This window comes from Cannabis sativa, chromosome 7 (assembly GCF_029168945.1).
Source record: "Cannabis sativa cultivar Pink pepper isolate KNU-18-1 chromosome 7, ASM2916894v1, whole genome shotgun sequence".
NCBI lineage: Eukaryota > Viridiplantae > Streptophyta > Magnoliopsida > Rosales > Cannabaceae > Cannabis > Cannabis sativa.
The window spans coordinates 56,374,224-56,518,402 of NC_083607.1; the positions used below are offsets into that span (position 1 = coordinate 56,374,224).

General features: G+C 33.9%; 8 protein-coding genes and 1 long non-coding RNA gene across 17 annotated transcripts in view; 4 read left to right on the forward strand and 5 right to left on the reverse strand.

The window, feature by feature from the left end:
- Positions 1-27,662: 27,662 nt before the first annotated feature.
- LOC115697401 (ABC transporter C family member 12) lies at positions 27,663-39,024 on the forward strand. 2 transcript variants are annotated; one of them, XM_061119008.1, is made up of 27 exons: positions 27,663-27,802; positions 27,913-28,256; positions 28,444-28,622; positions 28,971-29,010; positions 29,201-29,360; positions 29,450-29,564; positions 29,652-29,732; positions 29,847-29,871; positions 30,045-30,101; positions 30,584-30,649; positions 31,119-31,193; positions 31,293-31,400; positions 32,285-32,419; positions 32,707-32,813; positions 32,960-33,053; positions 33,171-33,338; positions 33,476-33,616; positions 34,037-34,237; positions 34,328-34,426; positions 34,533-34,685; positions 34,810-35,183; positions 35,552-35,732; positions 35,835-36,158; positions 36,748-37,504; positions 37,589-37,710; positions 38,319-38,564; positions 38,669-39,024. In XM_061119008.1, exons 2-27 carry the CDS (start codon positions 27,921-27,923, stop codon positions 38,810-38,812), a joined length of 4,488 nt encoding a protein of 1,495 aa, XP_060974991.1. In that variant the 5' UTR covers positions 27,663-27,802; positions 27,913-27,920; the 3' UTR covers positions 38,813-39,024. The 2 variants fall into 2 exon arrangements, with proteins under 2 accessions (XP_060974991.1, XP_030480245.1); XM_030624385.2 differs by lacking the exon at positions 27,663-27,802 and having other exon boundaries at positions 27,822-28,256.
- A 7,219-nt stretch (positions 39,025-46,243) lies between these two features.
- On the reverse strand, positions 46,244-63,156 carry LOC115697399 (ABC transporter C family member 12). Of its 2 annotated transcripts, none has more exons than XM_030624383.2 (28): positions 62,999-63,156; positions 62,304-62,704; positions 61,913-62,091; positions 61,571-61,610; positions 60,906-61,062; positions 60,586-60,700; positions 60,423-60,503; positions 60,287-60,311; positions 60,030-60,086; positions 59,368-59,433; positions 58,834-58,908; positions 58,658-58,765; positions 58,389-58,523; positions 58,085-58,191; positions 57,907-58,000; positions 57,489-57,656; positions 57,149-57,289; positions 56,488-56,688; positions 56,281-56,379; positions 56,034-56,186; positions 55,403-55,785; positions 54,948-55,128; positions 49,836-50,159; positions 48,269-49,025; positions 48,026-48,147; positions 47,384-47,629; positions 46,800-47,226; positions 46,244-46,553 (listed from the first exon to the last, which is right to left on the reverse strand). In XM_030624383.2, exons 2-28 carry the CDS (start codon positions 62,634-62,636, stop codon positions 46,456-46,458), a joined length of 4,872 nt encoding a protein of 1,623 aa, XP_030480243.1. In that variant the 5' UTR covers positions 62,637-62,704; positions 62,999-63,156; the 3' UTR covers positions 46,244-46,455. The 2 variants fall into 2 exon arrangements, with proteins under 2 accessions (XP_030480243.1, XP_060974992.1); XM_061119009.1 differs by having other exon boundaries at positions 62,330-62,704; positions 62,999-63,155.
- Positions 47,625-48,150, forward strand: LOC115697414 (uncharacterized). The gene is made up of 2 exons (XR_004007953.1): positions 47,625-47,852; positions 47,966-48,150. It is a non-coding gene; the product is annotated as an uncharacterized LOC115697414 (long non-coding RNA).
- Positions 63,157-73,073: 9,917 nt separating the features above from the next.
- On the reverse strand, positions 73,074-84,248 carry LOC115697400 (ABC transporter C family member 12). Its single transcript, XM_030624384.2, has 28 exons — positions 84,005-84,248; positions 83,418-83,820; positions 83,114-83,292; positions 82,943-82,982; positions 81,566-81,722; positions 81,325-81,439; positions 81,148-81,228; positions 81,015-81,039; positions 80,790-80,846; positions 80,312-80,377; positions 79,945-80,019; positions 79,768-79,875; positions 79,485-79,619; positions 79,141-79,247; positions 78,963-79,056; positions 78,627-78,794; positions 78,397-78,537; positions 77,864-78,064; positions 77,675-77,773; positions 77,428-77,580; positions 76,905-77,287; positions 76,534-76,714; positions 76,039-76,362; positions 75,102-75,858; positions 74,857-74,978; positions 74,296-74,541; positions 73,768-74,194; positions 73,074-73,482 (listed from the first exon to the last, which is right to left on the reverse strand). Exons 2-28 carry the CDS (start codon positions 83,748-83,750, stop codon positions 73,385-73,387), a joined length of 4,872 nt encoding a protein of 1,623 aa, XP_030480244.1. The 5' UTR covers positions 83,751-83,820; positions 84,005-84,248; the 3' UTR covers positions 73,074-73,384.
- Positions 84,249-89,388: 5,140 nt separating this feature from the next.
- On the forward strand, positions 89,389-104,382 carry LOC133039763 (uncharacterized). The gene is made up of 4 exons (XM_061118709.1): positions 89,389-89,485; positions 90,539-90,683; positions 101,748-102,612; positions 102,727-104,382. The coding sequence occupies exons 1-4, from the start codon at positions 89,389-89,391 to the stop codon at positions 104,380-104,382; spliced, it is 2,763 nt and encodes a 920-aa protein (XP_060974692.1).
- Positions 104,383-106,092: 1,710 nt separating this feature from the next.
- On the forward strand, positions 106,093-106,944 carry LOC133039764 (secreted RxLR effector protein 161-like). The gene is made up of 2 exons (XM_061118710.1): positions 106,093-106,554; positions 106,801-106,944. Exons 1-2 carry the CDS (start codon positions 106,093-106,095, stop codon positions 106,942-106,944), a joined length of 606 nt encoding a protein of 201 aa, XP_060974693.1.
- A 13,531-nt stretch (positions 106,945-120,475) lies between these two features.
- Positions 120,476-126,168, reverse strand: LOC115697407 (pentatricopeptide repeat-containing protein At4g21065). 4 transcript variants are annotated; one of them, XM_061119010.1, is made up of 4 exons: positions 123,790-126,168; positions 123,182-123,298; positions 122,056-122,864; positions 120,476-121,686 (listed from the first exon to the last, which is right to left on the reverse strand). In XM_061119010.1, exon 1 carries the CDS (start codon positions 126,115-126,117, stop codon positions 124,177-124,179), a length of 1,941 nt encoding a protein of 646 aa, XP_060974993.1. In that variant the 5' UTR covers positions 126,118-126,168; the 3' UTR covers positions 120,476-121,686; positions 122,056-122,864; positions 123,182-123,298; positions 123,790-124,176. The 4 variants fall into 4 exon arrangements, with proteins under 4 accessions (XP_060974993.1, XP_030480254.1, XP_030480255.1 ...); XM_030624394.2 differs by lacking the exon at positions 120,476-121,686 and having other exon boundaries at positions 121,909-122,864; XM_030624395.2 differs by lacking the exon at positions 120,476-121,686 and having other exon boundaries at positions 121,909-122,864; positions 123,774-126,168.
- Positions 126,169-136,374: 10,206 nt separating this feature from the next.
- On the reverse strand, positions 136,375-139,212 carry LOC115697406 (pentatricopeptide repeat-containing protein At1g51965, mitochondrial). The gene is made up of 2 exons (XM_030624391.2): positions 138,225-139,212; positions 136,375-137,878 (listed from the first exon to the last, which is right to left on the reverse strand). Exons 1-2 carry the CDS (start codon positions 138,978-138,980, stop codon positions 136,673-136,675), a joined length of 1,962 nt encoding a protein of 653 aa, XP_030480251.1. The 5' UTR covers positions 138,981-139,212; the 3' UTR covers positions 136,375-136,672.
- A 1,243-nt stretch (positions 139,213-140,455) lies between these two features.
- LOC115697398 (ABC transporter C family member 2) overlaps positions 140,456-144,179 on the reverse strand; it is a 14,937-nt gene continuing 11,213 nt past the window's right edge. For all 4 annotated transcript variants that reach the window (XM_030624379.2, XM_061119011.1, XM_030624381.2 and 1 more), the window contains 6 exons: positions 144,022-144,179; positions 143,017-143,773; positions 142,623-142,744; positions 141,793-142,038; positions 141,192-141,618; positions 140,456-140,801 (listed from right to left, as the gene is read on the reverse strand). The exon at positions 144,022-144,179 is cut by the window's right edge and continues 166 nt beyond it. In XM_030624379.2, the coding sequence (XP_030480239.1) occupies positions 140,704-140,801; positions 141,192-141,618; positions 141,793-142,038; positions 142,623-142,744; positions 143,017-143,773; positions 144,022-144,179 (1,808 nt within the window). In that variant the 3' untranslated portion in view covers positions 140,456-140,703. The remainder of the gene's footprint in view (positions 140,802-141,191; positions 141,619-141,792; positions 142,039-142,622; positions 142,745-143,016; positions 143,774-144,021) is intronic.

Below are 144,179 nucleotides of genomic sequence, written 5' to 3' on the forward strand. Positions count from 1 at the left end.
TTAAAAGTTATAATCTCTTGTGAAAATTTAATCATTCTTTTTAAGAAAAAAAAATCAATAAATATCTCATCTTTACTTTGAATTGTATGGTTTTGATTTTATTTTGTCAAGGTTCCAACTAACAAATAATTCATCTATTTTTTCAGTGTTTAACAATTCAATGGAACTGAGTTGCAAAAAGAGAAAGATGAGAAAATATTATAAGCTGAAAAAGAAACGAAAACAGATGAATGATAAGATTTGTTTGTTAAATATAATGTTTAACGATGATATTATGGTGGAAATATTTATTAAACTCCAAGATTGTGCCACTCAATTTCGATGTAGCATTGTTTGCAATCGTTGGTTCTCAATCATTAATTCTAATTATTATCGTCAACAACAAATAGTAAGACATCACTCTTTGTCCCAATGCATCGGACCAATCAATTTTTTTGGGGTCCGATGGTCTGATTGATAGTGTGCATCGGGCCAATGCATCGGACCCCTAAGTCGGACTATCGGACCATACAATCGGACCATCGGACGGACACCATCGGACCCCTAAGTCGGACCATTGGACCTTCACCATCTTCTTCCCCAGATCTGAAACGCCTCTTCTCCATTCAAGGACGGATCCGAATCCCATTTTCGCTTCGGGTCGCCTCGATCGCCGGTTGAGCGTTGACGGTTGGGGTTGAACGTCGACAGTCCTGGGTTGAGCGACGACGTCTGCTGCGGGTTGGGGATTTCGTGGGTTGGTTGCCGTGAGTGTAGGTAAGTTGAGAGAGAGGAAGAGAGATGCTGAGATGGGATTTGAAATGTGAGGGGTAGTTTTGGGAAATTAGTAAAGTGGTCATATATGACCAATTTTAATAACTATGCATTTAGGGGAAAAAATTATAAGGTATTTTGAGTATGGAAATTCAAATTTCCCCCACACAATTGAAGCTCACACAGTCGGCAGTCTTGAAGCACCGCACTGAAGCCATTGATGAGAGATTCAGGATAGGGCCGACCCCCTCTCTTGTCTTCGTGAGAGGTGATATTGTTGAAGTCACCAAGGATGCACCACGGCAAGGTCAAGTCTTCGGCCAGTTCGCACAGGAGCGCCCAAGTTGTATGACGAAGAGTGCGGTTCGGCTCACCATAGAATCCGGTAAGTCGCCATCGATCGTATCCAGGAACATGAACTTCCAAGTCAATGTGATGGGCCGAGTATTTGAGAAGATGGGCATCAGATGAATTTCTCCATAAAAAAGCTATACCTCCTTTTCTACCTTGGGCTGGTACAGTAAAGCAATTTTCAAAGCCCAATCTAACTTTGAGCCTATCAACAATGTCATTATTGCATAAAGTTTCACAAAGAAATAAAAAGTTGGGCTTCTTTTGACTACATATATCAACTAGGAATTAAATGGCCCGTGGGTTCCCAAGCCCGCGGCAATTCCAGCTATTAGTAATCATAATGATTGGTGGGCCTGAACACCAGGACCCACCTGTTCCCCGTTTTTTGGAAGCCCAATAACATCAACAATGTGAAAATTATTTGGCTCTGTGATACAATCCGAATTCTCTTCCACTAATATAGCCGCCTCTTTATTGGAGAGAATATCAACCCTTTTTCTCTTCAAATCAAAAAGATTCAAATCATCTTCAGACATAAATGTGGATTCATTCTCATGAATAGTCAATGTTGCCTCATTAATGTTTTTCAATTTAGATTGACCCGTGTGCCTAGGATCAAAGAGAGATTGTTGGAAAATCACTCTTGATGCGGGTGGGTGATTGCTCTGCCTGGGTGGACTCACGACTTCAGCTTGGAATTGAGGCACGAAATTGAATGCAGGGGATTGTGGCAGATCGCTGCTGCCGGTAGAAGGTGGAGCTGGTTTTCTCAAATGATCAAAACTTGATTATCAAAAATAGTACATGGAACTGAAATAAAATTTTAACAAATAAAGTCATCTTATATTATATAGTAAGTACTATAACTTCAAGTCAAAATGTATTCTCAAATATATCAAGTAATCATTGTATGAAAACATCAAATTTATCACATGAAAATCACCCATATTACTAGTGATCTACAAACCTTGCGAATACATTTAAAGTGGTTTGTGAAGTTCATTAAGACTCCGAACATAGTCTCCTGAAACATTAACCAAATTGTTAAGACATGATTGCTAAGCTTAGAAATAGCTAAAAATCATAAATTCGCAACTCTCATACCTAAGCTTGTAAAGCTTTACCAAAGCTTCAAACGAGCAACTTCAAACATCATATCTGAAGTATGACAAATTAATCTACCTCCTCCTATACAATGAAACACCTATATTACAAGCAGTTTTTGAATTGTTATCATCAATATAATCTTTTAGTTCTATTTTTGCAATATTTTACATCTCACAATATCAAAAATAATGTCAATTAAGGCAATAATTAGATGATTGGGAATGTGAATGTTGAGTCTTCTTTCCAATAAATGAAGCTTCCTTAGTAATCATTTAAGAAAAACTTATATTACATTTATCTGAGTGAAAGAGTATTAAAATAAGGCAAGGGTGACTCGTGAGCCGTGAAGAGAGAGCATGCCTAATCGGGTAAGTGAATCGCTATTAAATAAATTATATGATGCTAAATAAATAAATAAAAATCTCTTTTAAAAAATAATTTTAGATTTCTTGATAATATTTAACAATCATATTTAGGATCATTTTTTTATTTAATATGTTTAATTTATATCTTGTATAATTTATGATATAATATTTATAAAATTTGATTTCTTTACAATATTTTAGATGAAAATTTAATGTTTCAAATGTATTTTTAATCGAAAATATTTTAACACGTGCATTATATATTAAGAATACTAATGTTCAAGTATGTATACATATTAAAATTATATACCAAGTTATTGTATATCTTAAAAATTAAATTGATTGATGACACTATGATGGAGTACACCATTACAAATAATATAAATAAAATTAAAAAGTAAATGTGTTGAAATAAAAGCTTAGGAGGTTTAGATTTACTAAAATTGCCAAAACTTGGTTATTTTCAATGCGCTGGTATAGAACTCCAACGATATTGTGAGGAACATAGTTGCAGACAACGGGAAGGGTTTCCTAGCTGCACTCTTTGTTGTTGATTATTATTGCCTTCGCCTCCTAGTCACTAATTATTATCGCCATTGCTTCTACCTGTTTGTTGCTAATTTTAAATTTGATGAACAGTTGAAGTATTTTGAAAAAGTGAATACTTTTGTAGCAAAAGGGAAAAAATCGATAGCGCTTGAAAAATGTAGTATTTCATTAGTGATTTATTTATCCTTATGGTTTGTGACATGAGTTTGAATTTTATATTTCTTACATGAAAAGAACTATAAATTTTTCAATATACTCGTCCCATGCAATATAAGCTACTAATGCATATTTTTTTCTAAAGATAGTTCGCCACCAAATTTTAGGCTTTGGAGGCATTAGCCTAGGACCGAGCTAGAGTCTCACACTCATTCCTAGTATATCTAGTGGACTGTGTGAGTTTAAGAATTGTAAATAAAGTTGGATACCACATGTAAACACAACACGTAACATGTAATGAATCAAAAAGGAAAAAAAATAGGTACATTTTTTTGACATGATAAATAGAGTTACACATGACTAACAATGTAGCAAACCACAATCGGCGGTAGAACCTCCTCGAACTAGGATAGCTTATCGTCTAATCGAAGGGCATGTTTTGCCAAATCATGAGCTGCAAAAATCTTATCGCGATTCACATGAGACAAAACTATCTCTAAAAATGTAGACAATAAAGCTATAGCATCTTCAAATAGCACCCCCATCACATTGAAAAAAACTTTCCTATAATTTTCATAATAAAAATGAATATACAAACTTAAAATTTAACACACAACCCATAACACCAACTCAAAAAACTAACTAACAAATTTTCAAAGTATACTAGCACCCTATTAAAAACTGCTGAAAATAAATAACAAATAGATTAAATTTAAACTTAAACTTATCGGTAAAATTTTCTGTAATTGTAGGCCCTCCACAAAATAACTTATAAAATAGTAAAAAATAAAACTCCATTACCACACAATATAATAAAAAAAATTAATGTGAAAAAATGATGATAAACAATCCATATTAAAGATAAGGACTTAATAAGACTTGAAATACTTATCTATTAAAAGTGAAAAAATCGTTGAAGTAGAAATCATGAGCACAAAATAGATTAATTCTCTTGCCCATTGACCATACTACAAAACAATCCTAAATAAGTAGAGACAAGCCATAATATATGGCACAAAAGCCATACGAGTGCAACGAGTAAGGTGTAATGTGAGCTTCATCACGGATTCCCTTTTTAAGCGCACTGTTATCTGGAACACAAACCCGTGCTTGTAAAGTATCATTCCATTATTTGAGATAAAAAAGTTCTTAGGCCGACTGGCCAATACTTCATCTCGAATTTTAACTAGTTCAGGATCATCCAACAATATCTTTTTGATCCTCTCTCACAACTCTGATTGAAGTGTCAAGTTGTGTAATTTCCCAACCACAAATTCAATTTCAACTATAATCATTTCTGTGGCTAACTGAGGAGCTATTATCACAGTATTGAAAACTTACCTAGAGCCTTTTCTACTCAAAAAGTCTGTCACTACACTGGCTTCCCTGGGATGATACAGAATCTCGCAATCATAATCCCTAACCAATTCCAATCACTGTCTCTGCCTCATATTTGAATCTTTCTAAGTGAATAAATACTTGAGGCTCTTATGATCAGAGTAAATCTCGCATTTTTCACCATAAAAGGTAGGGTCGCCATATTTTTAGAGCAAAAACTACAACAACAAGCTCTAAATCATGCGTTGGGTAACGCTATTCATATTCCTTCAATTGTCAGGAGGCATAAGTTATAACCCTGTCAGCTTACATCAGAACGAATCCCAGACCCTCTCTGGATGCATCACAATACAAAACGAACTTTTCTTGATCTGATGGCAAAGCTAACACTGATGTTGTGATTAATCACTGTTTCAACTCCTACAAACTCGCTTCACACTTGTCAGGCCATATAAATTGTTGATTCTTTTTAGTTAACCCGGTTAGTGACATTAAGATTTTAGAGAATCCTTCGACAAAATGCTGATAATGCCCTGCTAACCCGAGAAAACTTTGCATTTCAGTTACTTTTCTTGGCCTCAGCCCACTTTTCACTTACTCGCTCTTTCCCGAATCAACCATGATTCTATCTTTTCCAACAATGTGCCCTAGAAAGAACACTTTCGACAACCAGAATTCTCACTTTTTAAATTTTGCATATAACTTATGATCTCTGAGTCGTTTTAATACCATTTGAAGATGTTGCTCATGCTCCTCTTCTGTCTGAGAGAACACAAGGATACCATCGATAAACACTATGACATAGTTATCGAGGAAATTCTTGAATACTCTGTTCATGAGATCCATAAAGACTGCTGAAGCATTTTTCAATCTGAATGACATTACTAAAAACTCGTAATGACCATATCTGGTTTGAAATGCAGTCTTCAAAATATGTTCTTCCTGAATTCTCAACTGATGATAACCAAATCGCAAGTCAATCTTTAAAAATACAGTCTTCTCTTGAGGCCGTTCAAACAAACCCTCAATCCTGGGCAATGGATACTTATTTTTATTTGTCAGTTTTCTTATTTCCTGGTAATCGACGCATATTTGGAGGAAACCATCCTTCTTTTTTGGAAATAACCAGAGCTCCCCAGGGCGATACACTGGGTCGGGTAACCCTAAATCAGGCATCCCGTGAAGTTATATTTTTATCTCCTTGATTTTTATTGGGGCCATCCTGTATGACGTCTTCGAAATAGGTTCAGTCCCAAGTGTCAAATTAATAATAAAATCTATCTCTCGTTGTGGTGGCAACCAGTAACTCCTCAGGAAATACGTCGAGAGATTCTTTCACAACTCAGACCACCTGAGGTCCAAGTGTTCAGGTCTACTGGAGTCAATTACGACTGCTAAAAATCCTACACATCCACTGTAAAGTAAATTTGTAGCCCTTAAAGCTGTATTAACCAGAATTCAAAACCCCTAAACAGATCAACATAAATAATAGGATCTTCGCTCTCTGGTTGAAAAGTTACTATTTTCCGCTTACAGTCAATGCTAGCTGAATACTTAAATAGAAAATTCATCCTAAGTATGTTATCAAACTCTGTTAATTCCAGCTCTACTAGCTCAACACTCAACCTCCTATACTCAGGGTAAGAATAACCCTAATCCACCTATGCTTAGGTTCGCTCGGAACCTCTTATTTTGTCCCGAACCACCAGATCCCCGGGTAGTCTTTCTTTTCCAAACAGTGGTGGAATCACTATTATTTATCCAAGAGTAGAAAGAGCGAGGGTTCCACAAACACTTGGAGACTCTCAAGGCTCCTGAAGAGATGTTACTGCACCTTTAGCTCGGGGAGCCTTATCAATCATTTTGGTATAAGCTATTATTTCACTCATAGTGATTACCAGATTGTAACGCCCTAACAATTAGGCACGCTACCCAAGGTGATTAAGAAACCCTAATCCCCCAATACGGGATTACTAGATAGATAAGCGCGAGAAAATTAAACTTTTATCTAAAACAGAATGAAAATAAAACTTGTAATAACTTTAAACTTTACAAACAAAAGTGACATAATTCGGGATCCCAAAAAATATTTTTACAAAATATTACAAGTCCTTTTCACTAGCCGACCTAAGCGGAAAATCAAAGTTACAAAAGTACATCACCGGTAGACCCCAATCCGCTTGGTCTAGTGTGGCCCGAACATGTACATACATTGCCTAGCTCTCGCACTCATGGCTGATCAGAGACAGATTTATCCTTTCCTACACAGTAGAGCACCGGTGAGCCAAGCCCAACAAGACAGTATAAATAACCATATACACAATAAATATATAACACATAATTAATGGTGCCACCGCACTAATTGCCTATGTAATACAAACCTACGTGTTACGCTCACGCGCCTATATATGTCTATGTGGCATAGGCTCACGTGTTACACTCACACGTCTATTTATGTCTATGTAGTATAGACCTACGTGTTACACTCACATGTCTATTTACAATAAGGCCTTAGTAGGGTTTATCTCGGTTAAAGTTACCGAGCCTAATTCGGTTATGCCTTGCTCGCATAACCCTATTCATATATATACGTAATCCATACATTACGTTCTTTTGGTGGTTTATTCTGGTGATATATACCAGATCTAACCCAGTTATGCCTTATACACATAACTCTTGGCATATAAGCATGCATTCAATATATACTATCATATATAAACACTTAGGGTAATAGCCCTAACTTGCATACTAAAATAACTACTCATATAACATATTGCAGCATGCTCAAAATAACACCTATTGAGGGTAATAATCCTAATTCATGCTTTCACTTGATTAGCAATATTACCATACATCATTGCTTTCTTACCTCCATAACATTCAAGGGTAATAACCCTAGACTGCATTTAATTAAACTCAAGGTACTAGTTTACCGAGTCTAGCTTATTTATGCCTTAAACGCACAATCCATAATCTCAATATACATACATATATCATGGCATATCAATACTCATTATCAATTCAGTAGGTTAATAACCCTCGGCCAATAAACCGCTCACTTTAAGGTAATAACACTAACCCTTGTTTCTAGTTACTCACATATATCATATTCAGTATAAGCACCATTGCGTATAACTCTATGTGCTAATTACTATCTTACCTGATGTCCCGCAAAACATGGACATTCCGAATCCCGGGTGCTCCTGGCCAAGTGCCGGTAATCCTAGTCACAATTTTCGGGATTCACAAATATAGGGTTAATCCCTAATTCCACTCTCAATAATCACATAATTATAATTCCATTTACAGATTAATATATAGAGCTCAAAACGAGCTTTCCAACGATATAAAGAATATCCAAAACGGAGTCTCGAGTCAAAAGTTATGGCCAAAACAAAATCGAGAAAATGGGATGGCTCTCTGCTACGTTTTGGCCGCGGCGAGCAATAATTCGGCCGCGGCCACTGGGTTCGAAAAACCCAGGAAACAAAATTTTAAGGTCTAAAAATGCCAACTTTTCCATACATTCAAATCTCAACCAAAACATACCCAAAATTAACTTCTTACAGACAAAAAAATCGCCACAACAGAGAGCTAATAACATCAATTCCAACATTAATCAACAACCAAAGCTCCAAAGCTTGAGCAAAATCAACAAAATTCAAGCTCACACCTTGAATCTTCAAATCCCAAAACACAAACTCAAGCACAACACTAAAATCAGAGTTGCATAACAAATTAGAAATACCAATAAAATCCCCAAAATTCTCTTTAAACTTAATCTAAAACAATAACCAAAAATGATTAACAACACTAAGCACAAGGCATTAAGATTAAGCTAATCTTCCACATACATGCATACAAGAACTCCAACATCAAAAAACATGCTTTACCAACTTAAATTTCAGCAATAAAACTTAAAATTAAAAGATGTAAAAACTACCTCAAGCTTCAAGTAAAGATCCTACTCAATCACCTCTAAAATTCAAGCTTGAATCAAACCACTTTCACACCAATTATCAAGTGAAAGGAAGAGGAGTATAGTGAGAGGGAGGGGTTCGGTTTAGGGCTGAAGGAAAACCAGAAATTCTCATTTCATTTACTAGAAATTGCTTTAATTACAAATAGCACATACATCCAAAATGACCCAAATGCCCCTAGGGCCAAATAACATATATACATACATACATTCCAAGGACAAGCATGTCATTAGCCACACATTATTTCAAATAATTTCAGATTATTAACACATCAATAAAATGCCAATACATTATCCCAAAATTGTATTTCGGCCCCGAACTTGGTTCGGCCCGAAATACCCGGTTGTGACTATACCGCACCGACTTGTTAGAACACACCTGAAAAAAGATTAAACAGGTATACAATATAATAATATAGTCCATAAGCATGTAATTAAATCAAATTCACAGTTTTACCCTTCTCGGGTCAAAATTACTAAAATGCCCTGACTCACCAACGGGGTCTTAACATATCATATATCAAATTAATTCACATATAATAAATTATATAATAATATAATTCCACAATAATACACATTTAACTAGTTAGAGTTCGCTAATCCATTTTTTTTTTAATTTTAGGGTATTACAATTATTCCCTCCTTATAAAAATTTTGTCCCGAAATTTACCTGAACAACTCCGAATAATTCTGTTGCATATCTGTCTCGACTTCCCAGGTTGCCTCTTCCAATTTACTGTTCCTCCATAATATCTTTATCAGTGCAATTATCTTGTTTCTCAATACTTTTTCTCTTCTATCCAGTACTTGCACTAGTCGTATGATAAATATGACTAAAGTTCCAATACTTCATTACTCAGAATATGGGACGGGTCTGAGACATACTTTCGAAGCATCGAAACGTGGAACACATCATGTACAGGTGCCAGCGCTGAGGGCATAGCCAACCTGTATGCTACTTGCTCTATCCTTTCAAGAATTTCGAAAGGTCCAATGAACCTCGGGCTAAGCTTTCCTTTCTTACCAAAGCGATTTATGCCTTTCATAGGCGATACCCGGAAAAATACCATGTTCCCGATCTAGAAATCAATATCTCGTTACTTTGGATCTGCATAACTCTTCTGTCTGCTCTGAGCTGCGAGCATTCGTGCTCTAATTTTATTAACTGCCTCACTTGTTCTCTGAACAACCTCGGGACCTAGGAACTTTCTTTCACCTACTTCATCCCGGTGAATAAGTGATATGTATTTTCTTCCATATAAAAGTTCATAAGGAGCCATCCCGTTCGTTACCGGATAGCTGTTGTTGTACGAGAACTCGATCAGGGGAAGGTACTTTACCCATGATTCTTCAAAATCCAATATACATGCCTGTAGCGTGTCTTCTAAAATCTAAATAGTCCTCTCAGATTGTTCATCCGTCTGAGGATGAAATGCTGTGTTGAACTTCAACTGAGTACCCATAGCTCGATGTAGACTTTCCCAGAATCTCGATGTGAACTTCAGATCTCTATCCGAAATAATGGACTTTGGGACACCATGAAGACAAACAATTTCTCTAACATATAACTCAGCATACTGATCAATGGAGAAGTTCATCCGAACAGGTAAGAAGTGCGCTGACTTTGTAAATCTATCCACTATGACCCACACAGAGTCGTACTGTCCCATGGTTTTAGGCAATCCTACCATAAAGTCCATAGCAATGTCTTCCTATTTCCACTCTGGAATATTCAGTGGCTGCAGCAACCCTGCAGGCCTCTGATGTTCAACCTTCGCTTGCTGACAAGTAAGACACTTAGCAACATATTCAGCAATATCATTCTTCATGCCTGACCACCAGAATATCGCCTTGAGGTCTTGATACATCTTCGTTGACCTTGGATGAACTGAGTAAGGAGTTGTATGAGATTCATTCATAATCTCTCTTTTAATATCATCATCCATAGGCACACAAACACGATTCATAAATCGTAGCATTCTCGTATCATCCACTGTAAAGTCATTAGTTTTCCCAGCTGAAACCCTATCTCGGGATTTCACTAACTATGGATCTTGCAATTGTGCTTCTCTGATTCGCTCCAAAAGAGTAGATTGCAGGGAAATATTAGCCAATTTCCCCACAACCAACTTGATTTTAGCTTGGGTCATTTCATTTGCTAATTGTTGGGAGATTTGCTTCACTGTATTAGTCTGACTCTGCCATCAGCAACAACGTTGGCCTTACCAAGGTGATAAAGGATCTTAAAATCATAATCCTTCACCAACTCTAGCCAGCGTCTCTGTCTCATATTCAAGTCTTTCTGGGTGAAGAAGTATTTCAAACTTTTATGATCAGTGTGTATCTCACATTTCTCACCATATAAGTAATGTCGCTAAATCTTTAGCGCAAATACTACTGCTGCGAGTTCTAAGTCGTGAGTAAGGTACGTCTGTTTGTACTACGTTAACTGCTGAGAAGCATAGGCTATTACCTTTCCAGCTTGCATAAGAACACATCCCAGACCCTGTCTCGAGGCATCACAATAAACAACAAACTTTTCCTTATAAGAAGGAATAGTTAGCACTGGAGCGGTAATCAAGTGCTGTTTTAACTCCAGAAAATTTTTCTCACACCGATTAGTCCAAACAAACTTCAGGTTCTTTCGGGTCAGCTCTGTTAAGGGTACAACAATCTTTGAGAAACCCCGACAAACCGATGATAATACCCAGCTAAACCCAAAAAGCTTCTAACTTCAGTAGCCGACTTCGGTGGTGGCCAATCTCGAACAGCTTCAATCTTAGGCGGATCAACCATGATCCCATCTTTATCTAATATGTGCCCTAGAAAGGAGACATGAGATAACCAGAATTCACACTTTCTGAACTTTGCGTACAGCTTGTGATCTCGTAACTGTTGCAATACTGATTTAAGATGCGACTCATGTTCCTCTTCTAATGCAAAATAAACCAAGATGTCATCAATAAACACAATCACACATCTGTCTAGGTAATCCTGGGACATCTGATTCATACAATCCATATCAAATATGGAACATAGCCTTGGCCCAACATTTCCCCCTGATGGTGTTTCTTACATTTCGGACACTCATGATGAGATCAGAATGAAGACCCGCGGCCCTGACGGCCACCTTTGTTTCCTCGAAACTTTTTGTCACTCCCTAATGTTCCAGAAGCATCAGCATTTCGTTTGTGATCAGGGTTATCACCGTCGGTCCCCTTACTGAAATTACCACTAACAGGAGGTTTCGATGCCATGGCGGCATCCTTTACAGTCTGCTCCTTTATTACATGCTGCTCCTGTTGGAAATTATTTTACCAGGATCTAGATTTACTAACAAGTATGTTTGATTAACAACCTAATATGAATTCTAAAACAATGAAAATAAACACATATAAAGTTTAGAAAACCTTACAGTGGGTGCAGTGGAATAATATGACTCCTTCCATTCAGATCTCTAGCCCTTGATTCCTTTCTGTAGCAGAGCATAATCAAGATCTGAATCTGGATCTTCTTTTCTCCTTCTTTGATGCAGAATTTCCATAGTCTTACATACTATGATTGAGATACCACTTGATGTGTGTGGGCACTACTCATCACTCAAGGAATTTTGAAATTTAGAGAGAAGAAAAGAGAGAGAGGCGTGTGGCTATCTCAGAGAAAATAATTGTTCAAAGGTTGTGTAAGTTGTTTTTTTTTTTTCTGAAGCCAACACTTTCTATTTATAGAATACCCTCTAGGTTTAGGTTATAATTGTATGGCATTAAAATAATGGAAACTACAAATGGCAATTCTCATGCATGTGGCCGGTCATACAAAGGGTATTGGGCCTCACTTTGCAACTTTCCCATTTTGTTATTTTCCATTCCCATTTTCTCAAAAAAGCCAATTTTCCAATTTAACCTTTTAAATGCCAATTCTAATTATTTAATAACTTGAAAATAATTATTAAATAATATTGCCATTTAATATATTTATTAATTTAGACATATAAAGTCTCTTAATCAATAAATAAACCTAGAATCTCTTTTCTTTGCAATTTCGCCCTTGCTTAGTGAAAATTCATAAAGTAGACATAGTCTAACTTTTAGAATTATGATTGATTAATTAAAATCAATTAACTGAGTCTTACAAGCAGTACGGTCTCAACTAGTATGGGGACCATGGGTCTATATAACCGAGCTTCCAATAAGTCGAACCGAATTTACCAAGTAAATTCCCTAACTTATTAATTCCTCATTGAATCCACACTTAGAACTTGGAATTGCACTCTCAGTCATATAGAACGCTCTATATGTTCCATGATATAGACACGTCATTAGTTATCCATTGTTATAACCCTAATGTGATCAATGACCCTCTAATAGATGATCTACATTGAAAAGGCACTACTGTTACCGCTACACCTTCAATGTATTTTATCCTTAAAACACTTAGCTCCGTATAAATGATATTTCAGCAAGGTGAAATGAGATCTCCACCATTGATTTTTGTTTAGCCAAGCTCGAAGGATATCATCGTTTCACTTCTAAGTTCCTATAGAAGTTATAGATTCCATATTTATGTTAGCGCTCCCACTCAATTGCACTACCGTGTTCCCAAAATGTACGTATCATCCTGACCCAAAAGTAGGCTTAACTAACAAATCAAAGAACACGAATAACACTCTTGAGATTGAACCTAACCATATCAGGATTAAGATCATTTGATCTAGGATCAATAGGTGATATTGAATTGAATAGATATTACGGTAAGTTTTAATATATCTAATCAAAGTTCAATATCGGTCCCTTCTGATGTATACTCCATACATCTGATACTGGTAAACTTTGCCAATGTCCTGGAAAGGACATAACACTTTTCCAAGGTGTAAGAATACCTATCGCTGATTATACCATGTCAGTCTAAATCCAGTGTTCTGACAAATCAGGGAATAAACTTTTGAACATATAATTAAGATTATATTCCACTGTGCTGACAACACTATAATCTTTAACAAACTCATATGTTCTGGACTTAAAAAGAATTCATACATTATATACATATAATCATGAAATAAATCATGTGAACCATGCAACATAAAATGTCATTTCTGATCTTTATTAATAAGTAAATCTGATTATATTGAAATAAGTTTTATTTAGGGCACAAAACCCAACAGCTCCGCCCCCTCAGCAATTAAGGCTAGCTCTACCACTTTCTTGTACAAAATGTCATGAGTAGTGGTAATCTTCAAGTCCCAACAGATTGTGGCATTCGGTCATCTCACATATTTTTGTTTTCTTGTGAAATCTGTAGGCACCTGATCACCAACAAATTTGGACAGTCGATCAAACTCCAGAGTGTATTCGGCCACAGACATTTCCTCTGACTCAATTTCACAAAATCTTCCATATGTGAAGTCCTCACAGTGATGTTATAAAATTTTTCCTCAAACAGACTCTTAAAATCTTTCAAAGTCATGACACTGACATCACGAGTCTGCCTCACTATGTCCCACCAAACGCGGGCATGATCTTGTAACTTGAAAGTTGCACAATTTGCTCTCTTTGTTCCCGTCACCCCCATATTATCAAGGATACGGGTGATTATACTCATCAACTGCTCATCTTTAATTATATCAGTACCTCCCAGAAAAGTTAGAGGTTGCAGCTTCACGAACCACTCAAACACTGAGTCTCTATGCGGCAACATAAACCCCTAGTTACCCACCACTGGCACAGGTGCTGGCGGTAATACCTGCTCAACAGGGGCAGCCAATGCTGGTTGCCTTAACCGACGCAATTCTCCCTCTTGACGAAGTATGATACTTCGCATTTCTTAAAACATCTGCTGCCATTCAGCAGGCGAATTAGCATTGCCAACCCCCGCATTATCCCCCGGATTCTACGGAGGTGCAGGCGATGACGGTGGATTGGTTTGGTCTACACCAGGCTCTACTAGCTCGCCCTGTGGTCTAGATTATTATGGAGGGTCCATTTTACAAACAACCCAGTAATCAACAACCCCAGCGAGTCAAGCACCAATACCACACTTACGCACTTGTTACTTGTAAACCCTAACTTAACTATGCCATTCATCTAAATAAACATTTATCATTTAACATTCTAAGCATGACATCATATATCATATAAATACTCTAAATGCTCACATACTGCCTAAAATGGAAAGCGGTAAATAGATAATCGTATAAGCAGTAAAGTGTTTACTCTCAACACTTACTGCACCACAAGTCGAGTTTGTCTCTGACGATGATTACATGTTCGACAGGTCTACAGGAAGTTTAAGAACCTTGGCGCTCTGATACCAAACTGTAACGCCCTAACAATTAGGGACGCTACCCAAGGTGATTAAGAAACCCTAATCCCTCAATACGAGATTACTAGATAAGCGCAGGAAAATTAAACATTTATCTAAAACAGAATGAAAATAAAACTTGTAATAGCTTTAAACTTTACAAACAAAGCTGACATAATTCGGGATCCCAAAAAATATTTTTACAAAATATTACAAGTACGATGAATATCATAGATATCACTCTTAAAGTGCCAATTAATACTTTTTGGGGTGAATATCACTCTTAACTAGTACGGTGCCTGTACTGCCGAATCGACACAATGGTTGTGTCGCTATGATATCACCTAAAACATATACAATCACAAATACAGCATGCATATATAATATGTTCTATGCTAGTCTTACCTCATTTCCAAATTCAATTGAGTTGGCCGACTAGGACGAAAAACCTCGTGCCGGATGGATGCCCTAGTCACATATACATAAACGGGTAAATAACATGCTAAAACCCTAATATGGGGAACCCAATTACTCACTACTAATGGTTCTGCTATTGGTATTAGTTATAACGATACCCTAAATATCATGAAAACAACTAACTAAGGCTTTGAAAGTAACACAAATCGACGAATCAAACAATTCAGGAAACCAACCCTGATCCAGTTAACCCGGTTAATTGGTTTGCACCAGGTAATCCGGTTAATTGGTTTGCACCAGGTAACCCAAATGAATTCAAAATCTTGCCCAATTCGTATCCAAACTTTCCCAATCCTTCCAGAACGCCAGTAATACCATTCTAGGATAATTTTCAAGTGATAGCAGTAAGAAAAACACACTAAACTCATGATGCCATAGTTGAGTCAAGTTGAGTTCTCAAACTCAAAATCAGTCAACAATAACGGCCCAAACAAGCATACAACATCAATTAGAACCTACTGAAAACATCCCTAATCGAAATTCAATTAATAGAATCAAAATTTCAATAAATGTAACTTTAAACCTACTAAAACCAATATCATGCCAAGAATAGGTTTGCTAGGACTTACCTCTACTTGAAACACCTCAAACCCTAGCTGAAATCTCCAGATTACTGATGCTAGACATTGATTCCCTTCAATTCCTGGGCTGGTTCGAAAGAGGAAGAAGAAGGAGGTAGACATTTATAGGTCTTTATCTTCTCTTTCTAATTTCTTTTCCAATTAATCCAAAAGTAAAATAATTAATTAATTTTCTAATTTGTAAATGGCCAACTGCCCTAAAAACAAGCTGCCACCTAACCCTCATATGTAATTTACCAAAATGCCCTCTATTATAACTTAAGCAATTAATAGGCCTTAGGGTAAAATAGTCCAAAACCATAACCTCGCCTAACCCTGATATTCAATATCTCAAGTGTTTGTCCCACTAAGAAATAGGTTCTAAACTTACTCATGTGACTCTATCGGCAATTCATTGCATTTTTTGTCGTCACCGAGTAAAAAGTATAAAAATCACATAGTTAACATTTAACATATATAATACTTCTAGACTTTAATAAAATAACTGAAATTAAGAAATTATAATTCTAGTGCCCATTTCTAAAAATAGGACTCACAACATTATAAATTCATAATTAATTATAAAAATATCAATATTTAATGCTAATTGCCTTTACTAATCCATATTCTGACATGCGGTCATTACATTGACATTGGATAAGATATCATAAAGTCACCGTTATATCTATTTAAGTTAACACCACTTAGTTGATCTTAGGTCAATAGATCTTAATCCTGAGATGGTTAGGTTCTGACTTAAATGTATTATTTGTATTCTTTAACTTGTTCATTAAAGTTGACTAATTGGATCGTCCCAATGCTTACATCTTCGGAACATGGTAGTGCAATTGAGTGGGAGCGCTAATCATAGATGGATCTACAGCTTCTATAACTTTTAGAAGTGAAACGATAATTTTCTTCGAGCTTGGCTTAACGCGATACATGATTGAGCGCTCATTTCAGTAATTATATTAGTTTACCGAAATATCATTTACAAGTAACTAGAGTGTTTTAAGGATAAAATACATTGAAGGGTATAACGGTAAATTTGTTTCTACTCGATGTAGATCATCTATAGAGGATCATTGATTATTTGGATTGAAATAATGGGTTATTCAAATCGCATCTATTTTTTGTAATAGAGCGTTCTATGTAATTAAGAGTGCAATGCTAAATCTATAGTGGAGTCAGGAGGAATTAATAAGTTAGGAAGTTTACTTGGTAAATTTTGGATCTACTTATTGGAAGCTTGATTACATAGGGCCATGGTCCCCACACTAACTGAGATAATATTATTTTGTAGTCTCAATTTAATTGATTTTAATTAATTATTAAGAATTCTAAATAAGACTATATCTTCTTTGTGAATTTTTACCAAGGAATGGCTTAATTGAGAAGAAAAGAGAATTCAAGGTTTATTTATTAATTAATAGACCTTGAAAGGTCTGATTAATAAATATATTTAAATAGTAATTTTATTTAATAATTATTAAATAGATAGAATTAGTATTTAAATAACTAGAGCAGAAAAATAACATTACTGAAGAAAGACAAGTTTGTTTCATGAAAGAAACAAAATAATAGTAAAATTCTAACTCATGAGCTTCATTAATAGGTTCAGCCATGAGGTGAATTTTAAGCCATTGGATCTTTCTTATCATCCCATTTAGCTCTAATCCTAAACCTAATGAATCCTTATAAATAGAACATTAAGGGTTTTGATTCAATAGATGACTTTACACTCTCTCTTGTCTGAAAAACTGAATAAAAAACAAACCTCTTAATTTCTATTATTATATTTCGAATTGCTCTTGAGTTTTTTTCATAGAATTTTGTGGTCCATGGTGATTGAGAATATGCCCACTCATGTAAAAGTAATACCTAGCATAGTGAGGAAGATTGTGTCTAACCATATTGAAGGAGAGAAGATCCAGGTTCAGATCTTGATAATGCTCTGCTACAGATAGGAATCAAGGGCTAGAGATCTGAATGGAAGAAGTTATAATTTTTCTACTGCCATCAATGTAAGGATTTCATAATCTTTTATGTATTTATTTCATTATTTTAGGAAAATCATATTTAGGATGTTAGATTATAGAATATAATCAAACATACATGTTAGTAAATTTAGATCTTGGTAAAATAAGTTCCAACAAACCCAACGTCAATGGTTTGCACGAGTACTATAGGATAGATGAATGTAGGGCTTTTAGACGAAAAAGGTTGAGTCTTGGCACTATTTTTCTCATTTTGGTCTTTGTGTTTTGAAGAACATGAAGCAACATGGTTTTAATGGCTTCTTTTGGTAGAATAGGTTATTTTATATCTGCTAGGAACCTTGGTTGGCCTATTCGAGGCATTTTTACCCTAGCTAGTTGGTCTTGTGGTGTCTGGATGATCTTGTGCTATTTGGTTACTCTTTATGATGTCTGAATGTTCACCTCCCTTTCCCTTTTGCACAGGTGAAGCTGCACGACTACTGAGGAGGTGAACACTGGATAGACCCAAATCTGCTCAAGCTTCTCCCTGAAGATCTTTCTATACCCCGGGCAAGTAATTCTTCATCTCACTCTTCGGCCAGCTCTTCGAGCATTTCTTATGACTTGGAAGTTAGCAGCGGTTCTCTTGAAATAGAAATCCAACACCACTTCCCCTCTGAACAGATTGGATGAGAGATATATGGTCAGTTCATTTGGGAACTGAACCAGGGTTGGAAGAAATGTCTTATAGCTTCTTGGACATATATAGTCTGGCCAAGTGTCCCAAACACCCTACCAGAGGGATGTAGTGTTGGGTTTTGTGTCCTAAATAAAACCCATTTCAATATAATCAGATTTACTTATTAATAAAGATCAGAAATAACATTTTATGTTGCATGGTTCACATGATTTATTTCATGATTATATATAATGTATGAATTCTATTTAAGTCCGAAACATATGAATTTGTTAAAGATTATAGTGTTGTCAGCACAGTGGAATATAATCTTAATTATATGTTCGAAAGTTTATTCCCTGATTTGTCAGAACACTGGATTTAGACTGACATGGTATAATCAGCGATAGGTATTCTTACACCTTGGAAAAGTGTTATGTCCTTTCCAGGACATTGGCAAAGTTTACCAGTATCGGATGTATGGAGTATACATCAGAAGGGACCGATATTGAACTTTGATTAGATATATTAAATTTACCGTAATATCTATTCAATTCAATATCACCTGTTGATCCTAGATCAAATGATCTTAATCCTGATATGATTAGGTTCAATCTCAAGAGTGTTATTCGTGTTCTTTGATTTGTTAGTTAAGCCTACTTTTGGGTCAGGGTGATACGTACATTTTGGGAACACGGTAGTGCAATTGAGTGGGAGCACTAACATAAATATGGAATCTATAGCTTCTATCTGGCGAATAGAAAGTAAAGGATGATTTCCTTCGAGCTTAACCAAACAAATATAAATGGTGGAGTACTCATTTCACTTAGCTGAAATATCATTTATACAGGGTTAAGTGTTTTAAGGATAAAATACATTGTAGGGTGTTACGGTAATTTAATCCCTTTACAGTGTAAATCATCTATATAGAGGATCATTGATCACATTAGGATTATAACAATGGATAACTAATGACGTATCTATATCGTGGAACATATAGAGCGTTCTATATGAATGAGAGTGCAATGCCAAGTTCTAAGAGTGGATTCAATAAGGAATTAATAAGTTAGGGAATTTACTTGGTAAATTCGGTTCGACTTTTTGGAAGCTCGGTTATATAGACCCATGGTCCCCATACTAGTTGAGACCATACTTCTTGTAAGACTCAGTTAATTGATTTTAATTAATCAATTATAATTCTAAAGTTAGACTATGTCTACTTTATGAATTTTCACTAAGCAAGGGCGAAATTGTAAAGAAAAGAGATTCTAGGTTTATTTATTAATTAAGATATTTTATATGTCTAAATTAATAAATATATTAAATGATAATATTATTTAATAATTATTCTTAAGTTATTAAATAATTAGAATTGACATTTGAATGGTTAAATTGGAAAATTGGCATTTTTGAGAAAATGGGAATGGAAAATAACAAAATGGGAAAGTTGCAAAGTGAGGCCCAATTTCCTTATATGGGCCGCCCACTATGCATAGGCTTTTACCATTTTATTTTTCCATTATTTTAATGCCACACAATTCTAACCTAAACCTAGAGGGCATTCTATAAATAGAAAGTAATGGCTTCAGGAAACAACACACAATTGCATCTCATTCTTTTCAAAGAGAATTCCTGAGCGCCACTTTCCTCTCTCTTTTCTTCTCTAAATTTCGAAATCCCTTGAGTGAATGAGTAGTGCCCACACACATCAAGTGGTACCTCAATCATAGTATGTAAGACTATGGAAAATCAGTATCAAAGAAGGAGAGAAAGAGATCCAGATTCAGATCTTGATAATGCTCTGCTACAGAAAGGAATCAAGGGCTAGAGATCTGAATGGAAGGAGTCATAATATTCCGCTGCACCCAATGTAAGGTTTTCTTAAACTCTTATGTGTTTATTTCATTGTTTTAGAATTCATATTAGGATGTTAATGAAACATACTTGGTAGTAAATCTAGATCCTGGTAAAATATTTCCAACATGTAGGTCATCTTTCGCGAAAAAACCATCTGAGCTAAAAGTTGTTGTTACAATTGCACTGTATACCATTCAGGATCCAAATCTAGCACGAACAAAGCAGACCTACCGTGTAGCCCCTTCAATTGACCCCCATCTTGTTGAGCTGATGGCAAGGGGTGAGCTGCACGAGCCAATCAACTCAACAAGATGGGGGTCAGGGACTGTGACGTTCGCATAGATAACCCCTTGGGGGTTATAATGAGGTAAGGGAGCCACTGAATGAGGTTGGGTTGCTATCCCAGTAGGGGATCAATCGTGCTAAGGAGGAACTGGCAGCTCTAGAGCCTTTGCCTCAAAGAGGGGAGTTGAAGGCTACTTGGGTGTCTCCCCCATCAACACTCACTACTGCAAAGTTTAACAACCTTGTGGCCAAAAATTTGGTCAAGGGTCAAGCATGCTGACTAAGAAAATTAGACACGATTAGGCTGTCATTACCGTTTCTTATAATTATGGGCAATAAATTATGAATTAATTGCTTAATCTCTATTTTAGGTAGTTTCTCTTTTTAGCTTAATACGATCTTCTATTCGAGATTTAAGGAGAGTTAATTCCTTGTTGTGTGCACTCAGATAAAAAGGAAACTGGGCTAGTCTCCAAGAACACGTTGTTTGGCCCTCTGGGATCATGGTACTGAAACTCCCTCCGGATATGGGCTGTCCTTGGCAAAAGCTCACTTAAGCATGGAGCTAAGATTCCTTCCTGGAAGGTCTTGTATGACTTGGACTTGGCCCAAGTTATCTTCTTTGGGCCCACTAGCGGGCTTTAGATGTTGACTTGGAGTCCACGTGTCCCTTACTGGAAACGCGGATAACACTTTCTAATTACTTATTTGTTCTTTAGTACTATTAATTCACCAGTGGAAGTATAATTTAGATCCCATCTAAATTTTGCGCGTAACTTTCCAGTTCCAGACTTAACACATAAAGGGAACCAACATTCGATCTATTAGGAAAATTAAAATTCCATTATTGTAGATCCTGTCCCTAATCATCTACATTATTAGATTCTCAAGACAGAAGTTGTAAGAATCGTCTTCTTTGAGAAACTTTAACGAGTGAATCAATGAAACTAATAACATGAACAGGAGTTCATGATTACTTAGGATTTAGGCTAATCTACTATTGATCATTGTTATGATATAAATTAGGTAATAAATGGTAAGCTTGATAAATACAACTTCATTCATATCGGTCCTTGTCATATATAATCTCTATTATCTACAATACCTTCACTTAGATGTCATACTACATCAGTAATCTAAATCGAGATTACTTAAACTGAATAACGGGCATCAGTAAATCACACTAGCAACCATTGATTAAAGATTCCTAAACTTTAATATGATGCTGACTGTTTTATTCATGGCTAAGTGATTTTAATTCTCCGTACAACTACAAGTCATAGCCTCATGTTCAATATTTATATATAAATTATTCAATATTAAATATTAATAATTTAACATTCATGCATATATCAAAATGTTCTACTCTTATTTATAATTAGAAATGTCTTTACAGGCTTTTCAGGGCATAAATCCTAACAAATTGCTCTCCTCTTTGAACAACTTTTCAGTTTGGGTTGGGACGGTTGCTTAGGTTAGGATGGTGGTTTAGGTTGGGACCGCGCAAGACAGTGAGCGAGCGAGAGGGAAAGAGAGAGGAAAGAGGAGAGACGAGACTGAGTGTTTTAATTGTGAGGGTTATTTTGGAGTATAATGAAAAATTAGCCTATCCTTCTAATTTTAAAGCACTTTAGTTTAGTGTTTTATTTTCATCCTAATGCATGCATATAAAATCAAATTTTCCTTTTAGGTAGCAAAAAGTTAAAAATGTCATTTTCTTTGTTATTCTAAAAAAAGACATTAACTTTGTTAAATGAGAAGTAAGGCCATTTGTTGCCATTTCTCTACATCCAATTCCACTTTTGTCCCGTACTCCAAAGTTAAGGGCTCATATAGTCTTCTCTTTGATGCACACGTGATGAATTCAACTATAAACTATTTTTTAAAAAGAAAATTTGATTTTTATTCATATTGTAGGTTAAAAATAAAAACTTAGACACAAGTTGCTCAATATTGGTAGTATAGGCATATTTTATTGTATACCCCAAATTATCCTTCCTATTTCGAAAAACTACCCAAAATTTCTCATCTCTTCTCTCTTTCCCACTAGCTCGTTCTCTATTCCTCTCTCTGGTTCTCACCAAACTCCACCACCGAAATCACTATCGAACTTTGGTGACCACCACCCACGACCCTCCATCTTTCCCTAGCTCTCTCTATTGCGTGACCAAGACCTACAACCCTCCCTCTCTTGCTGGTTCTCTCTAGTGCGTGGCCGAAGACCCACAACCACCCCCTTCGAACGGACTGACAAAGAATATGTGGTTTATTTGTATTTTTGTTTATTATCTGGTAAAAAATTGAGTTTTGGTGAAATTTGTATTTTTTGTAATTTTTTTGTATATGGTACGATAGGGTATGATAATGGTCCAATAATGGGCATGATAGTAGTGTAATCTGGAGGTTAGGGGTGAATGTACGATAGTGGTCCAATAGTTGCTTAAAATTTATTGTTGGAAATTATTTTACCAGGATCTTAGATCTACTCACAAGTATGTTGATTAACACCCTAAATATGAACATCTAAAACGATTATAAATAAACACATATAAAGTATGAGAAACCTTACATTGGGTGCAGCGGAATAATATGTCTCCTTCCACTCAGATCTCTAACCCTTGTATCCTTTCTGTCGCAGAGTATTATCAAGATCTAAGCCCCAATGTCCTTCTTGTTGAATGTCTTTCTTCACGATCTTCCTCATTATGATTGAGGTACTACTTGCTGTGTGTGGGCACTACTCTATCACTAAGAGGGTTCGAAATATTTAATGAAGAAGAAGGAGGAAGAGTGGCGGCTAGGTTAGAGTGAAAGGCTCAGGTTTTTCTCTAAAGGAAACAAGATGCAAAAGTCACTTTTTCCTGAAGCCATCACTATCTATTTATAGCATGCCACATAGGGTTAGGTTTGAATTATTTGGCATTAAAATAATGAAAATATCAAGTGATAAAACCTACAAAGGTGGCCGGCCATGGCTTAGTGGACTTGGGCCTCACTTTTGCAATTTTGCTGTTTTATCATTTATATATCTCATTTTCTCAAAAACGTCAATTTTCAAATTCAACCATTTAAATGTCAATTTCAACTATTTAATAACTATAAATAATTATTAAATAATATTGTCATTTATCATATTTATTAATTAGACCAGACAAAATATCTTAATTAACAAATATGCCCCTAAAAACTCTTTCTTTACTATTTCGCCCTTGCTTAGTGAAAAATTCACAAATAGACATAGTCTAATTTGAGAATTATAATTGATTAATCAAAACCAATTAAATGAGTCTTACAAGTAATATTGTCTCAACTAGTGGGGGGACCATGGGTCTATATATCCGAGCTTCCAATAAGCAGATCAAGAATTTACATCCTAAATTCACTGACTTATTAATTCTTCGTTGAATCCACGCATAGAACTTAGAATTGCACTCTCAGTATATAGAACGCTCTATATGTTCCACCATATAGACACGTCATTAGTTATCCATTGTTATAATCCTAATTTGATCAATGATCCTCTATATAGATGATCTACACTGTAAAGGGATTAGATTACCGTAACACCCTACAATGTATTTTATCCTTAAAATACTTAACCCCGTATAAATGATATTTCAACTAAGTGAAATGAGTACTCCACCATTTATTTTCGTTTGGTCAAGCTCGAAGGAAATCATCCTTTACTTTCTATTTGCCAGATAGAAGCTATAGATTCCATATTTATGTTAGCGCTCCCACTCAATTGCACTACCGTGTTCCCAAAATGTACGTATCACCCTGACCCAAAAGTAGGCTTAACTAACAAATCAAAGAACACGAATAACACTCTTGAGATTGAACCTAATCATATCAGGATTAAGAACATTTGATCTAGGATCAACTAGACGATATTGACTTGAATATATATTAAGGTAAGTTTAATTAAGCTATGTCAAAGTTCAATATCAGTCCCTTCCGATGCATACTCCATGCACCCAACCCAAGCTTTACTTTAACCAATGCTCTGGAAAGAACATAACATTTCTCCAAATGCAAGTAAACTCTGTTGTAGATTGTCATATCAATAAAACCCCAGTGTTCTGATAAATCTAGGAATCTTTATTCACATAGTCATGTTTACTTTCCACTGTGTTGACAACACAATAAATAGGATCAAGTATGTGAAAAGGGTTTGGATGAATTTATAAATCAAATAGACAAGCAATTGATAAGATGAACCAAAACATACAAATGAATGAAAAATACTTCTGTTTCTTTATTGATATTGAATAAAATGGATTACATTGAAATGGAGTTTTATTTAGGGCATAAAACCCAACATTTTATGCCATGATAAATGTATGATATGATCCGATGGTGGTACGATGGGTGATAAATGTATGATATGGTTTGATGGTGGTCCGATAGTTACTTAAAATTTATGCCATGATAAAAGTATGATATGGTTGGATTGTGGTACGATAGGTGCTTAAAATTTATGCCATCCCTATCGTACCACTATCATACCGTATCGAACCTTCATCTCTAATCTCCAGACTACTATCGTATCGCATCGTACCATATACAAAAAAAATCACAAAAAATATAAATTCCACCAAAACTCGACTTTTTAACAAAAAAAAAAAAAAAAAAAAGCAAAACAACACAAAGAAACCATAGATCTAAACAATGTTGGGTTTTGTGCCCTAAATAAAACTTATTTCAATATAATCAAATTTACTAATTAATAAAGATCAAAAATCGCTTTTATGTTGCATGGTTCACATGATTTATTTCATGATTATGTTTAATGTATAAATTTTGATAAATGCAGAACATATATAAATATGTATATATTTGTTCATGATTATAGTGTTGTCAGCACAGTAGAATATAATCATGATTATATGTTCAAAAGTTTAATTCCCATAATTTATCAGTTCACTGGATTTAGACTGGCATGATAATCAGCGATAAGGTATACTTACACCTTGGATAAGTGTTATGTCCTTTCCAGGGCATTAGTAAAGTTTACTAGTATCGGATGTATGGAGTATACATTGGAAGGGACCGATATTGATCTTAAATAAGATATCATAAACTTGCCGTTATATCTTTCTAAGTCAATATCAATGGTTGATCTTAGGTCTATGGATCTTAATCCTGATATGGTTAGGTTCAACTTAGTTGTATTATTTATGTTCTTCAATTTATTCGTTAAAGTCGACCAATTGGATCTTCTCGTGACATACAGATTAAGGACATGGTAGTTCAATTGAGTGAGAGCGCTAAACATAAATATGGAATCTATAGCTTCTATAAGTATTTAGAAGTGAAATGATGATTTCCTTCGAGCTTAGCTGAATAGAGATAAATGATTGAGATCTCATTTCAGTAATTATATTAGTTTACTGAAGTATCATTTATAGGTTGCTAAGTGTTTTAAGAATAAAATACATTGAAGGGTAGAACGGTAAATTTGTCCCTATTCAGTGTAGATCATCTATAGAGGATCTTTGACAATTAGGATTGTAACAATGGATAATCATAACGTATCTATATCGTGGTACATATAGAGCGTTCTATATGATTGAGAGTGCTATTCAATTCCAAATCTATAGTGGCGCAAGGCGGAATTAACAAGTTGAGAATTTACTTGATGAATTCTAGATCTACTTATTGAAAGCTCGGTTATATAGGCCCATGATCCCCTCACTAGTTGAGATAATACTGCTTGCAGACTCAGTTAATTGATTTTAATTAATCAATTATAATTCTAATATTAGGCTATGTCTTATTTATGAATTTTCACTAAACAAGGGCTTAATTGTGAAGAAAAGAGGCTTTGGGGTCAATTTGTTAATTAAGAGACTTTGTATGGTCTAATTAATAAATTACATAAATGACAATTTATTTGATAATTAATTATAATTATTAAATAAATGTTTTTGGCATTTATAGGATTGAATTGGAAAATATGGTATTATTGAAAAAAAGAATAAGTGGTTGAAATAAAGTGGCAAAAATCTAACTAGAAATTGGTCCTATAGTGTACGGCCATGATGTGGATTTTTGCCCAATATTTTATTCTTTTTTAATCCATATAATTCAGCAGTAATCCCTAGTTGAAACACTATAAAAGGAACATAATACTCTCACTCATCCACTTGATGCCTTCAACCAAATCAAACCTAGTTTTCTATGTCAGACAACTAGTTGATGAGAGAATTCCTTCCTTAGTGATTTCAGTCTCCTTTATTGTTCTTCCACAATTCGAAACCTTGAGTGAATGAGTGTCGTGCCCACACATAGCAAGTCAAGTACTTAATCATAGTGAGTAAGACGGTGGTAACCAAACCCGAAAGAGAGAAAGAGATTCAGGTTCAGATCTTGATAATGCTCTGCTACAGAAGAGAATCAAGGGCTAGAGATCTTGAACGGAAGGAGTCATATTATTCCGCTGTAATTAATGTAAGTTTTTCTTAAACCCTTATGTGTTTATTTTCATTGTTTTAGAGAATTCATATTTATGATATTAATTCAACATACTTGTTAGTAAATCTAGATCCTAGTAAAATATTCCCAACAAACAACAATAGCGAAAAGGGTCTCAGTAGTTTTTTTGATTTATCGAGTTTTTGGTTCACAAATAGGGGTTTGCAATTTGTGTGGGTCCAAGCTTCAATTCTTTTTTTTTTCTTTGGTTCCCATTGGTCGTGGGTATGAAGACGATGGTAGCTCAAGAAGTGAGTGCAATTTGGGTTTTAATTCCGTCGGAAACGTGAGAAGACGAGAGAGAGGAAATGCGAAAAGAGAGAGAGAGTGAGTGAGATTTTTGATATAAGAGGGATAATTTGAGAAGATACAATAATAATTTATAATTTAGATTGTTATTTTTGCCTAATATAAGCATGCTTTATCAAATTTATCTTCTAAAATTTGCTGCTTATGTAAAGCTTTGTCTACTCTTGTTTCTTTTAGAAGTCAAAGTCAACACACCTTATCTGATTCCAACACTTTTCTTTATATTCCTCTTCAACTCACTACTTGGTTTTTCTCTTCATTTAAATCTTAAAAGACTGAACTGGGTATGTGAGTTTTATCTTCAAATTTCATAATACACCTCATGTTGAAGACTTTATTTGCTAATAGAAATCTTACTAGTAGTGTTTCTTTTTTGAATTGTTTCTTATTGCAGAACCAAAAATGAGGCTTGAGCTACTAAGTTGGTATTGTAAGCCTGCAGCTTATGGGGTTTGGGGAAAAATAGTAGAGAGTGCTTTTGGTTCTTACACACCTTGTGCAATTGAGTCTCTAGTCATTTCTACTTCTCATTTGGTTCTTTTGGGCCTAGGTGTGTATCGAATATGGCTAATTAAGAGCAAGAATTCCAAGGCACAGAGGTTTCTATTGACCTCAAATTACTACAATTACTTGTTGGGTTTTATGGCTGCTTATTGTACTGTTGACCCATTACTGAGGTTGTTAAAGGGTATTTCACTCTTTAACCTGACTGTTCACTCTGGTTTGGCTCCTTTTGAGGTGGGTTTTCTTTTCTTTCATCTTGATTTTTCATGGGGTTTGTCTTTGATTAAAGTTGACTAAGAATTGTTAGTGTAATCAAAACATGTTGTAGCTATGTGAGAGTGATTATATAGTGCATAGAGACTAATGTGGATTGCCGAAACTTGAAAACAAACTTACTTTTTTTCTTCTTTCTTTCTCACAGATACTATCTTTGATCATTGAATTTCTTTCTTGGGGTTCCATTTTTGTTATGATTGGACTGGAAACTAAAGCTTACATCCGGGAATTTCGATGGTATGTAAGGTTTGGAATCATTTATGTGTTGGTAGCAGATGCTGTGCTCCTCAATCTTGTCTTTTCAGCTAAGGACTACTACAGTGGGTTAGTTCATGTCTCATTCAGGGAATAAACTAGTCTTTGCAAGAAGTAATTCTTATTTCAATTTTTTAAGGAAATGATACATAGTTATTGTCTGAATAAACAGTCCTTTATTTCTAGTTATAAGGAACAAAAAGGACAATGTTTTTAGAGATTTCATTCTGTTTATTTGTTTTATATTTCAACAAGTGTGTGGGAAGGATAAACTCATATTGGGTTAGAAATTAATTAAAAAGAATAGTCATTGTTGGTAGAAACTCTTTTGAAAGAGCAAGATTATATAAAGTTATGTTCTTTCTTATATAAAAAAAAATATACATGCTTATAGTTGTTTAATCTTCACTCTTGCAGATATGCAATGTATATCTACACAGGAAAGGTCATTTTCCAGGTTTGTTTCTCCTCAGCATTTTCATAATTGATCTTTCAACTGAAGTGTCTCTTGTTCTATAATATTTGACATATTCTCGAACTTACTCGATGACCTTACTACCGGTTAAAACCTGTCCAGAACTCAATGTTAAAAATTAAGACCATAACACAAATCTAACTAGTAACTTTCTACTACCATTATCATGTAGGTTTTATTTGGAGTTCTTCTGATCATATATCTTCCCAATTTAGATCCTCATCCTGGCTTTACAGTAATTCAACCCGAGTCTCTTGACAACAATGAATATGAAGAACTACATGATGAAGGAGAGCAAGTTTGTCCAGAAAGGCGTGTTAATGTCATCTCTAGTGAGTAGAATTGGAATGAACAAGAATTGGAGTATATGTTTAGATTCATTTGATTTTTTTTTGTTACTAACATTATGGAACACTTTCAGATGTATATTTTGGATGGTTGAATCCACTTATAAAGAAAGGCTACAAAAAACCCCTCACTGAAAAGGATGTTTGGCACTTAGACACTTGGGATCACACCGAAACTCTAATTAACAAGTTGGTTTTCATTTATCTTCTTATTTCTTATATATGCCTTTATTATGGATACTGCTATATGCATTGTGTTTGTTGTGGCTTTTTCAGGTTCCATAAATGTTGGGCTGAAGAATCTCAGAGATCCAAACCATGGCTTTTAAGAGCTCTTAATAATAGCATTGGTGGAAGGTATTGGCTTATATTTCTTAAGATATCTTACTTTTTCGATTAGTTTGTTAGTGAAAGATCAATTCCTAGAAATATAGTTAATTTAATTGCTTCTTTTTAAATTGTTCTATGCAGGTTTTGGTTTGGTGGCCTTTTTAAAGTAAAAAGCTTTATCCTTGGATTTTTTTCCTTTTCAAATATTATATTGCATTAGCACAGTGCAGTAATGAAACACTGTAGACTTTATATTGCATTAGCACAGTATTAAAGGTAACATTTTTCTCATGTTTTAATGGCTGCAATATTTCTAACTTGACTCTAAACTTCTTGTAGATTTTTTATGATCTACTTCAGTTTGTGGGGCCTGTTTTATTGAGTCAGCTACTACAGGTCAGTTCCTTTCCTTTTATATGTTGCTCAAACCAAGTGTATTTTTTGTATTATTATTATTATTATTATTATTATTATTATTATTATTATTCTTTGGTAAATGTTTTTATAAAAATGAAGTTACTTTCTTACTAAATATAAGGATTATATTACTTTACTATTCTTTTGTTTGCACAATTAAGGTTTAATTAATGTCAAAACACCTATATTGGAGTTTTAAGGCTGTAGTTCCTGAGTTATGACAATAAATATTTTCACATTCAAAGAACTCAGTAATATTAAATTATCTTGATGTGAAATTAAACCTTTCATTACTTGTTTTCTTCTGTTACCACGGTTTTCCTCCGCCACAAATCAGGCTTCATAATAAATTTGGGAGTTAGATCAGTCTATCTCTTTCTCAATAATATTACAAAGTTTTCTTGCATTGTACAATGTAGTTCTTGTGTTTCAAATCCTAATTCTCTTGTTTTGAGATGCAGTCAATGCAAAGAGGGGATCCATCATGGATCGGATACATTTATGCCTTCTTGATTTTTGCTGGTGTGGTATGGCTTGGCTTCTCCTCAATGTGATTTCTGTATAAGATTTGAAGCAATTTGTTATGGTAGTGGAAAGCTGAACTAAATATATTTGAATTAGTTTAGGGGGAAATGCATAAAAATTTAGAGAAGATTATTGATTATGCTGAATTCTGAACTTGGGTTCTGGTAACTCTACACTAAAGTTTTAGTTGTTAAGTAAATTATTGTTATATAATTGTTTACCAAACAACTTTAATCTACAACTTTTAAATAAACAGTTTTCAGTTTTTCCAATATCTAATATATTAGAACTTGTACTGAATTAGTGAATTTTACAGTAGCCCAAAGTACAAGATTTTGCTTTTTTGACTACTTATGTAAAAGATTTAATGGAAATGAATGCTCAAATGTGTTTCATGTTACTGGTTTTGATTCATAAGAATATTTGACTATAAAGATATATTGATCAAATCTTGGTATAACTTTTGTTCAGTCAGTAGGGGTGGTGAACGAATCTCGATATTACCAGAATGTTCAGCGTGTTGGTCTTTGGATGAGATCAACTTTGGTAAAATTCTCTGGTTTTTTTCGAATTAAGTTTCTTTCATGGAGATTATGAATGAATTTGTTGGTTTTAGGATATTGTCTGATGCTTTCTAATTTCTAGGTGGCTGCTATTTTTAGGAAATCATTACGACTCACACATGAGGGCCGCGAAAATTTCCCAACTGGAAAAATAACAAATATGATTACAACAGATGCTACTTCACTTCAAGTATGTTCTTATTTGATTTTCTATATTTTTTAGTCATAAGTATTTTCCCTACCTTCTTCTCCATGTATAAATTTGTAATCATATTTATTAGAGTTAGTCCCACATTACTAATGTGTGGAAATAAATTCCTATTACATAAGATGAATGAGCTACCCTTCCCATTGCCAATTGATTTTGAGATGAACCTCATTCATCTTATCACAAATTCTAACATGGTATCAAAGCCACTTGTGATCCGTTGTGAGCCTAAATGCCACCGGTCCAAAAAGCCGTTGTGAGCCAAAGTGCTGCCGGTCCAAATAGATGTTTCAAAATCCAGAACACCTACAAATTTCCCGATATTTAGCCTTTTGGGATTCTTTCAAATGTCACGTTCGGCCTTGTGGTCAAATGAATGAGCTATCCCTTCCATTGCCAATTGATTTTGAGATGGAACCTCATTCATCTTATCACAAATTCTAACAATATTAACTCTTTCTTTAAAATTATCAGCTGTTCCTAGATTTTGTACTAAATCATATGCTTTTTATATTGTTCATTGTGAATGACTGATCAAAGTAATTTCATAATGAAAGTCAGTAAAATTACAAAAAGCCAATTGGACACCCAATGCCTAGTTTTCACCATAGAGACTCTGCACAATCTTCATCCCCCTTCATAATTTATTTGATTTTTTTTCATATTTTTTTCCAACCACATTGCCCACCAAATAGCTACCACCTCAATTCTCCATAGCACTTTTGATGCTTATTCTCTCAACATAATGGATAAAAACACCAATAATTCATCTAGAAATTTTTATCATACTCTCATTGCAACCAAGCAAAGAAGTGAACCTTAGAATGCAGTGGGATATAACTATGGTAGTTTTTGACATTTTTCAGCAAATGTGCCCACTACTTCACGAGTTATGGTCAGCCCCATTTCGTATTATCATATCTATTGTTCTCCTGTACCAGCAACTGGGAGTTGCATCGCTTTTCGGGGCTCTTGTACTAATTCTCTTGATACCCTTACAGGTAGGGTACACTTTTTGTAATGTCTGCAATAATTCAAACTCTCATGTGGTATAAGTTTTGCTTTATTTACCTATATTTTATCAGTTTTTTAATTTCTTGTATAATCTAATTTAACATGTTCTTCCTTTCAGTTTGTGAAGTTATATACATTAAAAAGTCCTAATTGATCAGTGAATTAAATGTTAGAACCAAGAACTAACATTTTCTTGTAACATAGGTTTCAATCCTTTTTAGCATGCTCCTGTTTAATTCTGTGTAATTTGAATTTTTCTGAGTGAAAAAAATAGACAGTTGTGCTTTCCAAAATGCGAAAAGTAACAAAGGAAGGACTGGTGTGTACTGACAAGAGAGTTGGCCTCATGAATGAAATTCTCGAAGCCATGGATATTGTGAAGTATGGTTGTTTTCTAAAAAGGATATTGCTTTTATATTTTCTGATTTATTTTTATGTTTTACCACATTAGTATACATTGCTCTGAATCTATGCTGAATATGTTTCCAATATTTTTGTTCTTTATATCCAATTTGAATATGTTTCAGATGTTATGCATGGGAAGTTAGCTTCAAGTCTTGTGTCGAAAACATACGAAGTGAAGAGCTATCATGGTTTCGTAAAGCTCAATTACTATCCATTGTATGTCGGAAAATAGTTTTTCCTTGAATCTCTAAAGCCATTATTTTATGATGTTGTTGGTAGTTTTACAGTTCCTTCCTGGTTTCACATGTTTCTGATTGTTTTTTTCTTTTGCAGTTTAATACTTTTATCTTGAATAGCACCCCAGTTTTCGTGTCATTCATATCATTTGGAGTTTTCACTTTGCTGGGGGGAGATTTAACACCTGCAAGAGCATTCACATCACTTTCTCTATTTCAACTGCTCCGATTTCCATTGATTGTGCTTCCTAATCTATTAAGTCAGGTACAATCTGCCACTTTTAACACAAACAGTTTCATTTTTCAATGTTTGTCATTCACTTTTTTTTTATCATATCAACAGAAGAAGCTGAACTGGTTTGTGTTGCATTTTTAGTATCTGAGATCATTCTTCTTTGACAGATTGTGAATGCAAATATATCATTGCAACGCATAGAGGGGCTACTCCTAGCTGAAGAGATAATTTTAGAGCCGAACCCACCTCTTCAACAAGAGCTTTCTGTCATATCGATTAAGAATGGGTACTTTTCATGGGATGCTAAGGTCAGCTTTGGACTTGCCTCTTATTTTCTTACTCCATCACTATAAGATCTATAAGTTAAGGAGTCCATATTTTGATACTCTCCATTATATATAGTGAAATTTTGTGTATATTATGTTTTTTTTTTTTCATAAAACATTTGAGAAATACATCAGCATAGTGGCTAGAAAATGGTGAGTGTTATGATGATTCCAAAATATTTTCTCATGCACTGAATTGGACAAAATTGATGGTACTTAAGTATGTTTCTTTCCAACGAAAATATTAGCGTTTTCTATTATATTAGTATTAGTTAGTGATCTCAACTGAGTGAGTCCTTTCTACTGTGATGAACTGTTGGCACCACCCTTGCTTTAGGACATGTTTTTCTATTACAATGCTAAAGATCTTTCTTTTTTCCCTTTTTTTTTTCTTTCTTTCAGGCAAATAAGCCTACCTTATCAAACATTAATTTGGATATTCGAGAAGGTAGCTTAGTGGCAATAGTAGGTGGAACTGGAGAAGGGAAAACATCACTCTTATCAGCAATGCTAGGGGAGCTTCCATCTGTGACGAGTCAAAGTGTTGTAATAAGAGGGAATGTAGCTTATGTTCCTCAAATTTCATGGATTTTCAATGCATCTGTGAGTTGATTTTCGTACATTTTGAGTGACCGGGAACTTTTCTTTATTGCCATGTGATCGGTGTACTAATTTCTAGGACTATTCTTCTAGGTGCGCGATAATATATTATTTGGATCTGAATTTGAACCTGAAAGATATTGGAAGGCTATTGACGTCGCTGAGTTACATCTCGATCTTGATTTACTTCCAGTTGAGTGTATCTTACAAAATTTCACATAAGCAATTATTGGTAGCTCTTATTAACATGGAATGTTCTAATAGTTGACTTAAAATACTTGTTTGTTGTTAATTTTAGGCACGCGATCTAACAGAGATAGGTGAACGAGGAGTGAATATCAGTGGTGGACAGAAGCAAAGAATTTCAATAGCTAGAGCTGTGTATTCCAATGCAGATGTATACATATTTGATGACCCTTTAAGTGCTCTAGATGCTCATGTTGGTAGACAGGTACTCACTTATTCAGCTAATAAGTTTATCATTATTGCTATTTCAGTCATATGGTAATTTTTTGTAAGTGAAATGTATGTGTAGAATTAGCATTTCTACTTATGTAAGTCACTTTCCTCTCCAGGTTTTTAATAAGTGTATCAAACAAGAATTACAAGGGAAAACCAGGTTATTGGTTACAAACCAGCTACATTTTCTTCCACATGTGGATAGAATCGTTCTAGTTTGTGACGGTACGATTATGGAGGAAGGAACCTATGAGGAGCTGACTAAAAATGGAAAGATGTTCCAAAAACTAATGGAAAATGCATCGAAAACTGGAGAAAATGTAAAAGAAAAAGTGGACAATAAAAGCTGTTTTCAGAATATACCAGTACCAGTTCTAAATGGATTATTTTCTGATCCAACCAATTCAAAGAAAGGGAATTTGGAGAAGGTTGTCCTAATCAAGGAAGAGGAACGGGAGACTGGTGTTGTCGGTTGGAATGTCTTGATGAGGTAATATGGTGCCCAATCTAAACTTTATGATTAAAAAGATTTAAATGGAAAAAGAAAAAATCCTAATGAAAATAAAAACATGAATATGAATGTGAATGTGCTTCATTTGGACTGTTGGATACCAAGCTCCAAACAAGAACACAAATAACAGAAACAAACAAAACAAACAGGTGATAAACTCAAAGATTCTTATTTGGAAATTAAATCAAAGGTATTTTGAATTATTATATAAACATTATTTCTTATATGGAATGGAAATCAAAATTATATAACCTTATCTGATTAAAATTCTAAATGGGAATCATCCTATATGCTCTTATTACCTAAATTTGATATTTTGAAAATATTGATTTTGTTTCTATTTGCAGGTACCAAAATGCACTAGGAGGATTTTGTGTGGTCATTGTTGTCTCGATTTTCTATTTTTTAACGGAAGTTCTTCGAGTTTCAAGTAGCACTTGGCTAAGTTTATGGACAGATCAAAGCAGATCAAGAAGTTATAAACCCGAATTCTATATTTTCGTTTATGCACTCATTTCATTTGGCCAGGTGCTCTAATCATTGATGCATATTTGGCAACAATTTCATTTTGGTTATAATACAATGACATGGTTTAAATGCTATGCTGATCACTGCAATGTGTTGATTCAGGTGACGATGACACTAGCAAACTCTTTTTTGCTGATCATATGTAGTCTAGGTGCAGCCAAAAGATTGCACAATGCCATGTTACATTCCACATTGAGAGCTCCAATGCTTTTCTTCCACTCTAATCCAACTGGACGAATAATCAATAGGTTTTCAAAAGATGTAGGCGATATAGATCGGAATGTTGCTAGTAATATGAATTCATTTCTGGGTCAAATGTGGCTGCTTCTTTCAACTTTTGCGCTAATAGGAATTGTGAGCACGGTATCCCTCTGGGCCATCATGCCACTTTTGATCTTGTTCTATATGGCCTACTTATACTATCAGGTATGCTTGACATTGTTCCATGTTCCACTTTCTTTCCCTTTATCCAAATTTATACACCAAAGGAGTTTTTTTTTTATTCAAGTAACATCTTTTTAGACTCAAAGTTCTCTTATTACTTTCTTCCTAATCAGTTATCAGACATGTCATTCTCATGATCTTATGAAAAGTTTCACTTTTGTTGGGGTATCAAACCTAATCCCACGGAAGAATAGGTAAGAATTGCCTTGATTATAAGTGTTCCACCTTTTTTGGGAAAGTGTTCAAAAACAAAACCGTGAGGGTTAACCTTTTTCAATTTAGAAAAATAATTACATAACTTAATGATTTCAACCATTGTTAACTAGTATTAATCTTACAAGATTGAAACGAAGATCCTTCTCTGTAATACAAACTATAACACTAGAAGCTAACAGAAGCTTGATGAAAGAAAGTTGTCACTTAAGTTTAGTGGAAATTGGTAAGTATAGCAGTGTTTTTCTTTTGCACAAGTCAAACAAATGTAAAGTATTATTCAGTATTTGATTAAGATCTCCTGAAGCCAATAAACATTTTTTCTGCTCACCATTACTAATGAACTTTATTCATGCAGAACACATCTCGTGAAGTGAAACGCTTGGATTCCATTACAAGATCTCCTGTTTATGCACAATTTGGGGAAGCACTAAATGGTTTGTCAACTATTCGCGCATACAAAGTCTGCGATCGAATAGCCTATGTAAATGGAAAGTCTATGGACAACAATACAAGATTTGCTCTAGCAGACATGGCTTCAACTAGCTGGCTCTTCATAAGATTGGAAACATTAGGAGGTATTATGATTTGGTTCACAGCAAGCTTTGCTGTTTTGCAGAATGGAAGAGCAGAAAACCAAGCTGAATTGGCATCAGTAATGGGCTTACTTCTCAGCTATACATTAAATATCACAAACCTTCTTAGTAATTTATTAAGAGTAGCTAGTATAGCTGAAAATAGTTTAAATGCTGTCGAGCGTGCTGGGACTTATATTGATTTGCAACACGAGGCACCAGATATAATCGAAAACAACCAACCACCACCAACATGGCCATCATTAGGAGGTATTAGTTTTGACAATGTTGTCCTGCGTTACAGACCTGGACTTCCTCCAGTTCTGCATGGATTGTCTTTTAAAATTTGTCCAAGTGAGAAGGTTGGAATAGTTGGAAGAACTGGTGCTGGCAAATCTAGCATGCTCAATGCACTATTTCGGATAGTTGAAATGGAAGAAGGAAGAATCTCAATAGATGGTTATGATATTTCCAAGTTTGGATTGACAGATTTGCGAAAAGTCCTCAGCATTATACCTCAATCAGCTGTCATTTTCTCAGGTATGCAATGTATATATGAATGTTCATTAGTTGGCTTGAGGGAAGGAAAGAACACAAGAAAACATTTTTTTCTTTTCGTTGCAGGAACTGTACGGTTTAATCTTGATCCATTCGGTGAGCATACTGATAATGCTCTTTGGGCGGCGTTAGAAAGAGCACACCTTAAGGATGTTATCAAAAGGAAACCTTTTGGTTTGGATGCAAAGGTAAATATAATCACATAACTCTTTTTCTCTTTCCCAAGACCAAAACTTAAGAAGCTGAGCATGTATCCAGAAAGTTGCCCTGATCTTTTTCTCCTTATTTCCACAAATACAAAAAGCATAAATCAAAACAGTGAACTATATAGATTCCATTCTCTGGTCTCCTCAAAAGTTCTTAATTACTAAAGCATAAGCCAAGAGATGAGAGTCACTAAATCTAGCTAAGTATCAATCCAATACATATTTGCACCAAAGTGAAATCAGTTACTAACAGCATTAACTGTCAAACTAACTAACCACTACTTTGTTATATTAGTGCTGGGAAATCTAGCATGCTCGATGTTAGAATTTGAGATAGGTGAATGGGGTTCCATCTCAAAACCAATTGACTATAGAAGGAGTAGTCCATTCATCTTATACATTCTATTATCTTTCCACACATTAGTAATGTGAGACTCTCTAACACTCAATGCACTGCTTCAAATCCTAATTGCATAGTATTGAGGATTGTTATGTACTTTTAGTTATATATTTTGTTGTAAGTTGAGAGTATGAAAATAAGTCGAATGAACTGATTTTCGCTTAAGTACTTTGCATCTACTTGTGTCTAGGTTGTTGAAGGAGGAGATAATTTTAGCGTTGGACAAAGGCAATTACTAAGCCTTGCTCGAGTATTGCTACGGAGATCCAAGGTACTTGTTCTTGATGAAGCGACATCAGCTGTTGATGTCAAAACTGATGCACTTATCCAGAAAACAATTCGCGAAGAATTCAAGTCATGTACTATGTTGATTATTGCTCATAGGTTAAACACAATAATCGACGGTGATCGGGTACTTGTACTTGATGCTGGTCAGGTAAATCAAACTTCACAAATTTTTGATTGAGTAATGTGCATTAAACATCACAAGATTCACAAAAGAAGTCAAGGTTTTATCTTATGATATTGTTAACTTTTTAGGTTCTTGAGTATGATTCCCCCGAAGAATTGTTGTCGAACGAAGAAAGTGCATTCTCAAGAATGGTTCAAAGCACAGGGCCTGCAAATGCTCAATACTTGCATAGCTTAGTACTAAGAAAAAAACATAACAAGATGGGAATATAGAAAAACTGATCAAACCAACCAAGTGTTGCAGCTCAGTATGCAGAAGATGCTTCTCTTGCTATTTCACATAATGATCTTCAATAGCTAGATATTGAGCACAAACAATGATATCCTTTCGAAAATAAGATACAAAATAGTAAGAAGGTACGCTACTAATTAGTAATTATGTCACATAAGCATAATTATGTTAAAGTAATAAAAAAGTTATTTAGGGTCCGTTTCGAACGTCATATTAGGTCGTATTGTATTGTATTATATTGAATTGAATTGTATATCATATTTTTATATAATACTATGTTAAATTTTAATTTTTACTAAAATATTATATTTTTAGGTGTCCATAAAAATTAATATCACATATAGTTTTACATAAAATACAATTTAATATAATACAATACAATACGACCTAATACGGCGTTCTAAACGAGCCCTTAGTCTCTCTTTGTAATGGTTATTTTAGTCTTTTTCATGTTAGTCTTAGTAAAAATATCATTATTTTGTAGAACAATTATTAGTTTACTCCCTCACTTTTGACATATATAAGGTCAAAGTTAGTATTGTTTTTAAGGTTTTTATTGACCCCTATATGACAAAGTTACTAGTTAGTATTGTTTTACCCCATAACTTTAATATTGTTAAAAATAAAACCTTAAATTAATATTTTTTATAGACATAATAGTATTTTACTATAGTTATTCTCTTAACCATTTTGTAAACCTATAACAAAAAAAAATTGAGATTATACTGTAGTTAACAAGAATGTATTGTATAATAGTATTTGGGAAATTTGAATTTATATCCATGTTTTGTACTTAAATTAATTTTTTAAACTAATACTTATATCTATTGAAAAAGTAGGATCACTTTTTCTTATACCCTAAAATACCTCTCTCATTATTTTCAATCATCTCTTTCTTCCTCTTTTCTCTGTCAAAGAAAGCCTCCCAACCGTATGCACACCGAAAACCCAACCCGTGAGGCTAGATCGCACCACCCAAAACTCGACACCACCCACGGTGAACCACCGCACCCACCCCGACCCAGCCCCACTCTCTCGGACCGCCCAAAAGTCGCACCCCGAAAGCATTCCTCTCTGAAAATCGCAGAAAAAAAAAAAAAAAATTGCTCCGTCCGATGGGGTCCGACCAATCGGACCCATGGTCCGTCCATCGGACCTGAGTCTCTCTTCCTTTCTCTGAAAAAAAAAAAATTGCTCCGTATTTAAATAGCAAAGATGAAGATCCTGTAAAGAAAAGGATATGGAGATCCTTTAATGGGCTTTTGACTATATTTCCTCCAAGAGTAGTCATCAGGAGGTATGTCTGCTAATTTATTGCTAACAGAGGGAACTCGAATTCTCCTCCTTTTCTTGAGTTTCCTGTAAAGGCAAAAATGAAGAGAAACAATTACATACTTAAATACGGAGCAATTTTTTTTTTTTTTCAGAGAAAGGAAGAGAGACCCAGGTCCGATGGACAGACCATGGGTCCGATGGGTCCGATTAGTCGGACCCCATCGGACCTATGGTCCGACCATCGGACGGAGCAATTTTTTTTTTTTTTTTCTGCGATTTCAGAGAGAGGAATGCTTTCGGGGTGCGACTTTTGGGCGGTCCGAGAGAGTGGGGCTGGGTCGGGGTGGGTGCGGTGGTTCACCGTGGGTGGTGTCGAGTTTTGGGTGGTGCGATCTAGCCTCACGGGTTGGGTTTTCGGTGTGCATACGGTTGAGAGGCTTTCTTTGACAGAGAAAAGAGGAAGAAAGAGAGGGTTGAAAATAGTGAGAGGGGTATTTTAGGGTATAGGGAAAAGTGATCCTACTTTTTCAATAGATATAAGTATTAGTTTAAAAAATTAATTTAGGTATAAAACATGGATATAAATTCAAATTTCCCTAGTATTTTTAACATAAATACATAATATTTATAAAACATAATAGGGTTTTTTAATTTATACATTTCAAAGTAATTTTTTTTTTGTATTTTTACAGAATATACAGTGTAAGTCACGAAACAACTTAAATTGTAATCCAATTCAAACAACAATCTACATCGCAACCCATATAGCAACTCAAATAACAACTACGGAGCAACTCAAATCATAAAAATAAAAACAAAAAAAAAAAGGGAAATTTGATTTTCTATACTTAGAAAATCTTAAATTTTTTTCCCTAAACCAAAAATTTAAAACCTAAAAAAACTATACCTTTTTTTTCAAAACCCCAAAAATACCCCCCTCACAATATTCTCTCTCTCTGCATCATCTCTCTCTCTCTCTCTCTCTCTCTCTCTCTCTCTCTCTCTCTCTCTCTCTCTCTCTCTCTCTCTCTCTCTCTCTCTCTCTCTCTCTCTCTCTCACCCCAACCGCCCACCCTCACCTGAACCACCCTCACCCACGAAAACCCTCACCCACGATCAACCCCAACCCGAACCACCCTCACCCACGGTCGTCGACCACCCTCACCAACGATCAACCCCACCCGAACCACCCTCACCCACGAAAACCCCAACCCGAACCACCCTCACCCACGAATCCCAACCCCAACCCGAACGACGGTCGAAGCCCAGTTCACCGCCGGTCCCACAAATCCCAGGCCCCCCATCACCGGCGGTCGAAGCCCACGAATCCCAGGCCCCCTCTTCACCGCCGGTCCATCAAATCGAAAGCAAAAAAAAAAAAGGAAAAAAAGCCCCAGGTCTGATGGTCGGACCATGGGGTCCGATGGGGTCCGACCAATCGGACCCATCGGACCCATGGTCCGACCATCGGGCCCCCTCTCTCTAAGTCTCTCTCAAATCGAATAAAGAAGGAAAAAAAAAAAAAAACCAGGTCCGATGGTCGGACCCCATGGTCCGACCATCGGACCTGGGGTGTGGGATTCGTGGGACCGGCCGAGATAGAGAGAGAAAGAGAGATGCTGTGAGAGTTTGAGGGTATTTTTGGGGTTTTGAAAAAAAAAAGGTATAGTTTTTTTAGGGTTTAAATTATTGGTTTAGGAAAAAAAATTTAAGATTTTCTAAGTATAGAAAATCAAATTTCCCAAAAAAAATCATAAAAATAGAAAAAAAAAAAGAAGTTAAAAAGTAGTATAGGATAATTCTATTTATAATATTTAATAAATTATATAATAATATTGATAAATTATATATTTTAAGTAGTTTTATTGCTAATATTTATTTTTTTTTATATATATATATATATTTAAGTGATTTCGGTGATGTGAAAAAATATATTAAAAAATAACCAATATAAAGTAATAGATTCAATTCATATTTATGTGGATTAGATTGAATTTGAGTCATTGTACGAATTGAATTGGATCCAAAATATGAAAGATTGTACTGTAAGCAGAAGGGGAAATTTCATAAATATGAGAATTGAGGGTATAGTTTACTTTTTTATGGCATAAATAAATAACACCATAGGGTTATGAGTTTTTTTTTTTTTAACATTTATATGAGTTTTTTTTTATGCCATATTTTTGTAAAAAAAAAAGTAGAAATTCCATATTTTTAAAACAACAATAAGTTTTGCTGAAAATGTCACCGGCACCGAAAAAAGCACAAGAAAAGTCGTCGGTACCGGAAAGTCATCGAAAAAGTCGCCGGAAAAATCACCGTCGCCAGAAAAGTCACCGTCGAAGGAAAAGTCACCAGAATTAAATGTCTTAGATATAACTAAAAATATAACCGGTTCTGTGAATAAAAACTAATAACTTAACCGGTTATAATTGAAATATATTCTGTAACATAATAAATAACATAAAATAACTCAAACCAATTATAATTAAAATAAAACCGGTTCTATAACAGTGTTATAATGAATAAAAACGAATAACACGAAATAACTCAAAACCAGTTATAACTAAAATAGAACCGGTTATATAACATAATGAATACAAACAAGTAACACACAATAATTCAAACCAATTACAATTAAAAAAAAAAGGCTAATTATGATTTTTTTTCCTCGAACTTTGACATGTACCAAATCATGCCCCCTGAACTTTTTTGGCCGTTAAAAATTCCCCATAAACTATTAAAATTATTAAATTTAAGGACTTTTGTCTAATTTTAATAAACAAATTCTAACATGGATAAAAATTCAGGGGACATGATTTAGTACATATCAAAGTTTGAGGGACATGATTTGGTATATATCAAAGTCTGGGGAGCATGGTTTAGTACATAAACAATTACTGTAATAGTAAAATTGAATGAAATTAGACAAAAGTCCTTAAATCTAACAATTTCAATAGTTCATGGGAAATTTTTAACAGCCAAAAAAGTTCAGGGGGCATGATTTGGTACATGTCAAAGTTTGGGGGAAAAAAAATCTTAATTAGACATTAAAAAATAAAGGAGAAATCACTTCCTAAAACACTGAAACATAAAATAAAAACAAAATTAGTTCTACAATAAAAAACCTCATAACACATAATACCTCATAAAACCAATTATAATTTTTTTCTTAAAAAAATAGAGATCAATTTCAAAAAACATTGAGGCATAAATATGAAAAGAACCAGTTCCATAACAAAATAAATAAACACAAATAACAACACACAATAACTCAAATATAATATAAGGAAACCGGTTATATTTATCAACTAGTTAAAAATTTAAGACAAAATAAATAAATAAATATAATTAAATATAACCGGTCCTGTAACATAATAAATAAAAATAAATAATATAAAATAGCTCAAACCAGTTATAATTAAAATAGAACCGGTTCTATAACAATGTTATAATAAATAAAAACCAATAACACTGTAGGAATTTTTGATTGCATTTTACAATTTTACCCTACACTAACAAAACAAACAAATCAATTTTTAAGGTCAATTTCGACCTTTCCTTGTTTCCCTGACTTTTCAAAGTCAACACAACAAAACGGCTCCGTTTTGTGTTTGAACAAAACCCCAAGGCTCGAGAACCTTCTCAGTCACTTTCTCTCTTCCTTAGGTTTTCTTAGAAACCCTAGCAGAGAGTTTCTCTCTGAGAAACTCGAACCCTAACCCTAGCAAACCCAGAAATCCAAGCACAAACACAACACCAAGATCAGATCTACAATGATTTGATCTATACACGACCACACACACAAAAACAGAAAGATTAGAGTTAGAATACACCAGATTTTCCCGAAGTTCACCAATAAATTGGCTACGCCTCCGTTTGAGCTGCTCCTCGAATTTGAGAGCTCGATTCCACTATCAAAGATGGTTCAGATATACAAAGATGGAGATTCCAAGTCACAGGTATGGTTTTTGACTGGTAATCTCTTTAGCTATTACATATACTGTGTTTTATCCCTCTCTCTCTAACTATACTAATTTTCTTCTTGTTCTTGTGCATGTACGAGCATCGATCTCTCCTTCTTCAAGTATTCAAAACCTGGATCTTGAAGAACTCACTCAACCGTTTAGATCTAAGCTTGGATGCAGGTATATATAGATCTAGGGTTTCAGTTCTTCATCTGTATTTGTTAGTTAGGGTAGTTACAGAAATTAGTTAGGTGTGGATTTAACCAAATCCATTCTAACTAATTTCTGTTAGGGATTTTAGAGGCCGAAGGCCAAATTAGGGATTTTGCATGTATTTTCTTTTCTGTCCTTTGTATTAAGTCCAATATCAGTGTAAGTAGAGGTTTACTCCAACAAACACGTTGATGGTAGTTGAAGCGCTGAGTTGGGTTAAAGATAAAGGTTGGGAAGATGTGATCATTGAGTCGGATATGTTGATGGTAGTTCAAGCAATAAACAGTTTAGTCTCTATGCCATCACAGGTTGGTTTGTTGGTGGCTGACTATCGTTCAATTTTATTATCTTTACGAAATGTTTCGATTTCTTTTGTTTATCGATCTGCCAATAAGGCTGCCCATTGTGTTGCTAGGGGGTCTTGCTTTACGTCAGATTGTGTTTTCAATGAGCTGAATGCTCCTTCTGTTTTGCAAAACATTGTTATGGCTGAGGCTTGTTATAATGCATAATTTTCCTTTGTTAAAAAAAAAACCAATAGCACGTAATAACTCAAATTCGATTATAACTAAAATATAACCGGTTATATAACATAATACATACAAACAAATAACACACAATAATTCAAATCGATTACAATTAAAAAATAAAGGGAAAATCAGTTTCTAAAATACTGAAACATAAATTAAAAACAAAACTAGTTCTACAATAAAAAACCTCATAACACAATACCTCATAAAATAGATTATAATTTTTTTTTTTAAAAAAATGGAGAATAATTTCAAAAAATATTGAGGCATAAATATGAAAAGAACCAATTATATAACAAAATGAATAAACACAAATAATAACTCAAATATAATATAAAGAAATCGATTATATTTATCAATTAGTTAAAAATTTAAGACAAAAAAACTGGTTCCGTAAAGCAACTAAGATAAAAACTCACACACAAAAATCAGTTAAATAAAATAGCTCAAACAAAAACATCCATTCAACATGTTCCAACCCACCAAATAATTATACCCATACCATATCTACCTCCAAAAAACTCATTCATTATGTCAGATAATAAGTTCTATTTTAGTTATAACCGGTTTGAGTTATTTCGTATTATTTGTATTTATTGATTATAACATTGTTATAGAACCGGTTCTAATTTAATTATAATTAGTTTGAGTTATTTTATTTTATTTGTTTTTATTCACATTATGTTACAGAACCGATTATATTTCAATTATAACCAGTTTGAGTTATTTTGTGTTATTTATTTTCATACATTATATTATAAAACCAGTTCTATTTTTATTTATATTTAAGACATCAACTTCTTGTGACTTTTTCCGGTGATGGTGACTTTTCCGGCGATGATAACTTTTTTGGTGACTTTTCCGACGACACTAACTTTTTCGACGAATTTTCTAGCACCAGCGACTTTTTCGGCGTCAGTGACTTTTCCAGCACCAGTGATTTTTCCGGTAAAACTTATTATTGTTTACAAATATGAAATTTCTATCTTTTTTATAAAAATATGGCATAAAAGAACTAATATAAATATAAAAAAGACTAAAAAAAACCCATAACCCCTTACCATTATTTTTATGTCATAAAAAAATAAATATAAAAAAGTAAACTCTAATATTTTCCCATGTATAGTGTAATTTTTACTAAGCAAAATAGTGTGAACTGAAGTAGACACTCCTACTCCCTTGTCATTTACTTCTGGTTCCACCCTGCACACAAGAAAAGCTAAGGAACCAGTATCTTCATTAAGCTTTACAAGTTACGAGTAACCCCCACTCTCCTCCCTCCATATTACTTGGTGGAAATTCAATGGCAAATTTTTTTACCAACAATCATGATGGTCCAAATTGTCATTAGTGGGAAACATGGAACAACCTATGAGTCACCCAATATGCTTTAGCCATGTGGAGAGGAATATTGGCACCTTATATATTTTGTTTTTGAAAAGAAACTTCTTTCTTTTAATTTTTCTTCAATTTAGTAATACTATAAATATATATATGTAATCACCAATAAAGATTCTTCATTCTTTTAATTTTTCTCTTATCTCAAAGCCATTTTTAAGGAATTGAGGGATTTTAATTTCTTCAAATTTTAAGATCAAAAGTGAAAAGAAGGAAGTGGTTTTGGTTCAACTGCGGACCTTATATTTCAGGTTGGTCCCAGTCTAAGGATGTGTCTTCAAAATTATTTTCAAACCGCTGAAGTCTACTTTGAGAGAGCCTGCTCATCACAGCAAGACCTGAAACATAAATTCCAGTTTTTGATGAGAAAGAGTTAGATTAAAAGCATAATTATTCTCCTGACTCTGAAGATTTTCATGTTTTAGAAGTTTTTTAACAAAGAGATTCACAAGAACATGATGAGAACACAAACAAAATCCAAGAGAGAATTGAATTGACACCAAAGAATTTTCAGGGAAAATAAAGATTAAATAAATTTATGTGTTGTTTCATGAATTGTGGTTGCAGTATAAGTAGATATGTACCTTCAACTATTCTGTAAAGAGCTGACCACCAATTATCGCTTGGAACCTCAAAACGGTTTAGTGCTTCATCTATATCTTGCTCGTATTTCCCCTCCAAAACTCCTTGCAGTGTTACGACTGCATCCTTTGTTTTCAAGAGGATATTGCTCTTATCTTCAATATCAGATTGTTGAAGATGATTCTGTGAAGGAGCTAGAGAAACAGTTAGCGCATACTGAGCAGCAGCCTTCCATTGGGACGAGGCTAGCCATCGCCTCTGGTTTATCAACTGCTTGTGCTCTAAATCACTTCCTGTCACGGTCGGTTTTTCTCCTAATACTAAGCTACGTAAGTAGTCAGCATTGGCAGGCCCTGTACTTTGAACCATTCTAGAGAATGAACTTTCTTCGTTCGATAACAGTTTCTCGGGGGAATCATACTCAAGAAGCTGGAAGGTAACATTTAGAATCCACTGTTAGAAAACGATATATTTGTACAACCAAACATAATTTCTTGCAAGCAGGCATTATATTTTGACTACTAGAAAAATGAACATTACAATAAGAAAATGATGAGTTTGAGAAAACACAAAGGTTTCCATGTACCTGACCAGCATCAAGAACAAGAATCCGATCACTATCAATTATGGTATTTAATCTGTGAGCAATAATCAACATAGTACAGGATTTAAATTCTTCGCGAATTGTTTTCTGGATAAGAGCATCAGTACCAACATCAACAGCTGAAGTTGCTTCATCAAGAACAAGTATCTTCGATCTTCGTAGCAATGCCCTAGCAAGGCTTATTAATTGCCTTTGTCCTACACTGAAATTCTCTCCTCCTTCAAGAACCTAGACACGAGCAGAAGAAGACAGGTTATCTTCCATTCCATTTAACAAGTTCCATCTTTCTTTTCTTAAACAATAAGGTATTGAGCACAAAGATACTTCATAAGCTTCAAAAGGATGACAAACGACACGCAATGTGATCAACCACATTGCTGTTTCATGCTTATTATTTTGTTTATACGCATTCAAATTTCAAGATATCATGTGGCTATCACATTTATTCTTGGTAAGCATTTATTTCCAAGAAATAATACATCTGACTGTTCTAAGCATTCTTTACAGTCAACAGAAGTGAAAGACAACACTTTTAACATATCACTGTAACTATCTTGAATGCAGAAAAGAAAAAAGTAATCATCATCTTCAATATTGTAAATTAGGGTATGTGTATGGGTATACCTCTGCATCCAGACCGAAAGGGTTTCTTCTAATGACATCCTTAAGATGCGCTCTCTCTAATGCCTCCCAAAGATCAGCATCATTATGCTCACAAAACGGATCAAGATTAAATCTTACCGTTCCTGGAAAGATGAATTTATCATTAGAATGACACGCTTTCAACAAATTCTACATACCAGGCGTACAAACACAACAACACATTTAGGATAAAAACCCAGGATTGATTGATTTTACATTGCATACCTGAGAAAAGGATGGGAGATTGTGGTATGATACTAAGAATTTTTCGCAAATCTGTCAGTCCAAGCTTACAAATATCACAACCATCAATTAAGATTCTTCCTTTTTCCATTTCAACTATCCGGAATAATACATTAAGCATGCTAGATTTTCCTGCACCAGTTCTTCCAACTATTCCAAGCTTTTCCGTTGGAGAAATTTCGAAGGATAACCCATGCAAAACTGGAGGAAGTCCAGGCCTATAACGCATAACAACACTCTCAAACTTAATAGATCCCGATGATGGCCACCCTGGTGGGGGTCGGTTGCTTTCAATTATTTCTGGAGCCTCAGAAGGCAAATCAATATATGTGCCAACACGCTCCACAGCATTCAAACTATTTTCAGCTCTACTTGCTTGTCTTAGTACGCCACTGAGAAGATTTGTGATATTTAGAGTATAACTGAGAAGTAGACCCATTGTTGATGCATATACTTCTTGATTATCGGCTCTCCCATTCTGCAGAACAGCAAAGCTTGCTGTCAACCAGATCATGATACCTCCTAATGTTTCCAACCTTATGGAAAGCCAACGATTTGAACTGAAGTTTGCAAGAGTGAATCTGATATTATTGTCCATAGACTTCCCATTTATGTTGGCCATCCGATCATACGCCTTGTATGCACGAATAGTAGACAATCCATTTAGTGCTTCTCCAAATTGTGCATAAACAGGAGATCTTGTAATGGAATCCATGCGTTTTACTTCACGAGCTGTACTCTGTGTGCATATGATTAAAACAAAAGGACCCATTTTGAGTAATACAATCCAACAGAATGGTTAACAAAAAAGACATACTTCATTTCATATTGGTTACTTAATTCCAAATTTGCATAAATATAATTATTTTCAAAACCATTTTGATAAATAGTGGCCAAAGCTCAAAGCTCAATTTTTTTTGAAAAAGAGAAAGAGATTACTTGTCTTGGCCTCCCCCCGTTATGAATTGATACCCTCACTTATGGCGGAGGAAAACCGTGGTGAACAAAATCTCTATTACTAAACCATTGATAATTTGTTATCATTATGATTTAAGTTGCGGGCTCCTTCAACCTCCATTTCTATGGCACATGTTTTGCTATATTTCAACTGGGTTAAACTAACAACTATACAGTACAGAGACACACAAATATCTCTATATCAATCTTGTAAGACTGAATATTATCTGACATTGTAGGCTTCATTATACTTTCTATATCCATATTGGGGGATGAAATAATAAATTTTTTGATGATACAGAGGACAAATAAAGTTTCGGGGTAGCAACTTGGATTTAACGAGCTAAAGGATTTAAGGGTGTATCATTTCCTGATCTTAGTAGAGATTGGGCAAGTTTCTGTACTAGTTATGTCTTTTGTTTTGCTTCTTTTTAATCTTGATATTTCCCAAGTTTTCCTCCACCAATTTTTTAATAAATTTGGTAGGAAGCCACACAAGGACATGTGACTTTTGTCTTTTTCTTTAATTAACTTTTCTTAAAAAATTATTGTGTGTACATTTGGAAAAAACACAGCAAACAATTAAGCATACCTGATAGTACAAATAGGCCATATAGAACAGGATCATAAGTGGCATGATGGCCCAGAGGGATATTGTGCTAACAATGCCTATCAGCACAAAAGTTGAAAGAAGCTGCCACACCTGACCCAGAAACCCATTCATTAAATTTGCAACATTTCGATCTACATCACCTAAATCCTTTGCAAATCTATTGATTATCCGTCCAGTTGGATTAGTGTGGAAGAAAACCATTGGAGCTCTCAATATTGCATGTAACATGGTGTCGTGCAATCTTCTGGCCGCACGAAGACTAGACATGATTAACCAAAAAGAATTTGCCAGTGTCACAGACACCTGAATCAAACACAGGAGCCAGCAATTAACATGGTGTCGTGAAATGTGTTTCTACATATGCCCAGTTTTCATTTTATCTGTTTTCAAAGATGAAAACACCCAAACATTTATACATGTGATTGTATCCCAACCCTTTTACCAACAGCATACAAAAAATATTACATGTAATGAATAGTGAATACAATATACTACTGTAGACATTTCTTACATAATTTTGAATTCAATGGGGTACTTAAAAATCTATCAAGGCATGTTGAAAATTGTAGCAATTTGGGAATGATACTTCTAATCTGATATTATTGATGAAAAATGTAGCCTTTATATAGGCTGATTACATAGTAGAATTAGGCAACAATCAAGGAAATTAGGAAAAAATACAACCTAAACTAAGCTGTCAAAAACACCCTAAATATAACTGTACAAAGCTATTTACATAGATATTTCTACACTCCCCCTCAAGCTGAGTTGTATATGTTATACAAACCCAGCTTGGATTTAAATTCTTCAAAACTTGTTCTTGGTAGGGCATTTGTTAGAATGTCAGCGATTTGTTTCTTTGTAGGGATGTAGTTGAGTTCAATGATCTTTGAATTCACCTTTTCCGAAATGAAGTGTCTGTCTATCTCAACATGTTTAGTTCTGTCGTGGTGAACTGGATTTTTAGCAATGCTAATTGCAGCTTGACTATCACTATACATTTTAAAGGACTCGGGAGATTCAAACCTTAATTCATTCATAAGCCTTTTGATCCACATCCCTTCACAAATACCTAAGGCCAAAGCCCGATATTCTGACTCTGCGCTACTCCTTGAGACTACAGACTGCTTTTTGCTGCGCCAGGTAACTAAATTACCCCATACATAAGTGCAATAACCACTGGTTGATCGTCTGTCAGTCAGCTCTCCAGCCCAACTAGAGTCTGTGTAAACTTCCAAGTCTCGATTGTTGTATTTTCTGAAGTGCAAACCTAGACCTGGTGTCATTTTCAGATACCTTAGAATACGATACACCGCTTCCAAATGTTCCTCACAAGGATTGTGCATATGTTGACTAACAACACTGACAGGAAAGGCGATATCTGGTCTAGTATGTGAGAGATAGATTAGTTTTCCTACTAATCTCTGATAGCTCCCCCTCTCTACTGGAGTTGAATCCTCTCTTCGATTAGCTTTCAAATTTGGATCCATGGGAGTGTCAACCGGCTTGCTCCCAATCATTCCAGTTTCCTTTAGAAGATCTAGGATATACTTTCGTTGAGATATAACAATTCCTTCTTTCGATCGAGCTACTTCCATACCAAGAAAGTATTTGAGGGTTCCTAGATCTTTGATTTCAAAAGCTGAGGCAAGAAGTCTTTTGAGATCTGAAATTTCTTCTGTGTCATCTCCAGTTAAGATTATGTCATCCACATATACAATGAGAATTGCTAGCTTTCTAGTTGGAGAGAACTTGAAAAATAGAGTATGATCAGCCTGGCTTTGAGTATATCCATGTTTGATAACTAACTTTGCAAATTTGTCAAACCATGCCCGAGGTGACTGTTTCAAGCCATAAAGGGATTTGAGAAGTTTGCACACTACTCGACCACTGTAGTGTTTCTTCATCCCTGGTGGAATTTCCATATAGACTTCTTCTTCGAGATCCCCATTCAAAAAAGCATTTTTTACATCCAGCTGATATAAAGGCCAATCACAATTTACAGCTAGTGATAACAAGATTCTTACTGTATTAAGTTTGGCGACGGGAGCAAAGGTCTCCTGATAGTCAACACCATATGATTGAGTGAACCCCTTGGCGACAAGTCGAGCCTTGAATCTGTTGATACTCCCATCTGAATTATACTTGATGGTGAAAATCCACTTACAACCAACTGTCCGCTTTCCTTGAGGTAACTCAGTGACAACCCAAGTACCATTCTTCTCAAGGGCATTCATTTCTTCATCGACTGCACTCTTCCATTTAGGATCTTTCAAGGCCTCATAAATGTCTGTGGGAATCTGAATAAGATCAAGAGAAGATACAAAAGCTCGATACATAGGTGTTAGTTTCCCATAAGCAACATACTTTTGAATGGGGTGATTCGTACAAGTTCTGACACCCTTTCGATGAGCAATAGGAAGGTCGAGATCATCAATAGTAGGAGAAACTAACTCATGAGTCACAAAATCCTTACCTTCATGATTTTCAAGGTTGAGAGGGCTATGATGAGTGTTTGAACAGCTCTTGTCTTGCATGTTGGCCTCTATATTCCCAACTTTCCTCCTGCTATAAACACGAAGTTCTTTGTTACCTATTGCTTGAGTTTGAAGTGGTGGTGAGTTTGAAAGAGTGTTTGGATTTTCTGAAGAGGAAAGTGATGTTGGATTGAATGTAGAGAATGACGGGTTTGATGTGTTTTCTGGAGATGAGTTGGATGTGTTTTCTGGAGACGGGTTGGATGTGTTTTCTGGATTGATATCCAATTGGACAGGGAAAAGAGGCAAGGAAGGCAAAGGTTGAGCACTTTGATGTTCGTGCGCCATAACATTAGATTGAGGAAAAACAGCTTGATGATTCTGAAGGATTTCCCAAAACTGATATTCATGTGAATGCTCTCCCTGAATGCCAGATTTGGGAAAGAAAGGTTGATGTTCAAAGAATGTGACATCCATAGTGATATAAACCCTTTTTGAAATTGGAGAGTAACATTTGTACCCTTTTTGAGTGTTGGAATACCCGATGAAGATGCACTTGTGAGATTTTGGATCAAGTTTTGTTCTGTTGTGATCATAAACATGAACAAAGGCTGTACATCCGAAGACTTTGAATGGAAGATCTGAAGAAAAAGCTGAGATATGAGGGAATGTAGCAAGTAACAAATTTCTTGGGGCTTTGAATTGTAATACACGACTAGGCATACGATTGATGAGGTAGGTGGATGTGAGTAAGGCTTCCCCCCAAAACTGTTTGGGAACATTATTTGAAAACATGATAGATCTAGAAACTTCAAGAAGATGCCTATTTTTTCTTTCAGCCACTCCATTTTGTTGCGGAGTATCAACACATGAACTAATGTGAACAATTCCTTGATCTAACAAGTATGGACCAAGTATGGAGTTGAAATATTCCTTTCCATTATCAGTTTTCAAGATTTGAATCTTTTGGTTAAATTGATTTTGAATCATGGAATGAAATTTTTGAAAAATGGAAGCAGTTTCAGATTTTTCTTTCATAAGGAAGGTCCATGTTGTCCTAGTATGGTCATCAATAAATGATACAAACCATCTAGATCCATTAATATTTGTTACTCGCGATGGTCCCCAAATATTACTATGTATCATTGAAAAAGGTCGGGAAGGTTTGTAAGGAAGACTAGGGTAAGAGTTTCGAGTATGTTTAGCAAGTTGGCAGACTTCACAATAAAAGAATTTTGGTCTTTTGTGGACAAATAACTGAGGGAACAATTTTTCAAGATAACCAAAATTTGGATGTCCAAGCCGAAAATGCCACAACATGACGAGATTTTCATTCGAAACAGACACAGAATTGAAAACTGAATCTAAATTAGAGTAGTTACCACAACTTGGTGTATGAACTTGTTTACTTTTAGAAGAAGCCTTGAGAATATAGAGCCCATCATGCATTTCAGCACTGCCAATCACTTTTTCCGAGCCATCAACCTGAAATTTACAAAGATTTGGATAGAATTTAGTTACACAATGTAGATCTCGAGTAAGTTTACTTATCGAAGAAGATTGCAATTCAGTTTAGGGACAAATAGAACAGATGAAAGGAGAAGGTCATCTGATAATGTTACAGAACCAGTCCCTATCACTGGTGTGAGAGAGCCATCAGCAATTCTAACTGTTTGGGAATGAGCACATGGTTTGAAGGTGTTGAAGAGTTGGAAATCACCCGTCATGTGGTCAGAGGCCCCTGAATCAACTATCCAAGTACCTTTGTTGGAGGTAGCAGTAAACGTGTGAGATGTAGAACCTTGATGACACACTATACTAGCATTTGCCTTGATTAAGGGAGATTTTGGCTGTTGTATAGACTGTCGAAGAGGATTCATTGAAATGAAGCAAAAAGAAAATGAATCTAGAGAAAAACTTAGCCAAAGAAATAATCTGTTGTAGCGAAGAACCGCAGATGGAGAGTCACAGCCGAAATAGGGAGTGCCAGGGAGGAAGACGTCGAAGAAACGAAGGCCGGAGATGTCTCACGCGCCTGCACGCGCGTGGCGCGTGGGTGATGACGTCGGAGGATGGCGGCGCGTGTGGCTCACGCGCCACTGTTATGGACCCCGAACTTTGGGGTTTTGCCGATCGGTGCTGTGGTAAGCTTTTTGGATAGGAGGTGAGATTAGAAGAGGACTGTGTACCAGATTTCTAAGATTGTGCCTCAAAGAACTAAACCCTAATTTTTTTTTAAAAAAAAAGGCAGAAAAAAAAACGATTTTTTTTTTTTACTACAAATGCTCTGATACCATGTAGCAATTTGGGAATGATACTTCTAATCTGATATTATTGATGAAAAATGCAGCCTTTATATAGGCTGATTACATAGTAGAATTAGGCAACAATCAAGGAAATTAGGAAAAAATACAACCTAAACTCAGCTGTCAAAAACACCCTAAATATAACTGTACAAAGCTATTTACATAGATATTTCTACAAAAATAGTTAAGCATCAAAACCATTTAAACAGCTGAAAATGGCACGCTTAGGTAGATGACAAGCGCAAACGAGAGAATGAGATAAATTGTAAAGAATAACATAACTCGAAATATATATCAATATCACACACCTGCCCAAATGAAAGAAGTGCATATATGAGAATGTAGAATCCAGGTTTATAACTTGTTGATTTGCTTTGATCTGTCCAAAAACTTAGCCACGTGCTACTTGAAACTCGAAGAACTTCTGTCGATAAATAGCAAAGTAAGAGAACGATGACCACCCACATGCCTCCTAGAGCATTTTTATACCTGAGCAAAGGACAAGAATGAATAACTAAATTTGCAAGATATCATAATTAGCCAGACTTGTAATGTAGGGAAATAATTCACATTGCAGCATTGATATAAATTTGTCAAATTTCAATTCAGGTTCTATGTTTGAGGGTTCCAAATTAATCATAGCACGTTTTACTGATACCGGCACATGCAAATGACATGCAGTTCCCCACTGAAACAAGACAAAACATAAAAGATAAAGTAACGATTTTCAAATTATGTTTCTTAGATTAATGCATGATGTTACCTCATCAAGACAGTCCAACTGACAATGCCTGTTTCTCGTTCCTCTTGTTTGATCAGAACAGACTTCCTCAATTTCCCTCTCTTTGAATTGATTTCATCTATAGAAGAACCATTTGCCTCCCCATTAGAAGCTGGAATCGAACTTTTCTGGGAACTTCCACTATCCATATTTTCTTCTATATTTTCTCCCATCTTCCCTGCATTTTCCATTAGCTTTTGGAACAATTTTCCATTTTTAGTCAGCTCCTCATAGGTTCCCTCCTCTGCAATCATACCATCAGATACTAGAATGATTCTGTCAACTTGAGGAAGGAAGTGTAGCTGGTTCGTGACAAGTAGTCTAGTTTTCCCTTCTAACTCTTGTTTGATACAGTTGTTAAAAACCTGGAGATGAAGTGACCATACATGATTAAAAATATGACTTTTACAAATATATCAAGACAATAAGAGAGACCAATTCAGTATCGGTATTAAGAGCCCTAAAAATTGCAAGAAGATCTAATGAGCATCAGCAACGGAAACAAAGAAAAATACAAAAATAAAAGACTTTGGTTGTTGGTGTTACAATCCATTATAGTTACAACTCAAATATAAACATAATTGGAAATGCAACATCAGTAAGACACAAATACCTGTCTAGCAACACGAGCATCTAGAGCACTTAAAGGGTCATCAAATATGTATACATCAGCTGCAGAATATAAAGCTCTAGCCATTGAAATTCTCTGCTTTTGTCCACCACTAATATTCACACCCCGCTCACCTATCTCTGTTAGATCGCGCCCCTTTAAAATAAAACGAGGAAATGATAATATTTAGCCATCAATTGGCATTCCATATAAATGAGCAAGCTATTACATAAATTCATATCCACTCAACTGGAAGTATATCAAGATCATGATGTAATTCGGTTACGTCAATAGCCTTCCAATATCTTGTAGATTCAAATTCAGATCCAAATAATATGTTTTCTCGTACCTGGATGGAAGAACAACATAAAAATTAAAACACATAATTTAGAATTCAAAAGGTTGTAATATGTACAATAGAGGGGCCAACTAAACTAGAAATTTTGAAACAACTCACAGTTGCATTGAAAATCCACGAAATTTGGGGAACATAAGCAACACTTCCTCTCAATTCAATATGTGCATTCGACACAGAAGGTATTTCGCTTATCATAGCTGATATCAGTGACGTTTTTCCTTCTCCAGTCCCACCCACAATAGCAACTAAGCTACCGACTGGTATATCCAAATTAATATTTGATAAGGTTGGTTTATCTGCCTGAAAATAGGGAAACCTTTACCATCATTTCCATTGGAAGTTATCATAGGTAAATAAACATTATGCACATGACTAATAGCATTAGCATATATATGCACCCATACATATATGTATATATATTTTATTTATAGCATATTTTCTACATCTTGAGAAATTTCCTAAATTAGCTATCAGTAAATGAGACTTGTGCCTTGGGTGTCAAGAGTGCCTTAGCAGAATTTCAAAGTTCACCGTAGCACTAGCCGATAGATTTAGGAGATTTTTCAAATGTAGTAAATATTTTTATAATGTATGTTAGCCCAAGAAAGGTTATGAGGAGGTGTTGACAAAGGTTAAGAAAGCTGTAAGGCTCACATTGAAGAAGTCTACTGAGAAATATTCCTATATAATTAGTAGGTAGTACTGTTTGATAAACCAAATTATATTATATGCAAAAAAGTATAGATGTTGAAAAGTTTACCTTTGCGTCCCATGAAAAGTACCCATCCTTAATTGAGATGGCTGGAAGCCCAGGTTCAAGAGGGGGGTTTGGTTGTAGAGTTCTCTCTTCAGCTAAGAATAGCTCCTCCAAACGCTGTAATGATATATTTGCATTCACAACCTGTCAAAGTAGAGTCATATCATAAGATATAGCAGAGTCACGCCATAGTTTTATTCAACCATCGATGAACAAAAAAGAGAAATTGATAACGCATAGCAAAACTCAAAAGACAAATACTAGAATATTTATTTGGTGATGCTACTAAGGCCAGCCAAAAAAGAAAAAAGAAAGAAAAAATAGACATTATTAGAGTAAATACCTGACTTAATAGATTAGGCAGCATGTTCAGTGGAAATCGCAGCACTGCAAAGAGAGAAAGTGATGTGAATGCCCTTGCAGGAGTCAAATCCCCTCCAAGCAACGTAAAAATTCCAAATGATACCACCGTTACAACAACTGGGATACTGTTTAGTATAAAGCTATTAAACTGCAATCAAAAAGAAACTATTAAAAAAATTACAGTTATGAAACAGGACAAATCGAACATAGCTTGCTCTCTTTTAGAGACTTGATCCCACATTATTATTATAATTATTTTTGCAATCTAAATATCCTTTCTAACCATATTTATGTTTCAACTACTATCTACGAGACTACAACGTAGCATCATGAAATTTTGGCCTTTAAAGATAAACTAAAACAGATAATTAAATTTCAATACTAGTTTTCACACATACAGCAGCTAGTAATTGAGCTTTACGAAACCATGATAGCTCATCATTTCGCATATCTTGAACACGAGACTGGAAGCTTCTTTCCCATGCATAGCATCTGGAACATATTCAGCAAAGTGTCAGAATATTTAGTTCTGATGATATGAAGCTTTATAACAAAAATAAAAGATAAAAACCATACTTCACAATATCCATGGCTGAAAGAATTTCATTCATGAGGCCAACTCTCTTGTCAGTGCGTAGTAATCCTTCTTTGGTGAGTTTTCTCATTTTGGAAAGTATAATTGTCTGTTTTGACACAAGGAAAATCATCTTATCAAGAATCAAAAGGGAGTATGCTGAAAGAAATGAGCATGTTTGATAACAAAATATCAAACCAAATACAATACACAACCCTTGATGCTGCATTTAGCTTTCACTGTTTAGATGAAGAAACAGAATTTCAAATATTAGCAAGGTAGCAATGAAACCATTAGTGTATCTACCTGGACCGGGAGCATGAGAACTAGCATTAGTGCCCCAAAAAGAGATGCGACTCCTAATTGCTGGTATAGAAGAACCAGAGCTATGATAATACGAAATGGAGATGACCATAATCCATGAAGTTGTTGGCATATTTGCTGAAAAATATTGAACATGGCATAGTTATAATTTGATTAATGGCCTCTGGCCCCAATATATTTTTTATGTGTGATTGTAAGTATATAACTAATAAAAGTACACAAAAAATAGAATTTATCTGTAGCATATTTACCTGAAGTGAATTAGCATCTGTTGTAATCATATTTGTTATCTTCCCTGTAGAGAAATTCTTGCGACTCTCATGAGTCAATCGTAATGATTTTCTAAATATAGCAGCCACCTAAAAATTTGGCAGAATTAGACAATATAACATAATTTACAGTAGTAACATAAAAGAGAGGATTTTACCAAAGTTGATCTAAGCCGGAAACCAACACGCATAACATTCTGGAAATATTGAGATTCAGTCAACACCCCAATAGACTGAAAAAGTTAAAATCAACTACTCAATAAACAAGTTAATCGTCACAAATTTACTCTGTTCTAATCTGATTAAAAAGATCATTTAATTCTGTAAATGAACACAATCAGCAACTCTAGTTTCCTTCTGTGCCTATCTTCTATGAATTAAAACGTGAAGAAATCTAAAGAAATTAAGGGAACATCTAAGAAAACATCAAACTTCAGTATAAATTTTCATCAGTGCATGACTCAAGAAATCAGATAATCATATTTTGCAATTTCGCAATCACATATAATTGTTCACAAAGCCAACTTTAGGCATTGTCTACTAATTTTATTCGCAAACTTGGCAATTCATACAAAAGTTAATTATAGGCAAAGTCCATAAAAGTGATTAAAATATTCAGACTTCAACTTGCCACTAGTTTTGTACAGAAAGTACATTACTTTAATTGAGTAAATGAAAGATAGAAGCCATACCACTCCAGCAAAGATTAAGAAGGCATATATATAACCGATCCAAGCTGGATCCCCTCGTTGCATGGACTGCAGCTCGTAACAAGACAAATAGAAAGTCCATAATTCAAATTCAAAAACTACACTCTACAATGCATAACACAAATATGATGGTAAAATGGATTGAAACAGATTTCGTTTCACATTGAGCTAATTTATTGTTACTATGTCAACTATATAGCTTGATTAGCTTCTTTTAAAAAAAAAAACTTATGTCAAATTATCTTGGGCTAATAACAAATTATCTTCAGTTCCAACCATAATCTTGGTGCATAAATCAACTTTTAGACCATATATTTTTTTTTTCTTTTTCACTTTATGACAGGTATAACACCTGAAATTTATTTACCAAGACAAGATTAATAAACATTTACAGACCAAGTTACTATATTCTCATCTTGCAAAATGAGAGGCTTCCGATTTTAAAATTATTCTCACATAAAAAAGATGTCACTTTTCCTCCTTGCATTATTTTTTACAATTATCATTTTTTCCATAAGAAATTAAGTATTTTACTTTCAAAGCAAAAGAAAAACATATGCAAACAAACTTTAAATGGAAAAGACCTCTTTTGGAGCTACAATATTGAAGGAAAGTTTTTTAGGCTTGCCAAGAAAGGAACTAACCTGTAGGAGATGACTCAAAACAACGGGCCCCACAAACTGAGATAGGTCATATACAATCTACAAGGAGTTCAGAGCAAGATTAATAAGCATCTTGAGTCAGTTAAACATGAGACAAACATTGTTTTCATAAGCATCTTGAGTTAGAGCAAGTTTCAATCATTATGCACTCTTTTTCATTTTAAAAAAATGTAGAGTTTCTAATTTTAAAAACAATTGTGACAAGTCTTAGAAAGAATAACAGGGAATAAGATCATTACCTTGAATAGGGCTCCATACCAAAACCTACATACAACATTTTGTAAAGAAGGAAAAAAAATTAGATGGAAATAAAATTATTATCTATTGGTTAAGTTAGAAATGAAAGAAGAAAAAAAACTACTGCTAGGTCAATACCTCCCTCCAAGACTACGATTCAGTGCTCTTAAAAGCCACGGGTTGGACCTTTGAGATTCTTCAACCCAACATCTCTGGAACCTGAAAAATGAAAAGCATAATTCATATAATGATATTGTTTATGAAAAAAAAAAACATGTATAACACATTAAAAGAAGCCAACTTTTTAATCAAAGTCTCAGTTTGATCCCATGAGTCTAACTTCCAGACATCTTTTTCAGTGATCGGTTTTCTATAACCTTTCTGCATGAGTGGGGTTATCCATCCGAAATATATTTCTGCAGTAGCGTGTTATAATATCAGTTAAAGGATTGAAGGGGAGTTTAGAGCCAAATGAAGGGTAAATATAATTCTAGCAAAGACAATGAAAAGGGAAATATATAGGACACCATAAGCATTTTCTTACTGCTAATGACTATTTTAATACAAGGGACACCATATGAAATCCAGTGTTTAAACCCGATACAAGCTTAAATTACTTACTTGAAAAAAAATTAGCATGCCTCTCAGGACAAATATTATCTCCACCAGGTAGTGCTTCATATTCAGCATTGTCAATAGACTCGGGTTGAATCACAACATAACCAGGATAAGGGTCCAAGTTTGGAAGATATATGGCAAGAAGAATTCCCAACAACACCTATACAAGAACATTAATGCAATGACACATCAAATGTAACTCGAGGAAAACAATTTAACTATTCAGAAAAGGAGGCCAATATCTTGATGTAGGTTCAAAATGTAAGATAGGTTCCAACAGCCTTCCATCAAAACGTTCTAGATTACAAAATGCTATGTTGTATCATCCACTTTACATGCCCTTCGAATCCAAAACTGGTAACATTCTTGATAAAAATTTGAGCGACAAGCAGTCACTTAATCAAGGCAAGGCTAGGTATTGCACCATTTATGGCTTTGACTCAAGAAATTTTTTCTCGTGGACTGTCATTGTAAGTGTAGTGTACTTCCATTTTATCACTTATATGATTACTTAAGACTAAGGCAAGATGGGTTCTCAAGAATTTTAGGGTGTGGCAAAACACAGCTCAGGTTGCACATCACTTAAAATTTTGATGGTAAACAAGCTCATGAATAAGCCAAATTCTTTGCCAAATAAAAGAAAAGAACAAAGACGAGAGGATACCAACCTGGACAGGGACCGTGCTTATGTAGAGATAGATTGCATATCTGTAAAATAAAGATAAAACATCTATAAGCATGTATTTTATCTATCTTATATGAATAAAAAAAAAGATCCTCCAGAAAATATTTAGTGCTTCCAATTTCATCACTGTCAGTTGCATAACAATTCAAGGGAACATAAAAGCAAGAAAACAATATAAAATATCCTCAGTGCAGATATGAATACTATTGATTGCTCATATTCACTTCCATCTGCTTGAAGTCAAATTAAGAGGTCAAACTATTTGTATTTCAAAAATCACATTGTGCGAAAAGTATATTATTCGGTGAATGGGAAAAGAACTAACCCAGTGTAGTAATCCCTAACTGAAAAGATAAGGTTGACCACCACAGCATCTGCCACCAACACATAAATGACTCCAAATCTCACATACCACCGGAATTCACGAATGTAAACTTTAGTTTCCAGTCCAAGCATAACCAACAAGGAGCCCCAAGCAAGAAATTCAATAATCAAAGATGTTATCTGTGAAAAAAGAGGTAAGTTAAATTGCAAGTGTTAGTTATCAACATTAATCTCAGTGTGACATATAATCTCTGCTAGAAATGAAACAACTACCAAACTTTAAATTTCACTCTTCCAAACTTCCAAAAGTGATTGTAGGCTATCAACTCAGAATTTGAAGTACATTCTTATATATAAGACAAAATAATTCACCAAAATGACTGAAAACCCACCTCAAAAGGAGACAGATCAGTCTTACCATCCAGATTAAAGAGTGAAATATCCAAAACCCATCTTAGTAATGGATTGGCAGTGGTGTATGCAGCCAGCAAACCCAACAAGTAATTGTAGTAATTTGACCTCAAACGAAACCTTTGTGCTTTGGAATTCTTCTTGATTAGCCATATTCGATATAAACAGAGGCCCAGAAGAACCAAATGAGAAAAGGAGTCCACCAGGGAGTCAATTGCACAAGGTGTATACGAACCAAAAGCACTGTCAACTAGTCTTCCCCAAAACCCATAAGCTTCTGGCTGACAGTACCAACTTAGTGGCTTAAACCCCATATTTGCTCCTCTTGAAAACTTCACTTATGCTTGCTAATCACTATGTGTTCTTCCACATAATACACTTCCTACAACATAAATCCCATTTCCACAATTAAGACTTTGTAATTAAATTATTCAACATATATAGAAATAATAAAAATAATCAAGTGGGTTTCAGAGTAAATATAACAAACAGATAGCAAACACTGCGAATCATTAATTCAACAAGTACACACAATTCAGCTCCAAAAACCAAAGACCCAGAAACCATTAAGCGGGAAAATTAGTTTTTTTTTTTTGTTCAAACATTTTCCCATCATAATTCTCAGCATCCAAACAGTGAAAACTAATAAAAACAGAATAATCAATGATAACCGTACCTTTGTAGATGTAGATTTCTTCTGTTGAAATGAACAGAGTTCACTACAGTCCTCACAACAACAAGTCACATGCATGGATTGGATACAGTATAATATACAATAATATAAAGACGACCAGACCAGACTTTGCATACTGACAAAACAACCGAAGAAAACAAATTTCAGAAAAAAAGTTTCTAAAAATGAGAAACAAAATAATAATGCTAATGAGAAAAAATTATATAACGTCACGGCTTACGTAAATTAAAACTGCATAAATATGTATGATTAACATTTTAAAATTATAATGCATACAGGCAATTTATATATAAATTATTATGATTATTGTTTTGTTGGTGTAATTAAATATAAACTATAGAATAATTATTATAACTTTGCTTTGGTGGTATCTTCCACTAATAATAATAAAGTTTTTATATATTTTGAATTATTAATAATTTTGAGATTGCGTTGCATGTGTGTGTAGTATAGGAGAAAAGACAAATATAGATGTGTAAATAAATTATAAAGAATTAGAAAAGACAAAATGCTTGAAATAGGCTAATAATTTTTGAAGGAAAAAGTGACTCTCTCTCTCTCTCCATGGACCATTATTAGTCCATGACATGACCATGAGGTGGTCACTCCAAAACACTCTTTGCTTAATTTTTTCTCTTGAATAGGGACTCTATGGCAAATTGGAACCACTAGTTTGCTTGTTTGCTTCTATGTGATTGAACTCTACAAGGGTCACTATTATTTATATTTATAGTTACATTCTATTTAATAAGTGATGTTTTAGGATTATGTGATATGTAGTTGGATTATAAATCAAGAAGGGTAATGGCTAAAAGCTCACTTTTTTTCGAATATATAAACAATTAAACCAGTAAAATTAATTGTAATTAGACAAAAGTATTTTAATAATTCAAGGAAAATTTTTAACGGTCAAAAAAATTTAAGAGGTATGATTTTATACATATCAAAATTTAGGAAGAAAAATCCTAATTAGCCTTATTAAAAAAGAAATTTGAGAAATCATGCTGAAAAATAACATATGGTATTTAATTAAACTAAAAAATTACACATTGTAAAAATATGTTAATTTTTCAATTTCCTCCAAAATTACCCCTAACTTTTCAGTTTCCCCCCTCCTCTCTAACAACCTTCTCTCTCCCTCATTCCCTCTCCATTCGAACCCAAAACCGTCGAACCCACCCCCTCCATTTGAACCAGACCCCCTTCCCTCTCCAATCGACCTCAAGCTCCGATTTACCCTCTCGACCCCAAGCTCCGACGACCCTCTCGACCCCATTGACGGACTACCTCTCGACCCAATCGATCCGAGCAACCACGAGACCCACTCGAACCCCAACAACCCCAATTGCACCAACCCTAGGTTTGTTTTTTGGGAATTTTTCTTTTAATTTCTCCTTTAAAATGCATTAATTTGTGGATGAATCTGTTATTGAACTGAAAGTTGTGATATGGGTTTCGAGCTATAGCTTTTTTCTAGTTTTGTATGTTTTGTGCGATACTATGCGATTTTATGTGCGATTTTGTGCAATATAATACGAGTTAGTATAGGGTTTGTGTGTTTTGGATTTTTGAGCGATATTGAGTGATATTGTGCGATTTTTGAGCGATATTATGTGAATCAGTAAAGGTTTATGGGTTTTGGATTTTTTTAAGCGACATTTATGCGATTTTAGTGTTATAAGTCTTGTTAGAATTAGAAATGATGTTTTTGGCGACTTCTATGCGAGTACTATGCGATTATTGTGCGATGTTTACTAGGCAGTTTGCAATTGAAGCTTATAAATTTGTTGTTGTGGTTAAGCGATTTTAAGCGATGTTTTTGTGCGACATATGTTCGATTTTGCAATTTTAAGCGACTTTTGTGCGAGTTTTATGCGATATAGTCCAATTAATAAGAATTTTCGTTTGAATTTGCAGATGGCTCCAAAACTCATTCTCCCCTTGGCTGAGTATTTTCCTGGGCGTATCACTTACAGAAGGAATGGGTACTTTACTTCAATTAAAGCTAAGTTTGAAGCCTTTAACTTGACGGAGAGGGTGAAGGAAACTCCTTTTGGAGTTTTTTGGAATGCCAATGATCTGAAATTCTCCAGGGTGATTGTGCATCAACTGCTGTTGAGGAAAAAGAAAGTGAGTGAGGTGAAAAATGATGAAGTGTGGTTTTACGTGGCTAAAACTGAAGCCAGATTTGGGCGGTCTAAGTTCGGTTTGATCATCGGCCTAAAGATGAGCGGTGGCCCCTCACAGAAGAATTCAATATACTATGTGAGTCTGATCGGATACTGCAGGACTACCTCAATAATGCCAAAAGGGTCACTTTTAAAACCATTTGGCTAGCTTTTGAGGCGTGCGATGTGGCAGACAATGTGTACAAGCTGGGGCTGTGTGCATTTGTTGAAGGTGTGCTGTTATCAAGGGTTGAAGGTGTTTATATATGAACTGATATGCTGAAGTTAGTAGAAAATGTAGAAAAATTCTTCGAGTAACCATGGGACCTCCTTTCTTATCCGAAGTTGTTGTCATCCACAACTAAAAGTATGATTGACCCGAGGAAGAACTACATTGATAAGGTCTTTACTAAGGATAAGACGAAGAAGAAAGGGAAGAAGGAGAAAAAAATAACTCAACCAGAGGCGAAGTACAATGTCTAGGGATATGCACCGACGCTGCAATATTGGGCCTTTAAGGTGATGCAAGATTTGGGGAAGAAGTATGGGCAGTGCAGAGGGACTAGATTCCCTCGAATGTTGAATTGGAGTACCCCCAATTCGGTTACGAAACATGATGTGAAGCAACCTAATGTGGCTGCACTATTTGAGAAAGGGTATGTCAATTTTACTTTCTTTGTTTTTTTGGTATTTATTTTGCTAAACTGTTATTTTATGCGATATTATGCAATTTTCATGCGATTTTTGTGCGATTTAACATATTTTTATTTGCTAAACTGTTATTTTCTACGATTTTATACGATTTTCATGCGATATTTGTGCGATTTTACATATTTTTATTTGCTAATCTGTTATTTTATGCGATTTTTATGCGATTTTGTGCGACTCGACTTGTTTTTACTAATCTGTTACTTTCTGCGATGTTATACAACTTTTATGCGATCTTTGTGAGATTTTAAATATTTTTATTTGCTATTATTTTATGCGATTTTACATATTTATATTTGCTAATCTGTTATTTTCTATGATGTTATGCGACTTTTATGCGATCTTTGTGCGATTTTATATATTTTATATAATGGTTTTTTTTTTTTTTTTCAGATGGTTGTTCTTCAAATTTTGTATCCTCAGAATTGGGAGGTTGACTATTGGAAGACCAATTGTGAGGGTGAGATCCCCAGTGTGGAAATAGACTTGGATGAGGTCGAAGAAACATAAGTTGGGACACAAGATTCGACCGTATTCGAGACCCAAGCAAAACGGGTGGTGGATTATGTTCAAAGTGTAAAAATTATTCCACCATCCTCACCCAAAGAAGCATCAGACCCCTCCACATCTGCCACTGTGCCCCCAACCTCTGCCACTGTGCCCCCGACCTCTGTTGCAGCTAATGACTCCGACTATCTATTGTTGGCAAAGAGATTGGAGAAGGTCGAAGCGCAACAACTTGCGATTCTGACTGCACAGACTGAGATGAAGGCTGACTTCAAGAGAAGTCTGAAAGAGATGAAGAATCTTATCATGGATCAAATTGCGACCGTGATAAGTTTGTTACAGAAACAGCCTTCGGAGCCGACACAACCATCACGGTCAATGCATCAATCATTGCCGACACATCCATTAGACCCGACACATCCATTACAGACGATACATCCATCATTGCCGAGAGATGATTTTGATGAGGATGATGTGTATTCGAAAGATTGGGAACCCAACGTAGATGAGTTTCCTTTTACTCCTACGGACGCCATTGTGATTGCCCTGGGTGATACAGAATCTCAAGATGTTGAAGAGTTGGATGGGCCAGCTGCTGAGGTGGACTTCTCCAGGGTTAGGAGAAAATGGAAGCTAGTTTTCTTGAAGGACTACACAGAGGGGAATAAGAAACAATGACATGGGCCAGTTGAAGTAGACACTCTGAGATCGGCAGACTCGCGACTGTTAAAATTTTTCCAAAAGTAGATCACTTACGCGAGGGACAACGACCGTCCTAGGGATGTTCAAATTTTAAGACAAAATATTAAATGCCCCAGATACCAAAGAGACAGTCGAAATCTTCACTTTTTCATTCAGTCATATCAGATCAAGAATGATACGTAAACCAAGCACGTGTCACCCATCTGACCAACTTAGTAGGGGTGAGCATAAAATCCAGAGAACCGAAAAAACCGTTCAAACTGACCTACCAAACACCGCTGGAACCGAAACCGACAAAGCCGAAAAATCGAAAAAATCGTTAACGGTTAAAACTGCCATTGAACGGTCGGTTTTTTTTTGGGTAATAAACCGACCGAAAAAACCAAAATCGACCGTTATACATATATATATATTAATTTATTAAGTTTTTTTTGCATGTATTATAGTTACTAATAATATATTATTTTTTATTAATATTAAAGTTAAAAGAATAAGATAATTAGTTTTTAAACAATTAATTTGTATGTTTGTAGTTGTAAAATGTAGAATAATGTATTTATAGAATAAATTAGATCATTTTTTTTTAAAAAAAAAGTTCGGTTTAAGCGGTTTAAACCGACCAAACCGAGGTTTAAAACGATCGGTTTTAAAATAAGTTCTGGATTGGTTGGTCGGTTTTCGAATTGTACCGATCCAGACCGAAAACTGAATTTTAGATTTTTATATAGAAAAAAACTGACCAAACCGACCGATATTCAGCCCTACAACTTAGTCGTCGAATAAGTCCACGTGCGAGCAAAGAGTTCCCACATAGATTTAAGGGCAAATATTATCTCAATTTTTGCATAGAGTGATGTGACATCCATTTGAGTGATACGTGGAGAATATTTCATGACCTGGACGGTCTGTACGCTCCATGACATACCGTTCAAAGTGATTTGTCATTCGTGAACAATTGATTTAAAGAAGAAATTGGAATATCCAGACAATGTACGTTACACCGTCCGACCAAAATTCACCTCGCAGTCAGCTCGCATGCACCGATTAGAATATATTCAGAGATATCCCCCTTAAATGTTCAAGCAATCACATCCCTAATTTTGTGGGATAGATATGCACTGACAGAATAAAAGAGAAAATCTCCTAGTTTTCTTTTTATTTCTCTTAAATTAGGAAAGTACTTGAGTTTCCCCATTTATTTCTTATTTTTTGGGGAAACTAAATTGATGTAATTATTCCATATAAATAGTGGAATCATTTCCCTATTCAGGGAACCAAAATCATTCATTTAATAGAGAATTCAAGCTCCTAAAATCTCTGTAAAAGCTTTCGAGGAAGATTAAGAACTTTTAGTTTCTTTTCTCACATGTTAATACAAGTAAAAGGAGAGTAGACTATAACCACTATCATGGGGTCAAACCTCAATAACAAATTTGTGTTCTTATTGCTCAATAATTATTAGTAATTGTTTCTAATTACTTTAATTGACTTATTATCGTTGGCTAAAAGCGAGGTCAACATATATATATAATCTATATATTATTTTGCATATTGTGTTAAAAGTTGTGTTCATATAACCTATCCCATAATTTGTATTAAAAAGAGTTGGCGAGAGTTTGGAAGTTCGTTTACCTACACTACTTTTGTTCATCTTTTATTTTGGAGATCGAAGCTACCAAGATCAATAGTTGGAGGTATCACGATCATCTATTTTTTTATATGTGCAATTTATATATTATTCTGCATATATATGTATAAAAGTGTTCATATATCTAACATGGTCTCATCCAAGATGTGGAATAGTTAATCACGTTTAATATTTTTGGGACCAAGATGCTAAACGCAGACACGCAGTCAATCAAGACCACTTCCAAATTCTTGGTTTCTTTGTTTGCATGCAGATTATGCTTCTTACTTGGTACCTTTTGAATCATCAGAGCAGTTCTTGGGCCTTCACCGCATAAACTGCCATTTTTTCACCCTAAGTTTCATAATGTCCCAATATTTAGTTCATCACTAGTTTAGAATCACTATGCACTTCAATATTTTTAACTCCTACCTCCTGGATAAGGGGCAATTCAACCATGAGCGTCTCATATTCTACTTCATTGTCCAAGGCCTTGAATCGGAAGTGAAGATGTAACGCCCCAATAGCTAAGAGTTGTTACAGAGAGTTTAAAAATGTCCTAACCTTGATAAGCAATGCATTTTTGATACGAAAGTGTGAATTTAACTAAACATCGTAATAATTAAAACTTTTTAGTGGAATAAACTTCTTTTATAAAATTTACGAGATCCCAAAGATTAGATTCCAAAGTTTAAACTTAATCATAAGACTCAAAAGTCGACCTATGCAGCAAAACATAAATTTCTGATAAACAATCTTCCAAAAGGGTCCAACCACTTGAGTCAAGTTGGTCGAATATGTACATCACCTGTCAAAGTGCTCCAACTCATGATTGTTCAATTTTAACATTTCCTTTATCTGCATCATAAAGTATCTGTGAGTTGAAGAAAAACATAAATAACAACTTAATAATATACTTGTAATACAAGGTTGATGCCCAGTTTCATCTTCTAAGTTATAGATTGATGTCCATAACCATTAATACAATTAACTATTATGTCATTATTGGACAATATTGTCTCACATGGATCAAATGTAAAAATATTGAGCCATATATAAAAACATGAGCTACTCCACCCATCACCAATTGATTTTGAGATAGAACCTCATGATTCTCAACATGGTATCAGAGCCATATCCCTAGTGGGCTTTCGATCCACACCTATTAGATAGTTAGCCAGACACAAGCGAGCAAAATGGTACTCCCAGCCTCGAACAAGAATAAGCGAGCAAATGAAACTCCCAGCCGCAAACAAAAATAAGTGACAAATGATACTACTTATGATAAGGTGATTTAAGATTGGTGAGTAAAAATAGCTACCATCTTGAGGGGGAATATTGGACAATATTGTCCTACATGGATCAAATGTAAAAATATTGAGCCATATATAAGAATATGGACTACTCCACTCATCACCAATTGATTTTAAGATGGAACCTCATGATTCTCAACAGCCACTAACTCGAGCATCATTTAATCATACTGATATTTACATAGTAGGCGTTAATTCATATCATATTAATAAACACCATAGCTTAATACATGTGTCTATGTGCAGTTGTTCACTTTTCTTACTTGGAGTATGATAGGGATTTCCTACCATTTAGTGTGTAAACAGTGGCAAATCAAAGGCAAGATCGCCAAACAGTAGCAAAGAGAATTATAATAGCTATTATATTGATGTTAGAGTGACAAAGATAACAAGCTTGCTGGGTATTCGAGAGACCCAGCTCTCTCCCAAGAGCTAAAAGCTCATTTAACTAAAATCATTCACACCCCTTACCCTCATTACTCACTCGTATATATAGCATCAATCCCTCCTCTTACAATTACCCAATTACCCTCTTTATTTATTACCATAAGGCCTAACAATACCGGCCGCCCGAAATTCACCTTGTCCTCAAGGTGAAGAACACAAGCCTCCACAACAATTTTGGCTCTTCCTCTGTCAAAGAACCAAGTTAGCAGGTGCACGTTGTTCTCCACTGATGCCCCATGAAATGATGCTCTAACAACCCAATCAAGAGAGCAACAACCATTTGAGTTTGCCACATGTGGCAGTGCTCCACTTCTCTGAGCTACTGCCAACTTTTCTTGAACAAAATTCACTTGAAAAGCCACTTCCATCGTATATTGCAGAAGAAAAACATTTAAAAGTTGTTTCCAATCAGCTTTCTTAGGTCTTAGCCATATAGAAAAACCCCAAAAGGGTATTATTCTGCCCCTGTCATAAACCCAGTGACCACCAAACACTATGTGGTTTAGTTGAAGCATAGAAAATACAAACCTCTCATCTACAGACGCACTCTTCTCAACAAATTTGAGCTGATGTTCTTGCTGTCTTCCTCGATCAAAAACCAACCTAAGACGACTGATCATGTGCTTCTCCGATATCAGTTTATTCCTAACCATATATCTCATTTTTGGACCCCAACAAGCCGAGAAAGAGGAGAAATTAGAAAGAAAAATTTCTGAGTGATAGATAGACCCAAGAGGCCCTCCTGTATTTTCCCAGTAAGCCCAGCGTAACGAAGAACTTGAGAAAGAATTTCCATAAAGCAGAAAGTGGAAGGCCAGACCTGGATTCCAATGGAACAATGCAACAAACCTAGAACTACTTATTCTTTTGTGGTCATCATATGAAAGGATTTTCAAGTGTGGTTGTCGATGCTCCACATTAGACAGCCCCACATTGGCTAGTACCCAAGAAAGGACACACAATCCTGGGTCCTTCCATCCATGTTGGACATTCTTGGTGAGGGAAGCAATCAAGGAGGTGACCTTCTTGTCAAAAGGTGGAGCAGAAATAGAAAAGTGGACTCTAATAGTGGGTTGAGCCTTACCTGGGTCCCAAAGGATACATCCATTACTTCGTAAAGTTAGATCATAAGTTTTTCCAAGGTGGGCCTGGTCTTGAGGAGTTAGATCGGTGTTCAGGTTGGCTGACCAATTAACTGAAATTTTAAGGTCAATTAATATGTTGAAGTGGGCCCGATTTGAGGTGTTAGCTAATAAATTGGGCTTGGACTTGTAGTGATGGGACTTAAGTGGAGAACCAGGATCCCATATTTCTAGCCCAGGAACATGAAGAATTAAGTCTATATATTTGTAAAAGTGGGCCAGTGTAGCATTTGATAGTGAATTGGGCTTCGGCTTCAAATAATAGGGTTTCCATGTATAGTTTTTAATACCCTTACCTGGACTTGTCTTCTTCGTTGGATGAAGACCATACGCAACTTCTTCATTGCCTGAAGATGAAAATTTCTCCATCACCTCCATCGGTTCTGGCGGCTTCCTGGGCGTTGTTGTCGTCGGTCGACAACGCTGCCCCTCCGGCGGTAAGTGGTGAATGTCTTTCACGTGAACCAAGTCGAAGGTTCGTGTCCGAAGTTGTCCCTGCCAGCTAAGAACTTCTACCCAACTTAGAGAAGACAAGCTGAGAACATCTCTATCACAGGCGGTGTTCAAAGGAGAGAAGAGCGTCTTCTCCGACGACGTCTCTAGCTGCTGGTTCTTCTCCAGCATTGTATCCCACAAATCTTTCCTCTCAAGCAGTAACGTCGTCTTCTCTTCCTTTTCCAGCGGCGTCGTCAACATCTCTTCCTTCCTCGGTGCCGTTCCCCCCTGCGTTTTCTTCTCTGGCCTTATGTCCTTTTCATCGACGGTAACATACGAAAGGATATCCCCGTTCGACTTGAAGGGCGTAGTTGATTCTTCTACTGTCTTCACAACCTCAGCCGAAAATCCGAATGGGTTGACTCCACCATTGCTGAAATTTCTTGCCATCTTCATTTGTTCTTCCACCATGAGCGCTTTAGCAATGACCTCCGCCAGTGTTTTAGGCCTATATTCGTGCACCCCTATTGCAATCTCAGCAGGCAGTTTACCAAAGAATATATCCCGAAGAAAAGTTACCGGAATATCAGGGAGCTGGTTTGCTGTTGTCTCAAATCGATCACGAAACTCTGTCACAGAACCGTCATACCGTAGCGCCATCAACTTATCGTATGGATCATCTTTGATTCGACTGCAACAATTGAACATGGCTATACGAAACTCCAACCAGTTTCTGATTGGATCTTGTTCTTCTACAGCTTGAAACCATCGCCAAGCAACTCCTCTGAGACAAGTTGTGGCAACAGAGACCTTCATGCTCTCACGAATTCGATGATGTCGGAAATACTCTTCAATGTCGGTGACCCACCCGTATGGATCATCACCGTAAAAAATGAGCTTCGAGTTTTCCATGGTCGCCAGATCGATTTGCTCTGATACCATTTGATAGGGATTTCCTACCATTTAGTGTGTAAACAGTGGCAAATCAAAGGCAAGATCGCCAAACAGTAGCAAAGAGAATTATAATAGCTATTATATTGATGTTAGAGTGACAAAGATAACAAGCTTGCTGGGTATTCGAGAGACCCAGCTCTCTCCCAAGAGCTAAAAGCTCATTTAACTAAAATCATTCACACCCCTTACCCTCATTACTCACTCGTATATATAGCATCAATCCCTCCTCTTACAATTACCCAATTACCCTCTTTATTTATTACCATAAGGCCTAACAGAGTACAAGCAGAATGAGATCCTGTCAAGCTTGCGGTAAGCCTAGCACGATTCCCGTCCAAAACCATTTAGGATTTTAACTATGGACCCTATATTTCAAGTTGGTCCCATTCTAAGGAAGTTTCTTCAAAATTATTTTCGAACCGCTGAAGTCTACTTTGAGAGAGCCTGCTCATTGCAGCAAGACCTGAAACATAAAGGCCAAAGTTTGATGAGAAAGAGTTGGATTAAAACCATAATTATTCTCCTGAGTAATGACTAAGAAGATTTTCATATAAACTTTACAACCTCATTATGAAAGTCCAAAAGGAAGAGATAACAGGAACTTGATGAGAACATAAACAAAAGCCAAGATAGAATTGATATCAAGATAAATAGGAAGACACTCTTGGAATTATTGTGCTTTTCTTAGAAAAGAAAAATGTTATGTGTAGTTTCATAAATTGTGGTTGCAGTATAGTTAGATATGTACCTTCAACTATTCTGTAAAGAGATGACCACCAATTATCTCTTGGAACCTCAAAATGGTTTAGTGCATCATTTATATCTTGCTCATATTTCCCCTCCAAAACTCCTTGCAATGTTACAACTGCATCCTTTGTTTTCAAGAGGATATTGCTCTTATCTTCAATATCAGATTGTTGAAGATCCTTCTGTGAAGCAGTGAGAGAAACAGTTAGCGCGTACTTAGCAGCAGCACACCATTGGGACGAAGCTAGCCATCTCCTCTGGTTGATCAACTGCTTGTGCTCTAAGTCCCTTCCTGCCACGTTCTTTTTTTCTCCTAATACTAAGCTACGTAAGTAGTCAGCGTTGGCAGGCCCTGTACTTTGAACCATTCTAGAGAATGCACTTTCTTTGTTTGATAATAGTGTTTCTGGGGAATCATACTCGAGAACCTGGAAGGTAACATTTAGAAAATGAAGTACAATCAAACATAGTTTCTTGCAAGTAGGAACAAGAATGATGAGTTTGAGAAAACACAAAGGTTTGTATGTACCTGACCAGCATCAAGAACAAGAATCCGATCACTATCAATTATGGTATTTAATCTGTGAGCAATAATCAACATAGTGCAGGATTTAAATCCTTCGCGAATAGTTTTCTGGATAAGAGCATCAGTGCCAACATCAACAGCTGATGTTGCTTCATCAAGAACAAGTATCTTCGATCTTCGTAGCACTGCCCTGGCTAGGCTCATTAATTGCCTTTGCCCTACACTGAAATTCTCCCCTCCTTCAAGAACCTAGACACGAGTTGAAGAATACAGGTTATCTTCCATTCCATTTAACAACTTTCATCTTTCTTGTATTAAGGTATTGAGCACAAAAATACTTCATAAACTAATGACACACAATGTGATCAACCACAAGTTGTTTCATTCATTAAGATTTCAAGATACCATGTGGAAATATCTTTATTAGATGAACAAAACAACATATCACTACAGCTACCTTGAATGTGGAAAAAAAGAAAGTAAAATTATTTTGAAACCCACAGGATATCAAAGCATCATCATCATCATCATGATTATAAATTAGAGTATGTTGTAGGGGTATACCTCTGCATCCAGACCGAAAGGGTTTCTTCTAATAACATCCTTAAGATGCGCTTTCTCTAATGCCTCCCAAAGATCAGCATCATTATGCTCGCAAAATGGATCTAGATTAAATCTCACCGTTCCTGGAAATATGAATTTACCATTAGAATGACACGCTTTCAACCTATTCTACATACCAGGCATACAAACACAACAACACATTTAGAATAAAAACACAAGATTGAATCTGTCTTTACATTGCATACCTGAGAAAAGGATGGGAGACTGTGGTATGATACTGAGAATTTTTCGCAAATCTGTTAGTCCAAGCTTAGAAATATCACAACCATCAATCATGATTCTTCCTTTTTCCATTTCAACTATCCGAAATAATACATTAAGCATGCTAGATTTTCCTGCACCAGTTCTTCCAACTATTCCAAGCTTTTCCGTTGGAGAAATTGTGAAAGATAATCCATGCAAAACTGGAGGAAGTCCAGGCCTATAACGCAAAACAACACTCTCAAACTTAATAGATCCAGATGAGGGCCACCCTGGTGGGGGTCGGTTGCTTTCAATTATTTCTGGAGCCTCAGAAGGCAAATCAATATATGTGCCAACACGCTCCACAGCATTCAAACTATTTTCGGCTCTACTTCCTTGTCTTAGTACAGCACTAAGAAGACTTGTGATATTTAGAGTGTAACTGAGAAGTAGACCCATTGTTGATGCATATACTTCTTGATTATCGGCTCTCCCATTCTGCAGAACAGCAAAGCTTGCTGTCAACCAGATCATGATACCTCCTAATGTTTCCAATCTTATAGAAAGCCAACGATTTGAACTGAAGTTTGCAAGAGTGAATCTGATATTATTGTCCATTGACTTCCCATTTATGTAGGCCATTCGATCATACGCCTTGTATGAGCGTATAGTAGACAATCCATTTAGTGCTTCTCCAAATTGTGCATAAACAGGAGATCTTGTAACGGAATCCAAGCGTTTCACTTCACGAGCTGTGCTCTGTGTGCATATGATAATAAAAACAAATGATCCATTTTGAGTAATACAGTCCAACAGTATGGTTAAGAAAGAAAAACTTCATTTCTATTACTGAACCATAAGTGAGGATTTTTTAATAAACTTGAGAGGAAGCCACTCATGTATAAATTTGGAAAAATCACAGCAAACAATAAAGCATACCTGATAGTGCAAATAGGCCATATAGAACAAGATCATAAGTGGCATGATGGCCCAGAGAGAAATTGTGCTCACAATCCCTATCAGCACAAAAGTTGAAAGAAGCTGCCACACCTGACCCAGAAATCCATTCATTAAATTTGCAACATTTCGATCTACATCACCTAGATCCTTTGAAAATCTATTGATTATCCGTCCAGTTGGATTAGTGTGGAAGAAAACCAGTGGAGCTCTCAATATTGCACATAACATAGTGTCGTGCAATCTTTTGGCCGCATGAAGACTAGACATGATTAGCCAAAAAGAATTTGCCAGTGTTGCAAACACCTAAACCGAATAGAGGAGTCAGCAATTAAATCTTGTGAAATTTGTTTCTACTTATGCTCAGTTTTCTTTTTTTTCTTTTTTCAAAGACAACATCCAAACAATTTAAACAGCTGAAAATGGCAAGCATAGGTAGATGATAAGCGCAAACAAAAGAATGCCAATGCCACGCACCTGCCCAAATGAAAGAAGTGCATATATGAGAATGTAGAATCCAGGTTTATAACTTGTTGATTTGCTTTGATCTGTCCAAAAACTTAGCCACATGCTACTTGAAACTCGAAGAACTTCTATCAATAAATAGTAAATTAAGAGAAAGATGACCACCCACATTCCTCCTAGAGCATTTTTGTACCTGAGCATAGGACAAGAATGAATAACTAAATTTGCAAGATATCATAATTAGCCAGGCTGGTAATATAGGAAACAAAACCACATTGCAACATTGGTATAAATTTATCAAATTTTATTTAGGTGATGTTCTATGTTTCAGGGTGTTAAAACGATTTTGCAATTATGTTTCTTAGATTGATTCAGGATGTTACCTCATCAAGACACTCCAACTGACAACACCTGTTTCTCGTTCCTCTTGTTTGATCAGAACACACTTCTTCAATTTCCCTCTCTTTGAATTGATATCATCTTTAGAAGAATCATTTGCCTCTTCATTAGAAGCTGGTATCGAACTTTTCTGGGAACTTCCATTGTCCATATTTTCTTCTATATTTTCTCCTATCTTCCCTGCATTATGCATAAGTTTCTGGAACAATTTTCCATTTTTAGTCAACTCCTCGTATGTTCCCTGCTCTGCAACCATACCATCCGATACTAGTATGATTCTATCAACTTGAGGAAGAAAGTGTAGCTGGTTTGTGACAAGTAGCCTAGTTTTCCCTTCTAACTCTTGTTTGATACAGTTGTTAAAAACCTGGAGATGAAGAAAATATTAATGAGCATCAACAACAGCAATGAAGAAAAATACAAAATAAGAGACTAACTTTAGTTGTTGGTGTTAAGATCCATGGCTTCCAACTCAAATGTAAACATAACTGGAAATGCAACAAATACCTGTCTAGCAACACGTGAATCTAGAGCACTTAAAGGGTCATCAAATATGTATACATCAGCTGCAGAATATAAAGCTCTAGCCATTGAAATTCTCTGCTTTTGTCCACCACTAATATTCACACCCCGCTCACCTATTTCTGTTAGATCACGCCCCTTTAAAATAAAACAAGGAAATGAAAATATTTAGTCATCAATTGGCATTCCATTTAAATGAGCAAGCTATTACATAGATTCATATCCACTCAACTGGAAGTATATCGAGATCATGATGTAATTCGGTTACATCAATAGCCTTCCAATATCTTGCAGGTTCAAATTCAGATCCAAATAATATGTTTTCTCGTACCTAAATGGAAGAACAACATAAAAATTAACACACATAATATAGAACTTAAAAGGTTGTAATATGTACAATACAAGGGCCAACTAAACTCACAGTTGCATTGAAAATCCACGAAATTTGGGGAACATAAGCAACACTTCCTCTCAATACAATATGAGCATTTGACACAGAAGGTATTTCGCTTATCATAGCTGATATCAGTGACGTTTTTCCTTCTCCAGTCCCACCAACAATAGCAACTAAGCTACCAACTGGTATATCCAAATTAATATTTGATAAGGTTGGTTTATCTGCCTGAAAATAGGGAAAAATTTACCATCATTGCAATTGGAATAGCATTAGCATTAGCATAGTTTCTACATCTTGAGAAATTTTCTAAATTAGCTATCAGTAAATGAGACTTGTAGCTTGTAGTAAATATTCTTGTAATGTATGTTAGCTCAAGAAAGGTTATAAGGAGGTGTTGACAAAGGTTAAGAAAGCTGTAAGGCTCACATTGAAGAAGTCTACTGAGAAATATTCCTGTATAATTAGTAGGTAGGACTGTTTGATAAACCACATTATATTATATGCTATTTTGACTTCATATTTGTATAATTTAGAAGTATGGATGTTGAAAAGTTTACGTTTGCGTCCCATGAAAAGTATCCATCCTTAATTGAGATAGCTGGAAGCCCAGGTTGAAGAGGGGGGTTTGGTTGTAGAGTTCTCTCTTCAGCTAAGAGTAGCTCCTCCAAACGTTGTAATGATATATTTGCATTCACAACCTTTCAAAGCAAAGTCATATCATATTTTAATCAATCATCGATGAACACAGAATAGTAAGGCCAAAGAAAAACTTTACTAGAATAAATACCTGACTTAATAGATTAGGCAGCATGTTCAGTGGAAATCTCAGCACTGCAAAGAGAGAAAGCGATGTGAAGGCCCTTGCAGGAGTCAAATCCCCTCCAAGCAACGTAAAAAGTCCAAATGATACCACCGTTACAACAACTGGGATACTGTTTAGTATGAAGCTATTAAACTACAACCAAAAAGAAACTATTATCAAAATTACAGTTATGAAACAGGACAAATCGAACATAGCTTGCTCTCTTTTAGAGGCTTGATCCCATATTATTATAATTTTTTTTTCAATCTAAATATCCTTTCTAACCATATTTATGTTTCAACTACTAGTTTTCACACATACAGCAGCTAGTAATTGAGCTTTACGGAACCATGATAGCTCATCATTTCGCATATTCTGAACACGAGATTGGAAGCTTCTTTCCCATGCATAGCATCTGGAACATGTTCAACAGAGTGTCAGTGCATTTAGTTCTGATAATATGAAGCTTTATAACAAAAATAAAAGAGAAAAACAATACTTCACAATATCCATGGCTGAAAGAATTTCATTCATGAGGCCAACTCTCTTGTCAGTGCGCAGTAATCCTTCTTCCGTGAGTTTTCTCATTTTGGAAAGTATAATTGTCTGTTTTGTCACAAAGAAAATCATCCTATCAAGAATCAAAAGGGAGTAACGCTGAAAGATATGAGCATATGTTTGATAACGAAAATATCAAACCAAATTCAATACACAGCCCTTGATGCTGCAGTGAAATGTAATTAAACTATAGCTTTCAACCTATCACTATTTGGATGAAGAAACTAAGAATTTAAAGGATTAGCAAGGTAGCAATGAAACAACCGAAACCGAAAGTGTATCTACCTGAACCGGGAGCATGAGAACTAGCATTAGTGCCCCAAAAAGAGATGCAACTCCTAATTGTTGGTAAAGAAGAACCAGAGCTATGATAATACGAAGTGGAGATGACCATAATCCATGAAGTTGTTGGCATATTTGCTGAAATTTTCGAACATGGCATAGTTATAATTTGATTAATGGCCTTTGGCCCCAATCTTCCACACTCATCCAACCAAAGAAAATAATGTATACAAGCAAGAAGCAACCTCTTTCAAAGCAAAATAGAATTTATCTGTAGTATATTTACCTGAAGTGAATTAGCATCTGTTGTAATCATATTTGTTATCATTCCTGTTGAGAAATTCTTGCGACTCTCATGAGTCAATCGTAATGATTTTCTAAATATAGCAGCCACCTAAAACGTTTGACAGAATTAGACAACACAACATAATTTACAAGTGTAACATAGAAGAGAGGATTTTACCAAGGTTGATCTCATCCGAAAACCAACACGCATAACATTCTGGTAATATTGAGATTCAGTCAACACCCCAATAGACTGAAAATAGTTGAAATCAACTAGTCAATAAACAAGTTAATCGTCACAAAGTTACTCTTTGAACATTATCAACAACTCTAGTTTCCTTCCATTCCTATCTTATATGAATTAAAACAAGAAGAAGTCAGAAATCTAAAGAAATTAAAGGAACATCTATGTCAGCCTTCCAAGGAATAAGCAGTAAACTACAGTATTCAGAGTTCAACTTGCCACTAGTTCTGTACAGAAGAATTCCAATTTTAAGCTTAAAGCACATTACTTTACTTGAGTAGATGAAAGATAGAAGCCATACCACTCCAGCAAAGATTAAGAAGGCATATATACAACCAATCCAAGCTGGATCCCCTCGTTGCATCGACTGCAGCTCGTAACAAGACAAATAGAAAGTCCATGATTCAAATTCAAAAACTACACTCTACAATGCATAAAACAAATATGATGGTAAAATGGATTGAACCAGATTTCATTTCACATTGAGCTAATTTATTGTTACCATGTCAATTATATTGCTCGATTAGCTTCTATAATGAGAAAAGAAAAACTTATGTCAAAAACCATTGTCTTCAGTTCCAACCATGATCACAATGGTATCAGTTCCAACCATGATTCTAGAATTATTCACATAAAAGACATGTCATTTTTCCTCCTTATATTATTTTTTACAATTTATCATTTTCTCCATAAGAAATTAAGTATTTTAATTTCAGAGCAAAAGAAAAAGATATGCAGACAAATTTTAAATGGAGAAGACCCCATAAAAAGGAACTAACCTGTAGGAGATGACTCAAAACAATGGGCCCAACAAACTGAGATAGGTCATATACAATCTACAAAGAGTTCAGTGAAAGATAAATAAGCATCTTGAGACATCAAACATGAGACAAAGATTGTTTTTGACAGTTTTTAGTTAAGCTTCAATCATTAAATACTCTTTATTAAAAACAATTGTGACAATAAAAAGTCCTAGAAAGAATAACAGCGAATAAGATCTTTACCCTGAATAGGGCTCCATACCAAAACCTACATACAACATTTTGTAAAAGAAGCAAATAAAATTATTATCTCTTCTTTAAGTTAGAATTCAAAGAAAAAAGGAAAAAAAAAAAAAAAAGAGTGTTAGTTCAATACCTTCTTCCAAGACTACGATTAAGTGCTCTTAAAAGCCATGGTTTGGAACATTGAGATTCTTCAACCCAACATCTTTGGAACCTGAAAAATGAAAAGCATAATTCATATCATTAGTTTATGAAAAAAGAAAAAAACATATGTATGTAACATATTAAAAGAAGATAAGGTAAAGCCAACTTTTTAATCAAAGTCTCAGTTTGATCCCATGAGTCTAACTTCCACAAATCTTTTTCAGTTATCGGTTTTCTATAACCTTTCTGCATGAGTGGAGTTATCCATCCGAAATATATTTCTGCAGTAGCATGGTATGATATCAGTTAAAGGATTGAAGAGTATATAGGACACCATAACAGAATCCAGTTTTTAAAGCCAAAACAGAAATTATTGGCATCAACAACGACAAGCTTAAATTACTTACGTGAGAAAAAATTAGCATGCCTTTCAGGACAAATATTATCTCCACCAGGTAGTTCTTCATATTCAGCATTGTCAAGAGATTCGGGTTGAATCACAACGTAACCAGGATAAGAATCCAAGTTTGGAAGATATATGGCAAGAAGAATTCCCAACAACACCTATACAAGAACATTAATGCAATGACACATCAAATGTAACTCGAGGAAAATTTAGAGCATGTTTGGTATTGTTTTCTGTTTTTTGTTTTCAAAAAATTGTTTTTAGAAATGAGAACAAAAAATAATTTTTGAAGTTTTTAAAAATAAGTCATGTTTGGTTAGTATTTTTTAAAAACAATATTGACCAAAAGTGAATTGGTTTTTAAAATAGAAAACAACATTTTGTTGTTTTCAAAATTCTTGTTTTTTGTAACTTCGTTTTCTGAAAACTGTTTTTAAAAAACAATGCCAAACAAGCCAAATTATTTTTAAAAAACAGTTTTCTGTTTTTAAAAACAAAAAACAGTTTTTTAGTTATAATGTCAAACATGCACTTAACCATTCAGAAAAGGAAGCCAATATGTTGATATAAATTGAAAAAGTGATTATGTAGGTTCAAAATGAAATCACATCAAAATGGTCTAGATTCACAAAATGTTCCATGCCTGACAACCAGTCACTTAATCATGGCCTTTTCTGTATCATTGTAAGTGCATAGTGTACTTACATTTTATCACTTATATCAAAACATCAAGGCAATTAACATATAATTACTTAAGACTGAGGCAAGCTGTGGTTTCTGAAGAATTTATGTCATGTTTACTAAAGCGGAATGGGAATGAATTGTATGGGATTGATTCCCATTCATTTGTTTACTTGGAATGGGAGAAACTAGTGGGGCCCACGCAAATTAAGGGGAAAACAAAGAGAAAAGTTCTCTTTCTATTTTCATAAAAACTATCTTTACTTTTCCTTAACTTACTTTATATTAATTATATTTTTATTAATTAAAAATAAAAAAAAACAAATATGGCCTTTAAAAATATATAAATAAAAAATAATTATATGTTCAAACAATGGTAATTTAGTCAAATTAAATCATTTTGATTACTTTTCTGATTATGTAAATAAAATAAAATAATTCTAATTTCCTTTCCCGTCAATTTATTAAACAACAAAATAAAATATTATTTCTGATTATTTTATATTTTAACACGATTCATTTCTTCCCTTGATTATTCTGATTCCAATTACAGTTTAGTGAATATGCCATTTAAGGGTATGGCAAAACACAGCTCAGTTTGAACATCAGTTAGAAGTTTTGATGGGTAAACAAGCTCATAAATAAACCAAATTCTTTGCCAATTAAAAGAAAAAAACAAAGGTGAGAGGAAACAAACCTGGACAGAAATTGTGCTTATGTAGATATAGATTGCATATCTGAAAGAGTAAAGATAAAGCATCATTAAGCATGTATAAGTGACTGTTGCTTAACAATTTAAGGGAACATAAAAGCAAGAAATATATGCTTGAAGCGAGTACATTATTCGGTGAATGGGAGAAGAACTAACCCTGTGAAGTAATCCCTAACTGAAAGGATAAGGTTGACCACCACAGCATCTGCTACCAACACATAAATGACTCCAAATCTCACATACCACCGAAATTCACGAATGTAAACTTTAGTTTCAAGTCCAAGCATAACCAACAAGGAGCCCCAAGCAAGAAATTCGATGATCAAAGATGTTATCTGTGAACAAAGAGGTAAGTTATATTGCAAGTTTCAGACTCTACTAGAAATGAAACAACTCAGAATTTGAAGTACATTCTTATTATATAAGACAAAATAATTCACCAAAATGAATGAAAACCCACCTCAAAAGGAGCCAGATCAGTCTTACCATCCAGATTAAAGAGTGAAATATTCATCACCCATCTTAGTAATGGATTGGCAGTGGTGTATGCAGCCAACAAACACAACAAGTAATTGAAGTAATTTGACCTCAAACGAAACCTTTGTGCTTTTGAATTGTTCATGATCAACCATATTCGATAAAAACAGAGGCCCAAAAGAACCAAATGAGAAAAGGAAACCACCAGAGAGTCAATTGCACAAGGTGTATACGAACCAAAAGCACTGTCTACTAGTCTTCCCCAAAATCCATAAGCTTTTGGCTGACAATACCAACTTAGTGGCTTAAACCCCATATTTGTTTCTCTTGGAAACTTCACTTATGCTTGCTAATCACAATGTGTTCTTCCACACATAATGCACTTCCTACAACATAAATTTGACACCATACTCTCAGACCCATTTCCACTAATAACATATAGAAACCAATCAAAGTAAATATATTCAGCTCCAAAAACACTTTCAAATTTGTTTACATTTTCCCATCATAATTCTCAGTATCTAAACAGTGAAAACTATAAAAACAGAATCAATGTTATGATAACTGTACCTTTGTAGATGTGGATTCCTTCAGTTCAAATGAAAAAATTTGCCTGAGCAACTCACATGCATCATATGCATGGATAGTGTATAATAATAATCTATACATTAATATAGAGACAACTAGACCAAACTTTGCATACAAACAAATTAAACAGATAAAATAAATTCTAAAAGTAGAAACAAAATAATGCAGCAATATCACTTTTTATAATTTACATCAAACTTTTACACTTCATCATTAATAAAAAAAAATTACATAATATTAGAATAAAATTTCCTTAAAATAGAGAATATAATTACATCATTTGTTAGAAAGAAATTTACATTTTGATTCTTAAAAATTTTTGAGTGCTCTGAAAAGAAGAAAAATTATATAATGTCACAGCTTAAGTAGACTAAACATGCATTAATATAATACTAATAACATTTAAAATTATTTGTTCATATAAAAACATTTAAAATGATATCTAGAAAAATCTTTCAAAAAAAAAAAAGACACCAATTATATAAAAGAAATAATGTATATGGGGTGATTACAGGCTATTTTTCTAACTTCTAACAGTGGATTTGGTAGTATCTGCCACTATATAACAAAGTTTTGTATCTTCAATCATTCATAATTTTGAGATTGCATCTGAAAAAAAAAAAAAGACAAAGATTGACGTGTAAATAAATAATGAATTAGAAAAGACAAAGTACTTAATATGGGGATATACTCCTCATGGATCATGATGATGGTGGTGGTTACTCCAAAACAATCTTTGGCTAGCTTTTTATTTTTTTAATTTTATTGAAAAGGGACCCTATGGTTTCTTTGATTGGAACCCTCCAAGGATACCTATTATTTATTTGTAATCATATATAGGTAAATTCTATTAAATAATTGATGTTTTAGTATCATGTGATATGCATGTTAATGGGGTCAATCAATAATGGATTAGCTCAAAATTTTATATGCTACTTAATATCCTTCTTTTCTTATTTTTACGATGTAGATATCCGTAAACCGTGCAGGAACTTCTTCAAACCAGAATAATTCATCGTCTAACTGAAGGGCATGCTTGTCAAACCATGAACTGCTAAGCGAAAGAGACCACTTATTTTAGAAATGTATCATAAAAATGAATTTACCATTGAGGAAAAGATCAATTTTTTTTTTATGTTTTAATAGTTTAAAATCTAATCCAAAACTTAAAGGGTTCGTTTAGTATGTTATATTATATACCGTATTGTATTATATAGTATTATATTAATTTACATTTTATGAAATATTTTTATGTAAAATTATATGTTGTATTAATTTTTATGGGCATATAAATATATAACATTTTAATATATAAATATTCACAAAAGAAATAAATTTAATTTCGAACATTTCTAAGAAGATTTGCATAATTTCAAACAAACTGATGTAATTTGGATGTAATGCAAAAGACACACAACTCTTAAGTATATTTTATTTTCTTTTTATTCCCAAAATCTTTTGAAATCTGATAATAAACATTTTATTAAAAAGAAACTAAGTAGATAAGTTATATTTTTATACAATATCAAAAAAAAAAAAAAGTGTTAATATTTTAATTTTTTAAATGAACAGGTTGGAACTTGTTATTAATTAATCCACCAATATTAAACTAAAATACAAGTCAAGTTGTTCTAAGTAGTATTTTTTTTTCTCTCTCTTTTTCAGATTGGAAAGAGGTTTATTGATCATAGTGGTAGGTGAATTTTACATTTTCTAATCTCCATGTGTTTGATATGTCTGCTTTATTTGGTTAGTTTTAGATTGTGAAAGAGAGTTTTCAGCAAATTTTAATACTCAAATCAAATGTTTATTTTACGAATAAAAAAAATACTCAAATTAAATAAATAAAAAAAAAAGTGATGTTAACGTTACTAGATTGTACAGATGTCACTTTATAATTGGCCCAACTTATAAAAGTGGTTTAAGCTGGTGGGTTTGAAATCTATCGAAATAATGTCTCAATACAATATTCGAAACTGTATCAAAGAGTATTGTAATGTATTGAATTATTAAGTTACACAATATATACACATGTATATGAATTGATTTAAGAAAAATTTACATCAAAAATATAAAAACTCAACAATATTACATCAATACCTTCACACGGCCCCTACTACTTTTTTACTTTTTATAGTGTTTTATTTACACAAATACCACTCACACACTCCATTAGCATGCATGATGTTATTGGGGTTGGCCTCGAGAAACCCAATTCTGTAATTCTCAATTCCTTTCAAAAGCTTTGATTTCTCAGTAAACTTTCTCAGAATATGAACTCTTCCCTCCTCTGTTTTAACGCTGGTTTCGAAATGCTCATCTTCAAAAACGTACGGACTACTCCTCCTCTCTGTTGTTTCCTCTGATCTTCTTTCATAATCTCTTTCTCTTTCTCTTCTTTCTTCCTCTCTCTTTCGCCTAACATATTCCTTGCACTCTTGCTCGCATTGTCTCTTCTGTGTTTCGTCGAAGCCTTTCTGGTGTCCGCACTGGTGCCTACACTGCTTCAGCTCAGGGTCTGAAACGTCGACGACGCTCGAGCTTAATACCACGACAGACAGGAGTAAAAGTACAAGTAAAGAGAGCTTGTTGAAGGCCGCCATTGTTTATAATTGCATATCTTGGTAGAGATTATGATTGTACTATTTATATGAATGAAAATTGGAAGATGAGAACAGGGAATGGTTGGGTTTGGGGCAGAGCATGCATGAGGACGAGTGTCCGTGTTACGTGTCTGTCAATTGGAAGAAAATATTTTAATAATAACCCAGTTTATTAGAAAATCATTATTTAATTTTATTTAACATGTTATTATCGATTTAGTTCGAGCATAAAGGATATCTGGCTATATATCATTATCATGGAAAGAATCATAATAATAACAAAAACAAATAGCAAATGAAAGTGAAAATGAAAATAACATAACAAAAAAGTGTACATGTCCTAATGAAAACTCACTAAATTGAATACATATCCTACTAAAGAAAATCACCAGATCAAGCTTCATATTTTGCATGCAGCATGTTTTATATTAGAAAAGTATTAGGACAAACATGATTAAGATTTATGAGTGAAGGTGGCAAAGCTAATAGATTAGATTAACCTGGTCAGTCCCATTTTTATATCATCAATGGGTAACAATGAGATTTATCATGGATGTTGATGTTCAAAGAGTTTTTCCTGTATTTTAGTTTGTATACAGTTGTTTTGTAGTTTTATTATAGTTTTGCTACTTGCATATGTTATTTCACTATAAAATTCATATGCAACTATTTGCACAAAACTTACTATGTATAACTACTATTTCTTAGTCCCCATCAAATTAAATTCTTGCATAATATATAAACTATCATAAAACGATAATGCAACTATAAGGCAACTATTTGCACTTGCATACAGTTGTTTTGTAGTTTTATTATAGTTTTGTTACTTGCATATGTTATTTCACTATAAAATTAATATGCAACTATTTGCACAAAACTTACTATGTATAACTACTATTTCTTAGTCCCCATCAAATTAAATTCTTGCATAATATATAAACTATCATAAAACGATAATGCAACTATAAGGCAACTATTTGCACTTGCATACAGTTGTTTTGTAGTTTTGTTATAGTTTTGCTACTTGCATATATTATTTCACTATAAAATTAATATGCAACTATTTGCACAAAACTTACTATGTATAACTACTATTTCTTAGTCCCCATCAAATTAAATTCTTGCATAATATATAAACTATCATAAAACGATAATGCAACTATAAGGCAACCAAAACAAAAAATAAATCAAAATGCAACTGTACATAACGTAGATGTATTATTCATGAGGTTTTTTTTTAAATTTTTCACATCATACATTGTTTTGGATTTAGTGGGAGCTCCAGATCTGTTTGTTACAGATCTATATTTCATGAATATAGATTTCGATATTAGTGGGAGTTATTTTGATCGAATAAAATAGAAAACAAATGTGTAATTTCAGTTTCTTCACAGTTTTTCTGATTTTTTTTTCGTCATTTTCAGTTTAGATCATTGCAGGTATTCTTTTCCAGTTGATTTTGCCAGAATTAATAGTTGTATTTTTCTCGTTTTGGTTTCATTTTGGTTGTTTTGCGGTTTTGAAACGAGCGCGTATTTTCATCTTCATGGTTCGCTCTGTACAGCTGAAGGCTTAGTGCATGTGGTATTTTTGTAAATATTTGTATGTGGACTGTATAAATGTTTAATGGGCCGGCCCAAAGTATTTTTGTAATTTTTTTTCCTTTTTTGTATTTTTTTGTTTTTTTCCCTTGATTTAATATATAATAAGGATTTTACAAAAATTACCAAAGGCTCGTACTAAACGAGTATTGTATTAAATAATAAATAACATTATGTTTAAATAAAATAATGTATTGTATTAATTATTAAGACTAAAATTTTTAATACAATGTAAGTTATATTATTTAATGCATAATAAATGGTCTGTATTAGTTTGTATTATAATATTGGGTAAATGGCGGCAAAACCCCCAATACATTCGTTTTGGTTTCATTAAACCCCCAAAACCCAAATTTCTGCGGGTAAACCCCCAAAACCAGTAAACTGTTAGCAATTTAACACTTCCGTCCAAATTTAGCTGTTAAATGCTAGGTTGGATTGTCCACGTGGACACAATAAACACGTGGCACAATTTTATTGGTCCACGTAAATAATTATTTAAAAAAATTTAAAAAATAAAATAAAATTAATTTAAAATTTTAAAAAAATTATAAATAAAAAAATAATTTTTTTTCTTTCTTTCTTTCTTTTTCTTTTTCCTTCTTTTTTGTCTTTTCTCAAACACATATACCCTTCGTTTTCTCTCTCTCGCAGGTACAACCCACCACACCACCATCTTCAACCATTGTTGTCCAAGACCACCACGCAGCCCAAGACCACCAGCAGGCAGCCCAACCTCCTCCGACGTCGTCCTCCTCCGGCGTCGTCCTCCTCTAGCGTCGTTCTCCTCCGCCGACTTCGAAGCCATTAAAGCCACCACCCACCATCTCCTCCATCTCAGATCCGCCATTAAAGCCGGCGAACAAAGATGTAGCTTCGTCGTGGTTGTGGAGGAGGACGTCGGGGACCACCAAGCTAGCTCGGATCGATCTCCTCTCTCTCTCTTTCCCGATCTCTTCTCTTCCTCTTTATATTTAAGGTTTTCAAAAAGTTGTGGGGAAATAAAATTAGGGTTTTCAAATATTAATTTTGGGGTTAAGATTTTGTGTATATATATATATATGTGTTTGTTTAGTTGTTGGATTTGAATTTGTTTGAATTGGTTTGAACTTGGTTTTGTTGTTTTTTTTTTTTATGATGTGGATGGTTGTGGTGGTAGCAGATGACTGAAGAAGATGAAGAAAAAGAAGATGGTAGTGGTGGTGGTAAGGAAGGAATGGTGGTGGGTGGTGGGTGGTGGGTGGGTGGGAAGGATTTAGGTTTAGGGTTCATAGTCAAAGAAAAAGAAAAAAAAAAGAAAAAAAAAGAAAGAAAGGAAAAAAGAAGAAAGAAAAAAAAAAGATTTTTTTTTTATTTTTAAATAATTAATTTTTTATTTTTTTTAAATAATTATTTACGTGGACTCCACGTGTATATTGTGTCCACGTGGACAATCCAACCTGACAGTTAACAGCTAAATTTGGACGGAAGTGTTAAATTGCTAACAGTTTACTGGTTTTGGGGGTTTGCCCGCAGAAATTTGGGTTTTGGGGGTTTAATGAAACTAAAACGAAAGTATTGGGGGTTTTGCCGCCATTTACCCTATAATATTTACAAAGGATTCGAAGTCAGGCCTAATCTCTGACTCAGACCTAGATCCAAACCTTGGACATGGACTCGGACGCAGACCCAAGACACGAACTCCAAACCTCAGACCCGAACCCAAACCCGAGACTCGGACCCAAACTCAAACCTCGATCTAGACTCGGACTCGATCCTAGACACGAGACCCGGACTCCGACCCGAGACCTGAACCCGTAGGCAGTGTTGAGGTCGAATTTATTAAAAATATAAACTTTACACAATCTATTAAATACAAGTCAATACCAAACATAATATTGTATTAAATAATACTAATAATACAATACAATACACCAAAATAGTCCTCTCTATCTTAATAAGTGACCATGCAAAAATTATATAAATATATATATATTAAAAAATGTTATACAATGAAAGGAAAAAAAAATCAAATCAAACACAATATATATACATACAAGTGACCCAATACAAGGTCCAATTTTACATTGGCAAGAATTGTTATAGATTCGATAAATTGAAGAGTTTTGTATTACTAACAGGCTTGAATTTTAGGGTTAGGCCAAGGGAGGTTGAGTTATAGAATCATGTGACTAGTGACCAGTTGATTAATGAGTATTTCATTGGTTAACCTAAAATACTACTTAGTCAACTAATGACCACTTCTAGCAACTGCACCATAGCAAAGGATGTTTATGCTTGTGTTTTTTGGTTTAACGTGTTCATATGGCCAGACATGCTGAAGATGGTTAAAGATACTGACTTTTTCTTTAAGCATCTATGGGCGAAGTTGTCTTTCAAGAATTGTGTCACCAAAAAAGAGTTGTATAATGACAAATGCAATAAAAACGATGAACAAGAAGAATCTATGTACAACTTGTATGATTATGTATGTTCTTACACTATAGTATTGGGCTTATGAGCCAATACAAGAGCTTGTGACCTAATATGTTGTGAATTATGGGAACAAATTCCTTAAGATGCTCAAGAAGATTAAGGAAAAGAAGGATGTTACCAAAGCTAATATTGCATCATTATTTGCAATGAAAGTAGCACAAATTTCAAATGCAAATTTTTGTTAATTATTCATTGATTAAATTTTAGTTAGAAAATCAAATGTAAAGAACTGAAGATGAAAAGCTTACGAAAAATTACGAGTTTTAGCCATCAATGGAGTAAAATATTGTTGTGTTGAATATTAGAGCTCTCTTACAAATGGTGATTTTTCAATCTCTTTACAAGTATTTAAATGAAACTTTTATACTTGAGCTCCAATGGCTTTAAAATACAAATAGTCACAAAAGTCAGGGCACAAAGTTATGTTTGTACCATGAAGGTCAGCGTGTCAAATGGATAGTGGAGGAGTGTTGATAGGATGTTAGCTTGTACCTAGAGTGACACAAATGGTGTCTCCACTACCTATACTCATCATACCCGTTGTACAACCACCTCCTCTCATCAAGCTTTGTCAGAGACGTGTTAGCTTTAGCAGACTCATCCACGATCGTACATCTCTCCTCAATAGCGCATCTCTTTGGTATCTTTCTCATCATAGCCTATACTTATAACGATGGAGCAACATTTGAAAATTTGGCTAGGTGTTGGGAGAGTAAGCAGCACGTAGAAATTTGGCTAATTGTTAGGAGAGGGAGAAACACTTGAAAATTTGACTAAGTATTAGGAGAGGGAGCAACGCAAAATTTAGCTAGCAACACTTGAAAATTTAGCTAAGTGTTGAGAGAGGTAGAAACACTAAGAAATTTGGCTAAGTGTTGAGAGAGAGCAACACTTAAAAATTTGGCTGTGTTATTGCTTCCAAGTGGGGAACAAGTGGTCATAGAAGGAGGGTATGAGGAAGTGATGAGAGAGAGAGAGAGAGAGAGAGAGAGAGAGAGAGAGAGAGAGGGCGAAGGTTTTCTCTAAGTCTTTCAGAGTGGTATTTGGGTATATTTTAGGAAGAGCTTCAATATTTATATTTAGTAAATTTTGAGAGTGAACACTTAAATTTAATGTAAATTTGGGTGTCCATACTTGCACCTTTGGGTAAGGAAAGGCTCCATTGGACAAGGAGAGACCCCCTTTGATGAGGGGAAGCTCCCTTGGGCAAGGAGTGACACTCCTCATAAGTGGGGCGAGGAGCTATGTGAAGAGGGAAGTGGAGCGAGGAGTACTACATGCTTTGTTGTATTGTGAGCCTAATTTGCTCAATATTACTACGATTTGGATGATTCAAGATACTTTAAAAAGCTAAGAAAGAGATCTACATCATTTATGTTTTGCTCTAAACCCAATCCTGACTTTAAAGATGCCTAAGAGCACTAACAAGTCACGCCTTATAACTGGAGTCATCAATCATTTTTCGTTTCTACCAATAAGATACTTAAAATGACTTAAATTGCATAATGGGCCTCCAAATATCATTGTCAAGTGGTGCCTTCATGATTAGAGACTACTTTGCTCGGAATAACTTCGATATTTCACCTTATGAAATCATTATCAATCTTGCTTGTTAAGGCCTCGTCTTGCTCATTAGATGAGACACGAATGTGCGTTTGATTTTCAAGACAACATAAGTAGTTGAGGCTGTAAAAGTGGCTAATATTTTTTGTGATGAGGACAATGATGATCAATCCCTATAACAAACTCAACACCAACTCAAAAGACAGATCTAGCTCCAATCACTATTCAAGTGATCATCTAGACTATAACAGTTGGTAGGTTGGAGAGGGTGGAAGGTCTACAAGCATCCCTCCTAAAGAACCAGGTGAAGACCCTATAGAATCAATGTGTTATGATGGGTCAGTTGAAGCTATAAGAATATTTTTATTTTAAGAAATATATTTCTATTCAAGGAAATAAATTTCTATTTAAGGAAATAAAATAAATAATTGATTTTGTGATAAATGAATATTTTATATTCATTGAATCTGGACAAAATTATTTACGTAATATTCTATATATGGTCAGATTTAAATATTCATTACCTGATTTGATTTCCTGAATTAATTGTCAAAATATTCTGACAATTAATGTGGCACAGATACTGATGGAGTATCTCACCTATAAATATAGGGTCTCGGTCCCCGAGCTCCTTACTCATTCTGTTCATAACAGCAAATTCCATCTAAAGAGAGTTGAGAGAGCGAGGAAGCCCGATTACCCATGGTAGTCAATTTCCTTTGCAGATCAAAGCTTATGTGGGTTTGAAGCTCAAGATTCAATGGCTAGAGGTATTTCGATCCTTATTCATAGTGTATATATATTTGATTTAATTCCGCACTTTATTCATAATCATGTATGTTTTAGTCTATACAAATAAATGTCTAACAGTTGGTATCAGAGCGGTTTTTATCTCTGCCTTGATTTTAGTTTGAGTTTCATTTATATATCTATATATACTCGTATATACAGTGTTTATATGTATATATATTTAATTCAGTGTTGATATATATATACTTATTTTCGTTCGTGTATATATTTATATATTCATATTCATTCAATTCCAATTATATATATACATATATATTTTCATACATATATACTTGTTTATTCATTCAGTTCATATATATATATTCATATACGTATATATATATATTTTTTTCTTCATTTCATTACGTATATACGTTGTATATATATATATTATTTATATACCTAAACGCTATATACAAATATATATATACATTTCATGTTTATATATATGCATACGGTATTTTTATTTTTCTGTATATATATGTATATATTTATATATATATTGTATATGTATTAATACATTCATATATTAATATAGATTGTTCTAAGCATGAAAATCCACTTTGAAAAAACAAAGAAATCTCAAAATTATTTTTCAGAAAATTTTGGTGATTTTTAAAGTCTTTGTTTTATGCATTTTCGATGCATAAAATTTATATGAATGTCTTAATTTTTGCATTTAGATTCATTTGGAATTGATTTGGGCCTTTTTGGTCGCCGGAATTGTCTTTTTCGATCGGGTTTGGGTCGGGTCCGTCGGACCCACGTGCAGAAAAACGGGTCAAAACGACCCAGGTTGGCTGTAGGAGATGACTCCGTACGACATGTCGTTTTTGTTATGTAAAAAACGACATGTCGTTTTTAAGTAGAGAGTTTTTTTGGCCACTCCGTACGACGTGTCGTTTTTCCTTAATGCGGAAAACGACATGTCGTTTTTCAGCATGTAATTTTTGAACCCAAGACCGTACGACATGTCGTTTTCTCTTTTGTGAAAAACGACATGTCGTTTTCCAGCATGAATTTTGAGTCCGATTCTGTACGACGTGTCGTTTTCCACTGAATGTGGAAAAACGACGTGTCGTTTTTTAGGGCAGATTTTCAAAAAAAAAAAAAAAGGAAAATTAAAGAAAATTCCGAAATTTTATTATTTTGATTTATTTTTGGAATTTTATTTTATTTCCTTATTTTTGTTGATTTAGTCAATTGAATTACATTTGTTTAAACTTTCCATTCTTATTTAACATATATCTTCATATATTATATGTTATTTAGTAATAAATTATTATGGAAAGTTTTTAATTTGGTAAATTAATTACATGTTTTATTTTTTCATGTAATTACAATAATTGTGATATTTTAAGAATGTGAATATTTAATTATTCTACAATTAAGTGCGCAATTATTGTATTTATTTACCAATTAAGTAATTAATTGATAATCTGCCATTAAGTATATTCTTTAATTTTGCATTTAATTCATTCCATATAATTAATTGTACTAATTTGTATATTTACCTTATTTATACAAATTAATTATTAGTATAAATATTTAAGATATTATATGGTTATAAATGCATAATTAATTACATGTCATGGAATTAAGCATTTAATTTATTATCATACAATAATTGTTTTAATTTGTATTTATTTGGCAAATTTATTTTTAATACAATTAAATTTGATTTGTATGATTTAAATGCTATACATAAATTCCTTTTATAGTGCTAGATATATTTAGCAATATTCAAACATTAAGATAGGTTGAATATTTTATTATAGCACATTAAGTTTCATAAAAATTCATAAAATTATTCATAAAATATTCATAAAATTTCCTAAAATGAATAAAATATGAATAAAATGTAAGTAATTTTATGGTTTGACATAAGAAAACATGAACTTGGGACAAATGCTCACATCTAGAACGGTTTTTAATGATCTTCGGACGACCACACTAGGAGCACTAATCTCAGTGATTGTTTATTATGTTAACAACGAAGTTACTTTTAGGTGGAGCCCAATACCTAATGTCAAAGTGAAAATATAATTTTATATAATTAGGGAGTAGCCACAGCATCCTTATTTGTATAAAATTATATATTAATTAAAATTCACCTTAATGGACATAACTTGTAATTTATTATATAAGTATAATAATTTTACCCCACATGGATTTTATTATATTTGTATAATTAATTAGGATAATATGTTAAATTAAATTCTCTTAATTTACCCCACAGGGAGTTATGGGGATTTAATTTAATAGTGTTATCACAAATTTAATTAAAGATAGATAATAAACCTTCATTTTCCAAAACTAATTGTTTAATTAAATCTATCATAAAGTTCATCTAATTTTATTAAATTTAAAATTTAGCCCACAGGCAATTTTGGATTTAGTAAAATTTTAATCTTTAGTTTATACTTTGGTGTCTAGTGAACCACATAATTTTAAATAATTAGGGAGTAGCCACCGCATCCTTAATTATATAAAATTATATACATTAAGTGGATCAAGATCACAAAATGGACATGAATTATGTGAACATAATAATCTTACCCTACAGGGATTTTATTATATTTACATAATTAATATGTTAAATTAAATTCTCTTAATTTATCCCACAGGAAATTATGTAGATTTAATTTAATAATTTTATCATAAAGTATAAAATTTTGAAACATTTATAAATAATTAAGTGTTTCATACCTTTCATTGAGATAGAAATATTAAACTTTAAGTTTTTCATAAATTGTGTAAATCTATCATAATCTACATCTAAATCTAATCTTATTAAATTAAAAATTTAGCCCACAGGCAATTTTTGTTTAATAAGATTTCATATTTAAGCATGTTTATTCATTGGTAAAAACATGATTCATTTAAACCTCAAAACTTTATATGTAATTTTATTACATCACTATTCATAAATTTCTTCCATACCAGTAGAAATTTCCAAAAATTTATTTTGATAACTTAATCTAAAATGTACAGTTTTTACTGTATAATTAAGAAAAATAAATCACACTTTATTATCACCAATAAATTTTAATTTATTGTGTATGAATTCATTCTAATATAGTTAATGTGATTATTAACACATAGTGGATTATTTTAGATTGTTATTCCACATTCATAATTTCTTCCAAGGTTTACAAATAAACCTAAGAAAGTCAGTAACTGTGAGCAAATCTTATCCACAGACAAGATAAGTTCTCACATTTAGAAGTTTAAGGAACAAGCAATATAGTAGTGACTTTGTTTTAAAATTAGCAAAGATCTTTATGTTCCAAGCTTCTTTTGAAACTTGATTTAGACATATTTAAAGGTCTTTACTATAAAATGATGTCACTCATAAAGATATGCAAGTTCAATCTGACAATAAGAAATGTGTTATTAATAAGAATTCTTCTACATTATAGCACCAAAAATTATGGAACTTATATCCATGAATAGAATAAATGTTAGTAAATGGTGGGGATATTCATTACACTTTATTTTACTAACTTTATTTAAAACTTGTGTGAATTTTATTAAGAATATGTATTCCAACAAGTCAAAATCGGTGCACATTAGAATTCTATCATATTAGAAATCATACAAGTCAATTAATTTTGAAGACATGGATTCAAATTTTGCATCTCATTTTTAATGATTACTCACATAAATTATTTTTCTACAAAAGTATAGATTTATATGTTTCAAAGACATTTAAATCTTAAGTAGAGAAATAGTGCATTTTGCATATTAAGATAGTGAGATCAAATATAAAATGGAGAATAGTACATTAAAATTCGTGAGTGTGGATAAACTCCCAGTCCATTTGCAAAGTTTCTTTAAAAGAATGGGTTCATTGCCCAATACATATGCCTGGTACACCTAAATTATAGTGTGTGACAGATTTAAGAAACTAAGCATTTTTTGGACATGGGGTGGAGCCTACATAGCAAACTCCAATCTTTCCTAAATATTTGTCTATTGATACTCTTCAATGGGGTGTACATATCGAATCGTGTTCTAACCAAAGTTGTTTCTCAAACATATTTTGAGTTGTGATAAGGTTGAAAACCGACTTGATGACATGTACACATTTTATAAATACCCATATATAGTTAGAGTACAATTGTCAAAGAAAAGATCTGGGCCCAAAACCATAAATGAGCATATTTCATTTGAAAAGCTATAAGGTTTAAGGGTTACATATTTTATTATCCATCTCACAACACTAGAACTGTGGAATTAAGAATTGACTTGATCAGTGGGAGTGATCTATCTAGGAACCTAGTTTCTGAGAAAGATCATTCATATTTTCTCAAATTTCCACCTCAAGTGTTAGATTAATTATGATTTACAACAACCCTTAAGGTTAATGGTTATTGAGAATTCATAACTAATCATTAATAATCTACAAGTCATTGATAAAATTCTAATAAGTTATGTTATTTAGTAATTACTTATAATTTCTAAAATAACATGCATATTGAACCATTTGCTCTTTTAAGAGTTTGTTGGTCCATCCTTAAGATGACTTATTAGAAAAATAAGATCAATGTTTTCTAGTGATTACATTTTTTACAATAAGAGTTCAACTACAATATTAATTTGAGACACAAATTAAATTATAGAATGATAAAGAATTGAAGTTGTAGTACAACATGCCATGAATGAAGAAATGAATATCTTAAAGAGCAATAAAGTTTATCTTCAGTAAAGTTGCCTAATGGGGTGGAGAACATTAATTAAACATAAGTTTTTTCACCAATAATATTCATTAGGCAACATTGAGAAACATAAAGATATAAAAGAATATTCATTGTTAAGAAGTTCATTTTGAAATAAGAATCAATAATAAAGGAGATTTACATTCTCATTTTTTTTTATAAAAGATTCTATTATAGACCTTGGCATTTGTTGCTTGTTTTAATTCATTAATCAATTCCAAACAGTGAACTAGAGGAGAAGGTATACAGACTGCCATAAAATTTTTCCTCTAATAAGTGGTGAACATATGCAAGCTTAAAGTGTCTACCTATAGATTAAAACAAACATCTTACAAATGGGTATTATATCATCTTTTCCTTTAGGTTTGAAAAGAGAATTATGGAAATAATTATATACCAGAAGGTTAGTGGGAGTAATATTTGTTTTATACGTAGACAATATGTTACTTGCAAATGATGATAAAAGTTTTCTATATAAGTTGAAATAATTCATATATCAAATTATTATTTTGAGATAAGAAATATAAATAATATATATAATTTTAATTAATTAGAGAGTAGCCACAACATCTCTGATTAAATAAAATTATGTATTATTCATCTAATATAACTTTTATCTTTAAGTGTGATAAATTCAACTCGAACCAGCATCTGAAAAATGATCTGGAGTGAGAATAAATTAATAACATTCATTTTCTTCTATTTTAGAAGCCTAATGTATGCCTAAGAGTCTAAATAAGACTTTGCATTACATTTGTTTCAGGATCGTTAAGTAGTATCAGAATAACTAAAGTTAAGACCACTTTATTTTTCATACAAAGTGATGAGGTATCTTTAAGATACTAAAAATTATATTCATACATATTTAAAGATGAATTGACCATCTGGAAATATAGTTAACCAATTAGATTCTATTGTACTTCACTGGTTCTATTGATTCACGTAAATCAATATTTTATTACGTCCTTAAGATTACCAGTAAGTTATATTATAGAGAATCTTGATTGTTATTTCCACTATAGAAGTCACATTCATTTATTGTTTTGAGGATACATCTCGTATGATGTATTATAGAGTTTCATAGTAGGCCTAGAGTTCAGAATTACAGTTTCATTAGGCCATTAAGAAAATTTTGCGATAAATTCAGCTACAATATTTATGGCTAATAACTCTAAGAGTACTGGTCGAAGCTAGCATATCGACATTAAGTATTTGGCCATAAAAAGGCGTGATAAGTGGTCATTAATCACGCAAACTGAATTGGGTGTTCGCATAGATCCTTGACTAAAGGCATGCCGCAATACAAATTCAAGGATCATAAAGTAAATATGGGATTCAGTTAACCCATATGCAGTTTTTTTTATTTGTACAACTAAAAATTATTCAATGAAACTCTAATTTCGATATTTTCTCATATTTATGTGCACCTTAATTTCATCTGAGAAAATTATCGTAAGAGGACCTGAATAAACATAAGGGTTAGGGTTTATTCGCTTAAGTACATTGCCACATAAAGTACATTGTTATATAATAAATATATCGTAATACATGGAAGATAATACTCGACTTATAATGAGGACATGTCGCTATGATTCGTATGTTTATTATATAATGAGGAACGTTTGGGTTTGAATGTTTTAGTTTAAATGCTGACTAAGTGGGAGAATATAAGAATATTTTTATTTTAAGAAATATATTTCTATTCAAGGAAATAAATTTCTATTTAAGGAAATAAAATAAATAATTGATTTTGTGATAAATGAATATTTTATATTCATTGAATCTGGACAAAATCATTTACGTAATATTCTATATATGGTCAGATTTAAATATTCATTACCTGATTTGATTTCCTGAATTAATTGTCAAAATATTCTGACAATTAATGTGGCACAGATACTGATGGAGTATCTCACCTATAAATATAGGGTCTCGGTCCCCGAGCTTCTTACTCATTCTGTTCATAACAGCAAATTCCATCTAAAGAGAGTTGAGAGAGCGAGGAAGCCCGATTACCCATGGTAGTCAATTTCCTTTGCAGATCAAAGCTTATGTGGGTTTGAAGCTCAAGATTCAGGGCCGATTTAGCACGGTATCTTTGTGGGGAAAAGCATTTATGTATCTTTGTGGGAAAAAAGCTATGAAGCTGTGGAAAAAAATTTGCTGAGTGTTTGGTAAATTATAATTTTTAAAGTGCTGTGAGTTGTTAAGATTCTATTACAATAATGATAATATTTTAATCTAGTTCATTATAATTACAAATATATATATATAAAAATATGTTATATAAATTTTTTATTTTTTTATATATTTTTAATTATTTTTTTCTATAGTATAAATTTATATGCATTTGATAAAAATAATTTTTAATATTTTTAAATTATATTTTTATCACTTGCAAAAGATAAAATTGTAGTTTATAAGAAACATAAATTGATATTATTTATTAATAATAAAAATATAAATATAAAATATTTTTTAAAATAAAATAAAAAATTAGAAATTTAAATATTATTTATTTTTAAATATTTTTTCATTTAAAAAATATTTTTATTTTTTATAATATATAATAAATAATTAAATAATTTTTTAGTAAAAATAATTTATTATAAAGTCTTTTAATCAAAACAGCTTTTTCTAAAAGTTGGGTTGTACCAGCTTTAGCTTTTAGCTGTAGCTTTTCCATAATTTCTTCAATAAGCTGTTTTTTAACTGCTTACCAAACACCTTTTTGTCACAGCTTTTTTGAAAAGCAGCTTTTAGCTTTTCCAAAAGCTGTGCCAAACGGGCCCTCAATGGCTGGAGGTATTTCGATCCTTATTCATAGTGTATATATATTTTATTTAATTCCGCACTTTATTCATAATCATGTATGTTTTAGTCTATACAAATAAATGTCTAACAGAAGCAGCTAGTGTCTCTGGTTCAAGATCTTGATTTTAAGTTTACAGATGAGCCTTCTACTCTTGATGAGAAATAGTCTCAAGCCAGCCTCATGTCTGGCATCTTTATTGCTGGCCCTTTAGATAGTATGTTTGACTAACCTGTTAGTGTTATTATTGTGTGACAGTGTATGTTCTGTTCAATGTCTAGTCGTATCTGGATTTTTAGACTGTTATATCTGCACTAACGTTTGTTTACGAGAGTCTCTTTTAAGTGTTAGTTAGTGCCAGCTGGACTTATCGTTGTGGTCATATATATAATCAGTTTCTGTTAGTAAAGTGGTTATCGATTATTCATTCAGACAGTTATTTTCGGTTGTTTTTAGAGAGATAGTCGTATCTTGTTTCTTGTGATTGTGAATACAGGTTAGATCTTGAAGCTTGAGAGTGTTCGTCAATGGCGGAATGATCTGAACCTGGAATTGTTGAGTTCAAACTGAAGGGATTTCAGTGTCATCTTCATCATCAGATCTGAAGGGATTTCAGATTGAAGACATGTTGAAGAGGAGCTCGATTCTTGCACAAGGGATTGTGCATTAACAATCAGTGTTCTTGATTGTCGTTGGTAATTCATTACTATTTGCTGGAAAGGTTGTAATTGATTCCTTTAGAGAGAATTGGAAATTGTAATCTGAACCTTTGATTAATAGTGGATGAATTTACCCTGGTTCGGGGAACCCAAGCACTAGTCGGCTGAGATGTGTTCTCAGTGCAGATGAAGCTTGTAAATTGATGTGTGATTTACCGCTTAAAGTTTAATTCTTGTTCATAACTCATATCTTGAAATCGATCAATCTAAAGATGTACAACTTGGTAACTTGAATCATTAAAATCTACTAGTTACACTTTCAATTGGTATCAGAGCTTGAAATTTTATAAAAATTTGTGTTAGATCCTACTACTGTATGATTCTTGATCGTTGATTCTTGAATCAACCTTGACGATCGATTCTGTTGCAACTAACCTCCTCTGAGTTCTCTCTCAAAGAACTACAGAACATTTGTGTGTCTGTTTATCACTTCTGTGTGCAGGATGGAAATGTTCAGAGAAGGAGGCTCCACCTCGAGACCTCCTATGCTGGAAGGAGCCAATTATCCATACTGGAAAACCAAGATCCGTGCTTTCTTGAGAGCTGTTGATGAAAGAGTCTGGATGTCCATAGAAGAAGGGTGGTGGAAACCAACGATGATGGAGAATGAAATCGTCATACCCAAACCAATGAGTCAATGGACCACTGTTGAAATGGAAAGAGCGAATTTCAACTCAAAGGCTCTTCATGCCTTGTTCAACGCTGTCTCCACTAACCAGTTGAAGGTTATAGCCAATTGTGAAATTGCTAAGGAAGTTTGGGAGAAGCTAAAGATTAAGAACGAGGGAACTGATGCTGTCAAGAAATCAAGGCTGCGTGCCTTGGCAAAGGCTTTCGAAAATCTCACCATGGAGGAGGATGAGTCTGTGGCTGAATTCCATGCAAAACTTTGTGACATCTCTAATGAATCATATGCTCTGGGGAAAACTTACTCTAACTCGAAAGCGGTTCGAAAGGTGCTTGGTGTCCTCCCCAGAAGATTCATGTCCAAAGTTACCTCTATCGAAGAAATGAGAAACATTGAGGAACTCGATCTTGACGAACTCATCGGGTCATTACAAAACTATGAGCTATCACTGTCTAGGTGGAAGAAAACCAAGAAACAAAAGGAGATGGTGAAAGAAAAATCAGAGGTTGGCATTGCACTTATTCACCAAGAAAACAAAAAACCTGTTCTAGAGGACTTAAATGGCATTACAGATGAAACTGTTGCCATGTTAACAAGAAACTATGCAAAGTTCTTGAAAAAGAACTACAGGAAAAATTCACCAGCTGACAAAGAAAATCAAGCCAAGAGAAACAAAGGAGTAAATTTCAAACCGGGACAAGCCTCAACCGATCAAAAGGGGCGAGGGATTAAGTGCGAGAGAATGTGATGGATATGGTCACATTCAGCCGAGTGTGCCAACACACTAAAAAAGAAAAAGGCCCTTGCAGCAACTTGGAGTGATAGTGATGAGGAAAAGAACTCCACAGCCAGTGAAGGATCAGATGAGGAGAAGCAGGTACTTGCATTCATGGCCCAAAGCTGTAATCCAGTTGAATCTGAAGATGATGCAGTCTCCACCTCATCAGAAGCAGACAGCACAGGTCGTCAACATGCTTATGAAGAAATGTTTGCACAATGGGAGTACATGACTAAACAGATTCGTGCCCTAAAGAACTCCCTTGAGCAAGTGGAGACTGAAAAAGGAAAGTTAGAAGACTCTGTCAAAAACCTCAACCGACTTCTTGATGAAAAGGAGAATGAGATCTACAAACTCACAGCTGATCTAATCCGAACCAAGCAAGCTTTACAGTTCATTCCCCCAGGCACTGCTGCCATCAATCAAACCCTACAGCTTCAGAAGCCCTATGGTGATCGAACTTCATTAGGATATAAGATGCTTTACAAGCAAGGGAATGAGTTGTCTGTTGAGCATTCCTTACCTTCCAATGTCAATTCATCAAAGAAGGAAGATGGGTCTCCTGACACCTCAATCACCATTAATGAATCTCACTCATCTGAGAGGAGACAGGTTCCAACTGGACCCACCAAACTCAAATTTGAAGGAAGGAGGACTGATGCTGACAACTTTCCACAGAATGACAATTTCATTCCTACATGTCATTTCTGTAATAGGAGAGGTCACATTCGACCTAAGTGTTACAAATTGCAGAACTACTTGAAAGCCATGATCAATCGACCAAATAGTTTCCCTCCACCAAATAAGTCACATCGACGCAAACCTCGTCAAGAATGGAAAATAAAGTCCAAACCAAATTATGATGTTGGTTTGGTTGCAAAGCTATCTCGGTCTGCCTTTGTTGAAGGTCAGTGGTACTTCGACAGTGGATGTTCGCGTCACATGACTGGAAATAAGAAATTGCTAGTTAACTTCAAAGATGAAAAAGGAGGATCTGTCACTTTTGGGGATGGCAACAAAGGACAGATTGCTGGGAGAGGTGATGTAAATGTGAATGGAGCAGCTCAACTGACAAATGTCTTATATGTGAGAGGACTCAAAGCAAATCTCATCAGCATCGGTCAATTGTGTGACGACAATCTCTCTGTAAGTTTCACTAAAACTCAATGTTTAGTTTCATCTAATGGGTGTGTTGTCTTAACAGGAAACAGAACTGTAGACCAGTGCTATGCTGTATGCAATACCATAGTGTGCAACAGGACCTTCTTGGACAAACCTGACTTATGGCACTACAGGCTGGGACACTTGAACTACAGAGATCTCCAAAGATTGGTGAAGCTTCAAGCTGTAAAGGGAATTCCTGACATGAAAGTTTCCAAGGAAAGAGTATGTGGTCCATGTCAGCTTGGAAAACAGCATAAGGCATCTCATCCCACAATTAATAAACTTCTCACCTCTCGTGTGTTGGAACTAATGCATGTTGACTTAATGGGGCCAATGCAGAATGAAAGTATCAGTGGAAAAAGATATGTAATGGTCTTGGTGGATGACTACTCTCGGTTTACCTGGGTTGAATTTCTTAGAGACAAGTCTGACACATTTGGATCATTCTCTGCCTTGATACTGAGATTGCAAACTGAGAAAGACTCCAAAGTTGGAAAAGTTTTTTGACTAAGAAGTGACCATGGAAAAGAGTTCGAAAATTCCATATTCTCAGAGTTCTGTAATGGCATGGGAATTCACCACGAGTTTTCAGCCCCAAAAACTCCTCAGCAGAATGGAGTTGTTGAACGAAAAAACAGAACACTACAGGAAATGGCTCGGGTCATGATGCAGGCCAAGGATATTTCAAAACGATTTTGGGAAGCCGTCAACAATCTTTGTTACGTGTGCAATAGAGTTCATCTTCGCACTGGTACCTCTCAAACTGCCTATGAGCTATGGAAAGGAAGACCTCCTAACGTGAGCCACATGCATATCTTCGGATGTACGTGTTATGTCCTGAACGATCGGGATCACTTGACCAAGTTTGATCCCAGGAGTGATGAAGGAACATTTTTGGGGTACTCCACCAACAGTCGGGCTTACAGAGTATTCAACAAACGGACTCTCACTGTAGTTGAATCAATGAATGTGAAATTTGATGATTTAGAAGGACATGAAGATGCGTGGATCGAAGATGACTCTCCTGTTCTCTCAGGCTCTAGACCAGTCCTCACTAGACAGCCTCAAGTGTACCCTGATACTTCTACAGAGTCTCTAAATACAGCATCAGGCATATCAGGTGACAATCAAGCCAGTGCCAGTGGTCCAGGAAGAGGAAATGAAGTTGATAGTGCCCTGACCAATGAACCCCAACAGGTCAAAGTTCATAAAAACGGGCCCCCATCCTGGGTTGAGAAAGCTCATCCTCAGGCCACTGTCATAGGAAATCCGAATGATACAGTGGTCACTAGACGTAAACTGTAGAATTTCTTAGCCTTTGCTCGCTATCCGTCACGAGATTGAGCCCAAAAGTGTTCGAGATGCATTATTAGATGAGTTCGGTTGGCTGCCATGCGGGATGAAATGGGAAATTTCAAGAGGCGGGTGTCTGGATAATGGTCCCTCGACCAGATGGTGCAAATGTTATAGGGACAAAATGGTTGTTTAAAAACAAGTCTGATGAATTTGGGACAGTGACTCGAAATAAAGCACGACTTGTGGCTCAAGGATATAGTCAGGTCGAAGGCATCGACTTTGATGAAACATTTGCACCCGTGGCTCGATTAGAATCCATTCGGCTACTTCTTATCATTGCATGTTTTTTGAAGATCAAACTCTTTCAAATGGACGTCAAGAGTGCCTTTCTCAATGGGGTAATTCAAGAGGAAGTCTATGTCAAACAACCACAGGGGTTTGAAGATCCACATCATCCACACCATGTGTACAAGCTCAATAAAGCCTTATATGGACTGAAGCAGGCCCCACGTGCGTGGTATGATAGACTCACTTCCTTTCTCATCTCTCATGGCTTCACTCGAGGTACTGCAGATAGCACTCTATTCATTAAACATATTGACAAAGGAATCTTTGTTGCCCAAATATATGTGGATGATATCATTTTTGGCTCAACTTGTGATACTGAAGTCCAAACATTTGTCACTTTAATGACTAATGAGTTTGAAATGAGTTTAATAGGTGACCTTACTTTCTTTCTAGGACTCCAAATAAAACAACTAGATCATGGCACATTCATTTCACAGTCTAAATATGTCAAGTCTATGTTAGATAAGTTTGGCTTCTCTCAGGTCAAGCATGCACACACACCAATAGGCACCACGTCCAAATTGTCACGAGATGAGTACGGTGACCACCGTTGACCCCACTCTATACAGAAGTATGATAGGTGGCTTACTGTATCTCACAGCAAGTCGCCCTGATATATCCTTTAGTGTAGGTTTATGTGCCAGGTATCAAGCCAATCCTAAACAGTCTCATCTCTCTGCCGTCAAAAGAATTTTCAAATATCTAGCTGGGACGGTTAACTATGGTCTTTGGTATAGTTGTGACACGAATACCTCTTTGGTCGGATATAGTGACTCTGATTGGGCAGGATGTATAGATGATAGGAAAAACACTTCAGGGGGTTGCTTTTACATTGGGAATAACCTTGTCTCGTGGTATAGCAAAAAACAGCAGTCCATCTCCCTTTCCACTGCAGAAGCAGAATATATTGCAGCAGGCAGCTGTTGCACTCAATTGATATGGCTGAATAAAATGCTTACTGATTATGGGTATCCTCAACACACACTGACCATCTTTTGTGACAGTACAAGCGCCATCAACATCTCTAAAAACCCTGTGCAGCACTCTCGGACCAAACACATCAACATCAGATACCACTTTATCCGAGAACTAGTTGAGTCAAATATGTTGTCAATATCTCATGTGCCCACAACAAATCAATTAGCAGATTTGTTCACTAAAGCTTTAGATACTCAAACTTTTACTCATTTAAGAACATGTATTGGTCTCTGTACCATCTAAACTGTTCTTAGTGTCATCTGATCAATCTATTTTGCCTATGAGTATGCATGTATGTCACAGTTCTTCAGCAATGGTTCTTCTGTCCTTCCCCATCTACTATATACTACTTTGATTGTTACTACACTTGAATCTTCCCCAGTCAAAAAGGCTACCTCTTCCAGATGCAATGGGAAGAGCTCTCATACACCTGGTTCTAATAAGTAGTATGCTCCTTCTATATTAGTTCTTGGTACTCAAAGAGGACGGCTACATCTCTGGAAGAGAGTGAAAGCCATGTCTGGGTACTACAGCAAAAGCCAGAGTGATATATAAAAAAAAGGGGCTTCAAATAAAAAAAAACAATACAAAAATCGTTATTTTCCAACTATCAGTTGGTTCTTAATTGAGAGAGTGGTCCAGTTGAATTTCACTCTTCTTGGACCACATGAGATCACTGTTCACACACGAATGGAGATTCAATGTGTAGTGCTCTTGTGAGTACCATTGTCGCTGGGGAAGGGGAATGATCTGTTGCTCTAGTTGTGCAGTTCGTGTGCTCTCAGAAACACTGTTCATTGATCAGTTGATATATTTTTTTTTGTCTTAAAAGTTGAGTATCTTGAAGTTTTTTTTGTTATTTTTCTGTTTTGTCTAAGTGTGGGCTAAATGCAAATATTGTTGGTATATTTGTCACAATTCTGGTTTCTTTGATACACTCATTGCCTGATGACGTTGGTTTGTTTCGTTTAGTGTGCCGTATGATGTGGTAGTAAATATTCAATTTGGGCGCGTACGGTTTATTTGGCAAAAATCAAATTTTAAAAAAAATCATCATCATTTTTTGCCTGGTCAGTTGTGTCAGGGTGCCTATACTTAAGGCCTACGGAAAGTGATCAGTCTCACTTCTTCACTTTCCTCTCCGAAACCCTAAGCTCTGCCTCATCCAAATTCTTTTCTCTCTATCATGGAGAATGTCACACCCATTGCAGTAACCCCTGTTGCTATGGTTGTTCCATCCATGGAGTTGTCTGATGATCCTCCAGTGCCTCCTACTGTCGCGTCTGCATTGCCTAATCCCTGTCGTGACATTGTCCTCTACCAGTCGGAGGCTGGTGGTTCTGCACCTTTCCCGAGTTCAGAGTCAACTCCGTCTCCTCCCTCACCTCCGGTCAGTCAGAAACCTCGTACATTTCAAGGTAAGGCTCCTCCTATCTCTAAAAAGGTTCGTCCTTCTCTTTCTCCTCCTTCCCCACCTGTGTCCAAACGTGTCACTCGTTCTTCGTCGAGTCACCAGTCTCCCTCGAAACCTATAGGCCCTCCTCGTCCTCCATCTAAGGTCTCTATTCCTACCCCAACCAGTGAACGTGTTCAACCCAAAAGAAAATCCTCTGCTGACACCACGTATCATCCACCTGAAAAGAAATCCAAGAAAAAACCCACTCCAGTTGCCTCTACAGAGTCATCTCCCAAACGGCCGTCTAGAGGTTCTCAAAAGTCCAAACTTCCCAAAGTTCCTATACCAACTGTCGACCCTGCAACAGTACAATGCTTTGTTAATGCCTCTAAAGCCTCTGTCTATCAACGGTGGTTTGGCAGTCGTGAGCTTTGGTTCGAACAAGTGGTCATTTTAGATGATTTTCCTGAACTGCATGAGTTTTTAAAACTTAGGAAATGGGTCAACACGGTCACTAACTTGTCTGCTCCCCACCCCATATTAGTTCGAGAATTCTATGCCAATCTGGATAGAACTGTTATTGATGAGGGTCATCCAGGGTGTGTGAGTGCCTTTGTTAGGGGTCATAGAGTTCCTTTTGGTCCTTCCACTATTGCTTCCTTATTGCAAGTTGAGTCTATCAGGAATCCAACTTATGGGAAACACTTCAATCCAGATCAATCTTTGATGGGTCGAGTGCTAACTGGCAGGGATGACTATATTTGGGACAAACAGGAAATACTGGTTACTCACTTGACTCCATTCTATAGGGTTCTTCATCGAGTAGCCTTGTACAATTGGTTTCCTAATTCTCACTTGTCTGCTGTTACCCTTGAGATTGGCAAGTTCTTGTATGTTGTAGGTTTTGGAAATTATTTTACCAGGATCTTAGATCTACTCACAAGTATGTTTATTAACACCCTAAATATGAACTTTCTAAAACGATAAATTAAACACATATAAAGTTAAAGAAACCTTATATTGGGTGCAGCGGAATAATATGACTCCTTCCGTTCAGATATCTAGCCCTTGATTCCTTTCTGTAGCAGAGCATTATCAATATCTGAACCTGGATCTCTTTCTCTGAATCTTTGATGCTGAAACTCCTTTGGTGATGATCTTTCTTCACGATCTTCCTCACTATGATTGAGGTATCACTTGATGTGTGTGGGCACTACTCATACACTAAGGATTTCGAAATTATCAAGGAAGAAGAGAGAGAGAGTGGTCAGCTAAAGATAGGGAGAGAGAAGGCTCAGTTTTTCTGAATAGAAAAAGTCAGAAGAAAAGTGTAATTTTCCTGAAGCCTTCACTATCTATTTATAGCATTCCTACTAGGGTTAGATTTGAATTATATGGCATTAAAATAATGAAAAAATCAGTTTAAATTTCCTACAAAAGTGGCTGGCCCTAAACTTAGTGGATTGGGCCTTGCTTTTTGCAATTTTGCAATTTTAACACCTTTTGTATCTGATTTTCTCAAAAATGTCAATTTCCTAATTCAACCATTTAAATGCCAATTCTAACTATTTAATAACTATAAATAATTATTAAATAATATTGTCATTTATCATATTTATTAATTGAACCATACAAAGTATCATAATTAACAAATATGCCCCTATAAACTCTTTCTTTACAATTTCGCCATTACTTAGTGAAAAATTCACAAATAGACATAGTCTAATTTGAGAATTATAATTGATTAATCAAAACCAATTACATGAGTCTTACAAGCAATATTATCTCAACTAGTGGGGGGACCATGGGTCTATATAACCGAGCTTCCAATAAGTAGATCAAGAATTTAGCACTAAAATTCACTAACTTATTAATTCTTCGTTGAATCCACGCATAGAACTTAGAATTGCACTCTCAGTATATAGAATGCTCTATATGTTCCACCATATAGACACATCATTAGTTATCCATTGTTATAATCCTAATGTGATCAATGATCCTCTATATGAATGATCTACCTTTGTAAAGGGATTAAATTACCGTTACACCCTACAATGTATTTATTCCTTAAAACACTTGACCCCGTATAAATGATATTTCAGCTTATGTGAAATGAGTACTCCACCATTTATGTTCGTTTGGTCAAGCTCGAAGGAGATCACCCTTTGCTTACTATTTGCCAGATAGAAGCTATAGATTCCATGTTTATGCTAGCGCTCCCACTCAATTGCACTACCGTGTTCCCAAAATGTACGTATCACCCTGACCTAAAAGTAGGCTTAACTAACAAATCAAAGAACACGAATAGCCTTTCAAGATTGAGCCTAATCATATCTGGATTAAGATCATTTGATCTAGGATCAACTAGGCGATATTGACTTGAATAGATATTACGGTAAGTTTAATAAATCTAAGTCAAAGTTCAATATCGGTCCCTTCCGATGCATACTCCATGCATCCAACCTGAGCTTTACTTTAACCAATGCTCTGGAAAGAACATAGCACTTCTCCAAATGCAAGTAAACTCTTGTTGTAGATTATCATATCAGTAAAACCTTGTGTCTGATAAATCTAGGAAACTTTATTCACATAGTCATGTTTACTTTCCAATGTGTTGACGGCACAATAAACAGGATCAAGTATGTGAAAAGGGTTTCAGATGAATTTATACATTATGTACATATAATCATGAAATAAATCATGTGAACCATGCAACATTAAATGTTATTTCTGATCTATATTAATAAACAAATCTGATTATATTGAAATGAGTTTTATTTAGGGCATAAAACCCAACAAACTCCCACTTGCACTAATATAAAACAAAAAGTGCGTTTCAAATAATCTCAACACCTTGATATGCAAATCAAGTGTAGTAGTAGTAAACTCCTCGTAATAGGATCTGAAAGGTTGAATTAACCACAACCTTTTCTCCACTATTACTCTTCCTTAATCACAAAATCATTGATAATGTGAAATTCCTCTCTATATGTTTACTCTCTTGGGATACTGGATTCTATATCTTTGGCAACTACTTTTGGTTAATCAGGAAATTAACACTAGTAGTTTAAGGCAATTTGGAATGGTGCCAAAGATGTATAGAACTTTCCTTAGACTGAATAAGTACCTTTCCTGCAGCTTTAACATTCAGTCTCTCTCTGGTAGACCTAGAGACTTCAGATAGGTTTTTACACTTCTCCAAAATCACTATTCCACCCCCAGAGTAACCACCATCTTATCAGAAAAATTTACTAGCACAAAGGCAAATTTCGAAATCTGATATGGTGTAGTCTAAGAGTTTTAAACACACCCTTATAGACTAACATATAGTTCCTCTTCTTAATCTTAAGATTTACTTGATTGTCTTCCAATGTTCTTCTCCTGGATTAATCTGATACCTACTCATTACTCCCACTCAACAGCAGGTGTCTGGTCTAAGGCATACAAAAGCATATCCAAGACCTCTCACTGTTGATATAAGAAATTCTTTCATGGCTTTATCTTTTCTGGAATAGTTAAGACTTTTCCTTAGATAAATAAAATCTATGCCTAAGAAGTTGTGAAGCTTCTATAGATTGCCATTAGAAAGAAAATGCTTCAGCATCTTACTAAAGTAAGTTGCTTGCATTAGAGTAAGTAATTACCAGGTATACCACAAGCCATAGGTTTAGATAAACCTATAATACTAGGAACAGGAAGTTTGTTAAGTCCATAGAATAGACTTATTAACGAAAATTTCCTTTTATGTCCTTGTAATAGAAAACTTTAGGTTACTCCATGTGAATGGATTAAACCATAGTTCTATTGGCTTTGTTCTTAGTTTCTTATCTTGACAATCCATTACTTGTTTAAACTCACAATGGATTTTAATCACTAGTGTCTCCCAAGTCATAAGAAGGTGAGCTCCTAGAAACTCTCCCACTACGACAAGGTACCGTGAATTATGTCGAAGAAAACTAAATGGTATTGATCTCTTCAGTTGTGACAAGACAACAGAGGCAGTGAGATCATCATATGTTATATAAGATGATAGAACACTTTTGGAATCAAGAATTAAATATCTCCTTTATTTGCTACTTGTTTTTCAGACTTAGTCATTTTCTTAGAAAAGTAGTATTTGTTTGAACAAATACTTTCTTATCTATTGACATTGGGATGGTCCACCCCTAATCACTTAGAATAGCTAACAAACCATGGTTAACAGTTTCAGCTTTTCTTAAGATTTTGATTAGGTCATCCATGAATCTAGTAATGATTTACATTAAGTATACAACCATTACATCATTTTGAAATTGTATTACCATAGAAGGAATTAGGCAACGACTAGTAACTAATCATCAACACGCAACTCGAAATTTCTGGGGAGGTAAGTTTGGATATAATTCAAAAATCAATTTAATGATCTTTGAACTGCATATCTACTAACTATTTCTCCACCCCTATCAGTTCGCAAGATCTTTAACCACTTACCTTAATGGTTTTTAACCATTGCTAGAAATTAATGAAATTTTTCAAACATTTCAAATTTCTTTGCTAAAAGGTATAATCTAGAGTTATCGTCTTAAGAATACAACGAAAAACTCATATCCACCCCTGAATGTACATCCATCTGCGAATGAGATGAACTACTTTCAGTGGATATAGGCATATTATCTCTTTGCAGAGATTGATCATGTCAAATTCACTATGAACAAGATACAAATGCCATAGATTAAAAAAAATGTGGTAGTGTCTTTTGATGACATAGGTTTAGTTACATCAAAGAGTTCTTAGAATAGTGCAAGTGGATCCTGGTCACAGAATACCTAACTCATATTCCATACAGTTTGAATCCATTAATAAAAGATGGACATTTAAACACTTGAGAAAGTGTAACTGTATTGTATCTGGAATTAGAAATATAAGAAAATTTCTGTTTGGATTCTAAAATTAAAGTCAAAGACTTAAATTCAACCAAATATAATGAGTAATTCTTTCTTGGACCACCACTACTAATACAAACTCTAAGTCAGATTTGCCCATACAAGTAGGAGATTTCTAAGATTGAGGATTTATATCAATTGGGAATAGAATTTCGGGATTATAATCATATACATCATTTAATTTCTTAAGAGAAAATATAATGACATGAAATGATTTATAGACCATTCATCCAATGATATGTTTTGAAGCTAATTCGAAATGAATAAGCTAAGAGGAATTAGGATAATTTCGTTTATAAATAAGAATCCAACGATGCTTCGATTAGAGAAAGACAAAGTAATCTTATTTATGTAATCTTCTTGTTTCATATTGTAAAAAATACTAGTCTAAGGTGTCATCAATTGATGAACAGTTAGATGTCGCATATACAATACTTATCTTTCGAGGTCTTACACTATTATGTATGTCTAATGGTGAAAATCCACTAGGAATTTATCTCATTAGATAAACAAACATGTTAGACCAACAATGAAGATTCGAAATTAAACTACAACTTAATAACAGAAAATAACATGGTTCAATATAAATTCATACACAATTCAGAAATTATAAACATATAGCAAGTAGGAATGACTAGTGAAAATACTAAAACATACAATCCTAAATAATTTCCAAGGTTTTCAACAAACTGATACAGTGTCCCGGTAGGCGAGAGTCAAAGCATCATTTATTGAATAGAGTTGTCAGCTCATCTAAAATAGAAACCATTCTAGCAACCTTTTATTCGATCAAAATAAGAATCCAACGTTGTCCCGGTAGGCGAGAGTCAAGGTTATTCTCATTTCATGAGCCTCTACCATTGTTTCATGTTTCATAAGTTTATCTCTAAGTAGTCACCGTAGGGGAGAGTCTAATAGAGACGAAAACTTACAAAACACTTATCAAATGAAATCTTACGGTGTTAAATGCGTTCAACGAATAACCATCCATAGGGGGACGAAGTCTAGCGTCTCGAGGTTATATTGAAAACATTTAACTTTTGTAAGACCAACAATGGAGATCGAATATCTTAATAATAATCAAGCTCATTATTTAAAGTGAGTTGTATTTTCTTTGATTTTCTTTATTTAATTTATTTATTTTAAATATATATTTATTTAAAATTTCCAATTTAGAATGAAAAATTCTAAATATAAATTTTAATTTAATATTTATAAATTTTACTTAGATGGATATGAAAATAACATGAATTATTTCCATCTTAGTAATAATTTCCAATAAATATTTAGAAAAATATTCAATTTAAGTTGTTACAAAATTAATATAAATTAATTTACAACTCAAATTTAATTTTCTATAAATATATATTGCATTTCGAAAAATTAAAGTATTTAAGAATACAATTTTCGAAAATGCATGCTAAAATAAAAAATTAATCCTGGAAAAATTATTCTAATTTAATGTTGGCCCAAAATTAATTAATAAAATTAATTTACAACAAAAAATATAATTTTCCTATTTAATTAAATATATAAGAAAAATTTCAAATATTTAAGTATGATGATGAAAATCAACTTAAATATTAATTTTCTATTTAATTAAATACACTAGAAAAATACTTCAAGCAAAAATATCATCTATCTAGATTTTTCTTTGACTAATTAATTCAATTTCTAATAATATACTTTAATTCAATTTATTTTAAATTAATCAATAAATGAAAAAATCATTGATTTAAGTTGATCCAAGAATTAATTAAAATAAATAATTAATTTACAACTTAATCTATTTTTCAAGATAAAATTCGAAATTCTAGCATTTAAGAAATGCAATTTCGAAAATTGATTAATAAAATAAAGAAAAAATATATTTTGAAAATTATTTAAATTTAGTTGAAAAAATAAATTTCAACTAAAAATAATTTTCTATTTAATTAAATGTCATGAAAAAGAAATATTTAAGTATGATGATAAAAATCAACTTAGATATTTAATTTTCAAATTAATTAAATGTATTAAATTCAAGAAATAAATAATTAAGTGTAGAGAAGGCTTAATTATTAATCTCTAGTTTAATACTAGGAAAAAATATACTTAAAATAAATTGTACCAAAATTAATTATTTAAATAATTAATTTCACAATGTATAATATTTTCCTATTTAATATTAGAAATAATAAGTAGTCTAGAAATAACTATCTAGAAAATATCTTATTTGCCTAAGTATCTTTTCCACAAAATTTGAAAACATATCTAATTTAAGTTGTATTAGAAAAAATCTAGAACTTAAATATTTTTCAAATTTAAATTTAATTAAATATCAAAAATTAAGTTGTAACCACTTAATTTGAAAATATTCCATTTTAAGTTAATATTCGAAAAGATATTAACTTAAAAAATATCTAAAGAATCTTAATAACCAATGCCTAAAATTCCTCAACTTAATTTTGAAATTTTGAATTCAAAAGATATTCAGATTTAAGTTGGTTAGTTGAAGATAACTAAATATCAACTTAAATAGGAATATTTAATGAAAAATTTAAATTAAGTTCCAGAAAGAATCTAGATGGTTATAATTCTATATTTAATTAAATACAAGAAAATACATATAGTTTAGCTTAGAATATAAAATTCCTTAAACTATATTTTTCTTAAATTAATTTCAAAATAAATGAAATTAATTATGTTGCTAATCAATTTTATTAGGTTAAACTAGTTTAATTAACCTAGTACAGTCATTCAAATCAGGCAAATGGGCCTTCACAATTGGGGTGGTTTGTGTGAGGGGGTGCTGGGTTCAGTATGTCGTACCCACTTCTATGGCTCCCAACTCTCACACAAGGCCCAAAAGAGAGGAATTTAACCTTAATAAGAACAACTGTTATTAATTGAATAGACCCAAAAACTAAATGGGCCTAAATAAATTCTATCAAAAACTATGATAATTTATTTTAGCAACAACAACCTATATGTATCTATAATCAAATTAAACACATAGGCTCACACATGCACACTTTGGATGGGTCCTATCATGTTGCTAGGTCATACACAGATGAAAGAAGATTGTAAATATACCTGTTACAAATTATTATCTTGACCAAGGGAGCCATCAGATCATTAGATCTGGCAAAAGGTAACCATGGCTATTTGCAATCAAGTAATAATAGGTTTTAAAAACTTACAAACAAGCTAAAACACATACTCCTGCAACAGGGTTAGCTGGATAGTTGGATGTAGGATTTATTTAATTTTAAATTAAATAATTAATTTCGAAATATTATTAAAAAAGATTTTCGAAAAAAAAAAAAAATTAATTAAATATTTAAATTTAAAATTAAACCTACAATTTTGAAAAATTAGGTTTCAACCAACCTAAATATCATTTCAAAAATTTGCTAACTACTTTTAAATTTTAAATATTATTTTATAAATAAAAATTAAATAAAAAATTAGAAAAGATAAATAAATATCTTTTTCAAATTTTAAATGTAATTTAAATAAATAAAATAACAAAATTTAAAAAAAAAATTAGCAAAATATCTTACATCTATTTAAAATTACATGATTATAAATATCTTATTTTAAATTTAAATAAGGTCAAAATATCTAAAAAGATTTAATTAAAAAATCTTAAAATATAAGATATTTTTTAAAATATCTTAAAAGATAAGATATTTTTAAAATATCTTAAAAGATATTATAAATATCTTAAAATATCTGACCTTAAATTTAAAAAAAAATATAATCAAATTTAAAAATAAGATAGATTTTTAAGCAAAAAGATAAATACTAATTCTATTCAAATTCAAATTACACTAATATCTTGAATTAAAATAAAAAAAATTAAATTAATTCAAAATGATAATTAGAATTGAATTAGGAATAGTAATAGTATATATACAAAACCATACAAAAAATTGGAAGCTAATTCCATGAAAAAGTATGAAAAATTGAAGAAAAAAGGAAAAAATCGAAACTGTACGGACAGTTCTGCGATCGCAGGAAACTATCAGCACAGCCCCGATTTTGTCAAATCTTCAAAAAATCATAACTAATTCAAATAAAATCCAAATTGAGTTCTGTAAAAGGCTAACTTGCTTAATTTTTTCCATACTATCCAATAAAAATAATTCCAGAAACGAAATCACAATTATTTTTCACGAAAATTTCACAAACATCAATCATTCATCAAATAACACTCAATACAACATGATACCATCCAGAGAACATACAAATAATCGTTTTAAAGTCCAAATTTCTTGCAAGTAAATCAATTACCATGGCTCTGAGGCCAGTTTTTGGAAATTATTTTACCAGGATCTTAGATCTACTCACAAGTATGTTTATTAACACCCTAAATATGAACTTTCTAAAACGATAAATTAAACACATATAAAGTTAAAGAAACCTTACATTGGGTGCAGCGGAATAATATGACTCCTTCCGTTCAGATATCTAGCCCTTGATTCCTTTCTGTAGCAGAGCATTATCAATATCTGAACCTGGATCTCTTTCTCTGAATCTTTGATGCTGAAACTCCTTTGGTGATGATCTTTCTTCACGATCTTCCTCACTATGATTGAGGTATCACTTGATGTGTGTGGGCACTACTCATACACTAAGGATTTCGAAATTATCAAGGAAGAAGAGAGAGAGAGTGGTCAGCTAAAGATAGGGAGAGAGAAGGCTCAGTTTTTCTGAATAGAAAAAGTCAGAAGAAAAGTGTAATTTTCCTGAAGCCTTCACTATCTATTTATAGCATTCCTACTAGGGTTAGATTTGAATTATATGGCATTAAAATAATGAAAAAATCAGTTTAAATTTCCTACAAAAGTGGCTGGCCCTAAACTTAGTGGATTGGGCCTTGCTTTTTGCAATTTTGCAATTTTAACACCTTTTGTATCTGATTTTCTCAAAAATGCCAATTTCCTAATTCAACCATTTAAATGCCAATTCTAACTATTTAATAACTATAAATAATTATTAAATAATATTGTCATTTATCATATTTATTAATTGAACCATACAAAGTATCATAATTAACAAATATGCCCCTATAAACTCTTTCTTTACAATTTCGCCCTTACTTAGTGAAAAATTCACAAATAGACATAGTCTAATTTGAGAATTATAATTGATTAATCAAAACCAATTACATGAGTCTTACAAGCAATATTATCTCAACTAGTGGGGGGACCATGGGTCTATATAACCGAGCTTCCAATAAGTAGATCAAGAATTTAGCACTAAAATTCACTAACTTATTAATTCTTCGTTGAATCCACGCATAGAACTTAGAATTGCACTCTCAGTATATAGAATGCTCTATATGTTCCACCATATAGACACATCATTAGTTATCCATTGTTATAATCCTAATGTGATCAATGATCCTCTATATGAATGATCTACACTGTAAAGGGATTAAATTACCGTTACACCCTACAATGTATTTATTCCTTAAAACACTTGACCCCGTATAAATGATATTTCAGCTTATGTGAAATGAGTACTCCACCATTTATGTTCGTTTGGTCAAGCTCGAAGGAGATCACCCTTTGCTTACTATTTGCCAGATAGAAGCTATAGATTCCATGTTTATGCTAGCGCTCCCACTCAATTGCACTACCGTGTTCCCAAAATGTACGTATCACCCTGACCTAAAAGTAGGCTTAACTAACAAATCAAAGAACACGAATAGCCTTTCAAGATTGAGCCTAATCATATCTGGATTAAGATCATTTGATCTAGGATCAACTAGGCGATATTGACTTGAATAGATATTACGGTAAGTTTAATAAATCTAAGTCAAAGTTCAATATCGGTCCCTTCCGATGCATACTCCATGCATCCAACCTGAGCTTTACTTTAACCAATGCTCTGGAAAGAACATAGCACTTCTCCAAATGCAAGTAAACTCTTGTTGTAGATTATCATATCAGTAAAACCTTGTGTCTGATAAATCTAGGAAACTTTATTCACATAGTCATGTTTACTTTCCAATGTGTTGACGGCACAATAAACAGGATCAAGTATGTGAAAAGGGTTTCAGATGAATTTATACATTATGTAAATATAATCATGAAATAAATCATGTGAACCATGCAACATTAAATGTTATTTCTGATCTATATTAATAAACAAATCTGATTATATTGAAATGAGTTTTATTTAGGGCATAAAACCCAACAGTAGGCACTAATGTGTCCATTGATCTGCCCTCGCTCATCTTTGACCGGGTACTGGAAGCATCTGAATCCACTGACACTCGTAACAAGCTACCATTTCCAAGTTTAGTTCAACGGGTTCTCATGGATGCTCACCCTCCACTCACCACGCATGATTATCAAGTTCAGAATCCTATTCTCAGTAAGAGCTTTCTCTCGGTGGTCAACAGGAAGCCTTCTTCAACCACTCCCTCAGCAACCACAGTGAGTAAAGGCAAGTCTCCTATGTTCAAAGGGCTCTCGGATTCCAGCTGGCAGGTACAAATGTTTACTGAGTTTCAATCTTTTGCCAAACGCTATAAGAAGGATCAAAAGCGTCAGCTTGCCTTCGAGGCCTCAATGTATCAAATGGTTTGCTCTATCAAGTCCACTCTTTTGCACCATTTTCCTGGGGATTCTCTGCCTGACATCTCTCTGCCTGAGTTTCATCGTGATTCGTTTGGCGCCTCATCAGACACATCTGGGAATAATGCACATATGCAGGGGAGCCTTCAGCCTTGGATCCAGTCACTAGTTCAGCACAACCTGATCTAGATCCTCCAGCTGACACTGCAACACCCTTTGTGTCGACAGGACCACCTTCCCAGGGGGAGTCTGGCACAAAGACAGGAACCTACAGATCATATTCAATGAAGGGGGAGATATATGTCATTCGTTTTGCTTGTGTAGTGGCTTTGTTTATATTCCTAAAAACTTTTATATCTGGTTTATTAATATTTTCTGGTCTTTAGTTTTGTGTGTTAGTCATTGAACATAACCTGTCAAGGGGGAGAATGTTAGTGTTATTATTTTGTGACAGTGTATGTTCTGTTCAATGTCTAGTCGTATCTGGATTTTTAGACTGTTATATCTGCACTAACGTTTGTTTACGAGAGTCTCTTTTAAGTGTTAGTTAGTGCCAGCTGGACTTATCGTTGTGGTCATATATATAATCAGTTTCTGTTAGTAAAGTGGTTATCGATTATTCATTCAGACAGTTATTTTCGGTTGTTTTTAGAGAGATAGTCGTATCTTGTTTCTTGTGATTGTGAATACAGGTTAGATCTTGAAGCTTGAGAGTGTTCGTCAATGGCGGAATGATCTGAACCTGGAATTGTTGAGTTCAAACTGAAGGGATTTCAGTGTCATCTTCATCATCAGATCTGAAGGGATTTCAGATTGAAGACATGTTGAAGAGGAGCTCAGTTGCCGCACAAGGGATTGTGCATTAACAATCAGTGTTCTTGATTGTCGTTGGTAATTCATTACTATTTGCTGGAAAGGTTGTAATTGATTCCTTTAGAGAGAATTGGAAATTGTAATATGAACCTTTGATTAATAGTGGATGAATTTACCCTGGTTCGGGGAACCCAAGCACTAGTCGGCTGAGATGTGTTCTCAGTGCAGATGAAGCTTGTAAATTGATGTGTGATTTACCGCTTAAAGTTTAATTCTTGTTCATAACTCATATCTTGATATCGATCAATCTAAAGATGTACAACTTGGTAACTTGAATCATTAAAATCTACTAGTTACACTTTCATAACCAATTAGACTACTTGTGTCATAGGGAGGCCTTGTATGTCAACATATCTGGCTTGCTTATAACTTATAAGCATGTTACTACTTCCAATATGGAGTCCATTTACAAAGTTGGTCTTCCTAGTATGTGTTCCTTCAATGTTTTCGTTGTAGCTCTTTGCTTTAGGTGATGTCAACGAGCAATATGGGCTATAAGAGAAATCATTGTAGCTCTTTGCTCTTTCCTAGTATGTGTTCCTTGTTCTGACAATAAGAGAAAGGCCTAGAGCTAGCAACCAATTTGTTAGAAGGGAACTCGACGTTGTTGGGCCTATTCCAATCATTAGGCCTATGTTCTTACTGCTAAGGTCTAATCCTCAAAAAAATATTAATGATCTAACTTCACTTCAAAAAGGAATTCGATATATTCGATTTTGTCAGCTTGCATATCTCAGATAAGGGGGAACAAGTCTTCATCCAGATAATGATTTTGAAGATGAAGAATGGTTGGACAAAATGAGAGTAGACAAAGTACTGGAGGAACATCAGTCCCATCTTTTTCAAGGCATAGTGTCTGGCTAACTAGTGTCACTTGAATGTTACGATTTATTCTTACTCTTTTGCCTTTTATGTTTTGTAGTGTTTGCAAGATTCAATTTGGATAAAGATGCACGGCATGCAAGATGCGTTGAAACCGGGGAGGGGTGACTGAGATTCACTTCGTTCTGATATCAAACAGTTGAATGTGTCCAATGAGCTTACTAGAATTGTTGGTGAATTGAAGGAACAACTAGCTTCCCATGATGGTGATGCTGACCGATTGAGAGCTGCTCTTGCTGACCTTGAGAAGGTTCGAGCTGAGATGGATTCCTTGAGAACCGTTTGGAGGTAGCTTGTTTGGAGACGGAGGTTCAGTTTCACAGGTAGATGGCTCATGGCCCTTGACTATGTGAGAGAGAAGGCTGACTTTGGACACTTTGGCAGCTTCCCTTAATGGGTTGATTACTTATGATCCTCCAAATGACGACTAACTACTTCCCCTTGGGGCTTCAGTGTGGATCCTATATTTAGTTTGGTCCCAATCTAAGGATGTGTCTCCAAAATCATTTTCAAACTGCTGAAGGCCTGATCATCACAGCAAGACCTGAAAGGCCAATGTTTGATGAGAAAGAGTTGGATCAAAAGCACAATTATTCTCCTAATATGATATTTTTATATAAAATCTACAAGTTCATTAAGAAAGTCTAAAAAGGGAAAATAATGTTTTACAATTTTTTTTATTTTTTTGGATTATTTGATCTCAATTAAATGGACTCAAATTTTGTAATGAAATCAAAGAGAAAAAAAAAATTATGAGAATACAACAAAAACCAAGAGAGAATTCATTTGACAGTGTAATGAATTGTAGGAAGGCATTCTAGAAAGTATTGTGGGCTTTTCTATTAATGTTTTGTTGTATTGAATGTTGTGTATTGTTTCATAGATTGTAGTTGCATTGTAATTGGATATGTACCTCCAACTATTCTGTGAAGAGTTGTCCACCCATTATCTCTTGGTACCTCGAACTGTGTAGTGTTTCATCTCTATCTCGGTCATACTTCCCCTCCAGAAATCCCTCCAGTGTTACGACTGCATCCTTTGTTTTCAAGAGGATATTGCTCTCATCTTCAATATCAGATTGTTGAACATCAATTTGTGAAGCAGAAAGAGAAACAGGAGTACTGAGCAGCAGCACTCCATTGGGGCGAGGTTAGTCACCTCTGGTTGATCGACTGTTTGTGCTAAATTCGGGTCATGTTCTGTTTCCTCCTAATTCAAAGCTACGTAAGTGGTCAGCATTGGCAGGTCCTTTACTTTGCACCATTCTAGAGAATGCACTTTCTTCGTTTGGCAACAGTTTCTCTGGCAAGATTTAAATGCTGTGCCAACACGCTAACACGCTCCACAGTATTTAAACTATTTTCAGCTCTACTTGCTCGCCTTCATGCGCCACTGAGAAGATTGGTGATATTTAGACTGTAACTGAGAAGTAGACCCATTATTTATGCATATTCTACTTGATTTTCTCCTCTCCCAATCTGCAGAACAACAAAGTTTGCTGTCAACCAGATCAGGATACCTCCTAATGTTTCCAATCTTATGGAAAGCCAACGATTTGAACTGAAGTTTGCAAGAGCGAATCTGATATTATTGCCCATAGACTTCCCCTTCATGTTAGCCATCCAATCATATGCCTTGTACACATGAGTTGTTGACAATTCATATTTAATACTTCTCCAAATTGTGCATAAACAGAGGAATCCAAGCGTTTCACTTCACGAGCTGTGCTCCGTATGCATATGATAAACAAAAGATATATTTACTTACATATAAAATCCAAATTGATAAGTAAATTAAAAGCATAATAAGGAAAGACTATAAAAGTTTTTAATATATGTTATGATATAGATAAATTTACGACTCCTTTTTATTTTTTCATAATCCATAATATTGATCTATCATAGATGCTTGATCTCTCAAAGATTGTGAAGCTTGGAATCATAGCCATGGAATAAATCTATCAAAAGTTAAAGCAAAATTTGAACACTCTTGGTTCAAACTTGAGATTGACAGAAAGCAAGAGAATTAGAAAGGGTTACCTCTAAGTTTACCAAGAGCTCTAATCGCTGCGCCAATGCCCGGCAATGCTCCTTCAACTTGTTTTATAACCTTATGCAGATCTTTCAAATGTCCCCACTTTGGTTGGCTTAGAGGCCCTGCAACATTCATGGAACTCTTTCTTAGTCTGAATTAATTTGGCTTATTTCTTTACTCAACAAAAACACTTTAGGTCAAAATAGATTTCTAGTAATAAATTTTGCAAAACTAAATAAAAAGGCCAAAGTTTAAAAAAAGAGACATTTCATCAAAAAGTTTTGAAGAAAAACAAATTGAAGTTTAAATTTGAAAAATATTAAGCACTTGAAAAAGTCATAAAAACCAACTATAAACAACACCAATACCAAAAGTTTAAACTGAGTATAGTGTAGAACTGTGAAGTTTAATTTTATTTTGACTTGAACTTTAAATTATTATTATTTTTCAAATAAGAACAATCATTTTTCTCCCATAAATAACTAAAGACATCTTTTCGCACAATTCAATCAAAACCAGATTCAAACCAACCTCAACCTCTCACAGTCCAAACAAGTAAACAAAGCCAGATAAAACAAACAAAAGACCGAATTCTACCATCAATCGAAAATACCAGTGGATCGCCATCAATCGAAATGGGTTTACTTCTGCCATCTAGAGTCTCCAGATAGTAGAAAAGTTGTAAGCACTAATATTAATCAAGAGGCTGAAAATAGGGGTGAGTTTAGTCCTTGGAAGCTTAATATTGCACACTTCTATATCCAACAAGGAGGTGTGACCAAAACAACCAACCATGAAATTTGAATTGGAATTGTAATGAGCACCTATCCACCACTTTTCTATATATGAATCAAAATTCCTTGTTCTTCTCATTGTTGTCCACATTCTCAACAGCCTGTTCTAACTTTTAGAGTGTTTTTTTTAGTGTGACAAGGCCAGAGGTTAATGTCTTGGTACTCAATTATTGTACCTTTCGTTTTCTATTAGAGAGCCAAACATGCTACCAATAATCACTACAAGAACAAGACCCATTTCCAAAATGATGAAAACGAGTACAATCCCTCACAACAATCTCCCTATCATAAATCTTGGATATGAGCTTAAAAGCAACATGACAATCAACACAGATTCTCAAATTCTTCAAAATCCGAATTGGAATCCCTGGACCAGTATTAACAAGCATAAAAGCAACTGCAATTTTCTCACTGTGATAGGACAAAGCATTCTCTTTTTCCTCCTCTTCTATGTCTGCAAGCACATTTGCTGTATGAGGCACATAACCTTCCAACCTCAACAAACTTGTAATCTCTGCTAACTTAGCATATGTCTCCTCACTAAACGGATGAGATCTATCACCCATAACAAACTCATAAACACGATTTCTCAACTCAACAAGGCTGTAACCTGGTGTCTTCATCACACCCTGGCTAAGCATTGCCTTTCTCACCTCCTGGACATCTGACCAACGATTCTCGGAAGCATAAAGATTAGAGAGAAGAACATAATCCCCACTATGTCCAGGCTCTAGTTTTTGGAGATGACTTCTTGCTAACTCTCCAAGAGCCAAATTTCCTTGTATTGTACATGCTCCTAGTAAGGTCCTCCAAATGACAGCATTGGGCTTTAATGGCATGTTTAGTATGTACTCATATGCTTCCTTAACAAGACCTGCTCTGCCCAACAAATCAATCATGCAACCATAATGTTCTATTCTGGGCACAATCCCATACTTCTCTTGCATCTTTCTAAAGTAAGTGAACCCTTCTTTAACCATTCCGCAGTGGCTACAGGCATACAATACTCCCACAAAAGTTATCTCAGTAGGGACCAATCCCTCCCTTTCTAATTTTCTAAAAAGCTCAAGAGCATCTTTGCCAAACCCATTAATAGCTAAACCTACAATTAAAGAAGTCCAAGAAACCACACTTCTTTCCTTCATTTCAGTAAACATTTTTTGGGCATCTCTAATGCTCCCACACTTAGCATAAAAATCCAGAATTGCATTATTAGAGTGCAAGTTCGAACTCAATAAGCCAACTTTCAACATATACACATGAGCCCTCCTACCCAAAGCCAAAGCCCCAAGCTCACCACAAACAGATAACAAACTGACCATTGTAAAACCATCAGGCTCAACACCCTCAAAACCCATGTCCCTGAAAAGAACAAGAGCCTCATTAAGTCTTCCATTCAAAGCAAACCCATTAATTACAGTATTCCACGCAACAAGATCTCTTTGAGACATTAATACAAACACTTTGTGTACACTCTCAACACACCCATAACAACCATACATATGAAGCAAACCGTTCTGAACAAAGATCAAAGACTCAAACCCATTTCTCAAAACTAAAGAATGAATCATTTCACCTTCCCAAACAACCGCTAACTTCGCTGCAGCCTTCAGAAGAAAGGGGTAACTGTGAGTATCAGGTTTAACACAAGAAAAAACACGCATATGACGATAAAGCTCAATAGCTGGCCTAGGATTCTCACTCTCACCATACCCTCTAATCATGGTGTTCCACGTAAATATGTTAGGGCTATCAATTCGCGAAAAAACGTTATGAGCATACGACATTGGAGCCGAGACAGATACAATGGCGAATACCAGGTGTTTCCCCAAATCCGGGTCGGAAAACAGAACACCATGTCTGACTGAAAAGGCGTGGATTTGCATCAATTTGAGGTTGGAAGAAGCACAGAGCTGTAACAGTGATATGCATTGTGTGATCGGAATGTATGGATTCAGGTTCGCCGGATTATGAGGTGATGAACCATCGAATGTGGGTGGATGGGAAGAGTGGCGGAGAAGGGTAGTGGTCGTGGTCGTTATGGGGTTGTGAAGTGAAGTAAAACGACGTCGTAGTCGTATAAATGGATTGGCTATTGGTAAGATGATAAGAGATGGTCCGGAGAAAAGGAATTGCTTGGAGTGCATCTCAGGTCTCAGGTTCAGGATTCAAAGATGAAATGAGAGAGAAGAGAAGAGCTAATGTGATTGTCGTTTCTGCTAAAAGATTTGTCGTTTATATACTGACTCCAACTTAGCTCCTACGCCAAGCTATCTATTAGTGGCACGTCCCACTTTGTTTTTTTTTGTTTTTTTTTTCCTTAACTACGTTCTAAAGAAATTATTTATTTACTATTTTTTTAATTTTTTTTTTAATTCACGGTTTGATTTATTCATGTAATTACTCAGTTAGATTTTATTTTGTTATGATTTAAATTGGGATAAATACTATTTTGGACCATCTGTTTTACAAAAGTTACTAATTGGACCCTGTGTTTTGTTAAATGATAAAATAGACCATGTATTTTCTAAAATAGTACAAATAGGATCCTGAATTGATTTTTTGTCAAAATAAAGTTTAATTATAATCCGATCTAAAAGTGCTATGACAAAACTGTTTACATTTTTTGTATCTGTTCGTATTAAGCATTGTCTTCAAGTTGGTTGTATTAAAAAAAGTTATCAAAAATTAAGCTCAGGGTCTTATTTTTACTATTTTAGAAAATACAAGATTCATTTTTGTTATTTAACAAAACACAGGGTCCAATCTGTAACTTTTGCAAAACAGATGGTTGGTATTTACCCTTTAAATTGTTCCATTAATTATGTGAATTTTTATAAAAATAAAATAAAAAATATTTTGAAATATAAAAATAAAAAAAAAAAAATTCTTATTATTATTACTACTTTTTTAACTAAGGAATATATTCAATGTTTCCGCAATCTAACAGTTAAATTTAAATATAAGAAATAAGAAGTAAAATATACTGTACTTTACACCCTTAAATAATTAAATAAAAAAATTTCAAAAAAAAAATAATAAAATAAAATTATTAAAATATATATATATATAAAATAATCTAAATAATTTTTATATTGTTATAAAATAATATAAAGTAGATGAGAAGAAAGAAGAAGAAGATGAAGAGAGAAAGAGAAAGTGAATGAGAATTCTGAGTTGTTTATTCCAATGGGGTGAACCCCTATTTATACAAATACAAGAGTGAGATATTAAGAAACTAAGACAAAAGAGAAACTAAGGAAAAGAGGAATGTTGATTACAATTCATGGTAATAAATAAAAGATTTGGACATCCACATAATTATTAATATTTATAACACTCCCCCTTGGATGTCCATAATAACTGCCTTATTAAAAATCTTGCTGAAAACTTGATCAAAGGAAAAAGAGTATAGTGTAAACTAACTCCCCCTCATTTAGGCATTTGTGGAGATCTTCTAATCGACGAATTTCGATCTTATCTGCCGTCTTCTCAAATGTTGATGTTGGTAATAACTTTGTGAATAAGTTTGTAAGATTGACACTTGATTGAATATGTTGAACACCAATATGTATTTTCTTGAAGCGTATAAAGAAGAATTTCGTGAAATGTGTTCTAACTCTATCTCCTTCAATGTAACTCCTTTTAGTTGAACGATGCAAGTAGTATTATCCATAGAGAATTGCTTGGGTTGATACTTCTTTATTGAGTGCAATCTATATGTTTTCCAAATATACTATGTCAATGATCTCACTCACACACATTCTCTACTTGTTTCATAAAATCCAAGTATGTTAACATGATTTATAGTTGTCTCGTTAAAAACCTTGCCAGAAAAACCCAGTGGGACAAAATCTGAGCTAGGGAAAAAGAGTACAATATATATTTCATATTCATAACTATTTGCAAGTTGCCTCGTTAAAAACCTTGCCAGGAAAACCCAGTGGGACAAAACCTGAGCTAAGGGAAAAAGAGTGCAACATGAATATGTCTCCCCCTCATGCACATATGATCCATAATTCTTTTGGTGATAATAAATCTCATAAGATTATTGTTATCACTTTTAAAATATCACCATATATAATCTTTGATTATATATTTTCTATAACTCTTCCAGAGTATGTATGGACTTCTAAATTATAGATGAGGGGTTCGTGGAACATTAATATTTATCCAACTAATTGTATCATTCATGTGTATATACAATCTTGTTCATACTAAAATTTAACATTTCAAGTAGATATGAACATAACACATTAATGATAATATAAATTTTCGTTTGTGACAATGATGGTACTCCAATACCATATATTTGTTCCATCTTGTTGTATGATCTTAATTTTCATATCAAATGATCATATATCTATAATTCTTGATACATATGAAGTACTTCAGGACTTCAATACTAATGAACAAACTTTATACATTTAATATTTCTCGATATACAAAAGAAATAAAAGTTTGTTCTTCAATTAATCAAAAACTCTTAAAGAGTCTATCACAACGTATAATTTACGTATTTATATTGCATAGACAACCATAGGTATTTTTCAAATAATAATTTACTTACATGTCTTTATTTCATACAAAGATCTTTGTCATATAGTGCGCGCGACTTTGAATTTATATCACTTAAGACATGTATTAAATTCTTCTAGAATTTTTAGATAAGGCTTATTTCAAATTCTCACTATATTAGGAGCTCCAAATAAATAACCTTTTGTTGCAACATTTATGTGACGCTTATAAATCCTCATAAAATATATTCCAGGCTATAATCAAATCATGATTATATTTTCTCAATATTTAAGCCTTACTTCAATCAATCTCATGTCTATGCAAACTTTGTACAACAATTCATTATGTACAAATACATATATGCAAATTTCTCATTAGAAATATTTATTTGCACACCCTACAGGTCTTACTTCACTTTATGTGAGTAAAGTTGCCTGGATTGCGTCATAATATTTTGGCCAAAAATCAAAATGTATGTCGATGATTCTCGACAAATCTAATACCATGATCCTTGCTATCTCATGTTAATTTATTGCATATGCACACATTCAATATTTATTGTCGACAAAAATTTCAATAAATGATAATTTCCTCCCATATTGACATAACTTATAGAGATCTCTTTAAATTACATATTTTCAAATATGTTTATCATTTATAGGTACCTATATAGAATCACTTTAGGGATTCAATTATGATTAAATGTGTTATGTCTAACTTCTCTTGGGAGTCTCTTCGAGTACCGTTTTCATCACGGTTATCATTTTAATACTTTATAACATTAAGGTATCTCCATGAGTACCTCTAGATTTAACAACTTCAGGGCAAATCAAATGAACATTTATTAATAATTTCTACATTGTTCATTTACGCTTCAGGCGTTTTCAACTCATTCTATCTCAACTTTGAATAATATTGATTTGCAGTTGGTATATATCATTTTGAACTATATCGTTCTTATAACTTTGTGCAAGGATCATTTTTCAAAAATTATCATCGATCCCAACTGCTTCTCTCCCCCTGTTCGAGAGAATTTTAAGAAATTGTGATATCTAATAATATTAATACACCTGTAGGGATTTCAATATATCACAATGAATCAATATCTATTTAAACTCATATATATTATATGACATTGAACTTCAGGTTCAATAACTTCAGTTTCAAGTTCAATACTTATGAACTTAATTCATTTCTAAGAATGAGTCATACGTGTATAATTAGAAATACATAAATTTACACATTTTGTAAATGCATGATCATATAATCTCATCACATCGATAAGAAACTATGCAATAAAAATCTAATAATGGCTCAAGACTGTTAAAGAAATATAATTTAAATATTTTCTATGTGCAAATATATGCACATTCTTCTTTTGAGCCTTATAAATTAACAATGAGAAGAATCTTCTGGTTCTTCAACAAAATTTAGTCAAATTCTTTGACAATTTATTGCATATGATTGATCATGTCAAAAAATTCAATTCATGAACTTCAGGTTCACTATAATTTGTATTTCAATGAAACTTTCAAAAGGTAATGTAAATTCATTACAACATAATTATTACAAGTTTCATTTTATATACACGAATAATATAATTATATTATTCTCCAAAACATATACACTCTTCAGGAGTCACTATTATGTTTATCAAACTTTATATTTCTTCAGGATTCACTATCATCAATTCAATGATGTGTATAATATAAAATGTACATGACAACTTCATCATGTTGTTATAATGGTCAAATAGATATAACCATAATATATCATTCATGTTTCCTGGTATCTTTTTAACAAGTCATCTAATTTATTAATAGACTATTCATCAGTCTAATTATCATGACTTGATATATTATATATTTAAATGTACAACCAGTACATATAATAAGTTATTTCTTATCACTTTTATAACTAGATAAAAGTTATACATCTAGGTACATACAAATATATTTTACTACTCCAAGTAGCAATTGTATGTAAGACTTCTTCAGGAAGCTTTTCAAATAATCATTTTGTGATTCTTTATCACTTTGATTATATTGGATCACTAACAAATGTTAGTAAGTTATATATTCACTTCTGGGAATATGCAAACTGAATTATATAGTAACTATGTATATACATAACCTGTACTAACAATAGTTTGAAACTATTGATTTCAAGAAATAATAAAATATGTATATATTAATTTGCTTTTGGCATTGCCAATATATGTGAAATCTATATTCTTTGAAATAGAATTTCATGTCTATTCATTCTCTTTAGGGAATGATATTTAAATATTCTAAATGTACAATAAATTTGTACAATTCACATTCTATTCAATAATCAAGTATACTTTTATCTTGATTATAAGTATGTCCGTACTACAGGTACGCGGCCACTATTATTCAATTCCACACATGATATATAAATTTCATGCACTTTGATTATGTGTGGTATCTCATCTTTTGGTTGTTTCCAATTTCTTCTGGAAATATTTGAGTAGCAAACAATGCCATTGATTATTTAAAATCATTACATTCACTTCGGGGAATGACGTTGAACAAGTAGAACATTATTATAAATTTCTTAAAAATTTATTACTTGTTCATATATAAAAAGAAATTACTCAACAATTTCTTTCACAATATTTCAAAGAATATATGAATGCAATTTTTGCATAGTCTCCAAGATGTATGCAAAATTTAATCTTTAATATATGTCAGATTCAATAATTTCCAACATTGCAAGTAATAACAATGTATAGTAACATGACTAATACAAACAATCTTTAAAAGTAGTTGAATTCAATTCGTATCATTCTCTGCAGGGAATGATGAACAATAAATACATGTCTCATGTATTTAAATAACATTAGTCATGCTCATTGTTATTCTTATACTTTGATGTTTCAATGCAATTTTCTTAACATTCTTTTTGGATATTCAAAACCCACTATAAAATTGCATCAATAATAATCATTTTTAATGATTCTTTAGTTGTATTCACATAAATACAATCATTTTTTTCTTCGATAAATATAAAACATTTACTTCAGGAAATGTTTGTCAAAATCTATATCGATATTAGATTACTTTTCATTGTCCTCAAAGAATACAAGAACATATATATAAATATGTATTCATCTCTTTCATTATGTATCCATCAACTATATAATGAATATTACATTTGCATAATCTTCAGGATATATGCAAGATTTTATTGAGGACGCATAATCATCAGGATATATGCGATATTTTATCGAGGATGCATAATCTTCAGGATATATGCAATATTTTATCGATGATGCATTATCTTCAGGATATATGCAATATTTTTATCGATGATATGCATAATCTTCAGGATATATGCAATATTTTATCGATGATGCATAATCTTCAAGATATATGCAATATTTTATCGATGATACATAATCATTCTGGATATATGTATAATTTATATAGATTTTCTCTATCATATCATAGACAAACATATATTGTAAATATTATGAATGATAAGTACATAATATGTATATATATATGAATCAATAATAAATATATAAAAATATATACATACATATATAATATATAGATATATATAAATAAAAAGAAAAAAGAAAACAAAGGATTCTTGAAATTGTTTCAGTCAGATAAGTATATATATAAATATATATTTAGTGTATCGTGACTTTGAAACAATTCAAGAATTTTAACAAAATACTTACATTGGGTCTTAGGAAGAGACTCATGCTTGAAGCTTGGGCAGAGACTCGTGCTTGAAGCTTGGGCAGAGACTCGTGCTGATAACGTGTTATAAAATAATATAAAGTAGATGAGAAGAAAGAAGAAGAAGATGAAGAGAGAAAGAGAAAGTGAATGAGAATTCTGAGTTGTTTATTCCAATGGGGTGAACCCCTATTTATACAAATACAAGAGTGAGATATTAAGAAACTAAGACAAAAGAGAAACTAAGGAAAAGAGGAATGTTGATTACAATTCATGGTAATAAATAAAAGATTTGGACATCCACATAATTATTAATATTTATAACATATATATATAAATATTTTTTAATAATTAATTTTTCCCCTTGGTTTATTATTTTATTTTTTTTTAAAAGCTCTATGAAATAGTTTGTTCCCTAAATTATGATAACATAGAATCAAAATCCCCGGTTAAAAAGTGGTGTCCCACATGCATGAGAACTATTCATTGGTGGCATTTTTTACGATGATGTGGCCATTGAAATAGATTTGGAAATTAAATGATGTGGCTTCATTTCTGGCACCTCAAACCTCAAAATGCAAAATGCATTTGGGACTAAAACTTAAGAATTATCGTTGACGAACAATGCCATAGTCATACATAGGGAGATATCTTTATATCTATTCTATATAAAGTGTGCCTATATAACAGAATTCTTGGTTTATGAGAAATTTATGGGTGACTTTTTATTTATATTAAAAATAAAATTGTTTATTAATAAAAATAAAATAGTTTATGAGAAATTCATGGGTCACTTTTTATTTATATATAATAAAATAAATCCCATTAAATTTAAAAAAATACAATTGGATTTTTGCTTTGTACATCTACTATTGGCTTTTCTAAATATACTTACGTTATTTAGTTGGATTTTATTCTAAATAAGAATTTACTACTATTTATATATTATATATATATTGCTAAAGAATTTTTCTATTTGTTTTTTTGGCTCGATTAGGTTATAATTGTTTGCCTCCACATCTGAATCTCAATATATAAAATGTGACTATATAAACAAATTCTTAGTTTATGAGAAATTATTTAGTGACTTTTTTTAAAAATATTTTCTTTTTTATATAAAATGTGGCTATGTAACAGAATTTTTAGTTTAATGTTATTATTTATTTTTCTGTCAAAATGTTAACAGAATATTCTGATTAGAAAGCGTTAATTATAATTGATTAATTTTAGCTAAATAATCCTACCAAAATTTAATCTAACAAATTTCTCTCTCTAGAGCAAAAACCCTAGCCTCCAACACAACCTTTACCAGTTTATAACCTTAGTTATAATTTCTTAAGCTATATTTTATAATTTTAATTTTCATTTTAAAATTTGAAAAATACTAATGAAGACAACATGCTACATGCTATTATACAAAAATATTGCATTTATATATCCCACGATGTTTCAAAAATACTTTAGAAAGTTCATCTTGAATTATTTATTAATATGTAATAAAAGATATTAGTTATTATATTATTACTTCAAACAAAAGAAAGTTCTAGCGGTGCTTCTACTTTCTAATCATTTCTTGGTTTCGGGCAGAAAGTCATATTCATGTGTTATGTGTACGTTAAATTTTTGTTAATAGGACAGGGAAGAGAGTATAGTCTTACAGAACTTGAAATGTGAATCTGAGTTGTCATTATATACATAAACCTCAATTTTGGTTTCTTTAACCAGCTGCCACACACAAGTTACTTACTCTGAATTTATAACCATTTACAATTTTTTAACACTCAAAAAGTTACCAAGTTTGTTTTCTATAGCTCTACTTATTAAGGTAGAAAAATATTTTTAGATTGACTCCTCTATTTCGTTTATTAAATGAATTATTTTTAAGTTGACACATTAACTTAAAAATGACACAATAATGACTTACTACAAAGTATACACTTATATTCATTCTATTTATTGAGAATCAAAACTTCAATCTTCTTCACTAGATTAGCCAGACACACACAATATTTGGACATAAACACAGGACACAATATTATAACTCAAACTCAGAAACACTTAGTCGAAACTTGAATGAATAATGCCACTCTTTTAAGTTTTAAGACTGTATATAACTAGGAAATTTTGGTTATTGTATTATCATTGCTGCTACATAGTTGATTATTTTTAGATTTTTGATATGAAATTTTGTATTGTGAGCTTTTTAGAGTTTCTAATAGACTTCAATGAGTAATAGATTTATATAATTATACTTGGAATAAATTTTGATAATGTTGTTTGGTGGATTCCTATTTTGTTATTAGGTAACATAATATTATTATTCGTTAGGTCTGTCACAAATTCACAACTATTAAGTGAGAATGAATCAATTTAAAAACCTTTCACTATATTGAAAGGTGAGATTGATTTTAATATGAGCTTAATTATATTTTTTTTTATTTTGTATATCTATTGATTTATTTGAAAACAAGTGAATAAATAACTACACTATATACAACAATTAAAGACATCACTCCAACTACAGAAAGTTGGAAGAATAAAATGAGAGTGTTAGAAAAATTTGAAAAGCGAACAAATAAGAGTTCACCACTCAAATATCAAATACTTAATGTTAGCAGACAAAAAAGTAAACAATCAGTTAATTTACTGTTGAAATTGTCAATACTCTACTAATAAATGCTATATTTTCCGAATTTTACTTGTACACGTGTTGTAACAAATTATTATTTCATAAATATATTTTTTTTTCCTTAAAAATGAACACAGGGTAATGATGTTGAACCTAATAACTAATAATGTGTTTTTTTTTTTAATTTTTAATTGTATCACTTTTTAATAACGTAAAAAAAAAAACTAGCATAAAATTTAGTATACGTGCCTCGCACGTAATTTTTTGCTAGTATATATATATATATATATATATATATATAATCAAAAGTTGTACGATGAGAAATGCAAGAAGAATGATGCACAGAATGAGGGTGGGCAAGTATACTTTGTACGCTTATGCCCCACCAATACCATAATTTCACGTAATTGCAACCATGGCTGCCATTGTCAATTTGTGAGTTTAGGCCTACTCAGAACAATGGCAAAGATTAACACATTTTGAAAATTGGGTAAAAGAGAAATTTATTAATTAGAGTTTCACTTTAAACATAGAAACTCAAATTTCCCAATTAATATTGGAAGTGCATTTAAGAAATCTCAAAGTATAAATATAATTAAAAAAAGCTACATATAGTGATCCTTTTTAGATTTACATGTTGTCTAAACTAACCTCCTAATAATAATACAATTTTGTGATATTGGGGAAAACTAAATTGAATAGTGTAATTTGGTCAAAACATTTATTATTAGTATATAATAGTATCACCTACTATTACTTGGTTACTCACATGAAAGCTACTTGTAACTTGAAAAAAAAAAAAAGAAAAAAAAAAACCACCCATCTGCCTCAACTCAAGTTATAAAATTAACAAAGCAAAGATAAAAGTACTATACTATAAATACAACTCAAGACATCATCCACATAGAACAAAAGATTGTACATTTAAGATTCTATACTGTTTTGAAAACTAACCCAATTTGACCATGTTCGGATAACAAGTCGAAAAGCCAGACATGAACAGAAATACATCCTCTGTCAAGTACGAGTACATAAAAACAAGAGCAAATATCTATACAAGTCAGAATTTAGAAGCTTTAGTATTGAATCATACCCTTTTGGCATCAATCGTCTACCACGAATAATGAGCATCACTGACCAAAAGCATCAATTCTGACATCAACAGCTGCAGTTGCCTCATGAAGAACCAATATCTTCAATCTTTTGGGCAGTGTTCAAGCAAGATTAGTACTTGTATCTGTTTAACACTAAAATTCACACCAGTCTTTGATAGTTTGATATTTCATCAGAAGCTATAGTATAACAGATCAAGGCAACAAGGAAAAGCAAGAAAACAATAGCTGTTGGCATGATATCTTAAAGATGATTAATAGAAGCTTAGAAAAAGAATGGTTTTTTTTCACTCCCCATGACTAGAAAGGACTCTAACCCATTAAAGTATCTTACTCCCAATTCACAATTCACAATCAAAAGCTGTTTTTTTTTCTCTGCAGGCATGTGCATAGATTATAATGGATTACAAAAATTTCCCCCCACCAAAAAAAAAGGAAAAAAGTCAAAGATATTTCTCAACAAAAATTGATCAAAACATGTGATAGGTGACAGTCTTAAATTAGAACACTTAGAAATCTCTAAATTATTGGAAAATTAATTAACTCTGAAAAAATGCACTTACAACATGCAAGCCTAACCTTCGTAGGCTTGATTCACATTATGATTAGGAACAGTTCTTTTAACTTTCCAGCAAAAGATACTTGATCGGTGGCAATTTAAGACAAAATGTGCTTAGAATAACTTGCAAAGTTGGTAACAAGATTTTTTTTGTTAACCAATTTGCCTTTCTCATCTAAGGGGACTGACAATCCAACCTGTTATCGGACTCTGCCTTCGAGCTCTAATCCTCCTATGAGAACCACCTTGCAAACGGTCAAGAACTGCATATGTTATTGAATCTGGGGTTAAGCCTTGCTGCTTAAGCTTTGCATACAAGTCAACTGCCTCAGCAGTTCTCCCACATCTCTCAAGACAGTCAAGCAAGATATTGTATGTAACAATGTTAGGGTAGCATCCCTCAGCAAGCATCTCATCAAACAACCGACAAGCCATTTCAACTCTATCTGTCTTGCCAAAACACTCAATGAGAGTGCTATAAGTAACAACATCAGGACTCAATCCTTTCTCTTGCATCTCCTTGAATCTCATGTGTGCTTCATCTAGGTGACCATTTTTCCCTAGGTAATTGATCAAGGAATTGTAAGTTATAATATCAGGTTTGTAATCACTGTTTTCAAGTTCTTCAAATAATTCAACAGCCTCTTCAACTTTCCCAGCTCTACCAAAGCTGGCAATTAAAATATTATAAGTAAATATGTCTGGGGAAGGTCCATCCTGTTTCATCTTCACATAAAGTTCTTGAAGATGGGATATTTGCTTCGACTTTCCAAGAGCTGAGAATACAGTATTATACATGATAGTATCGGTGGTTATTCCCTTTTCATGAATTTTACTCAGAAGGTCCACAGCTTCTGTCGTTTTACCTCTGGTACATAAACTCTCCAACATCGAAAAACAAGCTTCTCTGTCACCCTTATCATGAAAACTCCACATGTTACAAAACAAACGGTGAGCTTCGCTAGCATGGCCTAGTTTACTCAATGTCTTTACAAGAAATGCATATATAGGCTTAGTCATGTACTTCATTGATAATTCCACTATCTCATCTAATCTACCAAGCTTACCTTCAACAACAAGAGCATTCAAAATCACACTGTAAGTAAATTCATTAGGCCTACAATCCCTTTCCACCATTTTTGAAAAGACAAAGATGGCCTTTTCAACCATCTTGTTACTAGCAAGGGCCTCAATCATAGTATTGTAAGTGATTAAATTAGGAGTAAATCCCTTTGTTATCATTTCCTGAAAAAGTGCCAGTGATAAATCAACTTTACCCGATTTTCCATTCATTCTGATCATAATTGTGTATGTAAAGTCATCAGGCTCACAATGCTTCTTTCTCATGTCTTCAAATATCGTATAAGCGTGATCAATCTGCCAAAAAGCTGCACATCAGATAATCAGGATCCAACAACCAAACCACCTTAACATACAAAAGAAAAAAAATTGAGTGTCAAAGTTCAAAACTTTGCAGCCCAAATTCCACGTAACAGAGTTAACAAATCCTGTTTACTAATTTGTCTAATAGCCATTAAAATATCCAATCTTGATTCATTCTAGTTCTTTCCCAAAATCATTTCTCCATGAAATTTCAAATTTTCCATTTAGTAACTTAAATCATTGATGAATTTGTCAAAACAACAATGCGAGAAAGTTAAATTCAGATGGTCAAAACAACAATGAATTTGTAAACATGATCGAGTGATTGGAAAGAACTTACCTTGTCATTCTTAGCCAAGGCATGTATTAGCATATTGTAAGCAAAAATATCCAGTTTATAGCCACGGCGTCGCATTTCCCGATAGGTTTCGAAAGCTTTGGTTGAATCATGAGACCGCAAATAGGCTTGAAGCAAGCATTTGTAAGTGTAAGGGTTCATTCTCAGCTCCCATTTCTTCACCAGACCTAAACACATTTCCAAATCCTGGCTATGGCCGAAAAGGCCAATGAGAATATTAACGGTGGAGATTGTTCCACGCACACCGGAACGCTCCATATCAACGAGTACGGAACGAACTTGGTCAAGGCGGTCGGCGGCGGCGGACTTGGAGAGAATGAGGAGGAGTCGGGTGTAAGTAAACGAGTCATGGCGAAAATCGGGAGAAAGCGAGGAGCAAAACTGGAAGAATCGAAGGGCCAGGAGAGGAGTGTTTAGGGATTTCAGGATTTCGGAGGCTTCTGATGAAGTTAGGGTAACGGAGAGGGAGGCGAGGTAATCCGATAGGTCGGAGAAAGGGTCAGAAGAGGATTGGCGGCGGAGGAGGATTCTTGTGGCCGTGCAGATGAGTTCGTGGCGGGGCAGTGGATACCCTCGGACGTCGAGAGGAAGAGGAGAGGGCGGTTTAACCTCGGCGGAGAGTGATCGGCCGGTGGGGGAAGTTGAGGTTACTTTGGCTGTGTATTTGGTGGCGTAATGGCGGCGCGTGGAGAAGATTAGTTTCGGGAAGTAGCTGCAATGGCGGTGCTTCATGTTCATGGCGTCAGTAGGTGACTTCTTCTTTCAGTGGTTCAGTTCAGGCTCCTTCTGTATGTGACTGAGATGAACAAAACGACAATAAGAACCAAATATGGTTTTCAAAACGACAACAATGGAAAACGACAAGAGTTAGAGAATAACGACAATACTATGATACCTATTTTGTATGATTTCCCATTTAATATGTAAATATGTATAGTACATCACTACTACAAATTGATTAGTTAGGGTTTTTTTTTTTTTTTGTATTGCTCTTGTGTCAATAACCTCAGTCCATATTTACATTACTATTACAAATTGATTAGTTAGGGTTTTTTTAAAAAAATTTACAAAGATACATTTTTTTTATATTGGGGACGCGAGATTCGAACTTGGGACCTCTTCTTTATAAGAAAAAATATAAAACCACTAAATTATGACTATAACCACTTACATGGATACATTATAAAACAAATAATTACTTATATACCTTATTAAATTTAATATAACCACTTTTATTATAAACTATACCCATTTTCTTATACTTAATTACCACTTTATGTCACTATCATATTTTTTTTTAAGCATTCAATTTATTTCCTTTTTTCAGTTTTGTTCTATCTTTTAGTTTTTCCCTTTGAAAGTTAATTCCTTCCTGTAAAAGAAAAGGATGGTGTTTAATAATCTTTTGTTTAAAAGAAAATATGATCTTTAAAAGAAATAATGGTGTTTACTCTGAATTTTTTGTTTAAAAGAAATAGAATGGTATTTAAAGTATCTAATCGTTATTAGATTTCATTTAGCAGTAAAATATTAACATTTTGACATATCTTAAATGTAATTTTAATATTGTTTTGACACATGCTTAAATGTATCTGGTACAAAATTGTTTCATGGCTCGATTTTTCCTGTGGTGGCCGAAGCAATTGGAGTTCAGGAGGCATTGAGTTGGATCAAAGATCATTCATGACTTCAGGTGACTTTAGAAACGGATTATCTTTCAGTTGTTCAAGTTGTCCGTAGCTCTATAGTTATGATTTCTTTATTTGGCAAAGTTGTTAGTGATTGTAAGAATTTGTTAAGTCTTTGCGTAATGTTTCTTTTCATTTTGTAAAACGATCAGCAAATGTAGCGGCTCATTCCTTTGCGAAGGCCTCTATATCTCACCCTGATCGCCTATTCAATTTGGATACTGTTCCAGTTGAGTTGTTGCCTAGTTTAGTAACAGAGATTTTCGTTTAATAAAATGATTTTCATTTTCAAAAAATAAAATAAAATAAAATAAAAATAAAAATTGAGCCTATCAAATTTGACACACAATAGTTGTTACCTTTTCTACTACATTTAATAAAAATTAAATGACTTCTGATTGACTATTCGAATTAATTTACAAGAACACAGATGTAAAAATTGGCTAAATATAAATATTTGTTCATTTTTTTAGCCAAATTGAGCATGGAAACAAATCATCTAAGTGAACACAATATAGAAACGAATTTTGAGAGGCCATGCCAAATATCAAAAACTGCATTATAATAAGGTAAGTTAATACAACGTGGTACATACACAAGAAAACAATAGCCTTTAAATCAGGGTTGGAGAGGGTTTTCGGCTAAGGTACAACATTACCTTTCAATTAGTATTTCATAGAAGAACAAAGTTTTCACAAAGGGAAAGATTATTAGAACAGGCACATATCAATTAAAGCTACAAAAATTTCATCATTGAACAAGGCACTATTGTCCTACATTTCAACATTGTCCCAGTCGATTGACCTGTCATCGAAACTAAATTCTGAGTTTTGAAGCCTGTTCCGAGCTAACCTGCTCATCACAGCAAGACCTGGGGGCAGAAAAGAAAATTATCAAGAACAAGCATTCAGAATTAACCAGAACTACAATTCTTTTGACCGGAAAACGGATATTAAAAGTTTTGTTACTAGGTCTAACTAAGAATCTAAATGCCTGAAATTCCCCCATGCAACCGAAAATGCCCCATGCAAGTTTTCAACTCCCCAAATTGTATGATGGTTTAATGTGAACACGTTTGTCCAGTTACAATAATCCAGATAAACTAAACTATACCTCAAAAAACAAAGTTATTTGCAAGTTTAAATATTTTAGATTACTTATAGTGAAGTTCCCTTTGAAAATTTAAAGCATGCAAGTGAGGGAAAATAAATGCAAAGAACTGCATCCAATTCGGCATAAATGAATAAAAGTCATAAAATACCTTCAACAACTCGGTAAAGAGCAGACCACCATCCATCTCTAGAGACCTGATAGTGATCTAGAGACTCTTCGATAGCTTTGTCATGTTTCCCTCCCAAAACTCCCTGCAGCGTGATCACTGCTTCCTTTGTTTTTTTAAGAATATTGTCCTCATCTTCGATTTCCAATCTTTGAAGATCGTTATGTGATGAACTAAGACTCACAGAAAGGGCAAATTGGGCAGCAGCAGTCCACCGAGAAGAAGCTATCCATTTCCTCTGTCCATCTAACCGTACACTCTCTTCTCTTCCCAGCCGATTTGCATCTTCCCTTTCACGTACTAGGCTTCGTAAATATTGAGCATTCGCAGCTCCTGTACTTTGAACCATTTTTGAGAAAGCACTGTTCTCTCTTGACAGCAGTTCCTCAGGGGAGTCATATTCTAAAACCTGAAAAACAGTTTATCCACATAGAATTACATCAATTATTAATTTATTATTATTATTTTTTTTTTTCAAAATTAACCTTGTTCAGAATATAATGTAGACAACACAAATAACATCAAGAACCCATCCTCTCTTTTGAGAGTATAAGTACATAAAACAAGAGCAAATTTTACATACCCGGCCAGCATCAAGCAGAATGATTCGGTCACAATCAATAATGGTATTTAATCTGTGAGCAATAATCAGCATTGTACATGATTTAAATTCTTCTCGAATAGTTTTTTGAATGAGAGCATCAGTTCGGACATCAACAGCTGCAGTTGCTTCATCAAGAACCAGTATCTTTGATCTTCTCAACAATGCTCGAGCAAGACTTAATAGTTGCCTCTGCCCAACACTGAAATTCTCACCAGCCTCCGATACCTTAATATATCACAAGGCAGTTTAGTCTAGTGAACAAATACAATAGTACTAATAATAATAAAAAAATAAAACTATGACTGATAAAGCATGGACATTAATCTTGTGGTCACACCATTTTTTCCAACAAGTATCACAACAGTAAACTTCATTTGATCAAAAAAAGTTAGATATATGTGTGTGAAATACGAAATCTAGCATGTGAGATAATTTACTAATTCACTTTGAATACTCTACAATTGCTCAGCAAACATCTAACAAACTAGATGAATCTTACAATACATGCTCATATTTTCATATAAATAAATATTATGGGACAAGCATGAGAAGAGAGAATGATAGGTTACGAAAAAACTCATACTGTTCTAATTTTCTACCGAGTGAGTTATAAAACCTATCATTTTTCCTCTGAGGCTCTGACCAATGTCCAGAAGTTCATCAAGTAGTAGCCAGTCTAAAAGATAGAAAGGCCTAAAAGGACAGCTAATATGGCATAGTGCTTGGGTTTATAATTGCAAACATAATTTTGAAAAGATAAGCCATAAAAGGAGCACAAAATCCAGTAAAAGGCAAACTTGAGCACATACCTCAGCATCCAGTCCAAAAGAATTCCTCCTAATTGCATCCTTTAAATGTGCCCTTTCTAAAGCTTCCCAAAGGTCAGCGTCATTATGTTCGTTAAAGGGGTCAAGGTTGAATCTCACAGTTCCTAGAAACAAATAAATAGTAAATTAAGTTGATCATTATTACAATATTGACAATACAAATCATATTATCATCAAAATGAAAGATTACTACTGAGATAACAACATTGACAGAAATTAGACACCCCACGAAGGAATCCCGAATTTTTAGTTGGGTCCCACATGCTTTTTATAAGATACGAACTAGTTTTATTAAGTATTGTATAAATATGAGCATAAACAAAAACAGAAGATACCAGATTTCGTATAAACCAATTACTTTTTATTTTCTTTTTACCTGAGAAAAGGACAGGTGACTGTGGTATGATTCCAAGAACTTTCCGTAGATCTGTGAGCCCAAGTTTTCCAATATCGCAGTCATCAATCAAAATTCTTCCTCTTTCTAGTTCTACAATCCGGAAGAGAGCATTAAGCATGCTAGACTTCCCTGCACCAGTCCTTCCAACAATTCCTACCTTATCACTTGGTGATATTGCGAATGACAGCCCATGTAAAACTGGAGGAAGTTCGGGCCTGTAACGTAGAACAACATCCTCAAATCTAATGGACCCAGATGAAGGCCACCCAGGAGGGGGGCGGTTACTTTCTATAATAGATGGAGCTTCAGATGGCAGATCTATATATGTCCCAACCCGCTCTACAGCATTTAAGCTATTCTCCGCCAGACTTGCAAGTCTCAGTACTCCAGTCAATAAACTAGTAATGTTTAGAGCATAGCTAAGAAGAAGACCCATAGTAGAAGCAAATTCTTGCTGGTTTTCTGCCCTCCCGTTCTGCATGACAGCAAAAGTTGCAGTAAACCATATCATGAGGCCTCCCAACGTTTCCAAACGGATAGCAAGCCAGCGGTTTCCACTCATATTGACCAAGGTGAATCTGATATTGTTGTCAACAGACCTTCCATTAATGTCTGACATCCGATCATAAGCTTTGTAAGCACGAATAGTTGATAGGCCATTCAATGCTTCTCCAAATTGTGCATAAACAGGAGACCTGCTTATTGAGTCTAGACGCTTAACTTCACGAGCCATGCTCTATACAAATAGCAAAACATCACTAATGTAAGAAGATATGTAACTTCATAAAAGTACTATGATGCTAGCAAATAAAAATTTCGATCAAATATTCAAGTGGTTGGAAAAGCTACATTTGCCTAAAGCACATTACCGTAAGTCAATGTGTTAGGGATTTCTACAATGATTATAGGAGAAATAATGCAACAAATTAGGTAGAACATTATTCCAAATTAATGATAGACAAAAATAATGATGCTTCCTTTTACCTGATAATAGAGATATGCCGCATAAAACAAAACCAAGAGTGGCATTATAGCCCACAAGGACATGGTGCTGACAAATCCAATCAAAATGAATGTGGAAAGCAATTGTGAAACTTGATTCAGAAACATATTCACAAATGGAGCAACATTCCGATCAATAT

Excerpts from the sequence above, each read along its gene's own strand:
- LOC115697401 (XM_061119008.1), top strand. The coding sequence starts at position 27,921 with ATGAGGCTTGAGCTACTAAGTTGGTATTGTAAGCCTGCAGCTTATGGG. Across the intron at positions 30,650-31,118 it reads TCTTGATTTTTGCTGGTGTG|TCAGTAGGGGTGGTGAACGA; the intron begins GTATGGCTTGGC and ends ACTTTTGTTCAG. Across the intron at positions 37,711-38,318 it reads CTTTTGGTTTGGATGCAAAG|GTTGTTGAAGGAGGAGATAA; the intron begins GTAAATATAATC and ends ACTTGTGTCTAG.
- LOC115697399 (XM_030624383.2), bottom strand. The coding sequence starts at position 62,636 with ATGGGGTTTAAGCCACTAAGTTGGTACTGTCAGCCAGAAGCTTATGGG. Across the intron at positions 58,524-58,657 it reads CAGATGCTAATTCACTTCAG|CAAATATGCCAACAACTTCA; the intron begins GTAAATATGCTA and ends AATATTTTTCAG. Across the intron at positions 57,290-57,488 it reads TGCCTAATCTATTAAGTCAG|GTTGTGAATGCAAATATATC; the intron begins GTATTTACTCTA and ends CTACTTTGACAG.
- LOC115697400 (XM_030624384.2), bottom strand. The coding sequence starts at position 83,750 with ATGGGGTTTAAGCCACTAAGTTGGTATTGTCAGCCAAAAGCTTATGGA. Across the intron at positions 80,020-80,311 it reads TCTTAATCTTTGCTGGAGTG|TCTATTGGGGTGTTGACTGA; the intron begins GTATGGCTTCTA and ends AACTATTTTCAG. Across the intron at positions 77,288-77,427 it reads ATTCACGTGTTGCTAGACAG|GTTTTTAACAACTGTATCAA; the intron begins GTATTTGTTGCA and ends CTTCATCTCCAG.
- LOC133039763 (XM_061118709.1), top strand. The coding sequence starts at position 89,389 with ATGACTGAAGAAGATGAAGAAAAAGAAGATGGTAGTGGTGGTGGTAAG. Across the intron at positions 89,486-90,538 it reads GGTGGGTGGGAAGGATTTAG|ACATGCTGAAGATGGTTAAA; the intron begins GTTTAGGGTTCA and ends TCATATGGCCAG. Across the intron at positions 90,684-101,747 it reads GAAGAATCTATGTACAACTT|GATGGAAATGTTCAGAGAAG; the intron begins GTATGATTATGT and ends TTCTGTGTGCAG.
- LOC133039764 (XM_061118710.1), top strand. The coding sequence starts at position 106,093 with ATGATAGGTGGCTTACTGTATCTCACAGCAAGTCGCCCTGATATATCC. Across the intron at positions 106,555-106,800 it reads TCAACATCTCTAAAAACCCT|TTCTTCAGCAATGGTTCTTC; the intron begins GTGCAGCACTCT and ends TGTATGTCACAG.
- LOC115697407 (XM_061119010.1), bottom strand. The coding sequence starts at position 126,117 with ATGCACTCCAAGCAATTCCTTTTCTCCGGACCATCTCTTATCATCTTA.
- LOC115697406 (XM_030624391.2), bottom strand. The coding sequence starts at position 138,980 with ATGAACATGAAGCACCGCCATTGCAGCTACTTCCCGAAACTAATCTTC. Across the intron at positions 137,879-138,224 it reads CCTTGGCTAAGAATGACAAG|ATTGATCACGCTTATACGAT; the intron begins GTAAGTTCTTTC and ends GCTTTTTGGCAG.